Source organism: Topomyia yanbarensis, chromosome 3 (assembly GCF_030247195.1).
Source record: "Topomyia yanbarensis strain Yona2022 chromosome 3, ASM3024719v1, whole genome shotgun sequence".
Lineage (NCBI taxonomy): Eukaryota > Metazoa > Arthropoda > Insecta > Diptera > Culicidae > Topomyia > Topomyia yanbarensis.
The window spans coordinates 325,502,329-325,646,507 of record NC_080672.1 but is presented as its reverse complement, the minus strand read 5'-3'; the positions used below and the strand labels follow the sequence as shown (position 1 = coordinate 325,646,507).

At 39.8% G+C, this 144,179-nt stretch overlaps 5 protein-coding genes across 14 annotated transcripts; 4 read left to right on the top strand and 1 right to left on the bottom strand.

Annotated features, from left to right (window-relative positions):
* The first annotated feature begins 13,838 nt into the window (after positions 1 to 13,838).
* Positions 13,839 to 18,144, top strand: LOC131689033 (transcriptional repressor CTCF-like). Its single transcript, XM_058973772.1, has 5 exons — positions 13,839 to 14,039; positions 15,626 to 16,619; positions 16,685 to 17,476; positions 17,540 to 17,664; positions 17,726 to 18,144. The coding sequence occupies exons 2-5, from the start codon at positions 15,653 to 15,655 to the stop codon at positions 17,777 to 17,779; spliced, it is 1,938 nt and encodes a 645-aa protein (XP_058829755.1). The 5' UTR covers positions 13,839 to 14,039; positions 15,626 to 15,652; the 3' UTR covers positions 17,780 to 18,144.
* Positions 18,145 to 36,640: 18,496 nt separating this feature from the next.
* On the top strand, positions 36,641 to 87,994 carry LOC131689036 (clavesin-2). 2 transcript variants are annotated; one of them, XM_058973786.1, is made up of 4 exons: positions 36,641 to 37,006; positions 86,534 to 86,998; positions 87,059 to 87,369; positions 87,436 to 87,994. In XM_058973786.1, exons 2-4 carry the CDS (start codon positions 86,560 to 86,562, stop codon positions 87,700 to 87,702), a joined length of 1,017 nt encoding a protein of 338 aa, XP_058829769.1. In that variant the 5' UTR covers positions 36,641 to 37,006; positions 86,534 to 86,559; the 3' UTR covers positions 87,703 to 87,994. The 2 variants fall into 2 exon arrangements, with proteins under 2 accessions (XP_058829769.1, XP_058829768.1); XM_058973785.1 differs by having other exon boundaries at positions 36,643 to 37,006; positions 86,538 to 86,998.
* Positions 87,995 to 94,183: 6,189 nt separating this feature from the next.
* Positions 94,184 to 106,148, top strand: LOC131691034 (peptidoglycan-recognition protein 1-like). Of its 2 annotated transcripts, XM_058977174.1 has the most exons (4): positions 94,184 to 94,931; positions 105,121 to 105,372; positions 105,433 to 105,771; positions 105,850 to 106,148. In XM_058977174.1, exons 1-4 carry the CDS (start codon positions 94,919 to 94,921, stop codon positions 106,050 to 106,052), a joined length of 807 nt encoding a protein of 268 aa, XP_058833157.1. In that variant the 5' UTR covers positions 94,184 to 94,918; the 3' UTR covers positions 106,053 to 106,148. The 2 variants fall into 2 exon arrangements, with proteins under 2 accessions (XP_058833157.1, XP_058833156.1); XM_058977173.1 differs by lacking the exon at positions 94,184 to 94,931 and having other exon boundaries at positions 104,827 to 105,372.
* Positions 106,149 to 114,564: 8,416 nt separating this feature from the next.
* On the bottom strand, positions 114,565 to 117,296 carry LOC131691158 (rab5 GDP/GTP exchange factor). The gene is made up of 4 exons (XM_058977356.1): positions 116,994 to 117,296; positions 116,212 to 116,927; positions 115,687 to 116,151; positions 114,565 to 115,544 (listed from the first exon to the last, which is right to left on the bottom strand). The coding sequence occupies exons 1-4, from the start codon at positions 117,133 to 117,135 to the stop codon at positions 114,651 to 114,653; spliced, it is 2,217 nt and encodes a 738-aa protein (XP_058833339.1). The 5' UTR covers positions 117,136 to 117,296; the 3' UTR covers positions 114,565 to 114,650.
* A 20,228-nt stretch (positions 117,297 to 137,524) lies between these two features.
* On the top strand, positions 137,525 to 140,714 carry LOC131690455 (transmembrane protein 11 homolog, mitochondrial). 8 transcript variants are annotated; one of them, XM_058976233.1, is made up of 6 exons: positions 137,550 to 137,691; positions 137,795 to 138,246; positions 138,373 to 138,530; positions 138,756 to 138,976; positions 139,089 to 139,201; positions 139,263 to 140,714. In XM_058976233.1, exons 3-6 carry the CDS (start codon positions 138,478 to 138,480, stop codon positions 139,428 to 139,430), a joined length of 555 nt encoding a protein of 184 aa, XP_058832216.1. In that variant the 5' UTR covers positions 137,550 to 137,691; positions 137,795 to 138,246; positions 138,373 to 138,477; the 3' UTR covers positions 139,431 to 140,714. The 8 variants fall into 8 exon arrangements, with proteins under 8 accessions (XP_058832223.1, XP_058832220.1, XP_058832216.1 ...); XM_058976238.1 differs by having other exon boundaries at positions 137,555 to 137,668; positions 138,138 to 138,246; positions 138,400 to 138,530; XM_058976236.1 differs by having other exon boundaries at positions 137,555 to 137,668; positions 138,138 to 138,246.
* Positions 140,715 to 144,179: the final 3,465 nt, after the last annotated feature.

Below are 144,179 nucleotides of genomic sequence, written 5' to 3'. Positions count from 1 at the left end.
ACAGTCTAGTGAAAGAAACCGATTCCACACACCCCGGCTTGGCAACAAAGTCAACTTACTGTACTATCATACTACAAATTATGCAAAACATGCATCAAAAATATTGAACGCGTAAAGTCCGCTATTCATTTATACCTATGTGGAATATCAACGATATACAAAGGGACAATCTGCTCGCTTAGCAAATTACAAACACGCACATGCACTCGACTGACACTACACCACTCCATCGACACAAAACACCGCGGCAGCGTTAATGCAAATAATCGCAAGCACCGCTCCCGTTCGCATGCGGTGGGAATTGAATCGATTTTCGATTTAGGCGAACATAGATCGCGATCCAAATTTTTGAGGAAGAATCGCATTGCCGAACGGATCCGCTCATCATTGTTCGGATACAATTCCGAACAAGTATCGGAAAGAATCTAAATCGCAGCGATCCAAGGTGAGCGTAAGAGAGAAAAAATACTAACATGTGAGATACCATATTCACTTGGCTTTGGCCGATCGGGCGCTCAACAGATGCACACTCATAAACAAGAAAAACAGAATAAAGCATCGGAGGTAGGTGAGTGTGCATGAGCCTTGAGTGAGCGTAAAACGATGCGATTCTTCCTATCCTTGGTCATGAATACTAATTTGGCTTTCTAAATGCATAACAGGGACTAAAGGGTGAAGAGTTGTAGGAGTCGACATATTCGATCAGTCGGTCCGAACCCTCTGAAATTTAGAACTGTCATTAGATAACAGCGAAGACTCCATATCAAGAAGACTGGCAACTCTGTCCAGAATCCGGAGACAGTAACAGCAACGCCACTTGCGGGTAAAGGTGGTACTTTCCATAGTGATGCACACACACATATACATTTTTACATAAAGCTTCCTCCCTTCTTCCAATAGTGGCGCTGTAACCTCTGTCGCTTCTCGTTTGTATGGGGGAAGGAAAGAGATATCAGTCTTCTTGATATGGAGTCTTCGATAACAGTCATATGTAGTGTAGGAGTGTATACAAGTGACTATATAGTTCGAATGTGAATTAAAGAAGGTCTCTTTAAGTGAACGACCGTCATAAAGTGAAGACCTGATTTTTTATGAAATCCCAGATATCACAATTCTGAGGTGGATATGGATCGTACTTTACAATTCTGGGAGATCGAAGAAATTAAAAAAAACCCGAACCTCTAACAAGAGACGAAGAAAAGGCTATCGAATTATTTCGATCAACACACCAACGAAACAGTGTGGGGCGATTTACAGTTCGTCTTCCACTAGATGAATCCTCAATCGGTACTTAGAGATTCACTGCCAGCGGCAACACAATGTTTGAAGGCAATGGAAATAAAGTTTTGTGTAATCCCCAGCTTCAAGAAACTGTACAGTGAGTTTATGGCTAAATATCTCAGCTTCGGCCATATGGAACAAATTCCTCCAGATGAAATCAATATTGCATCAAAAAAACTATACTATCTTCCCCATCATGCCGTTTTAACGGAGGACAGCGCTACGACAAAACTGCGCGTCGTATTCGTCGGATCATGCAAGTCACCCACAAATTGCTGGTTGGACCTAATATAAATAAAGATCTTTTCATTATATTCACTCGTTTCCGAAGCTACGCTGTTGCCTTTACGGCAGATGCAGAAAAAATGTATCGTCAGGTGAATGTACATAAAGACGATACTAATTTTCAACGGATCGTGTGGAGATTTAACTCTGAAGAGACGGTTAAGCATTATGGGCTACTGACCATTACATATGGTACTGCCTGTGCTGCATATCTTGCCATTGAATCGTTGCGACAAGTAGTCAGAGAAAATCAAACGGAGTTTCCTAACGCTGCAGAGAGGATTGTGAAGAATTTTCACGTAGATCTAGATTATCTTCTGTCGGGCGCCGATACACTCGAGGATGCTACTAAACTAATGTCGTTTTCGTTTTTGGCTGTGCACTACACCGGTGTAGTCGGTGCTACACTCACTGAGAACTGACATACAAGTAAAGTTTTCAACTTGTGTAAGAAATTAAACTGTCGCTTTGAAATGACAACAGCAAGTAGCAACTTGCCACTGATCGGCGCTTCGATCGACCAGCAATCGCTATACGGGACTTGCATGCAAACTTGGATACAATGGTGACTCATGCATGCGAACCTGTATGCGATGGTGATTTTCAACGTATTTTCATTTAAATGTTTACACAGGTTTTTCGGGAAAGTTTGTTCTAGCTTATATGTCTGCTCTCTGTGCGACACTCATTCAAACTTGGGTGTAATCAGTATGTCTCTTTTTGCACTACACCAGTGTAGCACCTGGAAAAAAACGAAAACGCCATAAAAAACGAATTCATTCAGATAACATCGGTAGCCGGATTTAATCTCAGAAAATGGTCCTCGAATGTTCTACAATTAATAGAACTAAAGCCAGATACCCTACCGTCCATATCGCTAAAGCTATCACCTGAAGCAGAATCTGTAAAGGTTTTGGGGATACACTGGTTCCCATCGACGGACACATTCGGTTACTAGTTAAAATTCAACTTTCATAAGCAGAACACCAAACATCAGTTGTTGTCGGATACAGCTCGATTATTCGACTCTTTTGATTGGATATCGCCTATCATTGTTCGTATCAAAATACTTTACCAATCGTTTTGGCTGATGGACTTGTCATGGGATGACCAACTTCTCATAGTCGTCGATGACGAACGGAACAGAATGTGCTCAATCAAATGAAGACTAATCTAGTCTTCATTTGATTGTGCACATTAGTATTTCGTGGTGGATTGCGCAGCATTGTGATCAGATTCAACTGCATGGTGCCGCCGATTTTAATGAAACTTTCTGTACATGAGAACTTTGTCACAAAAAGCCACTTTGCATACTTTGTTTTTCCAAAAATGATCTTGACTGTCTTTTGAAAAGAGCCAAACTTTTTTGCCATTTTTTTTTCAAATGGCTATAGTCTAAAAATGACAAATCCTACAAAACAATGTTGTAGGAGTGATTTTTACAAAATTAGTCAAATTTTTGAATAAAATTATTGAAAAAATTCTTTATCGACTCCTACACTGAAAAAAATCGATTTTAAAAATTTAAAGTCCATTTAAAAAAAAACATTTTTGATTTGGATGAAATTTTGTTCCAAGGTAATTATGTTCCCTACCTACCGTCAAAAAGTCAAGTTGGGCACTTTCAAGGAAAACAAGTTATTTGAAAAAAACTTCCTTGTCCAAACTGAATTTTTTTCAGCGAATTTGAATCGAAAACTAAACCAATGAAAGTTATAATCATCTCAGAAACCATTTTCCCAGCCGCTAGTTGCCTGATACATGCAAAAAGTATCAGTAACGAATTTGGTATATATTGGTATAAACTTGAATGGAGACTGGAGTATTGGAAGATCGGAAGACTGGAGGATTGGAAGACCAAAAGACTGGAAGACTGCAGTTCAATTGTTCCTCTCAAAAATCATAAATTTTATGAAACAATTGACAATCTTCTAAAATTTATTTTATATCTGATGGAGCAGCAGCACAAAAAAAAAAATAAGAAAAACTTCGCAAGCTTCTGTAGATTCCAGTCAAAGCATGAAATAAGCGCAGAATGGCATTTTTTGCAACATCCCATGGAAAAGTACCCTGGGATGCTATTGGTGGCACTCTCAAGCGAATGGCAAAAAGAGCCAATCTTACTCGCGACTATGAAAATACCATAACAACTCCCCGTGAGTTATATAACTGGGCAGTTGACCAAACTGATAAAAATATCACAAAATTAATTTTCTGATACATATTCACTGAATAGTACAACTAAATGTCAGAAGAATTCGAAGAGCGGTATAATAAAAGGTATTCTAAATCAGAAGATGAACCAAAAAATTTTTCCTTGTATAGAAATAATACAAAATAGCATGCATGAAGAAAGTTTTAAGACAAATGTTATATAAAAATAAATAAATAAATAATGTTGTGGTGGTTATTTCTTTCTCTGATTCTTCCTCAGCACTAAACAAGAAAATAAAGATGTAATAATGGAATATTTGTTTAATGATATAAACTTTTTTCAATGCGTTTCTTGATCAAGGGGATAAATACCTTTTTTGTGATAAAAATGTCAAGAAGGTTTGAATTTACATAAAGGAATAAAGCAATGATTTCATTACATCAAACTTATAATATTTTGGTAGAACATTTTTCAGTGAACTAAACAAGCATAAGTTTATAAAAATTGATAATTGGCGGAGTTATGGCTTTTTTCCCGAAACCCTTTTTTATTTAAGAGGTTTGCTGTGATCACGATTGAAGACTAACAGATCATCTAAAATCCCAAAACTCAAAAAATTGAGTATATGAGTATTCCTCGATTAGTTGAATAAATAATATTTTTTTTTCAAATTGTATTAAAAAATTCTCATCCATAAAACAAAAATTTATGAATAAAAAAGGAATCGTTAAAGTACGAGAAAAATTAATCACGATCAATTGAAAAAAAATAAGAAAATTGATTGAGTAGTTTTTCGGCAATCGTGATCACGGAAAACCCATTTTTAGTAAAACGACATTTCGAGATAATCGAGTTTAAAATTTCAAATCAAATTACCACTGCTCTTGGTAGACGAAGCGCGCTTGGAAGCGCTGTAACTTTCGATCTATTTCTCGGATCTCTATAAAAATTTAGGAAAACATTCTCAAGGAGTTGTACTTCCAGATAAAGAAATAAAAAAAAATTCGATTTCATGAAAAATGAAAAGGCATGCAACCGCTTAATAAAAATATGCTTAGTTGCTAAATTAGACAATCAGCCTTATTCTGCATTACGAAGGATCGCTTTTTCGAACGAATGTGGTTTGCATTCTCTATAACGACAGCAAAATCAAACCGGAGCCCGATTCGATCGAAGCACATTCGTTCGAAAAATCAATCCGTCGTAATGCAGAATAAGATTGAATATTTAATCACAAACTGAGTTTTTTTTTTGTATTCTGAGATGATTATGACTTTCATTGGTTTAGTTTTCGATAAAAATACACTGAAGAAACAAAATCTGTTTGGACAAGGAAAAGTTTTTTTCAAATAACTTTTTTTCGTTAAAAGCGCCCAACTTGAATTTTTGACGGTTGGTAGGGAACATAATTATCTTTCTTGGAACAAAATTTCATCCAAATCAAAAATGTTCTTTTTTTGCAAATCGACTTTAAATTTTTAAAATCGATTTTTTTTCAGTGTAGAAGTCAATGACGTTTACAGTTTGTCTCTAGCGGGTCAGTATCGATTTTTATGAGCATTTCAATATTAATTCGTCGAAAGGGCGAAAGTGTTTTTTGTAAACAAACTTGTTTCGCTCATTAGTCTGCTGCAGAGTGCAATTTCATGAGAAATATGCGTAAATGTAAATTTTTACCCTTCGTAGAAGTAATTTCAATTGTTTTCTGCTTCGAAATTATAGTAAACTAGCTGTTACCCATCGCGCGTTGCTGCGACTTTCAACGCAATAGCACACAAACACGCTCCATACCAAATGCCTACTATGTATAAATTTTGACGGCAATCGGTTAAGCCGTTTGGGAGTCCATAAATCATATACATACAAACATTGACTTATATATATATATATATATATATATATATATATATATATATATATATATATATATATATATATATATATATATATATATATATATATATATATATATATATATATATATATATATATATATATATATATATATATATATATATATATATATATATATATATATATATATATATATATATATATATATATATATATATATATATATATATATATATATATATATATATATATATATATATATATATATATATATATATAGTAAACTAGCTAATACCCATCGTGCGTTGCTGCGATTTTCAACGAAATATGAGGAAAACACAATTTGTTCCAAAGCGCCATCTGGCGGGCAGATAATGTCCAACTAATAGCACACAAACACGCACCATAATAAATACCTACTGTGTATAATTTTTTACGGATATCAGTTAAGCTGTTTGGGAGTCTATAAATCATATACATACAAACTTTGACTTTTATATATATAGATAGATAGATAGATAGATTAAGAGAAACCATCAAAATAAAAGTTTGTTTACAAATTTTATATGCCCTTTTGCAAATTTAATATGGATTTGATTTTTGATGTATATTTTGATGCCTAAGCAGGATTGGAATTATTAATATTTCAATATTTATCTCAAGTTAGTGGCTATTAATGGTGTATACTGTACATAAAAGCATGAGAGTCCCATGTGGATTTTTGTCGAAAATGAGTTATCCGTTGGATTGTATTCTGTATCACCACTGAATCACACTGCACAAATAAGATTACCGGTTTTGCTTAAAAAATATTTAAAAAAATGCTAAAACATGGTTGTCCCATTCATTTGGCTCAATGGATGGGACAATCTTGAACAGCGTGTTTCTCGGTTTGCTGTTTTTCAACATGGGACTCTTATGCTTTTATGGGCAGTATATTTGAGTGCTGAATTGAATGGCGCACTTAAATTTTATGTACTAGGTACTAGGACTCGTTGTCAAGTTGTGAACTTCATTCGTAACCCAACTTTGTACCGGGAAACAAGTGCTTTTTGTTCTCTCCGGTGTGGTTTAGTTTTTTCGGTGGTACGAAGGTGCTTGCTGTGGCAGAGGCTGCAGTAAAGCATTACTAACAAACAGTCCCGCGAGTGATAATTGTTACCTGCGATATCAGTTAAAGTAGTGCAGTGAAGTGCGTTACTAAACATTTTTCTTGCCTGAAAGACGGCTTTGTTTAGACGAGCTATATCAGCTCTACTGTGTGAAGGTCACGCGGGTGACGGATAAAACAAACGAAGGATCAATTCACCTACCAGCTCGTCAGGAACCAACTGGTGAAGTGTTTCGTTTTTTACTTTTCTTATCGATTTTTTTCTTTTTATTGCTTTTGATTTTTTATTTTGATTTAAGTTAAACAGTGCGGTCGAGCGTGTTGCTCCCGCAACAAAATGGAACAGACAGAAGGATCACCCTCCGAAGAGGAATATTATGAAGAAGAAGAACGTATATCTGATACTGAGACAGATAATGTTATGGTCGATCCACTTCCTCCACTTTTCCCCAATGTCTCACAGCCCCCCCGAGTCAAGGTTTACCAGGATGGATCCGCTGGTCCTTGGGTGGTATACTTTCGGCCCAAAAATAAACCGTTAAACAGCATAACTGTTGCACGGGAGCTGACAAAACGTTACTCGGCCGTAACCGAGATTAAAAAGGTTCAGTCAGATAAACTGCGCGTAGTCGTTACTGACTTGAAACAGGCCAATGATATCGTTAGCAATAGCCTCTTTACGCTGGAGTATCGCGTCTACATCCCTTCTCGTGATGTGGAGATCGACGGTGTGGTAAGTGATGCGGGTCTAACTGTCGATGATCTGATGAATGATGGGGCTGGCCGCTTTAAGGACCCTAACCTTCAATCAGTTAAGATTTTGGAGTGCAAGCAATTGCACTCAAAGTCCATCGAAGATGGTAATTACTATCCATCAGACTCGTTTCGCGTAACCTTCGCCGGATCTGCACTTCCGAGCTACGTTGAAGTGGGAGGAGCTCGTCTACCTGTACGCCTGTTTGTACCGCGGGTCATGAATTGTTCCAATTGCAAGCAGCTAGGTCACACGGCCACCTACTGTAGCAACAAGCAACGGTGCGGTAAATGTGGGGAACGCCATGCGGATGATACTTGCAGTAGCCCCGCTGAGAAGTGTGTTTACTGTGGGGAGAATCCGCATGCACTTTTGACATGCCCAACGTACAAACTTCGCGCGGATAAACTAAAGCGATCCGCCAAAGATCGCTCCAGACGCTCTTACGCAGAAATGCTTAAAAGAGCTGTTCCACTTATCTCCGAAAACCCATTCGCTCTCTTGCCAACTGACGATAACGCCTCTAACGACCCTTGCGAGGGGCATTCTTTGGCTCCGCTTGGAAACTCTAGGAAAAGACCTAATCAAAACTCACCTGAACTTCCTCGTAAGGGTCCTAGGTTGTCCCAAACAAGGGTACAAAATAAAAATAATTCATCAACTGGAAGGGCTGGTACAAATCCGAAGATAATACCTCCTGGTTTTGGGAAATTGAGATACAACCAGGAGTTCCCAGCACTCCCCGGGGCACCAAAAATCCCAAGTGCTCCAATTTTACAGTCAGAAACTCAACCTAAAACGGGATTCCTTAAATTTTCTGACATTGTGGACTGGATATTCACAGCTTTCAACATTACCGATCCTATGAAAAGCTTGCTGGTTGCTATTCTACCAACAGTAAGAACATTTTTAAAACAGTTGACTGAACAATGGCCCCTCCTTACAGCGATCGTATCCTTCGATGGCTAACTTATTAGACGGAATCAGGGATCTGATCACTGTTTTACAGTGGAACTGCAGAAGTATTATCCCCAAAATTGATTCATTAAAACACTTGCTAAATTACAATCATTGTGATGCATTTTCCCTATGTGAAACATGGCTAACTTCTAATATAAACCTCAACTTCCACGATTTTAACATTATCCGCTTGGATCGAGAAGACTCATATGGGGGGGTACTTTTAGGGATCAAAAAGTGCTACTCCTTCAATCGAATCAACCTCCCTTCGACGCCAGGCATTGAAGTTGTCGCTTGTCAAACAACAATCAAAGGCAAAGATCTTTGCATTGCTTCTATTTACATTCCTCCTAGGGCCATGATGGGATATCGAAGATTCTCCAACGTGATTGAACACCTTCCCTCGCCCCGCCTGCTTCTTGGAGACTTTAACTCTCACGGTACGGGGTGGGGCTGTCTATACGACGATAATCGATCTTCGACAATTCAAGACCTTTGTGACAACTTCAATATGACAATTCTGAACACAGGGGAAATGACACGAATTCCTAGACCACCTGCGCAAGCAAGTGCACTGGACATATCTTTATGCTCGACATCACTACGGTTAGATTGCAAGTGGAAGGTAATATCTGATCCCCACGGTAGTGACCACTTACCAATTGTAATTGCAATCACCACTGGTTCAAGACCATCGACACCAATCAATGTTCCCTATGACCTCACACGAAACATTGATTGGAAGAGCTACGCTGCTGAGATATCCAAAACTATCGATTCAACACAGATACTTCCCCCGGAGGAAGAATATAAGTTTTTGTCCAACTCGATTCTCGATAGCGCGATTCAAACTCAGACGAAACGAGTACCCGACGTGAACACCCAAAAACGTTCTCCCAACCCGTGGTGGGACAAAGAGTGCTCAGACGTGTACGCGGAGAAAGCTGCCGCGTATAAAACCTTCCGGAACGACGGTTCAGTTGCTAGTTATCGAGTATACGCGATATTAGAAAAGCGAATGAAAAATTTAATGAAAGCTAAGAAACGCAGTTACTGGCGCCGGTTTGTCGACGGGTTAACAAGAGAAACATCGATGAGCACTCTTTGGGGCACGGCCCGACGTATGCGAAACCGAAACAGCACTAACGAGAGCGTGGAATATTCAAACCGTTGGATATTCGATTTCGCCAAGAAGGTTTGTCCGGATTCCGCCCCGGCACAGAAAATCTACCGCGCCGCGTCGCCTTACAATACCGCGAACGAAACACCGTTTACGATGGTGGAGTTCTCACTTGCTCTCTTATCATGTAACAATAAAGCCCCGGGGCCAGATAGAATTAAATTCAACTTATTGAAGAATCTGCCAGACTCTGCCAAAAGACGCTTGTTGAATTTATTTAATAGGTTTCTTGAGGGTAACATTGTCCCACATGACTGGAGACAGGTGAGGGTCATCGTCATCCAAAAACCAGGAAAACCAGCCTCCGACCACAATTCGTATCGTCCGATTGCAATGCTGTCCTGTATTCGGAAGTTGTTCGAGAAAATGATCCTGTTTCGGCTAGACAATTGGGTCGAAACAAATGGCTTACTGTCAGATACACAATTTGGCTTCCGCAAAGGCAAAGGGACGAACGATTGCCTAGCGTTGCTCTCAACAGAAATTCAAATGGCATATGCTAACAAAGAGCAGATGGCATCAGTATTCTTGGATATTAAGGGGGCTTTCGATTCAGTTTCGATCAACATTCTTTATGAGAAGTTGCACCAGCATGGTCTTTCGCCAATTTTAAATAACTTTTTGCTAAACCTGTTGTCTGAAAAACAAATGCATTTCTCGCATGGCGATTTATCGACATCACGATTTAGCTACATGGGCCTTCCCCAGGGCTCATGTCTAAGCCCTCTCCTCTACAATTTTTACGTGAATGACATTGACGAATGTCTTGTCAATTCCTGCACGCTAAGGCAGCTTGCAGATGACGGTGTGGTCTCTATTACAGGTCCTAAAGCCGTCGACTTGCAAGGACCACTGCAAGATACCTTGGACAATTTGTCTGCATGGGCTCTCCAACTGGGTATCGAGTTCTCCACGGAGAAAACTGAGCTAGTCGTATTTTCTAGAAAGCGTGAACCAGCGCAACTACAGCTTCAATTAATGGATCAAACTATTGCTCAGGCTTCAACATTCAAATATCTCGGGGTATGGTTCGACTCTAAAGGTACCTGGGGATGTCACATTAGGTATCTGAAACAGAAGTGCCAACAAAGGATCAACTTTTTCCGTACAATAACTGGAACATGGTGGGGTGCTCATCCAGGAGACCTAATCAGGTTGTACCAAACAACGATATTATCAGTGTTGGAGTACGGATGTTTCTGCTTTCGCTCCGCTGCGAACATACACTTCATCAAACTGGAGCGAATCCAGTATCGTTGCTTGCGTATTGCCTTGGGTTGCATGCACTCGACCCATACGATGAGTCTCGAAGTGCTGGCGGGCGTTCTTCCGCTGAAAAATCGATTCTGGGACCTCTCATATCGATTGCTCATTCGATGCGATATTCTGAACCCATTGGTGATTGCAAATTGCGAAAGGCTTGTCGAGCTTAATTCTCAGACCCGATTCATGTCCTTGTACTTCGATTACATGGCACAGAACATCAATTCATCTACATATAACGTCAACCGTGCTCATCTCTTAGATACTTCTGATCCAACTGTATTTTTCGATACATCCATGAAGGAAGAGATTTATGGAATTCCGGATCATATTCGCCCACAAGTGGTCCCAAATATTTTCTATAACAAATACCATCAAGTCGACTGCGCCAAAATGTTCTACACTGACGGATCAATTCTCGACGGGTCCACAGGCTTCGGTATTTTCAACGAAAATCTTGCTGCCTCATTCAAACTCAATGATCCTGCTTCAATTTACGTCGCAGAATTAGCTGCCATTCAGTATACTCTCGGGATCATTGACACCCTGCCCTCAGACCATTACTTCATCGTTTCGGATAGTCTCAGCTCCATTGAGGCCATCCGTGCGGCGAAGCCTGGAAAGCACTCACCGTATTTCCTGGGGAAAATACGGGAATATCTGAGTGCTTTATCTGAAAAATCTTACCAGATTACCTTGGTTTGGGTCCCGTCACATTGTTCTATTGCGGGCAATGAGAAGGCGGACTCTTTAGCCAAGGTGGGCGCATTAGAAGGCGACACTTACGAAAGACCAATTTGCTTCAACGAATTTTTCAGTATCTCTCGTCAGAGGACGCTCGATAGTTGGCAAACCTCATGGAGCAATGGGCATCTGGGACGGTGGCTACATTCCATTATCCCGAAGGTATCAACGAATGCTTGGTTTAAGGGGTTGGATGTGAACCGGGACTTTATTCGTACGATGTCAAGGATCATGTCCAACCATTACTCGTTTGACGCGCATCTCCGTCGTATAGGGCTTGCTGAAAATAATCATTGTGTTTGTGAGAACGGCTATCACGACATCGAGCATGTTGTTTGGCTGTGCGCAGAGTACTGTGTTGCCAGGTCCCAACTAATAGATTCCCTTCGGGCCCGAGGTAGATCACCCTATGTGCCAGTCCGGGACGTCCTGGCAAGCCGTGACCACCCCTATATTTTTCTTATCTATATCTTTTTGAAAACCATTGATGTCCAAGTTTAATACATTTTACCCTCTCTCATTCACAGTAGAATCTCACCAACCTATCCCTGTATCTACAATATGGCATTGCTTCACGAGTCTTCGGTGCACACTCTTCTTGATAACCGTCTATCCAGAACATCATGACATACCGCACATGCAGACGATATAGAGTGCCAATAATTATCCGAAATATCGACCCTCACCTCGCCCCTGCGATTACAGGCTGGAAACTACAACACTACAACAAAGTGTGCATATCCGCCACAATGATCAATCAGCAAACGACGATGTCAATTACACAATATGTATCCCACTTCCTACCTTTTTCCTTTACTTACATAAGAGGGGAGCAAGCCGCCCCTAAATACGGCTTTCCCTTCCCCCACTAACATGTGACATGTAATATAAAAAAAATGAATTATCGGCCTCGTTAAGCTACAGCATTTGGGCCTAAATAAACGTATTTTTAAGATAAAAAAAAAAAGTTGTGAACTTGAATAATAAAGAAAAGTAAAATCAATGCTCGATAAATTTTAACGGCCACGATCACATTCATTCGAAACTGCCTAATTTCGATGTTAAGTAACATTGAAGAATTTCAAAACGTAAAACTGTTCATCTTCTCATAAAATAATTTTGGCGGTTAATCCTCCTAGAAGTAATTATAGAGAATTTACTCTTCAAGCAAATTTGGGACGAGACTTAACGTCTCCAGCAAAGTTTTCGAAAATGCTATTTGAGTTTTTTTTCGAACATTTATCCCACTTTAAAAGATCGCAATCTTTGCCTTCATTGACATATTATACAAGAAAATAATCTATAGAGGATTGAAAACTGTTTCATGTTGATTCTTCTTGTTTGTAGACTGGAATGACATCTTTACTTATGTTTCTGAATTTTAAATAATTTATCAAACTCATACTAAATTTTAGAATTTTTCGAAAAAATTACGATTTTCATCAACCCCCCCCCCCAAATTTCTGGCTACGCCAATGGTCTGCTTTGTTAATAGGAGTCGATTAGTGGTTTTGTCGGTTGGTGTAAAATCTAATTAGAAAAAAATAACAGATGGTGAATTACCGCTAGTTTAATGAATTTTCTGTCCGGAACAGTCCGGAATATAAGTGTCAAACAAATAGAAGCTTTACGAAAATGAAAAAGATAAAACAAATAGTACAACTGCCGGTCATCCTAATTATGGGTTCTGTATCTACTCATGAATTACGCATTTTATTTATGCTCTGAACAATAACGACCTATTTTTTCACTTAAGTAAAAAAATTCGCTGAAAACTGGTTATCGGTTAACTGGCAATCAGCAGAATGCAAGCTGGTTTTCAGTGAAAATTGCTAAAAAGCTATAGTGAAGAAATTGGCCCTAAAATATGGCAACTTCCGCACTCAATCTGTCCACATAATAACAAATTATTACTTTGGTTGGTGAATGAATTTATGGTCGATCTGAATTTACGACACTCTGTTCGGTGTGTAACTTTTGTCTGCTTGGACGACCGCTATCAAATCGAACACGATTCGGTTTCAACATTATCATGCATATCTAGGAATTGTATACGCCCATTTAAAATCTTACCCTTGTTTCACTTTTCAACGTTCCTAGCCCCGCGGACCAAAAATATGACGCTTATAAAGCGAGGCAAAAGAGGGCATCGTTTCTCATGTCAATTGATGACATAGCCGCGCCATCCATCAACGGCCAGCTGCCTGCGATATATATAGTTCGCCGTCGCCCTCTTTCGTGTACATTTCGGTTCTCGTTTCCACCATCATCGTCTCTATCTCTTTCTGTCTCACACACTGTATTATTATGTATAGCTTGTAGTTTGCGATTCTGACCACAGCGCAGCAGTTTCGGTCGAACCGTGCTAGGTGAAACTAACGCCCTCAAGGAGCAAACGGAAAAAGTGAAGTGCGCTGCTGATGAACACTTTTTAGCTAGGCTAGTGAAACAAGTAAGATATTTTCTTTTCTCAAACGATTTAGTTATTTAATGCATTCACAAATTTGCATGCTTTTCGTGGTTTATATAGTACTGTTTAGAAAACGGAACTGTTTTCCAAAGTGGAAGTAGGTTCTTTGTGTTTACGAGCAAATTATTGCTCCGGCAGAATAAGAAGCTGTGGTGACGCCATGTTCGTTTTACAAGATGGCATCACAGCGCTCATGGTGAGAAAAACTAGAAATCTGGTGCCATTTTCCGAGTGGCTCCCTCTTGCCTTGATGAAATATCATTAAAGTGGTAAACAATCGGAAGGATATATTCCAGGTTTGAATCGTGTTTTTTACAAGATTGTCGAATTTTACGTTTTAGGTGTTTCAAAACAAATTCAATCTGGCGAACGTTTCGCCATATATCATTGCTTTGAAAAGAGATCGATTAGCCTGCTGCCGGTTTGATGCGCTGCATACAAACAACACGGACATTAATGCGTCAATTGACGTTTATCATTGCCGTTGAAATTTTAGGGTGATAGGACTATTTCCATCTTATCCCAAGCGAGCTGGATTAGTTCTTGTTTTTCATTTCGAAATGAAATGTAAGGCTACGTTACAAATTAAGAGCTCGCACTTAAAAAAAGAAATTATGTAGGTAATGGTGTTTTACATGGTGCTACACCGATAGTGCAAAAAAGATACAGGTTACACTAAAGTTTGAATGCTTATCACCGACTACAAGTGTGAAAAACAAAAATGATATTACTTCGTGGTATAAAACTTGCGAATCATAGTGTAAGCTTTTCAAATAACCTTTTAGGCAAAAATAAAGCTTGAAACTTTAGATGAAATTTATTTAAAATTGTGGCTCACGTCTCCGTGTTTGTTGGATGTAGGGTATACACAATATTTCCACGTTATCTATTTGATACCTTTGGCTAGAACAGCATTTGCCATCCTTGTTAAAAGTATTGGTTCAATTGTAGGCTTAAAATTAGGGATCAATGCATTCAATAATTAGTATAAGGCCAAGAATTTTGCTCGTGTACGGTGTACTTTTATCTTAAGGTTGGACAGAGAATGCGCAAAATTCGCAAACGAAAAAAGCAGTTTTTTTCCACACCGTATGTCAGATCTTCATAAAAATCAATCAGCGTATGTAGAATGTTGTTACAGTACTGCTGATTGATTCTTATGAAGATCTGACATACGGTGTGGAAAAAAACTGCTTTTTTCGTTTGCGAATTTTACTCTGTCCAACCTTAAAATAAAATGACAGTAGTTAAGACCACAATGGCCAAACACATTATGGGCCCACTGACAGTTAGAATGTGCTGTTGCACTAATCAAACGCAATACGGCACCAATATAGTAGGTATCTCACGCATCACCAAGTCGTGTCACATGGATTTGTTTCTGTCAACAGCGGTTCGTCCTTAACAGTATGATTACGATCTTAGCTTTGTAATCATTTCGATATAACACATACATGTAATGATCTTATGAGTAATTGATTAAAGTATTTAGTCTTGACCGAATGCAATTTCCACAGTAAATCAAAAAATTTATTAAACGGAGCTAATCTAATTTGTTTTTTTTTCAGGAGCTTCAATTTTCCTAATTTATTGAAATGGATGTCAAGGTGAAAACAGAAGGGACCGAAATCCAGTCGTATCTGGAATCGTTCAACAAAGAGATCGACGAAGGCGAAAAAGACGGAAATCCAGTAGAAGAGGACGATGAACAAGAAGACGATGATGAGGATGGCGGGTGCTACTTTGTGGATCAGAGTGGTAATTACTATTACCAGGCAAGTAAGGACTCGGAACCGGTTCTCACGACGGCGCCACCCGATGCAGAAATAGAAGAAGAAGAAGAGGACGCAACTACGGTTACAATAGAATCTACCAAAGTAGAGCCCAAAACAGAGGATGTAAGTTATGTTCTTATCATGCAACCAACCGATGGTAAGGATGAAGATGAAACAGGCGCTGTGGATGAAGAGGAAAATGTGTATGATTTCGATGATGCAGAGTTTGGTACAGCAGAACAGAAACCTAATGTCAGCAAAGGTAAAACCCAAAGTTCCAAAGGTGTGACGCACATGTGCAACTATTGTAATTATACGACTAACAAGCGTTTTCTGTTGGCACGTCACATGAAATCTCATTCGGAGGATCGTCCTCACAAATGTTCAGTTTGCGAGCGTGGCTTCAAAACACTTGCTTCACTGCAAAACCATGTCAATACACACACTGGCACGAAACCGCACCACTGTAAGCATTGCGAAAGCAGTTTCACTACTTCCGGTGAGCTGGTACGCCATGTGCGTTATCGTCATACTCACGAGAAACCACATAAATGTCCCGAATGTGACTACGCAAGCGTTGAGTTGAGCAAACTAAAGCGTCATATTCGATGCCATACGGGCGAGCGTCCGTACCAGTGTCCTCATTGCACCTATGCTTCACCGGATACGTTTAAACTGAAGCGGCATCTACGTATTCACACCGGGGAGAAACCGTACGAGTGTGATGTTTGTCATGCTCGGTTCACTCAATCGAACTCGTTAAAAGCCCACAAGATGATCCATCAAGGTAAGAGCAACAATAACAACAAAATAAACTGGAACAATCAATTTTGTAACATTTAATTTCTTCAGTTGGCGACAAACCGGTATATCATTGCGAACTATGTCCAACAACGTGCGGTCGTAAAACGGATCTGCGCATCCATGTGCAGAAGCTTCACACTCCACTTGACAAACCGATGCGTTGTCGGCGCTGCAACAACGTCTACCAAGATCGCTATTCGTATAAAATGCACACCAAAACTCACGAAGGCGAAAAATGCTATAAGTGTGATCTTTGCCCATACGCTTCGATTTCAGCACGACACCTCGAGTCGCATTTGCTAGTTCATACGGACCAAAAACCGTTCCAGTGTGAGATGTGTGAGCAGTCGTTCCGACAGAAGCAGCTGCTTAGGCGCCATGTCAACTTGTACCACAATCCGGATTACATCATTCCGGCACCGAAGGCTAAAACCCACAAGTGTCCGACATGTCCACGATCTTTCCGCCATAAAGGTAATTTGATTCGGCACATGGCTATGCACGATCCGGATTCGTTGGCCCGAGAGGAACAGCAAGCGCTTAAAGAAGGTCGCCAGAAGCGGGTACGTATACGTCTTGAGCAAGGTGATGAAGGCGAGGAAACTGACGAGAATGATCAGGATATGATGACCGTCGAGGGTGATGACGGGCAGTACGTAGTTCTAGAGGTCATACAGCTGCAGGATGATGAGGAACAGAAACCTACGACAAAAAAGAGCAAAACGGCAAAGAATGTGGTAAAAGAGGAGGAAGAAGAGGAAGAAACGGAAGAAGAAACAGAGGAAAGTGAGCAGGAAATGGATTTGCCAGAAAACAACGAAGAGTTTATTTTTAGCGAAAGTAAGTCTAGAGTTCGACGGTTTTTAACATACTTCTAATGTCATCTATATCCCCCTATTATAGCCGACGTGCTGATGTCCTCTTTGCCACCACCAGCGAAGAAGGCAAGGTACACCGCTCTTAACAGTACCACTGCTAGCCGAGGGGTTGCCATCGAAAAAGATATGTCGAACTGTTTTGGATTTGATGTAAGTTACTCATCTAGAATTTCGTCCTCTAAACTATTTAATTCATTCTTGTAAATTATAGGAAGAAGAAGATGACAGCTCAGACGGCAAAGCAACAATCACCATATTAAGCTAAGCATTAACGATTAACATCAACCTAACTGGCATGTTTTAGTTTTTCAAGTCGCAACCACGAGTAAATTGAAAGTGGCATGAACGACAATAGCACGAATGAGTATAAGTTAACATTTGTGCCATTGTTGAAAAACAATCTGGACAGAAGAATAGTACGGTATAATAATTACTCCGGGCTTACATATGTCCGATCATACTTAAAAAATATCGAAAAGGAGCATTCATTGTAGATAGAGTTGCTAGAAATTTTACACAATGTGTGTATAGCATTCGACGTATGTTTATAAAAATTTAGTTGATCTAGTCTTAAATTATCATTTTAAGCTGTTGTAAAGTGTTCACAATAAAGTGGATGATCTGAATTAATTTTTCGACTTATAATTCTGTTTTCAATGAACCTAACATAAAATATAGGCCTTATTCTCAGTTTCGCCTTGAAAATTTCCTTCTAAGCGACGTGTCTTTTTCTGCATTGCAATGCATGCTAACATTTACGACACCTAGTGTGTAGAAGAAAATTTTCTTTTAGTCACTAGGTGGGGTGGCTGTGAGGGTAGGGCCCCCAGCGCCTTTTTTAAGGACTGTGATTTGCTTGTTGTTATCAAATGGATGTCGAATTCGATCGGCCCAGGCTCGAGTAAAACTTACGGCGTTTTTGACAGTGCACTACATGTACAGTCGGTGCTACACTCATTCAAGCTTGGGTGTAATCAGTCTATTTATTTTTTGCACTACACCGGTGTAGCGCCAGGAAAAAAACAAAAATGCTATTAATCTCGTAATGTAATATCTTAGATACGTTTATTTAGGCCCAAATGCGGTAGCTTAACGAGGCCGATAATTCATTTTTTTTAATTTCATGGCACATGCTAGTGGGGGAAGGGAAAGCCGTATTTAGGGGCGGCTTGCTCCCCTTTTATGTTAGTAAAGGAAAAAGGAAGTGGGATACATATTGTGTAATTGACATTGTCGTTTGTTGGTTGATCATTGTGGCGGATATGCACACTTTGTTGTAGTGGTTTCCAGCCTGTAATCGCAGAGATGATATTTCGGATAATTATTGGCATTGACATCGTATGAATAAAGTCCCGGTTCACATCCAATCCCTTAAACCAAGCATTCGTTGATACCTTCGGGATAATGGAATGTAGCCACCGTCCCAGATGCCCCATTGCTCCATGAAGTTTGTCAACTATCGAGCGTCCTCTGACGAGAGATACTGAAAAATTAATTGAAGCAAATTGGTTTTTCGTAAGTGTCGCCTTCTAATACGCCCACCTTGGCTAAAGAGTCCGCCTTCATTGCCCGCAATAGAACAATGTAACGAGACCCAAACCAAGGTAATCTGGTAAGATTTCTTAGATAAAGTACTCAGATATCACCGTATTTTTCCCAGGAAATACGGTGAGTGCTTTCCAGGCTTCGCCGCACGGATAGCCTCAATGGAGCTGAGACTGTTCGAAACGATGAAGTAATGGTCTGAGGCCAGGGTGTCAATAATCCCGAGATTATACTGAATGGCAGTTAATTCTGCGACGTAAATTGAAGTTACTATTGGGGATACACTGAAGTCTTTTTTATGCGGTTTTTATGCGGATTTTCAAAGTTATGCGGATTTTCAAAGTTATGTGGTTTTTTAATGCGGATTTTCAAAGTTATGCGGCTTTTAATGCGAATTTTCAAAGTTATGCGATTCTTTTTATGCAGCTTCCTTTTAATTTCTAGGGCATCACCTGAAGCGACTTTTATCGAAAGATAGATCCTCATGAATGCACATGCTTAAACAAAAGACATAAAATGCTCATATTTTTATTTTAGGTTATAAATTACTAGTCTTTGGATTAAGGATATGAGAAGCATTCTTGATGCAGTGAAAATAAAAACAGAAAATGACTGGAATTTCAACTTTTTAACCGAGGCCCGCAGAGCCGAATTTCTTATACCATTTGACTCAGTTCGGCGAGATCGGAAAAGTCTCTGAACGTTTATTTTTTTACTTGGTGATAAAGCTTTTACGCCGACCCGGCACACGTTCAGTAGTTAGACCATACTACCGATTTCGTCCATCGTGTGCCAGAGTGAGGGACTCTGAACAGAGAAGATAAATCTGAACCCGATTCCTCTAAACTCCACCAAGAAGTCCGACATTTGCCTGAACCCCCGGATTCCATTTGACATGACTACTTCGGGGGGAGGCGTGCTAATGCACTTCACTTGATTCCAGGTCTAGCTGGTCGTGCTAGATTTGGCTTGTCTCATAACCGCCATATCAGTCCTGCACGGCATGATATCCTACATGCCCTCCTCTTTACGTTGACCAGTTGGATGCCGTGGCCGATCCGGCGATTCCGGGGTGGCTTCCGGTTCACTGGTGCCCCGACGACCCTGGTGGTTTGTCGTGTTCGGTGCTACTCGGCGTAGTCCCTGACGGTGGAGCTAGCCTACCTCGGCGGAGAGTTCCCCGACGAAAGAATGTCTCACGCTACCGTTGACGGACGCGTCATTCTTCCTTAGATGCAGTCCGGCAGAATGCCGAGGTCAGTCCAGCGATTCCCGGTGGAGGATTGCGTCCGGTTCACTGGTGCCCCGATGATTCAAGCCGGCGATTCGCTACAGACTACTCGGAATAGTCCCCGACGGTGGATCTTTCCTACTCCGACGAAGAGTTCCCCGGCAGTGGAAGATCTTCCGAAACCGATACTACCCGGGCAGATGCCGTGGTCGGTCCTGCGATTCTGAGTGGAGGGTGACTTCCAGGTGACAGGCGTCCCGACGAGCATCTGCCGGAGCAACTTCCCGATCTATTCGAACTAGTTCCCGGCGGTGGGCCTAGTCTACTCCGACGGAGAAATTTCCCGACGTTGAAATTTCTCTCGAAATCGTTATCTCGATGCTGGGCGGTTAGGTGCCGAGGTCAGTCTTGCGATTCCGGAGAGTAACGGTTCCGACAGCATAAGTCATCAAGTGACTTTACGCTTGTCTGGACATGCCGCAGACTCAGGTGATTCGCATTTAATGCCAAAAGATCCTGACTCCTGCGTTGCAGAAGAAAAAGAGTTAAGTAGCCATGAAACTCTAAGCTTGCTCATATGACCCTACTCCACGCTTTTTTCTTAACTTTCTTACTTCAAATCCTTGCTCTTCCTTGAGTACTATGGCTCTTAATCCCAGTAAAGCTCAGCCGGAATTGAACTGGAATTCTGGCTGGTTCCAGTTCGTACACGGGCTCCAGTGACACAACCGATTCTAACTAGAATCGGTTGTGTCACTGGAGCCGGAATGCGAACTGGAACCAGCCAGAATTCCGGTTCATTTCCGGCTGAGCTTAACTGGGATGTTGAAAAATATTTCACACTTTATGTGTTTTTATGCGGATTTTCAAAATCATGGAGTTTCTTTTTATGCGGATTTTCAAAGTTATGCGGTTTTTTTATGCGGATTTTCAGTTATGCGGTTTTTTTATGCGGATTTTTTTTATGCGGTACGTATCCCCCGCATAAAAAAAACTTCAGTGTATTGTAAAACTATTGTTATACTCATTGAACAAAATCTAAGTTCATATTGTCGGAACAATACAAAAACATCACTTCGAATGGTTACTACATCCCATGACGTGTACATGAAGTCGCATTATTAATGCCAAGGACACGTTGAAATAATATTCACAACAAACGGTCCTTATTGGGACCACAAAATCATTCTCAGAAGAATTACAAATGAAATTTCCATTTCGTGCTTTGGAAAATAACTTCCCTCTTATCGGGTTAGTTATTTTCTATAATAATATCCGAAAAATGTGTGATAAAACAAATAAACTAATTGGACGGAAGCAAGAAAATACCTACAAAAATTTGAGCCAGAAAAGTGACAATGGCGGAAAAATACTTCGATCGTTTCTAAGTTTCTGAAGTTGCCGATTTTTTTCAAATGCCAATTATTTGCGCGGTGCTGTACAGAACAAACAGATTTTTGCGCGATTTGTTGGGAAATAATCAAAACAATTGTGTAGTAGATTCCGTAGAGGATACGATTTGTTACTTTTTGTGTGTAGTCCTAAATAAGTCGATGGCATTACATGATGTATCCACGAATAGTATGGCTGGCTCACAAAAATGGTCGCATTTTTAATGTCATCGTGGTCCTTTCTTGTACACAACCCTTTATTTTTTTTCTTTATTCATGCAAGTTATACATACGTACAAATCTTATACAAGATTCCTAATTATTTTTCTGACTGATTGGTTTAAACATTGTGTATTTTGGTTAAGTAAAATGAAAGTCACAAACTTTCAAAACGTGATTTTCGGTTTTTTCCCGAAATTTTGAAATGGGGCTTCTATTTTGAAACGTTAGTCGTAGTCACATTAATAGTTGGCGAAAGAAAAGATTTTCAAATTTAATTCTTTCTAATGGAATGATAGCGCTAATAAGGGCTAATTTGTTTGCCGAAGAAAATATTCTCCGAGTGGGAGATTTTTGTTCCAATTGTTCCTGCTTTCTAACACGGAGCTGCGCAAATTAATCCACGGAGATGAATCCTAATAATCATATTCTCTCCCGGTGTTGACATCTGACAAGTGGACTTGCTGAAACCGACTGAAATGACAATTCTTTCTGACCAGATTTGCCGCTTGGTTCATGAAATTAGCGGGAATTAATCAGGAACGAGCTTCAGTCAGATGATTTGAAATCGGTTTTTTTCGAGTGTGTATGCTATCTTAGTTTTTTTCGAGTGTGTATGCTATCTTACATCCATCAGAAATGGAAATGATGGCTTCTGCTAATAGCACGTATCAACACAAACTGATTCATCCACCAGTCGTGTACAGCTCACAAATATTTCTCGGTATTGTACAGCCATCCGTTCGCACCAAGCAACCAAATACGAATGTTGATAGAAACAAATCTGTAGCGGAGCTATATTTAAAACTTTTCATCATTGAGGTGTTCGTTTGGTGCACGATATTGCCGGCTCTGGCCGAGATGAGTTGAAAATTTTCACCATTTTCGGTAGTTTTTGAAAGATTTTTTTAAAACATAGTATTTTCGGTATAAATGCATGTTATACATACTCCAAATTTTAATACTACATTGCGGAACATATTTTCGATAAAATTGCCTTAAACCTCAAATTATTCTATTAAGTATGATGGAAGTTATTAACGTTCAAAATCTGACGCGACTGCCACAGCCGATATTTTGAAGCGAGCCCCCATATTGAAACGTTAGAAGTATTCTACTTCAAAATAATGACATAAAACATACTGTAATAATTTTTTTCCCATATTGTCGAGATCTTTGGGTAGAAGTAGAAAATATAAAAGGGTTGTAATTGATAAATTTCGATTTTTTAAATGCATTTCTTTTTAAGGATTAACGTACTGCTTGCATTGCATGTTCACACATCACGAAATCAGTCCTAGTATTGCTAACTTTGTTTACTAATACTAAAATGTAAAGACTTATGTTTGAGGTGGAATTTTTTTATGGCGTGATTAACATTAACAGTAGATACCAAAACATAATAAATATCAAGAATTTTGTATCTTTCTTCAGCTAATTGCCATTTGTTCAAGTCTCCCCATAAAATCTTGGTCAAGTATCCCCAACATTAGTTATTGCGTTCAATGTCATTCAAATTCTAGTAATAACTATTCCGATGTTCCAATTTATGTAAAACCATTTCACTGCTTCACAAAGATTAAGAAAGTATATTAGTACATTAATAGTAATTAGTAGTCGAGTAGATATGTCCATACAAAGTTTGATAAAAAATTACATCATTTAATTCAAATTTATTAATCACGTAATATTTTCTGTAAGGAAAGGGTTTTTCATTCCAAACTTTTAACATTACCTTAAGGGATCGAAACAAGTATCAAAATATTTTTGAAGAAATTTTAAGAATCGAATAGAAGACACCATTGCCAAAAATAGAATTTTGCGCTTGGTCAAGTCTCACCATGTTCCCCTTATGTATCATTTCAATAACATTTTGTTATTTTTATTTGCAAAATTATCGACACGCGGCTCGGCGACGAAACTTTTTGTAGAATGTCTTTGGACAAAGATGTTTTGCGGTGTTAACTGTCATTCAAAAACTACTTAATTGATTTAATTTCAAACTTTGCATACACATTCTTTGTATAAAATACAAAGATAATTTTTCAATTAAGAGAGTTTTTAACTAATTTGAAATAAACATTGCTATTTTTCACGTAAAGTTCCGCCATTTTCAAGATTGGTTTCTCCCTCGAAATTATAACTATTATTAAATTTAAATTAGTTATGAGTTAATATTTTATTCCGAGTAGACAAACAGAGCTCATGTGTTCATCGTGTTTGTTTATTTTAGAATGATTCATAATCATGGCAAACTCATTCGGTTCTTTTTGGTTTTCGTTGAGTTTATAATAAATTGTCACTCCTTCAGTGAATCGCAGCTCTTTAAAAAAGAAACGCGATTCATTCACTTTTTTTTAAGAGTCGATATATTTGATCGATTCGCGATTCATTCGCCCATCTCTACTGTGTCCTAGCTCGTCTACCGGAAGGTTAACATCAATATAGAATGATTTTCTAACAACATCAACGTACAGCGCAATCCCGCTAAAATCGGTTTTATATTGATTTCACCGATATAAAAGCAGCAACCAAACACTAATAGATGACGAACTGATAGCCTACTTTTTCTTAAAACCTCGAAAAACGAGGGAGAAATCTCGAGTTTCCATAAGATATAACATAGGATTACCTTCTTTTGGGCGCCAGCTAGTACAGGGATTACCTCCATGGTCAATGTTGATTGTTAAGTCATTGTTGTTAGTGGACAATCATGCTGTCTACTCAATCTGAAGAAAAAAAATTCCCTGAGGTTTTTCCAGGGCTTTGTGAACAAATTCCAGGTTCAAAATGAAAGAAAATTTCATCCAAAACATTATTTTTTTCTAGTTTTTCTTGTTTCCTAACAATGCGTGTGTCACATTGTTCTTTTTATATGTTGTAACGCCATTCAATAGCAAGGGATTGGAAGATTGGAAACGTTAATAATTAATGTTGTTTTTGCTTGAAGCGAAAATTAATCAGGTTCTAACTCAAACTGCAATCAAAATAATTGAACTGAAAGCGGTTGGGATTTCAATCTGACTGAGTTTCGGGATCACGCAAAAACAGCATAAGATACATGAAGCCAACCACCAGTTAGAAAGCATCCTCGAGCCCTTCGACGGCTAGAGATCTCTGACAGTGCAGTAAAATTTCATTTCATTCAATCGAAACTGAATGAACGCAGTCAATCAGTCGTCTACGGTAGCATTCATATTCATTTAACGCATCAGTTGCTGTTGATCTGAAGCTCAGTTCGTGGCACTTCACTCATCGATGCTTTCAAATGAGTTGCAATTCATATTCAACCTCCTTCGTTTGATCCTCCTCTGGTTTTCTGGTGGTAGAAACTAAACAGGCAAAAACGTCAAATGACCAGAACCTGTTATTCAATTGACAGTGAACTCTGAGTGACTCAAACGAAGACGGCAGCAGAACTCAATTGATATAGTGGTGGTATGCTTACAGTGAAAGACTCGCAGTTTCACTTGAAACGAATATTTTCGTTTGAAATTGATATTTTACCGCACTGATCTCTGATCCAAATAGACCAACAGCACTCAGACGATTCTAGGAATCAAGATCAGCGTCACGGAAAGAAATCAAGTTAGCAGAACACAAATCGTAGGAAGATTTTGCCGAGCATCACAGCGACCGGACTGTAGCCTACAGTGAATGCTCTGCGTGGTAACCGACAGCGAAGCATTGTAGATTGTAGTACAACGAGCGAATGACATTATGGAATTCGGAAGCGGAAGAACCAGCATATTTATTTGACATATACAATAAATTCACAGCAATAGTCCTGCAATCAGCCCCAATGATGGAAACATAAACAAATTACTTCTAAAAACTGCAGGAATCGGTTCCATAGTCCGATGCAGATGGAAGTCGAACAACACGATTGAAGAGGCTCTGTAGTCTCATGATGGCGGTATTAGCAGTGTGCTTAATTCATTTCAGAAGAACGTTTCCTCGTAACGTTGTAGACCTTACGCGAATGCTGACCCGCTCTAGTAATGCAGCATAATCGATGCGTCCTAATAGAATATCAGAGATGAATAAGGGTGCTTACAGAGTGGCGGCGAGAAGCTGAGCTGGCGCTTGCACTGACATTAGAATGCGAGATGTGAGAAACCTGCTTGCAGCATATCAAATGGAACCTGTCAGAGTAAAAGCAGGCAGTCGGCGCCGATCCGCTCAGCTTTCACTCTGACATCATCCCTTTGGTTTGCAGCAAGCAGGTTTCTCGCATTCTAATGTCAGCATCAGCGCCAGCTCAGCTTCTCGCCGCCACTCTGTAAGCACCCTAAGGGCATGTTCAGGAGCGTTTTATTTTGTATAGGAGTTTCAAAGTAGAACTGGAACTGAAACATTCACATTCCCAGCAGTGCGTTTTGTTTAATAATTTCGAACAGCTTTGTTTTAAAATTTAAAACTGTTATACGACGCCGTTCTATTTGTTGCTGATTTTAAAACACGTTTAGAACTGTGTTTTAAATACACGCAAAGTTTTCACCACAGACACTTAGACCCGATAGACTGGGGAAAAATAAATTTGAATGCAGTAACGCTAAGGGCATGGCGGGAAATGAATTTTAAACTGAATAGAACACCGGCTAAAACTACTGCTGGGGGCAGCAAGTCATAGTTTTAAATTTTTCAGTTTTATTTAATAGAACTGTCAAAATTATGAATCTCCTGAACTCCTGAACATGCTCTAAGGCTCTTAGAGCTGGCGGCGATGTCTATCTGCCGCGAGTAGGGTTCGTCGCGGTGCGGTTGTGGGCGGTAAATGGATAGCCCGCACCACAACCGCAAAAAAAAAAAAAAAAAAAAAAAAAAACCGCACCGCTTGCCGCAACCGCATTGCATTTACCGCACTGCACCGCGTGGTAATGCGGTAAAAATCATGTATTTTAAAAATTGTGCTGAAAAAAATATTCATTTGTTTTGTATATCCATATATAATAAAATGTTATTCTTATTTACACGAAAATTAACTTTGACGGACTTCTAAGAATGTAACATTTATGAAAATATTCAACTTTGTTTGTTTTATTAAGGGGGTAAGGGTTTTGGCGTAATAAACACTTTCTCGATTTTTTTAAACTGCGTAAAGCGAATTGATCAAAACTTTTGTACATTATAGTATATCATTTCCATAACATGGTATAATTTTTTCCTACAAAATATCGACAAACGACTCAGTGACGAAGCTTTCTGTAGAACGTCTCTGGAAAAACATGATTTGCGATGTTACCTGCCATTCAAAAACTACTTAACCGATTTCTTTCAAACTTTGTATACAGATTCTATGTAAATGATACCCAACCCCTACGTTAAGATTTCGAGATAAATTTTCAATTAAGGCGAAAACTGTCCAAACTATGCAAAATTTGGCATCTGAGCTAACTTTGACACTTGTCACAATATGAACGGAGGCCTTGAGGGAAACTTTGAGAAACACAAAAAAAATCGCATTGCCCTAGACTAACTTCGAAAGCTATATTTCAAAAAGTTAAAAAAATACTCCTAACTGAAAAATATTATTTGTTAATTTGGTAGAAAATATTCTCAGTTGGACAAACAATAGAGGCACGCGAAAAAAAATTCCTCCAAATTCGTTTGGTTTGATGATGATAATTACATTCTTTGGATTGTTAGAGTCTTAGTATTAGTAGTTCTTCACGTTCTCCAAATTAATCAAAATTCACAGTTGAGAAAATGTCATCGAAAATGATTCATAATTCCAGGATTGCCAAGAGGAATCGGGAGAAATGATGCATTTTGTAATTGGATTTGACAGTACAATTTAATTGTTTTTCAATGATTGGATTTTGCGTTTTATGTATTTGAAAAGCTTCGTTTGTAAATTTTTTCTTTGAGGTATAAAATAAATAGTTTTCAAAATATGTCGTAAAATAATGGTGCCAAATTATATTGGACACAGCCTTTAGATTTTATTTCTTAGTAACAGTATGTTTTATCGTATTGTAATGACCAAAATGTAAAAATCAACTAGCATCGCTATGTCGAATACAGATTATACACGGATTTTTTTCCAAATCATTGTCAAGTCTATGGAAATTAGAGCAATTAAATTTTTATCATGTTTCTGTATTGTAGGGTAATAAGTAAAACTCGAACGATCTGACAGAGGGATTTTTCTAATAATGACATTGCCAAGCATTCGTTCAGAAAATAAATCTAGTTGCGTTCTACACAAATGGTAAAAGTCATAGTTTTAATTCACTTTGAAATGCAGACTAAAGACTTCATCAATTATTTTTTGAAGTGCGGTTGCGGTAATACCGCGCGGTAAAAGCCATTTCCCGCACCGCATCCGCGGGAAAAAGTGTCTCACCGCACCGCAGTTTTTACGGTGCGGGTGCGGTAAATACCGCGCGGTTGCGGTAATTACACACTTGCAAACTTAGGCCGATGGCATGTTTTCGTGGAATATGATGCGGTTGCGGTAAGCGAAGCGAATGTGTCCGAACTGTCTCTTACATGTGTACGTGTAGAACGCGTAATCATGTCAAAATAAAAGCGGTGCGAAGCGTCAGCGTACTCGGCAAAACACCATATAAAGTGCTTATTCGCGTTTGCAGACGCTTCGCCTTCCGCACCAGCCTTAGAAGTGAACGATTTGAAGACAAATTGTAAATTATTTCCACTTCATCGTTCCAAAAATATTGCAAAAGGCTCACCGGTGTATTTCTGCTGCATATTGGCGAAGCTCCTAAACGATTCGGGATACAACTTAACTCTATACGTTGCATTTTTCGTTGATAGTTTGCAAAACAAAAACTATTCAGTTTTTTAAATCGTGATTGAGTCTGACAAGAGTTCTTATCGACAAGGCTTGCGTGGCGTGAGTGGCGGATTGCTATAGTTATTTCAATTTCATAACACAATTACGACGACTCAGGACTTACTGCTTTCCGACCGATTTCGCTCACTAGCTGTATGGCGAATCTGTTCAAGCGCATCGTAAACAGACGACTCGATGAGCGGCAAAACGCTTTTCGTTCTGGACGTGCCATTGATACTTTACAAAACTAGAGAAATCGCTCCCAATAACCGATGAACATAGCTTCGTTGGACCTCCAAGATCTATCTCCAAGGCATGCAATTGTGACGGCGTGGGCACATAGGAAACATGGAAAGGTGAACTTCCATTTGACGCAATTTGTATCTGGGCATGGATGCTTCCGAAAGTACCAGCATCGTTTTGGACATACTTCGTCACCCCTTTGCCCGGAGTGTCTGAACGTGCAAGAAACGCCGAAGCACGTGGTCTTCGAATGCCCTAGATTCGAAGAAGACCAAAGGCATAACAGTCGACAATATCGTCGAAGATGTACCGCGATGATCATATCTGGGATGTGGTCAACAGACTTGTGACGAGTATACTCACCGAGCTGCATAGGAAGTGGCGGAAGGACCAACAAAGCAGCGCTACAATGAAACAACGAATCGGGTTTGGGAAAAAATCCGCCGCAGGGGAACCCTCTGCCGGAGTAGAATAGACCCACCGCCGGGACCAGTTGAGTAATGCAAAACGCAGCATTAGGTTCGGGTAATCGGGGCACTAGTGAACCGGACGCAAGGCTCCACCGCAATCGCCGGACTGACCTCTACACCCTTTCGCATCGAATAGCAAGCAGCGGGTCGTTGGGGCGCCAGTGCACCGGGAGCTGTGCTCCTCTCAAAATCGTTGGACAGTCCTTGGCTCACGAAAACCCAGCATCGGTATTGGGATAAATCCACCGCCGAGGAATTCACAGCATGGTAAATTCTAATTGGCTAGGAGCTAATTGGTTTACGAAACACATTGATACCGACAGAAATTTCGCCGCCAGGGAACTCTTAGTAGGGTAGTTTCACCGCCGGATAATATAGATCTCGATAAAGCTGGGAGCTAAATGGTTCCAGAATGCAGGTATCGGTGTCGGGAGAGATTTTTCTGTCAGGGAACCCTCAATCGGAGTAGTGTGAGTTCAACGCCGGGGACTATGCAAGTAAATATAAGGTTTGTTCCAGTACATGGAAGTTACTCCCTGTTGCTCCGGAGCAAAAAATTCTTGCTCCTTTTTACTCCGGTTTGCCACCAGAAGAAGAAAAAAGAGAAGAAGACAGTACAGGAACGATTTTCTCCCTGTTTACTCCGGAGTACTTCCAGTTTCTCCTGGTACTGGAACAAACCTATAGATAAGCCTGGGAGCTAAATGACTCACGGAAATATGAGCTACCAGGCTCAGGAAATCAGCAGCTAAACCGCTCACTTAGAGAATTAAAGAATTAGATGGCTACGTAATAGATGGAGATGAACAGCAAGAGAAGAGTCGAGAGCTGAATGGCTCAAATGTTATTTCGATGACAGTAGAATATGCAGTGATTTGTTCCCGGGAGAAATAAAACACGATACACAGAATTGGACGGAGCGAAGCAAAGCTATCGGCCAATATGCACTGACACGGGTAAGGATTAGCCATACACGAATGAAGAACCACTGAATTGAGAATGCTGTGAAGTACCACTGGATGTACGGCATTTGGTCCAATATTGCGGGAAATACATCAACGAAAGAAAATAACACGGCACCAACACAACTAGTCTGAGAGATAAACTGGGCAACGAAACAGGAAGCAAAACGAAGACAGAACTTTTTGCGAGAAGCTGAAATCGACACACAAATTTGAATGCAATGATAATTTAATACTTTCATAATACGAATGTACGATCCCAATGAAGTAAAGTATGATAAAATAACAGACACACTCCCAGGCGCTTAAGGTTGGACAGAGAAAGGGTAAAATTCACAAACGAAAAAAGCAGTTTTTTCCACACCGTATGTCAGATCTTCATAAAAATCAATCAGCAGTACTGTAACAACATTCTACATATGCTGATTGATTTTTATGAAGATCTGACATACGGTGTGGAAAAAAAACTGCTTTTTTCGTTTGCGAATTTTGCGCATTCTCTGTCCAACCTTAACAGACCACTACCAACCATTTCGATTTATTTCACCATGCAGCATGGACAACATTCCAGAGCTATTGGACGAATAAGTGACTTTTATGTAGCCCAACATAAATGAAATTTGTAAATATCAATTTTCGTTATTGTAGGCGGTCTATATTTTTTTGAAACGAAAATTTTATCAAAAAGTGCAAATTACATTAGCATTTGGTTATTGCAATCCCACTTGTTTATTATTTGATTCGGTCTTTAAATCGGTATTAAAAAGTAGGAAAGAACTAAGATTGCTGTTCAATTCAATGATTGTTATATTGGCAAGTAAACTCAAATAAACTGCCCATGATCGCAAATCAGTCCCATAAAGATAGGAAATCCCATAGAAAACGGGACAAATATGCGATCATGGGCAGTAAAGGTTTTGTAAATATTTGGCATTCGTAGCAGTCGCTAAGACTAATAAATAAATAAATAAATAAATAAATAAATAAATAAATAAATATATAAATAAATAAATAAATAAATAGATAAATAAATAAATAAATAAATGAATAAATAAATAAATAAGTGAAGTTAAGTGATGGCTGATTAAAGAAATGTATGAATCTATAAATCTACATTTTCTCTCTTTAGTAAATAATTATTTCATCCTATAAAAAATCAGTACAAATTAATTAATACTCTAGAAAAAAGTTCGATGGTATTGAGGGACTACAGTCTTTTGCGGATGACGTTGCTCGTGACAATTAATACAATTTTAATATCATCATGGTCAACTTTCAAAATCCCTGAGGATTCAAGGTTTTTTCAGGTAAAATTAATTTCCCTGAGAATTCCCGGTTTTCCATGTTTTTCCCGGTTTTTCCAGGGAGTAGACACCAGTCAACAGCGTTGAATTGCTCCCAAAAACAAGTAAAGCTAGTGAATGTGACTATTAGCTTTTATTTGACCATTAAAAGTTACAAGCATTAGCTCTAAAACTGAAGTTATAGAGCTAGCATGATTGGATTCCAATGGAGCAGTGCTTCCAGGGACAGCTTACGTTGACGACAAAAAATGAAATTTTGATATATCTTCGTTATTTAAAAAAAAATAAAATTTAGATTGTCTTTGGCTACAATTTTCGCGTAATTAATGTAAAAATTCTAGGAAAATTGTAATAGGCATTGGAAGGTACAAATTGTACAGCTTTTAGCACTGCGAGGGAAGCACTTACCTTTATGGAAAAAAGGTTTTTCTTGACCCCACAATTTTCAAGGAAAAATAGTTTTGGATCCCTGTATGCACAAGAAAAAAGTTGGGCATGAAAGGGTTAATAGCAAAAAAACTAAAAATAATTTTCAATTTACTCAAATGATAGTACTCAGTGAGTGCTACTCACGGATCACTTAGCACTATTAAAAAATCCACAAAAATTAATTTCGGAAAAACGACAATCTTTCTAGCTAAAAATATAAACTATATTACTATTCAAAAATAGCTCTTATTGCCCCCTCCATATATCTATCTATCTATCTTCTATCTATCTATCTATCTATCTATATAAAAGTCAAAGTTTGTATGTATATGATTTATGGACTCCCAAACGGCTCAACCGATTGCCGTCAAAATTTATACATAGTAGGCATTTGTTTTGGAGCGTGTTTGTGTGCTATGGGTTGGGGATTATTTATCCGCCAGATGGCGCTTCGGAACAAATTGTGTTTTCCTCCTATTTCGTTGAAAGTCGCAGCAGCGCGCGATGAGTAGTAAGCTAGGTCTTAGTAAAAATTATGTTTCCCCCAATTGTATAGCGAAATGCCTTCCTAGCTTTAAGATATTTTTTTTTATTCATTTCGTTTATTTGATAGGCACAAATGCTTTAGCTTGGCGGTGCCAAATTCTTTTGTTTTTATATTTTGGATATCTTAAAACTAGGAGGTTACAATGTTGAAATATTTTCTTTTCATAAAAGAGAAAAAATTTACAGCTATCTTAAGACTAGAAATAAGATTCTATATACAAGAAAAGGGGCAAAATGAAATGAAAAATGTTAAAGTAAGGAATTCAGTTTGATATACAAGAGCGGGAGTAGTTTTTAACGAAATGTTTTACAGTTATCTTAAAACTAACAATATAGTTTGGTACACAAAAGGGGGAACAAATATTTATGAGAAATTTCACAGATGTCTTAAAACTAGGGATACAATTCCATTTACAAGATGGAGGGCAATAGTTTAAACAAAGAGTAAAAATTACAGTTATCTTAAAACTAGGAATACGGAATACAAATTTGATTTTTTATCGGAGACTTATGCTTGGTCAAGATATTCAGAGGGGGGGTTATTTCAAAAATCGGTGTAGCAGCAGTTGTATCAAGGACAAGGGAGAGAAGGCGTAGATGGTGACCGGGAGAGAAGAGCAAAATTGGCAACTTTCGGGCAAACGGGAGATTAGCTAAACAAATTAGCGCCTCAGTCTAGTAGGTCGGATTGGCGGATGGTATTCTTCGGACCCGCGGGGAATCCTTCAAGAGTCATCGGACCTCGAGTCGCTCTCGCTTCAGTTTCCGTAGTGGTAAGGGCGACGGCGGTTACATAGTGGCACTCTGGAGCTGATCGGTTCCACAAGGCAGGAGGAAACTTAATATAAATCAATGAAATTGTCATCTTCAAGCTAAAGCACTATTTAGACTCTCAGTAAAAATGAACGTGAACATGTGTTGAATACCTTTCATTGTTCACGGTGGACGACGTCGTGAACAGTTTCATCAGCGAACAACGATTTCACGCTCAACTGGCAGTTTACAGTTTGTCAGAATGCAATCTGGTATTCGAAGGCGAACGTTCACCGTGAACAGTGATGACATTTATATTCACCACTCCGCATCAATTCCGTCCATCGTTGCGTTTACACTTCCAGTGAAGAAGTGTATTATTCACTGCGAACATACTTCACCGAGAAATGTTTAAAATGATCGGGGAATATGAATATTATTGCATTGAATCAATTATATCGAATAATTCTCGCGTGTTTTTTGTAAACGGCCAATAAGCATGCTGTCAAAATTAACTTTGAGAGAAAATTCCGGACAAACCGTAGCTCGCAAAGAATGGATGTTAACAATTTATGAAAAAGAAAAGTTCTCTCTTTCGTCTACTGTTGTGATTTATAATCGGCGAATAATGGTTTGTCCAGAATTTCCTCTCAAAGTGAATTTTGACAGTATGCTTATTGGAAATTTTCAAACAAAAAAACGCGAGAATTGTGCATGGATTCGCTAACGGCCAATTTCTTCACTGGAAGAAAACCGGTTTTCGCTGTAAACCAGTTTTCAGGTTGCTGGTGACCAATTAGCCGAAAACCGGTTTTCATCCAAGTGAAGAAATTAGCCGTAAGTATATTAATGTACTATCGTTTAGATCCAGTTTCATCAATTTCTAGGCAATAATAAGTGAGATATTGGAATAAAATAATTTGGTGCGCATCGAGTTCACGTTCACTTTCACCGAGAGTGTAAATAGGCCTTAACGCAAGCGTGTCTTATCAAGTAAACCAACTAAATTAAAAAATTTGGCGAACTATCGCTCATGTTTTGACATTTAAATATCACGAGGGTATAGTTTGACTCTAAAGGTACTTGGGGATGTCAGTATCAGAAACAGAAATGCCAACGACGTACTAATTTTCCGGTCAATAAACGGAACATGCACTTCACCGTGGAAATCTAATTAGATGCATTTTAATGGTTGTTTGATCAAGAACATGTCGATTAGTTTCACACTTTTCAATCGTTGGGTGCAAAATGGTTTTATCTTCGAAATCCTGACTGGTTGTAGACATGCAATGGTTTGAGCCACTAATTGCTGCTCGTCTGCAAATCGTTGAACCGGCTATCGGATAGTTCTTGACTTTGATTGAGGCATGTTCGGTCATGTATGTTACCGGGAATTTCTAAAAGTGCATTCAACGATTCATATTCATTGTCCTTGAAAGTTAAAGCCGGGGTTTGGAAACTAGTTGCAGCTAAATGTAAGTCATTGTCCGAGTATTAACTTTTTCAAATATCGGATATGTAAAACAAAAACCTCGAACCCTTCGACATGCTCTAATACTTTTACATGTTATCGATAGTTTTTCGCTGTAAGTACACCGGACAACTAGTGCTGCGATTTTCGAAATCGTTGACTGTCAGCTTATAGGTGAAGTTCCAGGTCATTACAACTTTTTCGTTTCAAAGTCGATAGTAATGGCGATTTCGCTTGAACCTGAAACTGAGTCAGGTTCTAACCCCAACCGCTGTCAGTTCATACATTTTGACAGCAGTTGGGGTTGGGAACTGACTCAGTTTCGCCTCAAACGAAAACCACATAAGTATACTGCCCATAAAAGAATAAGAGTCCCATATGGATTTTTGTCAAAAATGAGCTATCTGTTGAATTGTATTCTGTTTTACCACGGAATCACAATGCACAAAAAAGATTATCAGGTTTGTTTGGAAAATATCGAAAAAATACCAAAACATGGTTGTCCCATCCATAAGGTTCAACGAAAATGCAAATCTTCAACAGCGCTTTTCTCGGCTGGCTGTTTTTCAATATGGGACTCTTATGTTTTTATGGGCAGTTATCTACTATTATTATTATTATTATTATTATTATTATTATTATTATTATTATTATTATTATTATTATTATTATTATTATTATTATTATTATTATTATTATTATTATTATTATTATTATTATTATTATTATTATTATTATTATTATTATTATTATTATTATTATTATTATTATTATTATTATTATTATTATTATTATTATTATTATTATTATTATTATTATTATTATTATTATTATTATTATTATTATTATTATTATTATTATTATTATTATTATTATTATTATTATTATTATTATTATACATATTATTATAATATGAAACCAAAATAACCACGAGCGTGACATGAAGTGATTCTGTCGTAGCCAACATTAATAATTATTAAATATATACAAATAATTAAAAACACAAGGCAAACGTTCCTGAATCCAAATTGAGACCACCAAATTAAGTCACTGACTGACTAGGAATACAGTTTTCGTAATTTGAACGCATTTTGATGTTGTCAAACTCATGAAAGTGACCCAAATCGATTAAGCGGAAAACAGATGTCAGTTGGCTGGAAATAACGCAAAAACAACAACATACACTTCCATGGTCAATATATCGAGCAAGGCACGTTACGGAACGATGTAGCACACAAAATTGAAAAACTGTTGCATCTCTTAGGCAAGTAAATATAGATACAAGCATCAGCTATCTGTCATAATATCCTCGAGAATTACGTTTTGGTTGCAACTAATTACGAACAGGTTCGACCGAAATGCTGTAGAATAGCAGAACGGCAATCATTTAGTCCGCCGAGCGACCTGCATTAAGAACCGAGCCTTCGAAAACATAGTGTTGCTTTCGTTATGCTAATACTACGAAAGCCTGCCTCCCAGCCAAGTGGTAGCTGATGCCTCAGCAATAGGTTGCTGTTGATGCTGAAGCAATTGGTATCGTTCGAAACCGACGGCGACGCCGACGACGCCACAACCATTTTAGAGTCGTACCTATGACGTGTATACTGATCGGCCCTATACATATATACGATACGATGACTGCTGATGGCGAGTTCAAGTCAGAGTCGATGAAATGGACAGCACAGGGCAGGCAACACAAGGCAAGCCTTTCTCGTTAGTAGCCATGCGAAAAGCGATACCGGAGGAGAGGGTTGCTTGCCTGTTAGATGGAGATCCCCGTGTTGTTCAGTTCTGCTTCGCGGTCCGTCGCGCGTAGTTCGCTACTTGCTTGGCAAATTCCTGTCTAAGTGGATAAAGTTAATCACAGTTGCGACTCGCGAGGGTGCTTTGACTCAAGTCAGTGTTTTCTAACTGCAACATTCTTAACAAAGAAAACTAATCATTGTTGTTCTATCTATAAGTGAAGCGTTGTGCTTCTCGATTCTTTGTAAATCAGTGTTCAGTTGTTTCTAGTCAACGAAAGGATTTGGTTTGTTCAACTAAAGGATAACAACGAGGCTTCCTAGAACTTGAAAACGGATTTATTTGAATTGATTTATTTCATTCCAAGTCACTCGAACGAGAACGTGGTAAGTTTTATCAAAAGAATCACACAATTTTTAGAGTCCAAAAACCAGTTATTTTCAAAACGGTCAAACGAAAGAACTGTGGCGAATAAGCGGGGAACCTGCAGTTCTGCAAAGTAGTTACAATTTGCGCAATTTCTATCGTCTTGTGAAATGGCCAACAGTGCATTCGTGCATTGCTGCAGTCATGCACCAGAGATCCTAGAAGTGGAAAGCATGCAGTAAATATACACCTTCTAACCCGGTTTGGCTACCTGTTATGCTTGCATGCCGTGGTAGGCGCGCAAATTTTCCTAGCCCCACAAGTGAACAGTCATCCTTCGAATAGTGCGGTTCCGATGTCTCCAATTGTGTAAATAAGGGTTTCAAAGATTTTTAAAATGTGGGGGTACTCTTAGATGATTGATAGCTGCCGTTACAACTCCTGCAATCAATTAGATTTATGGTCTACTGCTGTAGTTGAAATCTCCTCGTATACTTCATTATCCAACATCCTAACAAAACTGAAATAACATAGCCTGTTTAATAGGTGTTTCATAAGCGGCCTTGGTACTTGGTATAAGAGTATTCAAGTCGTTCACTAGAACGATCTGCTACGCTATGTTGAAGGCATTCTACGATGCTGCGTATGAGAATTATCTTTAACATTCTAATAGAGCTAACATAATTGTTAGAACGTCTATTTCGTAGATGCAAGTTCCTAAGGGCTTTCGTGCTAGCTTAATAATTAGGATTACAATTACCGACTATACATGGTGATTGGAAATGACTTATAGTAGAGATAATTTGAGCGAAAACTGTTGTTGAGTGATCGCTATTTTTTAATATTAGTTTCATCTTAAAAATCGTGACATTTAAAAAAATGGAACTAGGGCAAAAGGTTGTTTTACGCCTTGAGTGTTTAATTATTTCTCAGAATTACATCAAGATCGAAGCACTACGACTTGTTCCACAGCTAGTCATAGCCCACCGCCTTTTGAGCACTCGAAAGCGACGCATAACGTTCGCTGTGCCGGACCGTTGCCTCACTGCACCGATCGTGGTTTGTTGAATAGTGCTTTTGCAGCAACCAAGATATCTCAAGAATGATTCAAAATTTAATTCTGGAGCGATCACGGTTGTTCCTAGCTACAGTTAGTTAGGAAACGAAAAACATTTTTATTGGAATCAGTCTTATAAAAATGGTTCTTGTGTCTTTTCTAGCTTTATTTAGGAACAAAATTAAAAATTTCACTTTTGAGATATCGTAGTTGCTGTAAAAGCACTGTTCAACAAACTGCGGTTTCTATTTTTCCTACAGTTAAACTCAATTTATGCAATCCATGCGTTTCGACTTCGTCTCATCAGAATACGACACTAACTTAATGCCAGAACTAAGCGAGCGCCGGATTGACACCGGATAGCTTCAGAAACACAGACACAATTTGTGTTTCTGAGCAAACCTCTATTCAAGCATGATGTCCTGCATAAATAGGTTTTTTGCTTCAAATGACTGTGTCGGGGGATTGGCTCTAATTATCTTTATGTATGAGATGTTTTTATATGTAACACTATCTGATAAACTCAATGGAATAATCATTTTCGAAACAAAAATGCACGAACTGTGAGAAAAATGCAATTTAAGTTTTAAACTGGAAATATAGGATATTTGGCAACACTGTAACCAAAAATAACTATTTTTTCTAGATTCCCTGACTCATTTTCTTCAAAATGCATCTCACCGATTGTTTATAGACCAAATGAAGCCAAAGATATGAATAAAAGTTAATATTTGATGATTTTTTTCACTGTAAAATTTTCCATGCACGATTATGACATGCCATACAAATTTTGTCATCAATACACACCTATGACACGTGTGAGACCGACTTTTGTTTACATTTTTAAAGAAAACTCGCAATGTAGTTAACCGACTTTCGTAATATTTGAGAGATTAATGCAGAATAGATAGAAGCATCATTTGTCTTCTTTGAATTGTTTATACCATTTATAAGTTTCAAGATATTCAATCTCAAACTTTAAAAATCGTTTTTCTCGAAATGTACAAAATGGCGCTTGTCATAAGATAGCACAACAGCGACGATATACCATTTTATTTTTCGAAAATACGATTTTTTTATTACTTTATCTAAAAGCACAACTCTTTGAGAATGTTTTCCCAATTTTTTGTAGAGATCAGAGAAATAGATCGAAAGTTACAGCGCATCCAAGCGCGCTTCGTTTACTAAGAGCAGTGGTAACTTGAAATTTTAAGCTCGATTTTCTCGAAATGTCGTTTTTCCAAAAATTGGTTTTTCCGTAATCACGGTTTCCGAAAAACCACTCAATCGATTTTCTTAATTTTTTTTAGGTGATCGTGATTAATTTTTCTCGTACCTTAACGATTCCTTTTTTATGCATAAATTTTTGTTTCGCAGATAAGAATTTTTTTAATGCAATTTTTAGAACTTAAAACAGCGATTTTTGAGAAAAAACGTTCCCGAATGCAGGAAAAAAATATTATTTATTTAACGAATCGTTAAGGTACGAGAAATACGCATACATTAATGAAATTTTTGAGTTTTGGGATTTTAGTTCATCTATTGGTCGTCAATCGTGATCACCGCAAACCTCTTAAATAAAAAAAAAAGTTTTTGGGAAAAAGCCATAACTCAGCCAATCATTAATAAACTTTTATAAACTTATGTTTGATTGAGCGATCGACAATAAAATCGCAAAGATAGAACATGCTTCGTAAAACCCGTTCAAGCATACTAGAATATAAAAAATCGGAAATAAACTTCAATCATAAAAATCGGACAGAAATCTTTCAGCATAAGAATCGCTTAAAAATTTCTCACCCGTAAAACTCGGCAAGGATGAACGTCCAGTATAAAAATCGTTTAAACATAAATAAATTGCTCCGAGGAGCATCCATATATCTTGATGCTCAAGATTAAAAGTCGGCTAACATAAACTACTTTGTTAAAATCGGATATATTTTGTTCCGGTGTTTGTACTGAAGGTTTTTTATCCGACTCTTACAAAGGAATGTCCCAGTCCGATTTTGATGCTTGAAGTTTATATCCTGTTTCTATATTCTAATGTATTTGATACGGGTTTTACAAAGCATGTTCTGTCCTTGCGACTTTTATTTTCGGTGGCTCAAATATTTTACTGAAAAATGTGCTACTAAAATACTATAAGCTGATGAGTAATGGTGAGATCAATGTAAAATAAATTATGCATCTAAGGGATAATTTCATCATCGATTTTATCTAATACTACTGAAGAATCCACGCTACTGTTTTATAAATGTAGCGTTGTTCGAGTGGCGAGCATAGAACTAAGCAACGATGAGATTTTCCAATACTGTTTGAAGATGTGAATTTTTATTGGCTCTTGAAATGTCTTAGACATCATCAATAATTGATATCTGGAAAGAAATGTGGACAACCATATCGACCATTTCAATTTGATAGGGGTTGGTTGTGTCGTTGGGAGTAACTTGGCTGAGAGGGTTAAGGTCACTTCTTTGGTCCTAAATTCCTGGGATGGGACAGAAGTATTTGGTCCTGCCCTGGCTAATGAACCTAGGTTATAACGCCTTTAGTCGCTCTAATAATAATGAATAATGATAAAGAAAATTGGCGACAGTATGATCTGGCGAATTCAATCCAAGACGTGCTGTCTAACGACCCGGTCTGGGAGGAAGTACTTCTATTTTTAAAGGACGCACCTATACCATCTGAGTCAACCTGACCAAACGTGGGGGCCCTGCCACACCTTCGCCGGCTGATGGAGAGGATTTCCGCGGCCCTGATCAGTCAACTACACTGAGAAATAAAAATATGCATAGTTAGCATACTTTCTATTCCCGTCATTTTTTATTCTGCTGTAATTTTTATGCATTTTCATGCATTTTCATGCACAAACTTCTAGCAAGCATTCAATGAGTGGATAGATCGAATATGTCCAATGCATACAATTTTCAGCAGAAGAAACAAGAGGCAGATACAAAAGTATGCTATCGACGCATTAATGAAATTCTGCGTGTACCATCAATCCCACCACTAGTGGAACGCAATGGACTGTGGGCCCCTTGCGGTGCTGGAGAGGTCGCCCATGGCCCTTAGGACCAGCGGACCGCTTGCAGCCGGTCTCCCCACCTACAGAAACGATGAGTCACCGGAAGTGAAAACCAACCAATCGTGAGTCCTCTGCCACACTCTGGCCGGGTGCTGGAGAGGTCTCCCGTGACCCCGTTCAACTTCTTCAAGAGAAAATATCCTGAATATCAAAAAGAAAAGCTAAATTTTAGACTGTAGAATGAAAAATAATATCTAAGGGACCATTCATAAATTACGTAACGCGAAAATTGCCCAAAATTGAGTCCCCTCTCGCCCTATGTAACAATTGTCACAAATTTCTCTATCCCCCCTCCCCCATTACGTGACAAATCCTTTGAAAAATTACCCCCCCCCCCCCCCTAAACGCGTTACGTAATTTATTTTTTTAATTCATTTCGTTTATTTCATAGGCACAAATGCGTTAGCTTGGCGGTGCCAAATTCTTTTGTTTTTACGTTTTTGATATCTTAAAACTAGGAGGTTACAATGTTGATTTTTTTATAAAAGCGAAAAAATTTTACAGCTATCTTAAGACTAGAAATAAGATTCTATATACAAAAGAGGGGGCAAAAGATTTTTTTATGAAAAATTTAAAAACAAGGAATTCAGTTTGATATACAAGAGGGGGAGTAATAGTTTTTTACGAAATATTTTACAGTTATCTTAATACTAACAATATAATTTGGTGCACAAAAGGGGGAACAAACATTTATGAGAAATTTCACAGATATCTTAAAACTAGGGATACAATTCGATTTACAAGATGGAGGACAATAGTTTTAATAAAGAGTAAAAATTACAGCTATATTAAAACTAGGAATACAGAATACAAATTTGATTTTTTAACAGAGACTTAGGCTTGTTCAAGATATTCATAGGTGGGCTTATTTCCAACATCGGTGTAGCAGCAGTTGTATCAAGGACAGGGAAGAGAAGGCGTATATAGTGACAGGGAAAGAAGAGCAAAACTTATAACTTTCGGGCAAACGGGAGATCAGCGACACAAATTAGCTCCTCAGTCTAGTAGGCCATCACGTACCGAATTGGCGGATGGTATTCTTCGGATCCTCAGGGAATCCTTCAAAAGTCATCGGACCTTGAGTCGCTCTCGCTTCAGTTTCCTTCTATCCTTCTATGTGGTAAAGGCGACGGCGGTTACATAATGGCACTCTGGAGCTGATTTGTTCCACAAGGCAGGAGGAAACTTCTAAAAACGAGAAATATTTATCGTTTTTATGAAAGTATCAATAAGGGAGATCGCGATTGCCAGTATATCTCGAACTGGGACATTGGGTGGTCTACCCCGGGCCTGAAGGGAATCGTTTAACTAAGACCTGGTATACAAACACCCGGCGCATACCCAGACAATGTGCTCGATGTCGTGATAGCCCTCGTCACAAGCGCACAGACTACTCTCCGCAAGCTCAATACGCCGCAAATGTGCATCCAAGGTGTAGTGGTTGGACATAAGTCGGGACATTACACGAATAAAATCCCTACCACATCCATCCCCCTGAACCAAGGCTTTGTTGGTACCTTTGGGATAATGGAATGTAGCCATCATCCAAGTTCACCATTGCTCCACGAGGTTTTCCAACTGTTAAGTGTCTTCTGACGACAAATACTAAAAAATTCGTTGAAGCAGATTGGTCCTTCGTATATGTCACCATCTAATGCGCCCACCTTTGCTAATGCGTCGAACTTTTCATTGCCCGGAATAGAGCAATGAGAGGGGACCCAAACAAAGGTAATCTGGTAAGATTTTTTAGATAACGTACACAAGAACTCCCGTATCTTCCCCAGGAAATATGGGAATTGCTTTTTGGGCTTCATCACACGAAGAGCCTTGATAGGCTGTCCGAAATGATGAAGTAGTGATCTGTGGGTAGAGTGTCGATGATCCCAAGGGTGTACTGAATTGCAGCTAACTCTGCGACGTAAACTGAAGCGGGATCATTGAGCTTGAATGAAGCGGTGATAGTATTGTTGAAGATACCGAAGATGTGTCAAATTGAATTTGAATCAGCTTCATACCTTTACCGGTAAGTTGTTGATTTGGCAGGAAATCTGCAGCTGTGACCGGAAGACTTCGATTTTCATGGCAACCAACCGGAGTATGAAATTGACGCTCGTTTTCGCGACAAGCAGTTTGTTGCTCAACTTCTTCTTCCATAGTAGCCATATCGCCAACAATCTGCTCACAAAAAAGAAAATTCCAAACCCTGCAACAAACAATAAAGGCTAGATTCACATAAACACTAATGTTTTTACCGGTGTAGTGCAAAAAAGCGATAGACTGATTACATCCAAGTTTTAATGAGTGTATAGCATCGACTACACCGGTGTAGAGTACTGTCAAAATCGAAATACTTTTAGAAACGTGGCACCTTCAAATACGTGTACTTGCTTAACCTTTCTTTTAATCGAATAATTTTCTAAGCATGAATAATTTTCTAAGCAAAGGTAATAATATTTCATATTGCGAAAACAACTGAAACAAATCATTTTATTCATTTCGGAGAGATCCACGCACTTCTGTCGATGTCGCTTTTCAACCTTCTTCAGTCACGGTCTAAGCCTGCTGATTCCATCAATTCCTCATTTGACCAATGTCTCTGGAGATTGTGCTCTTCATCTTAAGTTTCCACTTCATTATTGCCCCTAACTTTTCTAGTGGACGAAGCTGGTGAAATTTTGGTGTATTCTATTATATTGGGATGAACTGGACTCCACTGTCGTATCATTGTACCACATCCTTGCTGCAATGGCAGCTGGCTAAATCTGTCTAAAACGTAACGGTCTATCATGGGACTTAAACCGTTTGTTGAGCAACTTCCTTTATTCCCGAATTCGTAGTGTTATCTGTCATGAAAACTCTGGTTTTTTAGCTACAGGAACGATCGCTTGCTAAATCATAATTTTTTCGCGATCCTATCCGCGAAACATTTGAGCCACAGAATTCGTTTGAAATAGGTTATCATATGGGTTCCATTGTCAACCAAAACACATTCCTCAAGGTACATCAGCACCTGGTCGAACAGCATACGGATCTGGATTCTGGCCGCTCTTTGTTGCTATTGGCTTCGGATGGTTTGTTTACTTGCTCGATAACATTTGTAGCTTTCTCGGAGACGGATAGTACAGTGATTGTAATTCCTTTTTAGCCAAATCATATCCGAATGACCTTCAACAGCAATTGACATAATGCAATCGTTACTAGTAACTCGTTTGGAATCTGATCCAAGGTTTTCATATTCTTTTGTCGTGACTACAACTTTCATTTTAATATAGAGGCCCCTTTTACAAATTTCGGAAGGAACGGGAGGGAACATGTTTGAACGTTAGTAACCTTCATTGTACTGAACGGAATTACATTATATTTGTACAGTTTGAAAAATAGTCACCAATTTTGAATTAAATTTCGAAGTATGTATGACCTTGATAAGTCACGCGAAAACTGTCGAAAAATAAGCGGAAAACCCGAAATTGGATAGCCTATTTCAGGCAGAACCGTCAATATGGTGCACCTAAGAGACCTAATCGGATATTGGGAAGTTATATAAACCCCGCATGAGATTTCGTGCTAATTGATTCATTCATCGTTCGCTAGTTGAATGAGAAGCATGTGGATACTCTGTCAGATGGTGTGGTAAGAAGAATGCAATAAGAGTTTTCGTAGCCCATATATTGTTTTGCATATTATTTTTGTTAATCAGCCTGATTCTGCATTATGACGGATCGCTTTTTTAGAACGAATGTATTCTCAATAACGACAAATCAAAATAAAACGGCTATCAAATTTAATCCAAATTACATTTGTTAATACAACAATTATAACATTTTGGCGGCAATATTTTGGGTTGTAATATTTCAAAAGAGTTCTGAAAGCTAGGAATATTTACAAGCAACAAGCCTACTATTGAAAGATTCAGATGGACAATACATAAGAAGTTTTCTAGAATTTCCGCATAAAAACCATTGCAATTTTTGAAGATGTACCGACTTACCTTTCAATATAGGAGCATCTATAAAATATTTCGGAAGGAAAGTCATGTAAGGTTTGGAACACATATCTTTTGCAGTACTGCATGGATTTAATCAATTTCTTGGCCATTTTGTCGAAAATATGTTCAGCAATGTTGCAATAAATTTGGGAGTGTGCACGACATGAATTAATAATGAAAAACTCTTTTGAAAAATCTTTCGAAAACATCTAGGAAATGGTGAAAATTTTCAGCTCATCTCGGTCAGAGCCGTTAATATGGTGCACCAACCGAACACTTGAATGATGAAAAGTTTTAAATATAGATCTGCTACAGATTTGTTACATTATCATTCCGGTTGCGTTGTTTAGGGCATACAGGGCGTCTCCTCAAAGGGATGTACAATACCGCGAAAAAAATATTTGTGAGCTGTACACGGCTAGTGCATGAATCAGTTTGCAATTATTTTCGTTTCTGATGGTTAGAAAGTATCATACAGAACGAAAAAGCGGATTTTAAAACACCCGACCGAAGCCAATTCGTGATTGAACGCACATTTCATGCACCGAGCCGCAAATCTTGAACAAAAAGAATTGTGATGTTAGTCAGTTTTGATTAGTCAACCTTATTGGCTTGCCGGAGACTAGATTTCAGCATCGGCTCCCTGGACTGACTGTAATAATTACTTTGTACACGTACGTGCTAGTAACGGTGGCCAATCGGAACATTAATCTCCCACCCAGTGAACATTTTTTTTGAGAACAGCATATTATACACGGGCAAAATCGATCTTGAATCATCTGACTGAAGCTCATCTATGTTAAGTACTGAGAAAGGGTGGCTCCACCAAGCGTGTCGGTGCCGAACCGTTTGTCTAGTTGGCGGCCTTAACGGAATATCTCGCCGCCGAAATATTGCAGCTGGCAGGAAACGCAGCCCATGGAAGCAAAAAAAACCAGGATTATCCTCCGTCAGCTGCAGCTGGTCATTCGAAATGAGGAAGATCTGAACAAATTGCTCTCTGGTTCCTGGACTATTGCCCAGGATGGCGTGTTACCTAATTTCCTAACTACAAACCAATGGATACCGCTATCAGTTTTTGTCTGTACTCAAACGAATAGGGATAAAAGCGCCAAGAATTTGTTCTAGAGCTGTAACTAATAATTAGTTGTTACCATCCGGTAAATTTCTTGAAGTTGGAATGCCTGGGCACATCAATTTTAGAGATTTCAGAGATATATAATAATATTAGACCTACAACCTACAATCAGAGTTCAAAATAATCGAAGCTTTTTTTTGACGCCTGAAAATGAACATGACACCACTCGCGGTGAATAGAAAAAATATTCAATCAAATATCCATCCTTATTCATTCAGTTGAATATCGTACAATATATTCATTTCACTGATTATCTAGGAAAATGTTTTCAAATGCAGATAAAGCATATGAAACAACAATCATCATCGCTTACATTATACCAGGGCCTACTTTGATGCGTTTGATTCGTTGCTGCACGGTCGCTTCGTGTAATGATCGGAGACGAATGAAAATCTGCATGGATGAATGGGCGGTTTGTTCGTTTGACGTTTTCAGCTGCGTCACTGAATATTGAAAATGAATGCGGCTGAATATGATCAATTTTCATTCAATGAATTTGAATATTTTTAACTCTGCCTACAATTGAGAAGCTAATATTTGGAATCTTGTTACCACGAGTCTCGGACAATATCCATATCGAATGTTGTGTAGAAAACCTATTTAATTATATTTTCCTATTTAAAATCAGCAATCTTGTTGCTAATATTCCGCAGTTACAATTGTATAAACAAGCCTTTACAATACCAATACATGAAAACGAATAGCTGAGATTTGCGCAAATCTCAACAAAACAATGTAAAGAAGTTGACAAAACTTGTCAGGCTATTTTTTTTGCAATCTGAATAATCAATCAGGATCGAGTTTTGAAGCCGATCTAGAAAAGATCGGGTCCTTCGTGGAAAAATGTGCATATAAATGCACTGCTATAACTCACGAACCAAAACAACCAATCTCTTCCGACAAAAATTAACATAAAACATATACCAAAATTTCACGACCAAATATTTCGCACTGTTCGCTGCCTTCGAAAACTGGTTTTCAAAAAACCACTCAACCAAAATTGTCTCGCCAACTTCGACACACGTCAGCGCTTTTATTAGTAACCGAATACGGCCAGCCTCCATGGACCACTATAACAGCATATAGCAAAAGAGTTTCAGCGACATGACGACAATGACACGTGCCGCATAAACATTTTAAGGGAGTTCAAGAAAATAAAAAAAATGGTTGATTGTTACCGCTGACCCCACAGACGCAGGCATCTTGATTAGATTCGACCTGTGTCGCACCACTAGCCGTGATCCGTTGGCTGATCCGATGAACTGCATTAATTACGACACCCCATTATGCAACTTGGTTTCAGGCCACGCTGACCTTGGCAAGCCGGAATGGAAAAAGTGCGCGTGTTTGGCTGATGAATGTTGCTTTTCATTTCCAGAAAGCATGCCTTGAAATGTTAATAGGCAATAGTTTTGAATTGTTCTGGTTACTATTGTGCGTTTTACCCATTCGCTCCATCTTATCTAATCCTTATTACAACAACAGTCGAAGCAATAAACAATCGTGTCATATTCCAGCTCTGAAAATGAGACGAACGATGCTGAATATCAATACGGCATTCGCATCTCTGTTTCCTGGTTTAATTTTATTAGCATGCATCAGAATAACCAGTGCCTTTATTTGCTTTCCCGTATCGTTTATCGACAAGTTGTCTTGTAACTTCAAACAAGATTTAATTATAGAACTCGCACCTTTGCGGTTTCTTGTTCGATGGTTGTTCTGTACGTTCTAAAGAATAGAACAAATAAATAGAAATAAAAATAGAATCAACAAATCTTCCTAATTGAACTACTGGTATTCAAGGAGGGAACCTAGTGAATCTTTGACACTGAGTTAACTCATATCTGTTGTCTTGTAATAATTACTTCTAGTACCAAGCAGTTTTAAGCGTAAAAGGATTTATAATCAACTGTGAAAATTTCGTTTCAAGTGTTGAACCGCTAATGTAGATTGGAGTAAAGCAATAATCGAAAAAGGGAACATTGAAGGGTGGTCATGTCAAACCAAAGTGAATGAATTAAAGCTATTTGGAAGTGAAAATAATATAGATTTTTGAGTAGATAACATATTAAATCAGATAACGTATCAGTCACCCTGTATAGAATCTTGCCTGAAAATATCGTTTTGACTTGGTGGCATAATGTGGCTCTTGTTCAATCAATTATAGGGTTCGCACAGTTCAAAAATGACCAGGAGCCCTGCGTGCTCTATAGACGGCACTGGTCTGAGCTGTTGTGGAATTTTAGTAAACTTTAATGAAACAGATCACGAGCATAGGGGACGGTTTTTGTTCTAAGAAAATTTGAACGCAAAATGTTTCCAATGATATAATTTGTCCTTACAATTTTCAAAACGAAGACACATTGTAGAAACTCTTAAAATAAACCACTAAGGCATCGAGACCCGCGTATTCCTAATGGAAAAATTCAAAGTACCATCGCTTTGATGATACGGGACACAGGCAGGGCCGGCGGAATACTTTTTTCCCGAGTGGGTAGCTCCCTGATAATAGCTTGTATTCGTTTGGAACACCCTTTGTTAACGGGTTAGCGAAAATGTGTTTATTGATTACTGATACTACATAGAACATTTGTACAGCTAAGTACCAATTACTCCATTCATTTCAATTTCGTTGCACTCCCTGCGATAGAACCTTCTTTGGTGGATACTGAAGTCAGCATGATAATATTGACTAATGGGGAGGTATCTCCGACGACCGACATATAACGATTTGACTATTTCTCCAATGGCAAAAATATTGCCAATAAGTCTCCTTTTCAATACAAACAATACCCATTTAATACAACCGGCCCTTGGACGGTCTACTTCCGGACCAAAGATAAGCCATTTAACATCTTCTATACATCGCGTGATCTAACTGAATAACATTAGGGCGTATATGAATAAGTATTTGTATACGTACCCACCCGGGAAGTAGAGATTGATGGTGTAGTCTCCGGGAGGGGCCTTAATTGCGAAATATGGGATTGGCTCCTTCCAGAACCCTTCGCTTCAGTCAGTGGAAATTCTGGTATGCAAGCAATTGCGTTAAGCAATAATCGAGGAGTATAAGAAAACAACTTATTTTCAGAGAATTGTGGAATGTTTTCCTTCTGTGGAGAGATTCCGCATGAACTGTCGACATATCGCACATATAAATTAGATGGGGAAATATTGAAGCATTCTTTTGAGTTCCACTCCGAGGAGAAATGCTAAAGAGGGCTACGCCACCGGCCACGACTAATTTCTACTCTCACTCGAGAGAGATTCTGACAATCCCATTGAGAGAACATCTTGTAATGTGCCTATAAATTTTAGAAAGAGGAGAATCATTTCCTCTCCTGAGCTTCCTCGTAAATGCCTGAAAGTGTCCCTTGATGGGTGCTGTTATAAAACCGAAGTAAGTGCGTCACTCCTATTATTTTCGTTTTACACAATGTATTTGCATTATAGAAAACTTGGTTAACTTTCGACAGAGATCTTCCGCAATTTTAACATTATTTGTCAGAACCGCAAAAACATTATGTAAGAGCGTTTTAGGGATCCAAATGTGCTATTATTTCAATCGGATTAGGTTTTGTTCGGTACCAGGCATTGAAGTTGTCGCTTATAAGATAATTATCAAATCCGAATCGAAGGCAAAAACTTATTGATGTTGTTTCTATACTCATCGCTCCTCAGTTGGTTCTAGGTGATTTCAACTTCCACGGTATGACATGGGCTTCACGATGATAACCGATCTATCTTTATGTATGATATTCGCGACAATTTCAATATGACCATCTTGACTACGATGGAAATGACAAGAACGCCAACTCCACTAGCTCGGCCTAGCGCGTTAGATTTATCATTGTACTCGACCTCGCTGCATTTAGTATGTCCATTGATTCAAAGAGTTACGCGTTCATTATATCCGAACCAATCGAATCAAAACAAGAAATTCCTCCGGTGGAAGCGTACAACGTTTTGACTGGCTTGATACAGACGAAACGCTCCAGATTACCATATACAAATGATAGTTTAAGTTCTTTCACATTGCTTCATTCCGGGTAATGAGAAGGCGGACACTTAGGCATTAGAAGGAGATATTTATGAAAGATCGCGTAGCTTCAACGAATTTTTCAGTATATCTTGTCAGAGGACGCTTGAAAATTTATCAAATTTCGTGGGGCAATGAAAGTTTTGGAATTCGAACGGTATCAGCAAACCTTGGTTAAAGGGGATGGATGAAGGTCGTGAATTCCTTTGGGTGATATATCGGGTCATGTCCAATCATGGTACGTTGAATGCGCATCTTCGGAGTATTGGGGTCGGGGAGAACGGTCTTTACACTTATGTTGACGATTATCGCAACATTAAACATGTTGTCTGGTCGTGCACCTAGTACTCTAGCGCCAGTTATTCGATTCTGTATGTCTCTCATACACATATTTTCAAACCCCCGATAGATATCTGAATATATTTATCTCTTCTCTTTTGGTTGACTTGCTAACAGCTACCTGTAAATCTGATTCCAAGAGTTCCCAGCGGGTCCAAGGAGGCCAGTCGGCGATCCGGATAATGATGTCCAGACAGTGATTACCTGTTTGTCAAAAAGCTGCAAGTTTAATATGAAACTGTTATACATCGAGAATTTCAGACGCATGCATTTGGTGCGCGAGACACTTCGTGGTTAATTTCAGGTTGTGGTTTGTTCCAAACTTTCGAGTGGGTAATTCCCCCCTCGGTAATTTTCGGGTGGGTAGTACTATCCATACTACCCACGTGTTCCGCCGGCCCTGGACACAGGCCACTGAGTAATCCACAAGGAGGAATCCACAAGGAATCTCTGACGTAGTGGACGTTTGCTCTTCGCGAATCGTGGGCTTCAAATGATAATAATTCCCCTAATACCCATTTCGGGGTTCGCTATAGGTGACTATAAGCGAAGACTACATATTAAGAAGACTGATATCTCTTTTCTTCCCCCATGCAAACGACAAGCGACAGAGGTTACATCGCCTCTATTGGAGGAAGGTAGGAAGCTTCATGTAAAAGTGTATATGTGTGTGTGCATCACTATGGGAAGTACCACCTTTACCCGCAAGTGGCGTTGCTGTTACTGTCTCCAGATTCTGGACAGAGTTGCCAGTCTTCTTGATATGCAGTCTTCGCTATAAGCCAACGTGTTTAGTATCTTCTAGTTGCTGTACAATAAGTGCTGATGATAAAATGTGTAGTGCTGTGATAGAGTATGGTTAGAGTAGCACAAATTAATCTTCAGCATAAACGTACAGCAACTATGAACCTATCCCGCCTTGTGCAGGAAGGAAAAGATTCCAACTTTGGTTAACGAACCGTATTTCCATAAAGGAAACTTCTCTGTTGACAAGCTACTTAACCCTGTCTTCGTGGTATTCCACAAAAATGACATGACAAATCCTCGTGCATATATACTTGTGAATTGTCTATTGTTCGGCATACTTGCCAACTCATAATTTGCAGTGACGCCAATACCCGCTACATAATTTGGGGCAGCTCAGATACCAATTTGAGAGGCACCGAAATAATGGAATACTGTATATACTTATTGTAGAAAATGGCACAACATTTGCATGATCTGGCAGAGAAGAGGTGTTGGATGTAACTCTCTGCTTTGATGGCATTACGCATGAGTTATCAAACTGGCTCGTACCCAACAAGGTCGAACCGTCTTCACAACATCAGGTGTGAATAATGACAGTTGCGAGAAGCGTTTTCCTTCTCTTCCCTTAAAAATGGGTAAAATTTTTGATGAAAATCAAATTAAGAAAGCACAATCTCAGAGGTGCTCTCTCGAACAATGCTCCGGCTGATTTTATAGAGTCTTCGAGTCTCAATACTTGACGAGTGCAATTAATGTTGGAGAAAGGTCACTTTGCGACTGCACTGAAGAATTATCTGTTAAAAGAACTGCACGGGTCTATCTTTTCTACCCCTCTAAACTCTTTCATCTCCAATTTCAGTGGGTTTGGCCTCAGGTATGATATTGCTTGGTTCTCTTCGGATAATGAACAAAACTGTACCTGGTCGAAACAGAAATTGGAGGAGATAAATGGGAGGGCAGGGGACTTCCGTTTTATTGTTGAACCAAAATAAGGTATTCCTTTACATTCCGTGGAATCACAAGAAATGTATGAATACCCAAGCAATGTAAAAGTTCTGATGTTTTGATGTGTCCAGATTTTCATAATCCTTTTTCGCGGTAGTTTGCTGGAAAGTTCTGAGAACCAAGTCGATTACATAGAGAATTCATCAGTATTTTTGTAGTTCGATGGCCGACCCTGGAATTTTTGACGAAAAAGGTTTAAAAATGAACAATTGCTTCCAAATAGTCACGGCAAAAGTTTATAGACCTAAATCGATTGAAACCGAGCGTGCGTTGAATCTTCTTCGGAGTATGACAAGGTAGGGATGCCACGTAACATTTTTTTAAATCTGTGCGCAGCCTGTGTGAAAATCTGTGCAATTCTGTATTAAGGATAACGTACAACTTTGTTTCAAAACAAGAAACCGCGACTAAGGGTGGATCACTTGTAGCGTATTTTTAAAAATCAACGAAATTAAATGCTTTTTCTTTCCATCAACATAGAAATTTAAAGTGTGTTTTGCGCTGCGTGTAAGACATCAAAGCACTGCAAGAAACTAGCTCTACATCTAACAAAACATCGAAAGAAGCTGATCAGCGTGAGACGTTTGTTAGACCGACTGAGGGTGTGCAAAGTTGATACAAAATGGAAATGAAATGCATTTTTTTAAAAAATTGATGCAAAGTTATTATACATCCCTATAGTGAGGTGCCGTTAGACTCGCGACCTCTTTTTTGGTTCTTGCACGAGGAAAAATTGTGCGCTAGGTAAAAAATTGAGAAATTCGGGCTACACGGAACAAAATTCGTTTATAAATTCACGATTTCGTTAACTGAATGATTTACGAAAATTGTGACCAGGTTCCTGAAATTATCAATAATAAATTATATTCATCAAATTATTTGTGTTTTCAAAAAACTAGTTCGCACCAAAAATATACAAGGCGTTACATTCCAATGTTTGGTTGGGTTACTGTGGTTGTTCCTTAGACAAATTTCGTTTTAGTTTAGTTCTTGTTCATAATTTGGGATTCATTGATTTGTAAGAAGTATATCAGTAGTATGAGTTTATGTTATCGTAAAGTAAAAACGTGAGTTTTCCAGATTTCATGGCACCTTTTCACGATTTTGGAAAAAAAAATTCCCATGTAGTCTGCGCATTATCTGTATAAATCTGTACATTAAACAAAAAACTGTGCACACACTTAAAAATATTCACATCTCACAAGATGTACATAAAAGTAGCGCCGCAATTGACTTGAATTTACATTCAAGAACATGTAAAAATGCGCTTTGTTCACGATTTTCCATCTCCGTTGACCGAGTTCTACATCAAAAGAGACACAATATTTTATTTCACATGTCAAAACATTTAAAATTCCATTGTTAGACGGCAAAATACGTCGCATTGTGGTTTACGTCAAATGTAATTTTCATTTTTTCTAAGTGTGCAGTTTTAAAAATCTGTGCAGGGAATTGAAAATCTGTGAAACGCAGATTAATCTGTGCACTTGGGATACCTGTGGCTTCGATTCACACGAGCGCTTGGTTCTTAAAAATGTTGTTACTTGAAAACTCTATTTTTCGCCCAAATAGGGATCTTTAATTTGGAAAAATTGTGCCAGTTTTTCATATGTATTGGTAGGGGGTGTCCTTACGAGTACACTCATATCATTCTTATACCTTAATTATTCTTTTATGATTTTTAAATTTAAAAAAACCAAATTAAACTCAACCAGCAAACTGACACTTGTCCTACTAAATGACGTATCTGCAAATATCTCGTTCGCCTCATTGTTAACCGGGACAGCACCCCACACAGCATGATCTGGTACTTTGTCAATCCGCTAGCAACCTGCCATCCCAAGTTTCATCTGCAAACTATGGTAGATCTGATAAGGCAACCTATAGGGTCGTGCAAGTAGCATGGATTTGGATGTGTTATTGTCCTAAAAGGAAACAAACTAAAAAATGTTTTTTTCAATAGTTTCGGGCCAAAAAAATTGAAAAAGGACTGAGATATTAACTCACGGTACTAATCTGCATCAGAATATGCCTTAACCCGCACACCCCTAAAGATCCCTATTGTAGCTTCAATAAAAAAGGGGAGATTTTTAACACACTATTTATGCACAACCACTCCAAATATCACGACTCCTGAGTCATGCGGTATTTCTAGTAATAAACTAGTATGTCCCGTTCTCTGGGACATTCTCGCACTTCTGAGCGTTTAATAAATTGATTAAAACTTTGGTTGTCTATATTTATATTTGTACTGTGAGTAAATAGAACAATCAACATAGGCATTATAATTTACATTTCTTTGTCCAGTATCTACATAGTCATAATGGTGAGTAGCCAATAGTGAAGAAATCACTAAGATAATCGAATGTTATAGCACGAGAGGGACAAACTCAGAAACTAGTTTAAAATAGTTCAAATTCATCTTAGTGTCGTCCAGTTGGGAAAATAACATTACAAACAATGTTTGGTCCAGTTAATTATGGTATATTGACCTTTTCCTCCAAAACTGATAAACGATGCCGTGGTTTAGAAAATCGAGACGTTAATTTTCAGTACATTATGAAGATAAAAATCAACACCAAACAGACAATCATGAGAATCATTAGCAGGTAGGTATTCATCATTAGTCACATGTTTTGCAATACTTTTGGTTTGAGCACAAAAACAGCGTGTATCTATGATTAATAACTTTGTAAATGGTTAGCGTGACAGATTCGATTAGTTGTTGTAGCTACAGCAATTTTCAAAATTGTTGCGAAACATGTTTCGTGCATATCTGTCAAGCAAGTTCATTTATACTATAACGCACCCCTTATGATAGTTGCGTATTTTAAGGTGATGATGAACTTTTTACAAATGCCTTTCAAACCTTAATCACGTCGGCTGGAAGGGAATGCACGAGCATGTGGCCTCTCCGTCTCAAGGACCGTAGGTTTGGTCACATTGTTGCAGTGTAGTTTAATTATTTACATTTATATAGAGTATAACAAAACTTATCATTATTCGTCAAGAGTTTTGAACGATTATCTCTTTTGCAATTTATAGTTTGCAAATAGAATCCGCACTAGATCCGCACTATGTTATTGATATAAATGACAAGGCAGTTAATGATAAATTATAAATAAGTCAATTCCAACACACCTACCTAACACTGCTTGCGTAAATATCGAATAATGTTTATCAACACAGTTCAAGTTGCATTTCCCTACAGTAGTTCATAAGTCAATATTTGCCGTGACTTATAAGCTTGGTACAGATGGTATGTGGTACGTGAGCTGGTATTAATAATTTTAGAAAATGCATTTTTTTGGATTCCGAAATCCGTCAAATTAGTCTGGATTCTTTGTAACGTTCGGCATGTTATGTTACAATTTCCACATTTGAAACAAACTCAAACGAGAAATATGTTTTCATTGGCGATATTACGATGTAATAAAGACTTCGAGCAAATATATCGAACCTTCAAATGACTTCCTATCTCGAGCGGTTAGCGGTTGAAAAATGATTCTAATGGGGAAATATTTTCTACGACGCTAACAGTAATATGAATTTACGTAGGATTCTGGCTCCAGTAGAACCGGTTTGGTAACACAAGGAAATGTATTCCTCTTCCACAAACGAGCATCGTCACTGCCGGCATTTGAAAAGTTGTAGCGAAATAACAGGTCATGACTGTTACATGCTGTCAATGGGATTTCTTTTTAATTTAATTTACTATGAGCGCATCGTTTGATTAAAGCGGAAGCATTTCTCAGCTGCGGGAAAACAACATTTTAAGTAATATATGGAATACTACTTATCTATTTGTGTCGGAGATCAATGTTTGGAACGGGAATCTGCAAAGTAGGTGTAATCCAATGGCAATTGCAACATTTAATCAATGTTAAAATGTTTGTGGTTATTATTAAGTCTGATTTAGGAAAGTCCTAATTTCAAATAATAATGAGATAAAACGTAATAAAACTGTAAAGTGTATTGTATTTGTGCCCAATGAATAGAGAAACAGTTGACCCAACAAGTCGGTCACAAGTGAAAAATGCTTTTGGATAGATTTTTTTCCCCGAATTGTGCGGCAACTATTTCCACTATTCAGCAGTCTTCTGGCATAGAAGCAGACAGACAACTCTCTATTCCGGTCCGCCAACGCAGTTTCTAGTAAGTTGGAACATTAGCGTAACCTGTGGACGTTGTTTTCTAAAATACGATTGACCTCTAATTTAATAGCAGAAAAATAACGGTTTTATTAAGCATTTTTCTGTGCTGCTATGCTATTCGAAAGTCTGTGGATAAAAATTGAGGTTTAATTAGACTGGCATAACTTCAAACGAGTTTTTCTCAAAAACATGCTTTTAAAACAGTGCACGTGATGGCGCGAGAACGGCACGACCGGTTTTGATGTAATTTTGGTAAATTTAAGGGTCTGTCTTTGTCTAGCTGAAGCCAAATTTGAAAAAAAGGATGATTTTTTTTTTTCAAACCAATACACTCGTGTTAAAGGACTTACAAAAAGACCGCGGCGTTTGATTTGTTAAGAGTAGAATTAAACATTATATTCGATTTTTTCTGATTTTTCATCTCCCTTCAAGGCACTTTGCCGGCTTTACCCTTTTTGAAAATCCCTCTCTTTTACTACACACATGGGTTCAACCTTTTTCGCCGGCACTGGTTTAGGTTATAGAGGTTTCAGCCTTAGGGTATTTTGTCTCTTTTTTGGGTTTGAAAAATTTCTTTAGAAAAATCTCTACCCTGTATGCGAGATTGGAAATCGATCCCAGGGGAGCTGCATATAAGGCAATCAATTAGTTAATTACGCCATGCCCGTCCCTTTACAAAACAACGTTTAATTTTCACAAGAAAATTTATCATCCCTCACACAAGTTCCTCGGATCAATAAATTCGCCTAAGAATGAGTTGATATGTTTATAATTGTATCCATTTTGTGCTCGCTGCCTTGCTGGCGTTCGTCTTAAACACGATAAGTAAACAAAACAATTATACTCGATTTTAAGTATTCAAGGGAGTGATTCTATATTTTTCACTTAGCAGAAAATTGGATTGGATCCACTTTATGCGAGAAGAGCACAAAACCTAACCTTGGAAGTCGTTTAGATTCCATCTCATTAGAATCAGGCGCAGACTTGGAGCCAGGTTAGATTTTGGATCAACGTAGATCTAGTCTACAGTTGTTACGGCATTTAATTAGCAAGGGACTGGAAGCTGAAGTATATTTTTCAATATTGAGAGCCATAGTACTCAAGGGAGAGCAAGGAGTTGAAGGGAGAAAGTTTTAGAAAAGCGTGGAAGGATCATATATGCAAGCTTAGAGCTTACCGGCGACTTAACTTTTTGTCTGCTACCGTAGGAGTCAAGATTTTTTGGCATTAGAAATGCGAATCACTTGAGTCTACGGTATGTCCGGACAAGCGTAAAGTAACTTGTTACTTCATGCTGTCGGAACCGACTGGTAAAAGTAGATCTGGTACCAAATCAGTGTCAGATTCTGATGAGACGAAATCGACACGAAAATCCCTCTACTTACTATCTCCTCTCAAAATTTAAATTTTAAATGGAAATTCAAGCATGATGGAAACCAGACCAAACAGTTACATAATGGTCCAATTCGGTGAAGATTAGTGGATGCTATGAGTGATTTAATGAAAACATCGTCGTTCATGTGATATAAATCCCTCTCAAATATGCATAAACATACGCTGATACTTTCATAAAATTCGGAGCATCGAATGATAAAGGGGTGCTTATAGTCTACCTTCTCATCTAGCACAGAGCAGAAGCAAAAACATGTACTACGGAATAATACAATTGTGATTGACTTTTGGAAAACTCGCATTTCAGAAGATGGAAAACATTTCCTTAATTGAAAAAATATCTCGAAAACTCAACGTAGGGGTTAGGAATTTTAACTGTGTTTATGGCAACTTATACTATAATACGTAAAATGTTTTCCCAGTATTCCCCGAGAATTTCAAGCTTTTCTGGGTATTGTAACAATAATCTATAACCTCGTTAGTACGCTTTAGGAAGCAACTCGTATCATCAGCAGAAAATCATAATATAAGCATGCGATAAACCAACACCGTCTCCAACACACAACAAACCAACCAGCGTAAATCAAGTCATCAATCGCACCCGCATAGTCGCTCGTCAGAAGAAAACGAACCAAAGAGCACACGCCAGTGCACACTACAGTGCGTACTCCAGTGCACACTCCAGTGCGCACTCCAGTGTATACACCGCAGTGTACTCTGGGGCGAACGCGGTGGTGAATTTATCTGAGCGCGCCACAGAGACTTTATGAGCAACAGGATGCGGTTCTCTCGCACCAAACTATCCCATCAACAACGCATACTTGAAAGCGGTATATGCAGCTCTGGAAAAAGAGCGCTCTGTTTTTTTTCCTGTGGTGTGTGATCGTTGTATCCTCTGTGTAGGCATGAAACTGGCACGCCAGTGTATCACTGCAGTGATATGCCATCACTGCTGATGGATACCGACGCCGGCCACGTCCGAATGCAGATCTTCTGGGAAAGGAAGGAATGTTAGTCTAATACATGTCGCTGTGAGAGACCGCGGAATTCTCTGCATCTCCATATGTATCACGGGAGGATGAGAGTTGTAAGTAAGTGTGCCAATAGCGTTATCATGCAATAATTGCTCTGGGCAGCCGGCTGCCGACAATTTGGGAAATTTATCATTTGTTGTATAAAAACACAACTTGAACTCCGGATAGTTGAGTATAAGAAGTATTGCTTATATTTTAATAAATCGGTAACTCTTTTTCAATCACGCGACGATTTTTTTTGTGGTTTCTATCGTGTCGGTGCTGATTTTACCCGACGATCATTTGAATAAAATGCGGAATCTTACGCAGAAGGTATTTAAGAGCGTCTTTATTTTTTTTTTCTTGTGGCAAGTACTATGTATGAAAACAGGAATGGAAATTAAGTTATTTCCGTAGCATTAAATTAACAAAATACCGATTCCAAGTTAATAACAGAATTCCAGTTCCAAGCAATCACTTCCGCGCACGATTTATTTATTGTTATGATCACTACTGGTTATGCCAAACAAGTCCTAAAAGCATAAGCATATAAGATCGCCCGTGTGTTGCTACTCCATTATTGAACAGGACCGATTGAGATTGCAAGTACACTGAAACCTCCATTTACGAACTCTTTTTTTACGTAATATTCGATTTACGTAACTTTTTTTACGAACTAAATTCGAAATAACGAACACTTTTTGGAAAGTTTGAGTTCGTACATTACAGCATGAAGTTATACTTATGTATTCTTAGTTAACTGTTACTAATATAAGTTGGGTATTTTCGAAATGGGGCTCACGAGTGCATTACGGAAAAACGATGTCTTCAGCCATTTTGGAATCCAAGATGGCGACGTCCGGTTTAGATAAATTCTCTATAACCTCAACAATATGGGTATTTTCTGAATGGGGTTGACGAGTGCATGACGAAAATCGATGTCTTGAGCCGTTTTGGAATCCAAGATGGCGACTTCCGGTTTAGATAAATTCTCTATAACCTCAACAATATGGGTATTTTCTGAATGAGGTTGACGAGTGCATGACGGAAATCGACGTCTTGAGCCATTTTGGAATCCAAGATGGCGACTTCCGGTTTATATAAATTTTCCATAACCTCAACAATATGGGCATTTTCGGAATGGGGTTGACGAGTGCGTGACGGAAATCGATGTCTTGAGCCGTTTTGGAATCCAAGATGGCGACTTCCGGTTTAGATAAATTCTCTATAAACTCAACAATATGGGTATTTTCTGAATGGGGTTGACGAGTGCATGACGAAAATCGATGTCTTGAGCCGTTTTGGAATCCAAGATGTCGACTTCCGGTTTAGATAAATTTTCTATAACCTCAACAATATGGTTATTTTCCGAATGGGGTTGACGAGTGCACGACGGAAATCGATGTCTTGAACTATTTTGGAATCCAATTCTCTATAACCTCAACAATATGGGTATTCTCGGGATAGGGTTAACGAGTGCTTGACGGAAATAGAACCCATATTGTTCGTTATCAAGAATAATACCCAACCGGCAATCGTCATATTGAACTTGGAAAAGTTTCCAATTGTCCATTTTCAGCATCTACTCGTCAAGCCCGTTTCAAAAATACCCATATTGTTAGGATTATCAAGAATATTGCTCAACCGGAAGTCGCCATCTTGGATTTCAAAATGGTTCCAATTGTCAATTTTCAGTATCTACTTGTCAAGCCCGTTCCAAAAATACCCAAATTGTCAGGGTTATCGAGAATATTGCTCAACCAACGAATATTAATAAGAATATGAAGCAAACTTTTTTTACGAACTAAATCCCAAATAGCGAACACTTTTTTACGAACTAATTCAATTTACGAACCCCCGGGTTGGTTCGTAAATAGAGGTTTCAGTGTAGTATGATTCACATCTGGGTCTATCAACATATTAAGCAAGTACAGCCCTTCACATTTACAAGGACGTAATGATGGCTTCGTTGAACATTTTTAAATCATATAACCTTCATAGTTCTTTGAAGTTCTTGGTACTTATTCAGGGATTGGATACCAGCCCATCATACCTTTCTATTCTTTCAAATGAGATAGTAGCTGAGCCATTAAATAGTGGTATTCAAACACCAAAAACCTCTTCTTAATTCGACTGTCGAAACTTGCGCTGAAGATGCACTCTTTATCTTATACGAAACAATCTACAAAAGAGGCTGAGGAGAGCACGCCCTCTCTCTTCTTTTCGTTTTCTGACTACGTCTATGTTATTTAGAAATTAATTCTGAATATTTCATTCAAAGGTCTCAAGTCTCTGCGATGAATATATTCGCATTTATTTAAATTTAAAATGCCGATGTCGGTGGTGCGCTGGCAGTGTTGGTAGAAATAATGAATTTCCGGTTTGAACCTTAAGTTTCAAAATAGTTATAACTATTTTTGAAAACTCGTAGCTAGTTACCGTCTTTGACAAAGTTGTTAACAAAGGTTTTAACTAGCGGTCTTTATTAACCTAAATGTAAAATAATTGCTTTTCCCCTATAAAATCCCATACAAACTTTGAACGCAATGCGCAAACCCAGGGAGCAATCAACCACTACCAAATTTTGCACAGCCATTTGGGACCAAAAAGGGAACTCGAAAAGTGTTGTGTCCGCTAGTTTAAATCATTTCAAAGTTTTCCCATACAACTTTGAACCACTCTAATGTCCACGTGGACTTTCCAAAAAAAAATTGGGTAAGTTCATAAAAATTGGTTTCTAAGGGGTTCCATAACTTTTTTCAAAAACTCCTTTTTTATAACCCTATCTGAAAGTGTGACTCCTTGAGAATTGAGAATTTCAAATTTTCATAGAGAAATAGATCAAAAGCTACAGCGCTTCACAGTGCGCTTTCTCTACCAAGATCAGTCGTAACTTGAAATTTTAAACTAGATCCGTGATCACGATTGCCGAAAAACCACTCAATCAATTTTCTTATTTTTTTCAATTGATCGTAATTATTTTTTCTCTTACCTTAACGATTCCTTTTTTATGCATAAATTTTTGTTTTATAGGCACATTTTTTACAATTTAGTATTTTTCAATATAATTTTTAGTGCTTCAAACATTGAGTTTTTAGAGAAAACTTTCCCGAATGCAGGAAAAAATATTTTTTATTCAACTAATCGTTATTCCTATACTAATGGAATTTTATGAGTTTTAGGATTTTAGTTGATCTATTGGTCTTCAGTCGTGATCACTGCGCCGAGTTTCGGGGAAAAGGCCATAACTCCGACAATTATCAATATATTTTTATAAACTAATGCTTGTTTTTTCACTGAAAAATGTACAACCCAAATACTATAGCTTTGATGCAATAAACTTACGTAAGTTCAAACTTTCTTGAAATTTTTCTCGCAAAAAGGTAAAAATTGTCTAAACTTCAACCACAGAATTCCATACACTTCTTCGTTTTTGTGAAATTTCCATCTAAATATTTCTGAACGATATTATGATTTTTTATATTCGCGTTCAAATCTAAAATTAGTGGGATTGGCCCAAGTTACAGAAGATTGAATCAAATGATTCAGACAGAAATTTTTACTCGGATTTTGTTTCGTACGCTTCCTCTGATTTTTTTTAAATGATAGTCGCCGTCGATGTTTTGAATTCCCCACACACTAAGAGGCGAATGATTCTAAGGTTAAAACCTCGTTAATCAAAAAAAAAGAACAAAACAAAAATATAATGACATTTCCCTCATTATGAACAAACATGGACTTTTGCGTGACCCCTACCCTCCCCTAAATTGTCCATCTAGTATATGGATGGCCGTTATCCCGAACCATCATGCTGCCAACATTTTCAATCGGGTTAAGCAGGTTACTGGCTACTGAAGAATAGGAATCTTCAACTCCGCCAACCAATTCTTTGTGTGGGTCTTTTATAAGCGTATCAGATTATCTAGTATGACGAAAATAGATGGCAAAGGCGAATTACGACACTAGTGGCGTGATTTTAGACTAGAACCTCGGTTTTTCCACCTACAACTTTTACGGTAGATAAATTATACTTTGGCAGAATTGCGAATGTTTGGGTTTTGCTTGCATAACTCACAAAAAAAATCAGAAAAATTACCAGGCAATGCCAGAGGAATATTTTAAGCCTTAAAGAAGGCCCAACTAAACCAAAACCAAAAGTGTGAGAATTTTCTCGGACATTCGATTGACTGCTAATACAAAATCTCAATAAATGCACTATTTGCAAAAACAAACTAATTTTCTTTAAGTGTACGTGTAATACGAGACACTCTTTTTTACTTAAACTGCGCTAGTAATCGCACGAGAGTAGAATCGCGAATTTGTAGTAAATTTTTTAGTTGTCTGAACTGAATGCATAGACACACCCCACACCAAAAAACTGGGTGTATCTTTGAATGTGCGCTTGACTAATACTAGCTGGAAAAAGATAGGTATCCGGTTTAATATTCATCCGATACGGTAAATTACTAGTAAACCCTTACACTATAATTAGAATCCGAATGCCCTTTCTGACTTCATTTTCACACAAGAAATCCTTCCTGACTAAAACATACGATGGTTTACTTATGAGATCTGTGCCTTATCTTCTGTACTACAAGATCAGAGTTAATAGTCTTTCTGTGAGATATACAGATACACATTCACCCCACTTCAAGTATGAATATATACTTATACCTAATTAGTGTAGTACATGTAAGCCGCTCAGCGCGCTTGGAATAGAGATCTCAATTGCTAACGACTATCGGCTCAACGAATCAAGTGACATGAGCATAGCTAAATAAATATTTAATAGAGAGACAAAATTAAGACAGCCCATCGTCGTGGAGAGGTGTTTCCGAAAATATCGCACTCGAGACAATGGTCCTCAATCACCGAATAGAAATGGAGTCAACACTTGGAAGCAATCAGCTTCACTTCACATTAATTGGCCATCCATGTGAATATGTATTCGATTCGATTGGCTGCCAGATCGAGCGGTGTTGTGTCGTGACGCGTGAGATAAATGTGGCATGGGCTACACGTTCTCGTTTGGTCAACGGTAATGCGCCAGCTTCGGCGTGGGTTTGCCCTTCGACGAAGAACGGTACTAACCTTTGCTGACTTGTACAAGAATGGTCCAGAACATCAGAAACCGGTAATTACGATATCAAGTACACGGCGTATGATTGAATGTTATTCAACATGCTTATGTCGGTCGCACGAGAACTTTGCAGCTTCTGAAAGCCTCGGCTCTTGTGATGAATTGATTGATCGAGAAAAAAATCGCAGATATTGGAATTTGATATGAGCGTGTATGCGTCCAACGTTTCTTTCATTGAAGGTAAACCATAAGTAGACTGCTATCACTATTGAATTGGACCTGTTTTTGTATTATTTTTCTATGACCATGTTTGATCGGATTGTTCTTTGAGCTGGGCTGGGGATAATAATAGCAGAGATATTTGCTATGGTGGAAGTTTTTAACTAGGTCATTTTTTTCTAACATGCAAATGATGACCTTTATAGCTATTTTTGACAAGCCTGTCACTAAAGAAGCTGAAGACTGGTTGGAACTAAAGGCAGCTTTCATCTTCGCAAATTGCAGCCTGCACGTTCTCAAAACTAATCATCGCCAACACTAATCAATTAGCAATCAAAGGTTAAAGACGATTGTTTGTCTACCTTCAGAAGCCTATTACTGCTTTGGTTCACATCACATCACCTCACCAAATCGGCATGCGATAAACAAAAATGTGGGTAGGTGTGTATCTTACTGTTCAGTGAAGAAGGTTAGATCCCAAGAAACTTCCATTTCGACGACATCTTCACTTAACGAATGGATCGGTTGGTTTTGACCTCTTCCTTTTGAACTTCTCAACATTCGTATCTACAATTTGGACGTAGGCCGAAATAAATTCACAACATTGTATACCTTGACATTGTTGATGAACGTCGTGTGTGCGTGATAGCCGAAGGCAATAGATAGCCAAATCTACTACATTACAAATATTACTATCAATCTGTTCGTTTAGATCAGTTATTTTCACCCAGCGAGTTGCATTCGGTCATCCTCTTCTAGGAGTTTAGTTTTTTAATAACGCATTTCTTTGACATGGCTCCATGCGTGCGTATAACGGAGCCGCGTAACATATATGATATTTCAAAAGATAAAATATTAAAAGAATCATTTTATGTCTTATACTACGTTCACACTACCAGTTAAAACGTGTTTTAACGCTATCTTGATGACGTTTTTCTTGTTGTCAATTATTATAACATGTTTTAACTCTGTAGTGTGAACATGGTATTACTATTGAATTCCGCGGCGGTAAAAAAACTGTCGGCGTCACCTGAGGTCTGCGTCCTTGATTGTCGCTTTCGTTCATGCTATCATCGTTATTGCTGTCTGGAAGATCCCGTTCGATTATTTTTATATGCTTCTTCAATGTACTGACCACGATCGTGAAGTCAAACCCTTTGTTGGCTACATCTTTTTGGCGGTGCTGGTTTGATTGTCATCGGTGCACAGCGTAGTCTATGCATAGGGGAAACCTTGTTTCAAGATCACGAAGCATGGGACAGATCGGTTCTGCCGCATTTTTTCCATTCGAACATTATGAGCAATGTCAGGGAAGAAATCCCTCCACGAGGGATTTCTGTGTGACGGAGCATAAAGTTTAATTTGTTTTGACGGGTGTTAACAGCCATTCAATTTAATGTTCCTCTCTTCCTAAGAGAAATAAATGTAAATTCACACAAATTATTTTTCACGCAATTTTTCGTTTAGTAAATTTTTTGATTCGCGGAATTGCAAGCTCTCCGAAACACGTAAAAATTGTGTATGCTGTTTCAAATTTATGAGATACGTATTCTCCGCCAAAGAGAGACTTTACAATAGATAAACATGAAAGATTTATCTTCCCAACTAGTAGACTAAGTTTGGTTGCTGAAATTAATTTTCTCTTATGATTCAATTAAACAAAATTTAGTAATTTAGATGATCGTAAGATTTTTAGTATCAATACTGTAACAATTGCAGGATTGCGACCAGAGAGAACTTCTCATCATGTTCCAAGACATATCAAATTTAAAACAAACCTATCAACACGATTTTCGTCATGAAATATATTAATTTTGTACACAATTTGTTGTTATAATGAAAATGTTGATCAAAACCGTCAATAATTTTGTAAGGACATATATTTGAATGAATTATATGAAACAAATTTGATTTTTTTCATCGGCCGCCCGCGTTACGGGGGGAAGGTCTTGCAAAATGACACGTTATTTACAAGGGGGCCCGATCAGAATGAAATAACAAGATTGTAACAGAAATCAATTTTTGTAACATATTGTGTAATAAATGAGGTTTGGTTAGTACTTAAAATAACAGAAAATTATAATAAGTAACAAAACGAGATCTAGTTTTGAAATCTTTTTGTTATGTGTTTGTGATCGGGGGAGGTTAGAATTTTGTGATCAAATGCTACAAGAGGGGAGGGAGGGGTCGAAAGTCGCCGAAAAAAAGCTACGTCATTTGTGTGCGGTCTCTAAGTTTCAATTCTAATTATCTCAGAGATTGTTCAACACAGAAACTTGTAATCGTTGAAAGAATTTTTCAGAATAATTTTCAGACTTATATAAAGGTAGTTGGTATGTTAAAAGAACCGATTTAATTAACCTAACAGTGAGATCGATCTTTTCCAATACTTTTCATCATATGTGGGATTTGATTTTGCTCGATTAGTTGCCAAGGTTTAATGATACAAGTCTTTAGGCTGTTATTTGTTCGAAATCTAATTAGAAATCATTCCTAGTAGGGTGATGAGCCTATTTTGGCACCATTAGGGAGAGGGTCGCACTATTTTTTGAACAACTTTAGAAGAAGCCATATTACCTATAACCTTTTTCAGATTAAAGTATCAGTGTAATGTTTCTTAAACATCTATATAATGCTTATTTAGCAGAATTACTTCAATTTTCAGCATGAAAGAAAATAAATGTTCTATTCTGTGCATCTATTTCCACCTCAACGATCTATCGCCTCATGGGTGCGCCAATTTCCACCTCACCGAAAAACAATCTAGTTGAAACGCAATGCCTCATATTCGATTTGTGTCGATTCTAACTAGGTATCCAGATCATGGACGCCAACGCGTGATTTGTAAAACGAATCATTCTACTTTTTCAGCCGATCAAAACAAACGTAAACATCACGCACATGAAAGAAATTCATAAGCTGTTAGTAGAAGAGCGCCCAGAATTTCGCACGCAGGAAATAACCATGCGAAGGTTAACAACTGGAATGACAAGTTTCGCATCACACTTGCTTCTCCCGATCCGAATTGTATGTGCAGATGAAAATAAAATATCTGCAAGCAACAATAAGTTGAATAACTTGAAAAAATTAATTACTTATACCTGAAATTGCATTACAATATATTTTCAAGTTAATGTTTTGGTTTGGCCGCACTGGTGATTCTTGTCTGTATGATGGATGCAAAAAGTTTGTTTTGATTGTGGTAGTGTATCGGACAAAACATGGCGATAATGTGAGCCCCCGTATTTAATATTATCCTATTATAACACTAGGTCTATCCTAGTGTTTGACGAGTGCTTTTAAAGCGAAATAATCAAAAGGTTCTCCAGCTAAAAAAAATGTATGTATCAGTGCAATGTTTCATATATCTGTGATGGAATAACGAGAAATAAGGCGGTAAATGCTGGATCGTAAGTGTCTATTATGCTAAGCGCCGTTCCGTCCTGATTCCCTCACTCACGTAGAGGGGGATTAGCAGATATTGCAATAAGGTGATTTTTTTTCAATTAATAGTTGGATTTAGAGGATAATTACAAATACATATGTCCACAACAAAAAAAATATAACTTGAGCTTATTTTTGCACACCTGTTTTAGCCAAATCGATATTGTCATTATCTTATATGCTTGGTTCGAAACCAAGGGTACGAAATAGGGTCACAATCTGGTATGGGAAAAATACATTCGAAATTCATTCCACTGCATTCATCCTCTGATACATCTCATGCTACCCATCGCTGTGTTTGTCCCACGAAGTGAACGCCTGGAAGTATACACATTCACATTAACGCTGTATGAAGGGCCAAAATGGGGCGGATCCATAAACAGAGTCATTTATGCGCAATCCGAAGGGACAGAGAATCTCCTTCTAACGAAAAGATCCAGCCAATTGCATAACTCAATTTCCAATACCTGTTAAGACACTACCTGATGGTTTGTGTGAGAAGGGCGCGTCAATCTTATTACCACTTGTCAGATAAGAACGTTCGCAGCAACAGCATCATCCGGAAGAATTATGCGATCAATGAGAGCATTCTTATTTTGTGACTAGAAGCTGGCTACCCACGATATCTAGTCCAAGTTGCAACTTGTATGATACTCTGATGCTCCCTCCCAACCCGATGGCATATATTTATAGTAAATATTCTGAATATAATGATCATGATGTATATATTTTATCTGATGGATATAATATTGAGGCATGTAATATGTGATGTGATATGAAAGGATAATGTATGAATAGTAATAAAATAATAATACTGTATGTAATTGTTGCGTGTATCAAGAATCCAGCTTAGTTACGCACATTTCCACTCCGCGCTGGAATAACATGTTTCTTCTTTATAGTCTCAAAGTTGCATGCAATATTACTTCCTAATGAATTGTGGAAAATATAGTGCATAAACAAATGTATGATAGACAAAATACGATGATTATAAGGAAGTAATATATAATATAATATAATATAATATAATATAATATAATATAATATAATATAATATAATATAATATAATATAATATAATATAATATAATATAATATAATATAATATAATATAATATAATATAATATAATATAATATAATATAATATAATATAATATAATATAATATAATATAATATAATATAATATAATATAATATAATATAATATAATATAATATAATATAATATAATATAATATAATATAATATAATATAATATAATATAATATAATATAATATAATATAATATAATATAATATAATATAATATAATATAATATAATATAATATAATATAATATAATATAATATAATATAATATAATATAATATAATAGGCTATAATATTTTTTTTCTTTTTTTGATTATAAAGGTTTTAACCTTAAGGTCATTCGCCTCTTCGGGTTAGAAAGATCTCTTATGAAAAATTTCTAACCCTATGTGCGGGGTCGGGACTCGAACCCACAGTGGTCGGAAACGCCAAAAACGTGAACTTAATTCACTAGAGGCCAAACCATCGAATATATTCACAGTGTCTTTAGAGGAATAGTTCGTACGAATATTCCCCACAATCTGAAAACAATTGAAATTAGGCATGGCTTACTATGATCGAACTAAAAAAAATAACTTTTTATACTGACGAGATAGAAAATTGGTGTCTTCGACAAAGTTTTAGGAATATTTATAGTGAAGAATTTTGTTGAAGAACTTGAGCTTGTAGGAGTAAAGGTTATCGATTTATAAGGCGTTTTCTATGACAACCCCCTTAAATCTAGTTTTCTTAATTTAACTTTTTTCATTGTGAGTTTTCGTGCAAACTATGTTCTTGACAAATGTGTAGGTAACAAAACTGTTGTCGAAGACTGTATGTAAAAATACTCATTTGTTTCAAGATTTTTACATTTTTTTACACCAACTTCAATTCGTATAAGAAAGAAAGGTGGAAACCAAAATTCACGAATAAGCACTTTTTAAACTCTCTAAACTATGCACAATAAAGCTAAGAAGGTTTGGTGCGTGGCACTCTAGAACCCTATGAATAGCGTTATCTTACTTTATCATGTTTTTTTACTTTTTCCATACAAAAATCAGCAAAAAAAATTTTTTTGGGTTTTTTGCCCCAATTTTTGAAATTCTTGGTTCAATGTTCAATTACAAGTATTATTTTCACTTATACCTGAATATTTCAAATTTTATAAACGTGGGAGCAAAAATGTAAAGTTTTTAATATCATTGGAGATTCCAAACTAATATATACTCAAATAGACATGTCATAATGAATTTAATGCTTACAAAAGAATGTCGTATTATTATTTATAAAATTTTACGGAAAAAATCGAATTTTTTTTGCTGATTTTTGTATGGAAAAAGTCAAAAAACATGATAAAGTAAGCTTACCCCATTCATAGGGTTCTAGAGTGCCACGCACCAAACCTTAGCTTTATTGTGCATAGCTTATTGTGCGTAGTTAAAAAAGTGCCTGTTTGTGCATTTTGGTTTGCACCTTTCTTTCTTATACGAAGTTGAAGTTGGTGTAAAAAAATGTAAAAATCTTCAATAACTTTGAAACAAATGAGTTTTTTTACACACAGTCTTCGACAATATTATGCAGTTTTGATATCTACACATTTGTGTTATACATAGTTTGCACTAAAAGTCACAATGAAAAAGTTATCTGAAAAAAAATTAGATTTAAGGGGGTTGTCATAGAAAACGTCTTATAAATCGATAACCTTTACTTCTACAAGCTACAAGCTTCTTCAACAAAATTCTTCACTATGCGCATTCCTAAAACTTTGTCGAAGACACCAACTTTCTATCTCATCAGTATAAAAAGTTAATTTTTTTAGTTTGATCATAGTAAGCCATGCCTAATTTCAATTGTTATCAGATTGTGGGGAATATTCATACGAACGATTCCTCCAAAGACACCCCGTGAATATATTCGATGGTTTGGCCACTAGTGAATTAAGTTCACGTTTTTGGCGTTTCCGACCACTGTGGAACTCAGGTGCACTGCGTACAAGGCAATCGATTTACCAACTACGCTACGCTCACCCCCAATATAATATAATATATCAGTCTCTACGCATCGCTCGATCGGGATAGAAGTGTTTTGTTTTCGGTCTGTTGGAAAAAGAACAGTACAGTGCAGTAATCCGCGTTCAAGGTTATTTTGCCATTCTCTGCCTCTTCGAGGTTTGGACTTTTATTTTCTTTTGTGCGTGTGTTACCCGTTAGGCCACATTCCTCAACCTTTTGTTCGTAAAGCGAGGATTGAACAATATCCAGCTATTTAAGCTGGACTGGTGCGTCGTGGGAAACGAGTATACAGATAAGTGAAATCTACCTTTTTGATACATTTACGGCTTTTTCCCGTCTGCGCGGGTGCTGACCCCCAGGCATTGACGGTGTCGATGGCTTCCTCCCCGGATGGCCAAATGGAGATCGAGTCGACTCCTAAGGCTCTCCCCCGACCCAAACAATATCCAGAGCTCTCGACCGGTCCCTTTGTGGTCTTCTTTCGGCCCAAAACAAAATCGCTGAATCTATTACAGATTTCAAAAGACCTGACGGAACGGTTCTCGGCTGTGATCGAAATAAAAAAGGTCCGCTCAGACAGGCTGAGGGTCGTGCTGACTAACTCAAAGCAGGCAAACGATATTGCTTGCTGCGAGCACTTTACGAAGGACTATCACGTGTATATTCCAGCTGTGAAAGTACAGTCTGAAGGCGTTGTCACCGATGACAGTTTGACATGCGAGGATCTGCTGCAGTACGGGGTTGGCCGTTTCAGAGACCGCTTACTTCAGCCAGTGAAAATACTCGAGTGCAAGCGTTTGCACTCAGTAGTAGTTGCGGGGGATGGTTCAAAAACGTACCCCCAATCAAACTCTTATCGGTTGACCTTCGCTGGTACCGCTTTGCCAAATTACGTCCTCTTGCACAAGGTTCGTCTGCCTGTGCGTCTGTTTGTGCCGCGGGTCATGAATTGCACAAAGTGTAAACAATTGGGTCACACAGCCACCCATTGTAGCAATAAGGCCCGCTGTGGAAAATGCGGGGAGAATCATCTAGATGATTCGTGCAGTAAGAATGCTGAGAAGTGTCCTTACTGTGCAGAAAATCTGCATGATATCTCGGCATGTCCCGCGTACAAACTACGCGGGGATAAACTAAAACGTTCCCTTGCTGGACGATCCGAACGTTCTTTTGCAGAAATGCTAAAGAAAGCTACACCACCAACCTCAACAAACATCTATGCTCACTTGCCTCCTAACGAGGGCGAGGCTGATGACCCACAAGAGGGAACATCTACTAGGGCGCCTAGAAGTTATAGGAAGAGGAGGAACATTTCCTCTCCTAAAGTTCGTTGTAAAGGCCAGAAGGTATCCCTTGACGGGACTCAGAAAGTCACATCTATTGGAAGTGTTGCAACCAAACCGAAGCAATTAGCTCCTGGTCTCGGAGGATTAAACTCAGAGAAGGAGTTCCCAGCACTTCCCGGAACATCAAAAATCCCAAGTGTTCCTCTGTTTCAGTTCGAGAATAATCGCGGCACTGGAATTATCAAACTCTCGGACATTGTGGACTGGATATTAAAAACTTTCAATATAACTGATCCTATTAAAAGTCTTATGTTAGCTTTTCTCCCTACAGTAAGAACATTTTTGAAGCAGTTGACTGCTAAATGGCCCCTCCTTTCAGCGATTGTATCCTTCGATGGCTAACTCATCGAACGAGGTCACGGAGTTGATCACTGTTCTACAGTGGAATTGCAGAAGTATCATCCCGAAAATCGATTCCTTCAAAATTTTAATAAATAATTTGAGTTGCGATGCATTTGCATTATGTGAAACTTGGTTAACTTCCGACATAGATCTCAACTTCCACGACTTTAATATTATTCGCCTGGATCGAGACACCCCCTATGGAGGAGTGCTTTTGGGGATCAAAAAGCGCTATTCCTTCTACAGAATTAACCATCCCTCGATAACAGGTATTGAAGTTGTCGCTTGTCAAGTAACAACCAAAGGCAAAGATCTTTGCATAGCTTCCATATATATTCCCCCCAACACCGCGATTGGGCATCGCCGGCTACATGACATCATAGAATCCCTGCCTGCACCGCGACTAGTTTTAGGCGACTTTAACTCTCACGGTACGGAATGGGGTTGCCTTTATGATGATAACCGTTCCTCTTTAATTCACAATATTTGCGACAACTTCAACATGACAATTCTAAACACGGGTGAAATGACACGGATTCCTCCCCCACCAGCGCGCCCAAGCGCATTAGATTTATCCCTTTGCTCGACCTCGCTAAAGTTAGAATGCGCGTGGAAGGTAATCCCTGATCCCCACGGTAGCGACCATCTGCCGATCGTAGTCTCAATCAATAACGGCTCAAGGCCATTGGAATCAATCAATATTTCGTATGACCTCACACGAAATATCGATTGGAAGAGCTATACTGCCGCGATATCCGACAACATCGAATCTACTCAAGAACTTCCTCCGGAGGAAGAGTACAGCTTTTTGGCTGGCTTGATTCTCGACAGCGCGAATCAAGCTCAGACTAAGCCAGTACCCGGCGCGAACATACAAAAACGTTCTCCCAATCCCTGGTGGGATAAAGAGTGCTCAGACGTGTACGCAGAGAAGGCCGCCGCGTTTAAGACCTTCCGGAACGACGGGTTACCCGCTAGTTTTCGACAGTACGCGACGTTAGACAAGCGAATGAAGAGTTTGATGAAAGCCAAAAAACGCGGTTATTGGCGCCGGTTCGTCGACGGATTAACGAGAGAAACATCGATGAGCACTCTTTGGGGAACAGCCCGACGTATGCGAAATCGAAACAGTACTAATGAGAGCGTGGAATATTCAAACCGTTGGATATTCGATTTCGCCAAGAAGGTTTGTCCGGATTCCGCCCCGGCACAGAAGATCTACCGCGCCGCGTCCCGTCACGATAACGCGAACGAAACACCTTTTTCGATGGTGGAGTTCTCACTTGCTCTCTTGTCGTGTAACAATAAAGCTCCAGGGCCAGACAGAATCAAATTCAACTTGTTGAAGAATCTGCCAGACTCTGCCAAGAGACGCTTGTTGAACTTATTTAATAAGTTTCTTGAGGCTAACATTGTCCCACACGATTGGAGGCAAGTGAAGGTCATCGCCATCCAAAAACCAGGAAAACCAGCCTCCGACCACAATTCGTATCGACCGATCGCAATGCTATCTTGTATCCGGAAGTTGTTCGAGAAAATGATCCTATCCCGCCTCGACAATTGGGTCGAAGCAAATGGCTTACTGTCAGATACACAATTTGGCTTTCGCAAAGGCAAAGGGACGAATGATTGTCTTGCGTTGCTCTCAACCGAAATTCAAATGGCCTATGCTAGTAAAGAGCAGATGGCATCAGTGTTCCTAGATATAAAGGGGGCTTTTGATTCAGTTTCTATCAACATTCTTTCAGAGAAGCTGCACCAGCATGGTCTTTCAGCGACTTTAAACAACTTTTTACTAAACTTGTTGTCGGAAAAGCACATGCATTTTTCGCATGGTGACTTATCGATATCACGATTTAGCTACATGGGCCTTCCCCAGGGCTCATGTCTAAGCCCCCTGTTATACAATTTCTACGTCAACGACATTGATGAATGTCTTGACAATTCCTGCACGTTAAGACAACTTGCAGACGATGGCGTGGTGTCTGTTACGGGACCCAAAGCTGTCGATCTACAAGGACCATTACAGAATACCTTGGACAATTTGTCTGCATGGGCTATTAAGCTGGGTATCGAATTCTCCACGGAGAAAACTGAGCTAGTTGTATTTTCTAGGAAGCGTGAACCAGCACAACTACAGCTTCTATTAATGGGTCAAACTATAGCTCAGGTCTTCACAGTAAAATATCTAGGGGTCTGGTTCGACTCGAAAGGTACTTGGGGATGCCATATTCGGTATCTGAAACAGAAATGCCAGCAAAGGATCAACTTTCTTCGTACAATAACCGGAACGTGGTGGGGTGCCCACCCAGGAGACCTAATTAGGTTGTATCAAACAACGATACTGTCGGTACTGGAATACGGATGCTTCTGCTTTCGCTCCGCCGCGAACATACATTTCATCAAACTCGAAAGAATTCAGTATCGTTGTTTGCGTATCGCCTTAGGGTGCATGCAGTCGACCCATACGATGAGTCTCGAAGTCCTGTCGGGCGTTCTCCCGCTGAAAAATCGATTTTGGGAACTCTCATATCGATTGCTCATTCGATGCGATATCTTGAACCCGTTGGTGATTGAAAATTTCGAAAGGCTTGTTGAGCTCAATTCTCAGACCCGTTTTATGTCCCTGTACTTTGACTACATGGCGCAAAATATTAACCCTTCTTCTTACAATCCCAACCGTGTGCATTTCATAAATACTTCTGAATCTACTGTTTTCTTCGACACATCCATGAAAGATGAGATTATTGGAATTCCGGACCATATTCGCCCACAAGTGGTTCCAAATATTTTTTATAATAAATTCCGAGAAGTCGACTGTTCTAAGATGTTTTATACTGACGGATCAAACCTCGAAGGGTCCACTGGCTTCGGTATTTTCAATCAAAAGTTCACCGCCTCCTACAAACTCAGTGACCCTGCTTCAGTTTACGCCGCAGAACTAGCTGCTATTCAGTATACCCTTGGAGTCATTGACACATTACCCGCAGACCATTACTTCATCGTCTCGGATAGTCTGAGTTCTATTGACGCTATTCGCTCGATGAAACATGGAAAGCATTCCTCGTATTTTTTGGGGAAAATACGGGAGCTACTGAGTGCTTTATCTGACAAATCTTTCCAGATTACCTTGGTGTGGGTCCCTTCTCATTGCTCCATTCCGGGCAATGAGAAGGCGGACTCCTTAGCTAAGGTGGGTGCCATTGAAGGTGACGTTTTTGAAAGACCAATTTGCTTCCACGAATTTTTCAGTATTACTCATCAGAGAACCCTCGAAAGTTGGCAAACCTCGTGGAGCAATGGGGAGCTAGGAAGGTGGCTACATTCGATAGTCCCTAAGGTATCGACGAAACCTTGGTTCAAGGGGATGGATGTGGGTCGTGACTTCATTCGTGTGATGTCCCGACTCATGGCGAACCATTACACGCTGGATGCACATCTCCGACGTATTGGGCTCGTGGAGAGTGGTATCTGCGCTTGTGGCGACGGTTATCACGATATAGAGCACATAGTCTGGGCGTGCACCGAGTACAGTTCCGCCAGGTCTCGGCTTATGGACACCCTCCGGGCCCGAGGAAGACCACCCAACGTCCCGGTTCGAGATGTGTTGGCAAGCCGCGATGTCCTCTATATGTCCCTTATATACACCTTCATAAAAACCATCAATATCCAACTTTAACTGCCCCTTTTTCCTTATCATTCTCAGAAGCGCTCTCTTCCACCTGTACCATACACCCACGATGGTTTGATGCGACTCCAAGGCGACACAAAACATCCCTGTCGAATGAGCCAACAAACACGGGACCTAAAGCACGAACATCACACGCACAACTCGAAATGTAGCCGATCAACATCTGAGCCGCACTACGAAATCGTCTGGAGAAACCCCTGCCATCTCTAGAACGACCACCCGGCGTCCCAGTACATGATTCTTCCTGATGAAGACCACCCTGATTCTGTAATCCATCCGTTGATCTCCCGAAGTCTGAAACTGAAATAATGTTCTCCCCCTGCCATGTTTGTCCACCCTACTTCCCCTGACTCTTATACACAGAAGTAACACCCCTCCCCCCCCCCCCCCTCCAAATATCTTCATGAAGCATTTAGCTCTTCTTGCCTTTTCTAGTTTTAACTATTATATTATATGATCTCGTTGAAAATGCCCAACTCTACTACCACATAAAATAACTCTAATTAATGTCTCCGAATCTTTACAAAATTTAATCACGCCCTCTAATTATTTCTACTTTTAAGATAGTCGTAAAAATTTTCCCCCTTAGTTAAACATTATTTGCTCCAATAATCTCATTGCTAAAAATGTCAAACCATATTGCCATAAAAACTAAATGACCCCTCTAATCTTACGAAAATTATACTACCCCCTTGTGTATATGTATAGCTATAAATTAGCCTTAGTTTAATTTCAAAAATCAATATGTAAGCCCCTAGTTTTAAGTAATTTAAAATGTAAAACAAAACAAAATTGGCACCTTTAAGCTAACGCAAACCTGCCTTATCAAATAAACGAATTGAAAAAAAAAAAAAATAATATAATATAATATCCTTTCTCTTGAAGCTTTTGTTGACAAATAATTAAAAAAAGTAATAAAATGGATGTTTATTAAATTCTTATAACGGAAAGTTTATTTTTTGTGAAAAATATCCCATTTTTTAGTGTATTTTCCGCGTTTGATATATAGTTTCGATAGTTTTGCTGTATAAGATACGGAAATCGAAAAACTTTTTTTGAAAATGTTGCATGCAAAAGCTTCTATGCCTTTTTAAAAAATTGATTTTGAATCAAAATGATCTGATTGAGTATGGAAAACGCTTAGGATTCCATGTCGGTGAAACGTGTAAAGTTTCATCGGGATCGAAATTGAGATCGGTCATGATTTCAAAGATTTTCCAAAGCAAAAAAATCTTCTATTTTTTTTTTAAATGAGAAGGTATGTAACCCCTTAACAAAACTGGTTTCTTTAAGATATATGAATAAAATAAGTTCCAATTTTGTCAGTGACCCGATATTGCCGGCCTAAAAATATCGCGAGGCTGACAAAATCAGGTCATCACTGTGTCACGAAACGAGTGTTAGCTGGGTGAATGGAATAAGTTGCCGTCAAGAAATGGTCATGGTTGATGTCTTCCAATCCAGAACCCAACCTGAGCTTGTGATTTTTTTTTCAGTTTGGAGTATGAGAACTCGATAATTTTGGAGAGCACGACTATCTCTAACAACCAAATCTCAAGACCCGTATGAAATAAAGTTAGGGCAACGAAATTACAAATTTCTTCGAGGTGTAATTGACTCACTGCCGGACACTGTAACCAATATCATTCGACACGCATATCGCAAACTCTATCAAACAAGCCAATAGCCAGTTAACTAGAAGCAAAAAATTGAATTAAAACCGATTACATAACTTTGTTTTTGTCATTCGCATGCCATGTCGCGTTCGGTGAACTCTGGACCAGATCACAGCCCATTAAAAATGTGCTGAATAACCTAGGACTAGAAAACGGTTACAGCTTTTGACTCATACTGTGCAAAATCAAAGGTGCACATCTTTTGAAATTGTCGGCTTGCGTCAGATTGTGCCACAACGCCGTATTTCGACCACGTCTATGATGGACGAAAGAACACAAACGACAGGTGTGAATTACTTAATATATATTTGTAAAAAATATCAAGTAAACGGAATCGCAAAAAAAACGATAAAACTGATTTTCTTCATGGTACCTAGTACCGTAGTACCGGTCTCAACATTTACAACGTTGAAAACGTGCCAGCATGTGTCCCGCGTACGATTCGATACAACGAAAGTGCTCACAAGGTCATTTTCGGCTATCGTTGGCGGTAAACCTTGAGAGGGTCTTTTATGCATCGTATCGCAACTGGTCAACTGTCACTTAATGAGGCTTAAGGTTTAAGACTTCTTGGACGGGTTATTCGTTTTCTGTACGAGCCATCGTAACGGCTAATTTAAAAGTGGATTGTGATTCAATGTTGACAGGTGGGCAATCGAGATTGCCAGAGGTTGCGGTCGATCAAAATATGAAACGATTTTTGGTTACATTTCATTTTTTATCCTGTTCAGCACATCCGTTCATTTCAGACAGTGTAAATTTCCTGCGTAGAGCATTTGAAGATTCCTATTGTATTTAGAGCTATTCAAATATCTTTCCTGTCTCAAAATGATGCGTCTCAGTTCTAGAAAACTCTTTGGAAACCATCAGAAGGAGATGATTCAGTATGTGGCAAATATTCTGGTCAATTTCATGTCTATTAACTATTTTATTTATAGTCAGATTGATTATGATAGCAAAAATATAGTGAGCGGTGGGCTCGGACATGAGTCCTGCGTCAATGTTTGCAAGTACACTAGTCATTTCACGTGGATTTCTATACCGGTTTGGTTGAGAACAAGTAAGACTGGATAAAGTGACTTTCAATAGAAAAGTTTCCATTATACAATTATGGTTGTTGAAGCAAAGCGTTTCTTGAAGCAAAGAAGCGTTTATGACGGAGATTACACTGTATATTTTGCAACCAACATTAATCGTGCAACAATTAGAAGATGTTGAACATGCAGGGGTATGAAGAACATGAACATCATTTGAGTTCCACGATTTGCGAATAAACAAAATTTCGTCGTGTCAAGTATTCCCTCGGCACGGTAAGCACGAGGCCTACAATACTTCGTTAACAGCTGCGTATTCCAGTCCCTCTAACGATTCAGTCTTCGAACGGAGCTACATCTTGACTTAAGAACTATTATTTCTATCGCTGGATATGTGGACGACTACCAATCTGTTCATTGCAACATTCATGTCAAATTATGGAGAGGTAATATCCATTACATGATTCCATTATGCTTGGAGAAACTTTCTCCCAGCAATTCCCAAAGAAGTTCGAGTGATGAAAATAATACTGTAAAAGCCCACTATCCCTATCTAATCAGTCCAGGTATACTTGATGGTAGTGTCCATAATCTTGAAACGCTTTGCATCTACCCAGGTCAAATCAATTTATGCTGGAACACTACAAAACACTTTATGCTGAAATTTCAAAAATAATCGACGTACTGACTTCGACATCAACTACACCGTCAATACCGTCAGCGAAAAGGCTAACACCAAATACGGATATACAATCGTGACCCACGAGAATAAAAAGCAGGCTTAAAGGGCCTTATGCCATTAAGGCATAAGAATCCTATATTGAAATACAGCAAGCCAATAAAGGCTCAAGATTTACATTTCCATTGATCCTTACGGATGGGACAAACATTTTTGATATTTTTTCTTGATAAACAAACCTGGAAGTCCTATTTCTGCACAGGGCCGGCGAAACACTTTTTTTCCCGAGTGGGTGGTAAGATTCGGAGTGATTTCTACTCGTGGTGGCGAATGTTCAGTACACCATGGCTGAACTGTAAGTGTAAGTGACAGTGAAAATTTCTGGATGTTCCACAGATAATTACCAATTACTCTTGTTTTAAATTTCGTAGCATTAATTTTCTGTGTCCTCCGATAAAACTTTCTTTGCGTGGGTACTGAAACCCGCATGATAGTGTTGACTAATGGGAAGGTATCTCCGACAACAGACAATCCCTCTGACTCAATGCAGGTCGATTTGAGTATTTATCCGAAGGCAAAATAATGCCGATAAATCTCCTTTGCAATATAAATTATATTCATCTAATACAACAGGCCCCCGGAAGGTCTACTTCCGAACCGAATATAACCCATTTAACTTTATCGACATATCGCGTGATCTAACTAAACAACACTCGGCCGTGTACGAAGAGGTATCTTGTCTACGTACCCGCCTGGAAAGTAAAGGTTGAGGGTAGCTCCTTCCAGAACCCGTTGCTTCATTTAGTGAAAATTCTGGTTTGCAAGCAATGCGTTCAGCATAAATCGAGGAGTATAAGAACTAGTTTTCAATCAGTCTCATGACGAGCCTTTCTACTACTACGGATCTACTTTTTCCAACTTTCTTCTTTTGAACGGGGTTCGTCTACCTGTACGTCTTTTTGTGCATCAGGGCATTCCGTTATTGCGAACAATTTGGCCATACAGCTACCCAATATAGAAACGTAGAAACCACGACTAATTTCTACGGTCCCTTGTCCACTAAAGAGCGAGAGTCTGACAATCCCATTGAGGGAAGATGTTCTAATGTGCCTATAAATTGCCGATAAAAAAGGAAATCATTTCCACTCCTAAGCTGCCTTGTAAAGGCGTGAGAGTGTCCTTTGATGGATGCTATTACAAAACCGAAGTAATTGGCTCGTCGCCTCGGAAATTAACAGGAATATCTTCATGGGATATCAAAAACCCCATGTGTCTCTATATTTCACTCCCATGCTTTTCCTAGGTTTAACACGAAGTATTTGGTTAACTCTTTTTTTTTGAATATAGAGGTTTTAACCTTAAGGTCATTCGCCTCTTCGGGTTAGAAAAATCTCTTATGAAAAATTTCTAACCCTATGTGCGGGGTCGGGACTCGAATCCAGGTGCGCTGCGTACAAGGCAATCGATTTACCAACTACGCTACGCCCACCCCCTATTTGGTTTCCGACGTAAATCTTCCACAATTTTATCGCCATTCGCCAGGGTCGAATTAATCCTCGGTATCGGATATTGAAGTTGTCGGTTGTCAAGTCCGAATCGAAGGCAGACATTGTTCTTCTATACATCGCACCTCAGCTGGTTCAAGAAGACTTCAACTCCCACGGTATGCCATAGGTTTGTCTTCACGTTGATAACCGATCTATCTTACTGCATGGTATTCGCGACAATTTCAATTAGTGTGCCAATTGATTGGAACAGCTACGCGTCCACTATATCCGAAACAATCGAATCTAAACAAGAAATTCTTCCGGTGGAAGCATTTACAAGGTTTTAACTGGCTTGATTATCGACACTTCGATTAAAGGTCAGACGAAATGAGATCCGGCGCAAACAGCAGTGGACGCTTTTCCATTTCGTGGTGGGTAGAGAGTACTCAAAATTGTACGCGAAAGGTACTATAAGGACTTTTTGAATGTCGGTTCGCCCGATTTTTTTTCCGAATGTATGCAACGTTGAAACGCAAATGAAAAACTTAATGAATGCTGAAAACATGGTTATTGGCACCGGTTTGTCGACGTATTAACGAGAAAAATAATGTTTCATCTAAGGTTGGTTTTACGTTGTATATTCTACTCAACCGTTGATGGGAATACACGGAACCAAGAATCCTTTTTCGGCTACAACAGCATTCCATATAGATCTACACTCAAACAATTGATGTTTCGCGATGAAATGATAGTACTTTTTTTAATTTCGATTATAGAGGTTTTAACCTTAAGATCATTCGCCTCTTCGGGTTAGAAAAATCTCTTGTGAAAATTTTCTAACCCTATGTGCGGGATCCGGACTGGAACTCAGATGCGCTGCGTACAAGGTAATCGATTTACCAACTACGCTGCGCCCACGCCCCATGCTAATACTTTATTTAAACGAAATGATAACACAAATTTATCTGACAGCGCTAAGCATTATAGTGCGCATATCACTGTGGCATTCGTTCCCAGTCAAAAGGGGCAAGTTGCTGGCTAACAGGGGGCTATTTGCCAACTCGGATGCGCTAATTGCCCTTCAATTTGCAGCAAATTGCTGGCAATTAGGGGCTATTTCAAATTCAACATTTAGGCGATTTGCCGCCATCATTTTTTTGCCACCAAACCCGCCCTTACATTGTCCCCAAATCGCCCACGGAACGCCCTTAATTGCCTAATATGAAAATTAAAAATAACACTTATTTTCGGCTTTATTATCTACTCACATATACTTACTAGTATACTAGGAAATCACCATCAAATTGTAGGAAGAATCAATAGTGAAATTGGTATTGCACACCAAAACTCATCACAATTTGACTTTAGGTCAGAGATCTTGATCTGCTATACTTACACACGATTCCACAATTTCCCACATTCGTTTGTTAAATGAAGTGTACTAGACAAACAAAGTACAAGTGAGAACACACCAATTGTTAAAAAAACAATTTTAAGCTTAAGCCAAACATGAAGCGCTATGTTAGAAAACGCAAAACACAACCCCTTTTCAGCCGCCAGAAAATTTGACTAAGTATTGAAATTGCCTTTAAATCGCATTCGCAAATTGCATTTGTTCCTAGGGGCAATTAGCACAGGCGAGTTGAGTCAAACTTCAAACTGTTTAAATCGCCTGACCATGTTCTTCCGCATTTTTTGACAGGGTTAGATGATGACAGCTATGCATCGCTTCTATGCTGATTATTATTACAGTAGTGGTGAGGGTGATCATAAAAGAGGCTGTGCTGCATGCATTCTCCCTACAAAACTGATGGTTTTATATTTACCCCTCAACGACCGTGTCCACATCGTCACAGTTCCAAGGATGCTCTCCATTCGATAGAGCATGGAAAGCACTCCTTGCATTTTCTGAGGAAAACATGAGAGTTCCTTAGTTCTTTATCTGAAAAATCATATCAGATTACCTTAGTTTGAATTCTTTTGCATCGCTCCATTCCGGGTAATGAGTAGGAGGACACTTAGATTAGAATAGTAATGAGAAAAGGCGAGCAGTTAAGCATTAGAAGGCGATATTCATGAAAGATCGTGTAGCTTGAACAAGTTTTTCAGTATTTCTTATCAGACGACGCTCGAAAATTGACAAATTTCATGGAACAATGGAAGTTTAGGAATCCCAAAGGCACAAACAAGCCTTGGTTGAAAGGATGGATAAGACTCGTGACTTCATTCGGATGATATCGCGGATCATGTGCAGTCATTATACGTTGGATAGGCATCTCCGGTGTAGTGGGGTCGTGGAGAGCGGTCTCTGCGCTTATCGCAACATTAAACATGTTGTCTGGTCGTGCGCCAAGCGCCCTAGCGCCAGATCTCCGTTCAACGAATCCCTTCGGCATCGTCCCAGTCCGAGATGTGCTAGTTATCCTCGATCTCCCTATATGTCTCTCATATACAGATTTTTAAACACGATGGATAGCCAAATTTAGTTATCTCTTGTAATTTTGTTGAAATGCTAACAGCTACCTGGAAGTCTGGTAACAGCAGAATTCCCAGCGGATCCAAGGAGGGCAGTCGGCGATCGGGTTCATGATGTCCTGTAGTATTCTTCATGGGCAGTACTCTTATGATGAAATCAATTCCTCTGGTGTATATCTTTTGCCTTCCTTATAAAAGGCGGCCTAATAATGTTTCTCCTTATTTCAATTGTTAATCAAATAAGAGTTCGTGCTACAAAATAACATATCTTAGTCTTTGAAAATAGTTCTAACCGCATTTTTTTAGTCTGAACAAAAATACAATAATATTTTTTCTGCATATCGATCTGAATTCCTTGTTTTAAGATGTAGATATGTCAAAATATATTCCTCTTAGTATTACCTACTAAAAAATAAGTTTAAATTTTAGACAAATCCTAATTATTATACCATATTTTCAAGAAATTTAAATTGTAAGCCAAAAGAAATTTGCATTTCAATGAAAAAACTTTTAGTTTGTTCCAAACTTTCGAGTGGGTATTTCCTCTCTTTCTGTTATTTTCGAATGGGTAGTACTACCCATTAGGGTGGGACCAAAAGTAGGTTCCTGCTCCGACCAACTTTTTGGATACCTTTCGGGTTCTAGAACAACTGTGCAAATTCTTAGCTCGATTGGTTAAACTATATCTGTCTAAAGTTTACATGAGAAATTGTATGGGTAAATTGACTTTCACAAAACAATTCCTCCAGGATTCGTCCATTACCTCCTAAAAATAAACCGATATGTGATTTTCATAGGAAACTTAACAAAGAAACAAAGTCTCGAAGTTCACGAAACGATCTGATGCTTGTGGAAAAAGTTATAAGGCAGAAACCGATTGATCCTCTGACGATTGATAAAATATTCATTTTTCTAACACCACTGCTGGTGGATCTCAATTTAAATGCAACTTTTTTTTTGCTTGCTCTTATTGGGTCCAAATCAATAACCTGAGCTGTTTGGTCCCGCTACAAGAGTTTTGAGGGATAAAATGAGGTTTTTTGTACACAATAACAGAGAGTTAAGAAATGTTGTATATAATTCGATTGTCAGCAGCAGTGATGCTATGATAATTGATATTTTCATCAATCGTCAGAGCATCAATTGAGTTTTGCTTAATATCTTTTTCCACATGTTTCAGATCGTTTTACGGCCTTCGAGACTTTGTTTCCTTGATAAATTTCCTATGAGAATAACATATTGATTTATTTCTAGGAGGTTATGGATGACTCCAGGAGGAATCATTTTGTGAAAGTCAGTTTTCCCATACGAAATTCCATGTAAACTTTAAACAGTAGGCGCAAAAATATAGTTTCACCGATCGAGCTAAGAATTTGCACAGTTGTTCTGGAACCTAAATGGTACTCAAAAAGTTGCTCGGAGCAAAATTTTATTTTTTTCATATAACCGTGTCCCATGTCCCACTCTACTACCCATACCACCCACGGTATTAGCCGGCCCTGTTTCTGCATTGTGAATCAAAGGTGACTCAGAATACAAACCAACAGATAACTATTTTTTGCAAGGAGAGAATTACCGTCAAGCTACGTAATTACCAGGGGGTATTTAGAGGTTTGTGACGAAATGCTACGATGGGGGAGGGGGGTGTTAAAATCACTCAAAATATGCTACGTCATTTATGGATCGTCCCTTATATAAAATCTTACGGATCAATCTAACTAACGCCGTGTCAAACAGATGGAATATGAAAAAGAAAGATCAACGATTCAATTCTAAGAAGTGAAAAACTGTGTTAGTTGGCAGGTTGATTGCCGGATACGCAACTCCAGCCGGATACACAATCCAGCGGGTTGAAGATATTTCTAACCCCAAAGAGAAGCGAATAACCCTAAGGCTAAAGCTTCTATAATCGAAACAAAAGAAGAAGAGAAAAGCTATTTTCACATTGTATTTTCACAAAAAAAACAGCTTTTAATGCATTATTAAAAACAGCTAGGTTTGTAAGTAACTGAATCTTCTAATATTAACAAATGTTAGTAAACTGTCTCAAAATCAAAATAGATCATCTGCAAAATGTTTATCGTGATTTTTGTAGCAACATTCAACCAAACCAGATACTGAAGCAGAATTTGGTAAACGTAGTTCAAGAAGAATGCTCGAGCAATCTCATATTAGTTTATGCCGATAAATTTGCTAGAAAATTTCAGATCTGACAAGGGATTACCAACTACGGACAAATATTGCATTACATACAAGAAGAAGATGAACGAGGAAAAGCGTCTTTAAACCGTCTACTTTGTTCTATTAAATCTCATATTTCGTTATTACCTTTCTGTTCAGTAAAAAAGGAAAACAATAACTAAGGAAACTTTGGAGTTGGAGCAATAAGTCGGTTTTACTGCTACCAGACACGGAAAAAATAAAAATAAATCACATATACAAGTAATAATTCTTGTCATCATCACCATCATCATGACCGAACAATCCAGGTTCTCCCAATCATGACCGAATGAATTTCCAGGTTATTCGATCTTGGGCTACCGTTCTCCTGTCGTACGATGAGCGCTGTGCGCGCATCTTCCACAAACAACAAGTGCAGGATTTGGCCCGTAGCCTACAACCTCGTCCAGCTTCTTGGCTGAGCATCGCTTAAGCGGTCCTCTTTTTCGGCATTCGCAATGCATGCTCAGCCTACTGTATACTGTTTGTATACTTGATACAGTTTCTATTTTCTTCTGTGCTGCCAGGTATTGGCCGCAAAATTCTTCTCTCACACACCGTGCACTCGATAGTTTGCTTCCCTGAACGCCCATACCTCATTGCCGTACAAAGCAACAGAGAGTATCGGCGTTTGAAATGGAGCAAGCTCTGTTCGTTTCGAGTTAGTCTTTTACAAGTAGACAAGATAATAGTGATTAATTTCAAAAACGACTCGGTTGACTCAATCCTTCGCTACACTTACATAATTAAACATATATTAGCTCGTTAAACGCCAAAAGGTTTTTAATAATGACCATGAAGAATTCTCTATGTTTTCCAGAAAGTCTTTACCACTCAACCAGCACAATGACGACTACCCGGGTGATTCTTAGTTTTCCCTGGTCCAACAGCAGCGGTAGTGAAAAGGGTAAAGGAGACTTCTTCCAGGACACAGGCGTCACGGACGCAGTAATGAACGTAGCCCGCAAGGAACTGCGCGAGGACAAAACGATTCGCGAACAATCACTGCAACAAATGCGCGAATGGATCCGGCAGAATCAGGACATCGAAAACGTGCGCACCGATGATTTGTTTCTGTTGCGTTTTTTACGCACCAAGAAATTCAGTGTGTTCATGGCTGAACAGATGCTGCTTAAGTATTTGAACCTGCGCAAGACCCATATGCATCTTCTCTACGATTTGGACTTTTTGTCGCCAAAGTTAAACAAACTGATCAACAATGGTTACATGCTGTCATCGCCGGTGCGGGATAAATCCGGCAGACGTTTGATCATTGGATTCGCAAGTAATTCGGCTACATGATTTCGTGTGTAATGGTTTATATTACGTTTTCAATAATCCATAGGAAACTTCAACCCAGCTGAGAATGACAGTTCCGAAATGTCCCGGATTCACTCCATTACCTATGAAACTTTGATGGATGACCCGCAAAACCAGATCTTAGGAATCGTACACGTTGGTGATTTCAGAGGCATCACAACGGCTCACGTCTCTTGCTGGAACCCGACCGATTTCCTCCGCATGATGAAATGGGGTGAGCAATCGGTACCGATGCGTCACAAGGAGGTTCATCTGGTTAACGTTCCATCGGCGGTGAAGTACGTAATCGAAGCAGGAAAATCTATGATTAGCAAAAAGATGAAGGAGCGACTGCAGGTAAATATGTTTTGAATGTTAACAAGTCTCAAAGTTAATGAATCCTTTATGTACCCGGGAAAATAGGTTCACGTTACTGTGCACGACCTGTGCAAGAAAGTCGATCCAGCCGCTCTACCGAAGGAGTTGGGTGGCAAAATCCCACTGGTGGACATGATTGACAGCTGGAAACAGGAACTGGCAGCCAAACGAAGCACTTTGCTAGCTCTGGACAAGATGAACATTCTGAGCGACCGAGGTATCATTTCGCGGAACTCCGATCGCAATAACAACAGCAATGGACAGTCACTGGAGGCAATGACCGGCAGCTTCCGCAAGTTGGAGGTTGATTAGGGCAGTAGCAATGATGCGATTACTATTACGATTTAAGGCTTATTATGTGAAACCATAGTATTTAAGTATGTATGTGAGTAAGCTTAGCAGGAAAACCAATGATTTGTATCATTAATTGAACGATATAATTATTCTATACAATACATTTACAATTAATTTTACACCCTATGTGAATAAAGTGGAATTATATACTTCATACATCCGGGATAGTAATCAGTATATCGTGACCAAATTATAACAGCGAGATAGCGATAATAAAGGTAACTTCTTCCGTGAATGGTGGAGCAAGATATTTTTGTTTCTTAAATACAATCTTCAACATCGGACAGAAAAAATGGATTTCCATTTCGTGTGTTAACTTATATTCGGTATTCAACCTCCTTCCATGAAGATTGAGTACAGATCGTCAAATTCACCCTACTTTACTACTTGCATCACGGTCATCCGTAACCCTACTGTTGTTATCAATTGCTAGGCACATAGCTAGTAGCTATTCAGGACCCTGTTTAATGATGTCGCCAAGCTTGCGTTTGGTATTTACTGCAGATAGCACAAGCATGACTTTAGTATTGTTTTGAAAGACAACAGTAAAAATGGTTTTCTATCATGATCGAAATAAAATGCAGGTTTCTATGTTGCTTTCACCACTTCTCCACTTCTCGCATTCATCACTTTTACGATTGTACCGTATGCCTGATAGTGATTGCTCCATTGCACAGTGGTCAAAATGTGTAAATTCGTCCTTTACATTATTTTGGAATCAACCGTAACCTTTTTTATTCAGGAAAGCTGTGGGAATCGCGAGTGCGGATTTTCAGACAAAAGAGGCCACGTCCAAAAATGGAGCATAAAGCCATTCCTGTAATCTAATTTTTAACTGAAAACACACAAACAGTAAGTCTCCAGCAAAGTTGTGGGAATGTTATTTTTTGGAGTTCAGATGATGATATTAATTTTCTAAATACAGCCATTTCTTGGTTAAGTAGCGTTTCTCTGAAAAACATATTAAAATCATTTTCAAATAATAACTTTGATCATATTTATGTCTCCCTAAAAAGTTTTCAGTAACGTTTATATATTATATAAAGCCATAACTTTGATTAAAACTTTCAGACGCTATGATATTTTTGCAGAAGATACAGCTATTTTAGTGTCCAGTTTTATACATTTGTTATGAAAAAATGTATGGAATACACTCTAACTTTCAATTTTTTCCGAGAAACAGAAGGCCGAGTGTTATATACCAATCGATTCAGCTTGACAATTTTATAGCAATGTCCATGTTTCAAAAGCCTAGCCTATAGTTTATTGGCACAGTGTGGCACTCACTTTCGTGCCTAACCACTAAAAACACTCTTTACTCTTCTTTCGCCTTTCTCCCTCACGGAACTACATCAAAGTATTACTTCGTGGAGGGACTCTTTGTGCTTTCGTCCCACCCTTTTCTTTTGCTCGCAAGTTGCTCGCAGCTATCTCGGAGCCTCACTTGCTTTCCGTCTCCATCTGGTGCCCAACCATTTAGCTCTAGTGTCAGTGAGCCGTTTAGCTCCTGATTCCGTGAGCCTTTTGGTTCCTGTTTCCGTCAGACATTCAACTCTCAGCTTTATCACGATCTACTCGAACAGTCCCCGGTGAACTCACCCTAATTCGCTTGAGAGTTCCCGACGGAGGATTCTCTCTCGAAACCGCTTCCTTGAGCCATTTAGTTCCAAGCTTTATCGAAATCTACTCGGATATTTGTCGGTGGTAATACTACCCTACTCCGACTGAGAGTTCTCCATAGGGTGTAATTCCTCTCGGTATCGATGTCTGTTTCGGGAGTCAATTAGCTTCCAACTTTGTCACGATATAGTTGGATAGTCCATGGCGGTGAATCTATCCAACTGTGAATTCCCCGGCGGTGGAATTCTCCCGATACCGATATTCGTTTCTGTGAGCTCCTCGCTTCATCCCGATCTACTCAATCTAATCCCTGGCGATGGACCATGTCTTCTCCGGTAGACAGTTCTTCGGCGGTAAAATTTCTCCCGAATCGTATTTCTTGTTTCACGGCGGCTTTGTTGGTCCCTTCGTCACTTCCTCTGCAGGTCGGAGAATATACTCGTAATAACTCTGTTGACAGCATACCAGCTATGCTCGACGTGGCACATCTCTTCGACGATATTGTCAACTGTCACACCAGGCATACCCCAACGAACTTTTTAAAACCGAGGGCATTCGATGACCGTGTTCCGGTGTCTCTTGCACTTTCCTACACTCCGGGCAAAGGGGTCACAAAGCATGTCATATAGAAGTTCTCCATGCTTTCTATGCACCAAAGCCGACACATTTAGGATGAGTCGTTGGGTCCACTTTCCTTTCTCCTCATGGTCCCAGTTTTGCTGCTACTTAGCCAACTAGTCCGCTCTTACCAGTCTCCTCGCATTTCGTATATTCCTCCGCTGGTAGCATTCCAAGTCCTCAGCCAGAGTGATGCAGATGGAAATCATCCCGGCAATTACGCATACTGCCTCCGACGATATCATTCTGTACGCACTCACGATACGAACAGCCATTAGACAAAAAGTGCTTGTCAACGTCGTCCGGTTGCGCTTTGAGTTCAGCGCAGCAGCCCAGGTCGGTACGCCACACCTCAGTATTGAGGATGAGACACCCGCCAGGAGACGTCACTTGCTGCCTCTTGCTCCTGCGATGTTCGGCATGATCCCTGCCAAAGCGTTCGTCGTCCTTGCATCTCTCTGACATACATAGTCGACATGGCTTTCGTAATTTAACCGATGTCGACTATCACCGCCAAGTATTTCAGCGCACGCATCGATGGTATTGAGTGTCCTTCGACACTGATCACGATTCGCTGAATTTTTTTACGGTTGCTGACCAGTACTACCTCCGTCTTACGGTGAGCCAGCTGCAATGCGACGTTAGTCATTCAGGTCTCCATGGTGCCTATTGTCTTTGTGGTCAACATCTTCACTTCCTTAAGGTCTCGCTGGTTATCGACAGAGCAACGTCATTTGCAAAGCTGACGATCTTAACTCTCTTGGGCAGTTCCAGTGTTAACACTCCGTTGTACATTATTTTCCAGAGCGTTGGGCCGAGTATGGAGCCCTGAGGTACTCCCACCGTGATCCTTAAACGATTTTTGCCCCATGTTCGTCTAGTAGACCAGTACGCGGTTCTGAAAGTAACTTTCCAGAACCTTGCACAGGTAGTCCGGAAAACGCATTCTGTGCAGTGCTACGGCAATCGCCACCCAGCTAGCACTGCTGAACGCGTTGTTCACGTCGATCGCTACAACGGAGCAGTAGCGATTACCCCTTCTCTTTCGCTTCAATGCTTTCTCCGCGATCACGATGACTATACGGACGACGTCCACCGTCGATATCCCTTTCTGGAATCCACACTACCTTTGCGATAGTCCGGTCTCACTTTCGGTGTAGTTCGTCATCCTGTTGAGGATGACCCTTTCCAGAAGTTTACCAAGAGTATCCAGCAGACATATAGGCCGATACGATGCTGGATCTCCTGGCGGCTTCCCTGGTTTTAGCAGCAACACCAGCTTCTGGATCTTCCATCTCCAGGAAGTAGCCTTTCTCCAAGGAATTTCTGTACAACCAGCCTGAATATGTCTGAAAACGCCAGAATCGTGGTCTTCAGTGTCACTTTGGGAATACTATCCGGACCGGGAGCTTTCAGCCCTTTTGCCACTATGAGGAGCTCGTTGTTGAAGACTCGATTGTCACCAGTATTAACACCTTTTGCATTGACGTACGGGGTTTGGGGCCATGCGACTGGGTCGTACTTCGGGAAAAGACTTCCCAAGATCATTTTCAGTTTGTCAGCGCACAGCGTCGTTGGACCCTTGATCCGAGCCAACATGACACGGTAAGCGTTGCTCCAGGGGTTGGCGTTTACATTTCTGCACAGCCCCTTGTAGTATGTGGACCTGTTTAGCAGTATCTCGTATTTTAAAGCGGCCCTGGCCACTCAAAATGTCATCTTACACTCTTCTCTGACTGCCTCAGATCTTGCTCCCTGAATGCGTCTTCTGGTTTTTAGGCAGGCAGCATGCAGGGTGCTGATCCTTTCGTTCCACAAATACGCCGGATACCGGTAATTCCTTGGTTCCATTTTCCTCGTCATTGTTATATCACACACCCTTGTTACTGTTTCCAACAGCTCATCGACATTCGAAGTTGAAGTGAGGCTGTCAGAACGTAGTGCATCCACAAAAAGGCTCTTGTCGAAATCCTCTATTTTCCACTTCCACTCGCCAGTCTTCATTCTCAGCGTTACTGTACAATTTCGCCGACCAATGGTGTAGTGGATCGCTTGGGATCACTATGTGTGTACTGCTCACTAACTCGCCAATTCATGTTATCCATCAGCGAAGGACTGCAGAATGTTATGTCGATGATGGATTCTCGACCGTCTTTACGGAATGTGGTAGCGGAATCTTCGTTGCACAGTCTCACATCCAGCTTCGCCAAGGCTTCCAACAAGATGTAACCTCTTCCGTTGGTTAGCCTGCTATCCCACTCGACGGCCCAAGCGCTAAAGTCTCCTCCTATAACAACCGGCGTTCGCCGGGAATACGGAATATGGGAATACGCCATTGATCCTGGCGATAACGAAGCCTTCGTGTATGCTATCCACCACCCGCTTAATACTTGGATAGTCGCCATCCCTGCACTATTTACCACCTAGTTGGTGTTCTCGGGAGAAACTCGACACGGCTTAGCAATAATTGCAAAGTTGCAATGATTGAGATTAGCCTGGGTGATTTCCATCATTGTTGGACTGCCATCGCCTTCTCATTAGCAGGGCATTTGAAGCCATTTTTCAAATATTTCGAATTTTTTAGTGTTCTGGAAAGAAGAAGAATTGGCCTTTCCAACGATATGCCACGTTCTGTTCTTTTGTCGAAAATACTTTGCGGTTTTGGGACAACAATATGAAAACTACCATAATTTTGCGATTTTTCCATGACAATTATGAAAATTGCTCAACATTCTTCTACAGAAGCGTTATTGTTTTAATTAAAATTTAGAGAGATCATTTCAGTTGAACTCTTAACTTGCTCGCATGAACTTCACTATAGGTATTGTCTCGCACCATAATGATCTCTTCCGTTATTTTTCTTATTTTCTAGTTCACATACTTTTGAATGTATACGTTATCGAGCAAAAAAATATTTTTTGAAAATTTTATATGAGACGGAATTAGATGTTTACCCTAAACTTCCATTTAGACAAAGACCTAATGAAAATGTTGAACAATTTTCATATTTTCAATGAAAAAATTGGAAAATTATGGTTACTTTCATATTATTGCTTTTCTTTTTAACACACTTAGAGAATTTAAAATCGGTTCAAAAATGACCGCGTAGAAAAATTTATCGTGCAGAAAATCATGAAAAATAGTTTTTTTTGCTACAAATCAAGATTTTCAGGGAATACTAAATTGATCAAACATGGTATTGTGTTGTATTTAACGAGATGTACAACCTTTTTTAATAGACCACTTTAAAAGAACATTTCAGTTTTTTTTTTAAATTTTGTGGCACCTTGTAATTGATTGATGATTTAATGGACTACAATAAATCATCAGTTAACATTCTACACAGACAAGACCATGCGTATTCTCTACGCACAATGAATACCCAATGAATTTGTCCCCTACTTGGTCCAATAAACACTAAACAAATAAAGAAATTGGTTTGCTCAGTCGAATGAAATGTCATCTCGATTGGCATTATTCTCTTATAATGCCATTAAATCAAATAACATTTACAATTACCAATTGGTACATACGACCAAATATGTGCAATGCTGAATATAATAAAATGAAGACTACTTACTTGTTTGCAATAAAATAAGCTGGGAACAAATTAATTGCTAAACCAAGGAGGTTCATTTTCAAAAATAGCTCTGTTGATGAATCACTCAAAAAAGTAGGTGATAAGGGACGCCAACGCAAATAGCTGACCACCACCGTACTGAAAGAGGCTATACGTCATAGTCGAAATACTAGTATCTGTTTTGATGATGGAATGCAAATGTATTTTAATATTATAGTAGAATTAAACGGAAGCTAATTCCCATTCTCTCAAACACCATACAGACCCTTTTGAAAGACCATAAATATTGTCTGTGCCAAATTTCACAACCTTTGCTACACCATAAACAGTCACAGTAACCCATATATATCCCAAAAAATGCCCATTTTGTGCGGGATCTACCGGACCATTGAGTGAGAGTCAATTTGGACCATGAGCAGGAAAGCATTATCGCTTTGCTTTGCTTCTGGGAATGCATCATCTACTGATTGGAGACTAGTTTTCTTCTTCTGGTGGATGCATTTATTCCAATACTTCCCATGTTCACACAATCACACTCCCACGCGCTGTTTATTTTGAGTTTACACTGTACTGGTTCATTTACACATTTAACATTACATACGTCTGCTCTGATTCGAGACAGTCTTCCAGATCACTTCACAGCTTGAACAAGCTTCAGAAAGAAAATCGCCTGAGCAAGCTTCGGATAGAAAATCACCTGATTGTAACGATTCAATCAACCGTTTCGAATTGGAGTTCTGCATTCCCGAACGGGCCATAAACTGAACAAAGTATTATTAACGATCGGCAGTGTTTTAAGAAGATGCACTGGATGCAATAATATAAATAAACATAATAGTGCAGCCTGGCTGAGCTACCAAGAGAAAGTTCAAAAGTTTATCGCTGTAATTCCGTAGAGAGTGTGCGGTACCTCGACATAGCCGGACACACCGCTCGAGTATTGGAATTCGATCAATCATCCTTCGAGATAATCGGTTTCCGCAAGATTTCGCTCCAGGCAGTATGTGCAAATCAGTTCTGGCTTTCTCAGATGACAACTTTGCACACTGTGAATAAGCAGCTTGTGCGGGATCCTCCCTGATGTGAGGCGCGTTTCGCAGCTGATTCAATAGTCATAAAAAAGATTCAAGTGCAGTGAGTAACCGAAAAATCGCACAGACGCGTAGACGCCTCAACTGTGTAAAGATTAACCTTGTTTTGAATGTAGCAAAATTTTGCCAAAAAAGGCCATCTAAAAGGTCGGTCGTTTCTGTGTGGTCCACGTTCGGACCATCACATCGTTATAATCTTTCGTAATTCTATGGCGTAAACTGTACCTGTCATTGCCCGGTATCCCGCGGTTCATATTCAGTCACCATGTTCTGTTTAGGTAAGTATCAAATAGTTGGAAACAATACCGTCATCGGGTCGTTAATAACCGGAACGTCACAGACGACGAGACAATATTAGCTCTTTGATAATCTATAATACCCAAACCCGTGGCGAGCGTTTCTCGTATTGTCATGTTCTGCGTGGATGCACTATTCTGATGATAAAGACGATTGTGGGTTGCACACGTATCACTTTCAGGGATGATAGCTGATGTTTTGTCACAGCAAGTCGTCTTTAGGATAAGGGAGCTTATGGGTCACATTGCAGTGAGTGTTTAAATTGTACAGTTGGTGGAAACGTGATCTTTGAGAATCTTATTAAAATTTTCTTGCTGTACTCATGAATCAGATTGTGAACGTGGTGGTTTCTTATGGTATATTGGTAATATTTTATTTGGAATTGTGCAAGGTCAAGCTAAAGAATAATAGTTAAGCGATAATTGGATCAAGACAGTTGTTGAGATTGGAAACAAATTCGGAATGATATGAAAATAACGATGCATTTTTTCGTGAAGCGTGTTGTGTTAAGTTGGTCAATCAGTTATCAATCCCAACGCACTGTTCACAGGTTTGTTAAATTTGCTTGAGTACAGCTTTATTCGAGAGCTTAATATTCGCATTTGTCCAATTAAAAATTCGTTCAAGAAATTATGAAACAAAGATCACGATTTTGCGAACTGAACGATTTACGAAAACCGTGATCAAGTTCCTGAAATTATGAATAAAAAACCACGCACTCATGAAACTATTTGCGTTTCCAAAAAAGTAGTACGCCCCGAATATATGCATGGCAGAACATGGACACGTTTAGTTTTTCTTGTGATTCTGGTTTATAATTTGGGGATACACAGCCGACAGTTGAACGATGTTCATAATACCTGGTGCTTATTCGCAATTTTCGTAATTACTCATCACGTTACCGTCATGAGCTTGCTGTCGGGTTTTTCTGTCAAAATAGTGTGTTTTATGTTCTTGATTTCAGGATCTTAGTCGCAATTTTCATAAATTCTTTTCACGCCATAGTGGTATTTTAGTCATGAATTGAGTAATTCATCTTCATGATTTCAAGATCATAGTCACGATTTTTGATATTTTAATCACGTGTAATTTGATGTTTATTCATGATTTCAGGATCTTATTCACGATTTTCGTAATTTCTATTCATGTTATCGTGATATTTTAGTCACGAGTAGAGTAATTTATGATCATGATCTTAGCCCCGAGTTTTGATGTTTATGTCAGGAGTAGTGTGATTTATGTTCACGATTTCAGGATCTTAGTCACGACGTTCGTAATTTACATGCACATTATGATGTATATAACTCCACGATTCATGTTCATGATATCACCGGTATTATGATGATATTTGTAATTTCACTTTGCCTTATCGCGAAATGTTATTTTTTGGTTACAATCGGATTTTTTACTTGGTGTAACGTGATAATATTAACTAGATTCGCCGTATCTTGTTTTGTGAACTATATTGTAAACACGATTTGTAACTCTATAATGTTTTTGGTGCTCAGCGCAGTTTTCGCTTTCTGTCGAGACCTTATCAAATGAATACGGATCGTACGTCTCCCAACCTTTGAACGGAACGGATCGTTATATTACACAGTGGTGTTCGGTGTGTAAATTTCAGTGATTCAAGGTCATCCTTTGTTCGTTCGTTAGCTGCCATTCTGCTGGTGCCGGCAGTAAATCCAGTACATTGTTTTCGCTGGTGCGGAACAATCGACGTTGTTTGCAGATAAGTTTTGCTTTATTTTTTTTCCTCGTTTGCTTTCTTTCCTTTTCCCTACTTTTACTCTACCTTTACTCTACCTCTACCTCAAATAATAAGACACATTCCCGTTTATATAACGCTCTGCCCTCGTGCTTAAATGGCCGAGGGCGAAATACCATCTGATGTAATCATGGAAGTCCCTGATCCCCCTAACACTCGCATTGCTCCCCGTATAAAGCAGTACCCAGAAGGTTCCTCTGGGCCATGGGGTGTATATTTTCGGACCGGAGAGAAACCGGTTAATATATTAAAACTTTCTCGAGATCTGACTGCTAATTACCCGGCCGTAACTCAGATAACACGTGTTCGGGCAAACAAGATACGTGTTCTAGTGAGTGATCTCGGCCAGGCAAACGCAATTGCTTGCTGTGAGCGCTTTACGCGGGAATTTAAAGCGTACGTGCCTTGTGTGGCCTGTGAAATCGATGGGGTAGTGTCCGAACCGCGCCTGAAATGCGTAGAACTGTTGGAGCACGGGGTTGGCTGCTTTAAGGACCTTTCACTTGAACAGATTAAGATCTTGGAATGCAAACAATTGTATACCGCAAACACCGAGGGAGGTAAGACTACCTACTCTCTATCAGGCTCGATTCGGGTGACATTCGCCGGGTCCTCTCTTCCCAACTACATCCTCCTTGACAAGGTTCGCCTACCAGTTCGCCTGTTCGTACCGCGGGTCATGAACTGCAGCAATTGCAAGCAGTTGGGCCACACAGCCACATATTGTGGAAATAAGAAACGATGCGGCAAATGCGAAGGAGAGCATGAGGATGACTCTTGCGACAAAGAAACTGAAAAGTGTATTTGCTGCGGGGGCCCTTCACATGCTCTTAACTCATGTCCTGCGTACAAGCAGCGCGGGGATAAAATTAAGGGCTCCCTTAAGGAACGCTCAAGGCGTTCTTATGCAGAAATGCTAAAGAATGCTTCGCCATCTGTCCTGTCCGAAAATCCCTATGCTGGTTTGGCTAACGTTGAGCAAGAATCTGACGACCCACGAGAGGGAACATCTTTGGTTAACCCAGGGGAATCCAGGAAGAGGAGAAATCCAGTCTCCCCTACATTGCCTCGTAAGGGTGCCAAGGTGTCGTCCACTCAGAGTGCGCCATCTACAACCAATAAATCCAACGAAGTGATGCACAAAAGCCGAAGCAATTTGCTCCAGGACTTGGAAATATTAATTCTAACAAGGAGTACCCACCACTTCCAGGGACATCCAAAACCCCAAGTGTCCCCTTTTTTCAAACAGATACTCAGTCCAGTAGCGGACTAATGAAATTTTCTGACATAGTGGACTTAATTTTCACAGCTTTCAATGTTACTGATCCTCTTAAAAGCCTTCTGATACGTTTTCTTCCTATAGTGCAAACATTTTTGAAGCAGTTGACTACTAAATGGCCCCTCCTTGCAGCGATCGTATCCTTCGATGGCTAAGTCATCGAACGAGGTCACCGATTCGATCACTGTTCTACAGTGGAACAGCAGAAGTATCCTCCCGAAAATCGATTTCTTTAAATTTTTACTAAATAGTTTAAAATGTGATGCTTTCGCATTATGTGAAACTTGGTTAACTTCCGATATAAATCTCAACTTCCACGACTTTAATATAATTCGTCTGGATCGAGAAAACCCCTATGGAGGAGTACTTTGGGGGATCAAAAAGTGCTATTCTTTCAACCGAATTAACCTCCCTTCGACACCAGGCATTGAAATTGTCGCTTGTCAAGTTTTAATCAAAGGTAAAGACCTTTGCATTGCTTCCATCTACATTCCTCCTAGAGCCTCGGTAGGGCACCGAACGCTTTGTAATATCACGGAATCCTTACCGGCACCGCGGCTAGTTCTGGGAGACTTTAACTCGCACGGTACGGTATGGGGCTGTCTTCATGATGATAATAGATCAACATTAATCCAAGATCTTTGCGATAATTTCAACATGACCATCTTAAACACGGGAGAAATGACGCGGATTCCTACACCACCAGCACGCGCAAGCGCGTTGGATTTATCGCTTTGCTCGACATCGCTACAGTTAGATTGCATGTGGAAGGTGATCCCTGATCCCCACGGTAGCGATCATTTGCCTATCGTGATTTCAATTGCTAACGGTTCAAGACCATCGGAAACAATCAATGTCTCGTATGACCTCACACGGAACATTGATTGGAAGAGTTACACGACCGCGATATCCGTTAAAATCGAATCCACTCAAGAACTTCCTCCGGAGGAAGAGTACAGGTTTTTGGCTGGCTTGATTCTCGACAGTGCGAATCAAGCTCAGACTAAACCAGTACCCAGCGCGAATACCCATGGACGGTCTCCCACCCTGTGGTGGGATAAAGAGTGCTCAGAGCTGTACGCGGAAAAGTCCACTGCATATAAGGCCTTCCGGGAAGACGGGTTACCCGCTAGCTATCAACAGTACGCGTCGTTAGAAAGGCGAATGAAGAGTCTAATGAAAGCCAAAAAACGCAGTTATTGGCGCCGGTTCGTCGACGGGTTAACGAGAGAAACAGCGATGAGCACTCTTTGGGGTACGGCCCGACGTATGCGTAACCGTAATAGTACCAACGAGAACGTGGAATATTCAAACCGTTGGATATTCGCTTTCGCCAAGAAGATCTGTCCGGACTCTGTCCCGGTACAGAAAACGTGCCGCGCCGCGTCTCCTCACGATACCGCGAACGAAATACCGTTTTCGATGGTGGAGTTCTCACTTGCTCTCTTATCGTGCAACAATAACGCCCCAGGGTTGGACAGAATCAAATTCAACTCGCTGAAGAATCTGCCTGACACTGCAAAAAGGCGCTTGTTGAATTTATTTAACAAGTTTCTTGAGGGTAACATTGTGGCTTATGAATGGAGGCAAGTGAAGGTCATCGCCATCCAAAAACCAGGAAAACCAGCCTCCGACCACAACTCGTATCGGCCGATTGCAATGCTGTCCTGTATTCGGAAGTTATTCGAGAAAATGATCTTGTTTCGCCTCGACAATTGGGTTGAAGCAAATGGCTTACTGTCAGATACACAATTTGGCTTCCGTAAAGGCAAAGGGACGAACAATTGCCTTGCGTTGCTTTCTACAGAAATCCAAATGGCATATGCTAACAAAGAGCAGATGGCATCAGTCTTCTTGGATATTAAGGGGGCTTTTGACTCAGTTTCTATCAACATTCTGTCAGAGAAGCTGCACCAGCATGGTCTTTCGCCAATTTTAAATAACTTTTTGCTAAACCTGTTGTCTGAAAAGCACATGCACTTTTCGCATGGCGATTTAACAACATCGCGATTTAGCTACATGGGTCTTCCCCAGGGCTCATGTCTAAGTCCCCTGCTCTACAATTTCTACGTGAATGACATTGACGATTGTCTTGCCAATTCATGCACGCTAAGGCAACTTGCAGACGACGGGGTGGTCTCTGTTACAGGGCCCAAAGCTGCCGACTTGCAAGGACCATTACAAAATACCTTGGACAATTTGTCTGCTTGGGCTCTTCAGCTGGGTATTGAGTTCTCCACGGAGAAAACTGAGTTGGTTGTTTTTTCTAGGAAGCGTGAGCCGGCGCAACTCCAGCTTTTATTAATGGATGCAACGATCAACCAGGTTTTCACATTTAAATATCTCGGGATCTGGTTCGACTCTAAAGGTACCTGGGGATGTCACATTAGGTATCTGAAACAGAAATGCCAACAAAGGATCAATTTTCTCCGAACAATAACTGGAACATGGTGGGGTGCTCACCCAGGAGACCTGATCAGATTGTACCAAACAACGATATTGTCGGTGATGGAGTACGGGTGTTTCTGTTTCCGCTCCGCTGCGAACATACACTTCATCAAACTGGAGAGAATCCAGTATCGTTGCTTGCGCATTGCCTTGGGTTGCATGCACTCGACCCATACGATGAGTCTCGAAGTGCTGGCGGGCGTTCTTCCGCTAAAAAATCGATTTTGGGAGCTCTCATATCGATTGCTCATCCGATGCGACATTCTGAACCCGTTGGTAGTTCAAAATTTCGAGAGGCTCGTCGAGTTTAATTCTCAAACCCGTTTTATGTCCTTGTACTTCGACTACATGGCACAGAGCATCAATCCTTCTTCGTACAATCCCAACCGTGTCCGTTTCCTAGATACTTCTGATTCTACTGTATTCTTCGACACATCCATGAAGGAAGAGATTCGTGGAATCCCGGACCATATACGCCCGCAGGTGATCCCCAATATATTTTATAATAAATTCCGAGAAGTCGACTGCGACAAAATGTTTTACACTGACGGATCAAATCTCGATGGGTCCACTGGCTTCGGTATCTTCAACAATACTATCACCGCTTCATTCAAGCTCAATGATCCCGCTTCAGTTTACGTCGCAGAGTTAGCTGCAATGCAGTACACCCTTGGGATCATCGACACTCTGCCCACAGATCACTACTTCATCGTTTCGGACAGCCTCAGCTCTATCGAGGCTCTTCGTGCGGTGAACCCTAAAAAGCAACTCCCGTATTTTCTGTGGATGATACAGGAGTCCTTGTGTACGTTATCTGAAAAATCTTATCTGATTACCTTTGTTTGGGTCCCCTCTCATTGCTCTATCCCGGGCAATGAAAAGGCCGACTCATTAGCAAAGGTGGGCGCATTAAATGGTGACATATACGAAAGACCAATCTGCTTCAACGAATTTTTTAGTATTTGTCGTCAGAGGACACTCAATAGTTGGCAAACCTCGTGGAGCAATGGTGAACTTGGACGATGGCTACATTCCATTATCCCAAAGGTATCAACGAAGCCTTGGTTCAGGGGGATGGATGTGGGTCGGGATTTTATTCGTGTAATGTCCCGACTTATGTCCAACCACTACACCTTGGATGCGCATTTGCGGCGTATTGGGCTTGCGGAGAGTAGTCTGTGCGCTTGTGACGGGGGCTATCACGACATCGAGCACGTTGTCTGGGTATGCGCTGGGTACTTGGACGCCAGGTCTCAGTTAAAGGATTCCCTTCGGGCCCGAGGTAGACCACCCAATGTCCCAGTCCGAGATATACTGGCAAATCGTGATTTCCCCTATATGTCCCTTATTTATACTTTCATAAAAACGACAAATATCCCAATTTAGCCCCTCTCTTTTTATTTCTCGTTTTAGAAGCTTTCTCCTGCCTTGTGGGACCGATCAGCTCCAGACTGCAACTATGTAACCGCCGTCGCACTTACCACTACGGAAACTGAAGCGAGAGCGACTCAAGGTCCGATGACTTTTGAAGGATTCCCCGCGGGTCCGAAGAATACCATCCGCCAATCCGACCTACTAGACTGAGGCGGTAATCTTTTGCTGATCTCCCGTTTGCCCGAAAGTTGGAAGTTTTGCTCTTCTCTCCCGGTCACCATCTACGCTTTCTCTCCCCTGTCCTTGATACAACTGCTTCTATAGCCCCCCTCTGAATATCTTGACCAAGCATAAGTCTCCGCTAAAAAAGTTCAAATTTGTATTCTGTATTCCTAGTTTTAAGATAGTTGTAATTTTACCTCTTTGTTAAAACTATTGTCCCCCATCTTGTAAATAGAATTGTATACCTAGTCTTAAAACACCTGCGAATTTTCTCATAAATATTTGTTCCCCCTTTTGTGTACCAAACTATATTGTTAGTTTTAAGATAACTGTAAATATTTCCTAAAAATTATTACTATTGAATTCCTTGTTTTAAAATTTTTTCATAAAAAAAATCTTTTGCCCTCTCTTGTATATAGAATCTTATTTCTAGTCTTAAGATAGCTGTAAAATTTTTCTTTTTAAAAAAAATATTTCAACATTGTAACCTCCTAGTTTTAAAATATCCAAAATGTAAAAACAAAAGCATTTGGCACCGCCAAGCTAACGCATTTGTGCCTATCAAATAAACGAAATGAATAAAAAAAAATTACGTACTACTATTTCCAACAGTATAGATTCTCACAAAGAGAAAAATGCAAGTGTTTTTGTAATGATTTTGGCGCGCTAGTTCATAAACAATAAAACATGTAATTAAAAACGTACCTTTGAACGATTTTGTTAAAAATATTGAACAAATATTGATTTAGTGACGGGGGTGGATATTAGAGTGGCTCGCGGTTGTATGAGAAAACTCCAAAATTTTTGAACTAGCGGGCACACCACTTTTTGAGTTCCTTTTGTGGTCCCAAATGCCTGTGCAAAATTTCGTAGCGGTTGGTTACTTCCCGGGTTTGCGCATTGCGTTCAAAGTTTGTATGGGATTTTATATGGGGAAATTTTGCATCTACGTTAACAAAGATCGCTATTTCACTCAATATGAAAAAAAAAATTTCTGCATTTAGATTGAACCATAAGTTTTAAAATCGTAAATATTTTTCAAAAACTTGTAGCTAGTTACTGTCTTTGACTAAGTTTTTAACCAAGGTTAGAACTATAGTTTTATAAAGCTGGTTTTTCATATTGACTGAAAGAACAATCTTTATTAACGTAAATGCAAAATAATTGAACGCAATGCGCAAACTCGGGAAGTTTTGAGACCCATGTATACCGTGTCTATAATTAAAAAAACTAGTGTACTTTGGAAAAATGTTATAAACTAATTTATACTAAAATTTATGAAAAATGCGTTTTATATTGTAGGTACCAAAGGTGATGTTTATGTTATTAAGACCCGCACAGAGTGAAGCCAAACCTACCTATCGAATAGTCAGATGGCTACCTATCGTGCAAAGTCAACAAACATTCTTCTCTTGGAGAACATGCAAGAAAAGTATTAGTGTTGAGGAAAATAATATCATGGCGAAATATTTCAATCGCCTAAACAAGACACTGTATTCAATATATTATACTTTTTGAAACAATGTAAAATAAATTACATGGAATAGTATTATGATTAAAGTGTTATAAGCATCAAAACAGTAGGTTTTCAATTCGCTCCACTGGGTAACTCGGTTGAAGTCACTCAAAGTTACAGCAAAAACTGTGAGTGCCAGGTACAAAGAAAAGGACATCATTTTAGGCAGTGTTGCGCATTCCTCTGTACGGGACTCTACACGCAGAAGAATCAAGCCTTCTTGAATCAACAAAGCGTTTAGTTGAATCTAAAATGTGACGAATGACTGTTTCAAACTAAAATGGGCGTTCCTCGAAAGCATGCATTTGGTTTAGTTCAACAAAAACTTCTGTTTGCATTTTAAATATAAACATTGTTGATTCCAAATAAAATTTGTTGAATCTAACTGATCCCTTCGTTAAAAACCAACTGTTTGTTTGTTTTCAACTAAATTTGAGTTGTTCTCTCCTTTGGTTAATACAAAAGATTTGTTTTGTTTCTTCGAACTTGTTTGTTGAGTTAAACTTATCCTAATTTTGTTGTTTCAAACGAAATATTTGTTAAAACTATTAAAAAGCCAACAAATGAATTTGTTCGTAACTTCAAGCAACAGCATTGATTGAATCAAACATGAATCTTGCTTGTCACTATATCAAACGGGAAAATTGTTATTTGAAACCAAAATTTGTTCATCTTAACTAATTTTTTCTGCGTGTGTAATACCACAGACTCTAGTAGGTACCACTACGGATTTATCATTTATTCACCACACAATATACTTACTTAAAAAAATTCAAAATTTCGAAAAAGGCTCCGCTCGAACTTCAACAAATAAATATATTATTAAATTTGAATAGTTTTCATGAAAATTAAAAATGTAATTTTTCACTGTTTGATCTAAAAATACTCAAATGTGCGCGAGTATTACAGTGTATTTAATGCTAAATAGGACAATTTCTTTTTGAACTTGAACATTCCAAAGAGGTTTGAAAACAATTGCCGAGTGAAATTTTCCAACATTCGAGAAATTCCTTTCGTCTCTACGAATTTTCACTTAAACTTTCATTTTGAACTTCGACGACAACCGAATCGCTTGTGAACATAAATTATTCCGCATTTTGTGGGCTATTGTTTAGTTCAAACTTTCTAAATGCAAGCCTAAAAAGTCCTCACAGGCGCAGCAATTAATCTCTGCGTTAAACTAAGAGTTGAAATCACATCTTATCTGTTATTCCTATCATAATCATAATCAAGTGTGCCATGTTTAGTTTCATTGCAGCTGATCTTTACCCTTCCGTCTTATCAGCTTATCTGTATCATCTTCCATTCATTTAGAAATAAAATCACCAGTTTTTCATTAGGCAAGCAGTACGCATCGCTCGTTCGCCTCAGTCTTCCTTTATTGTATTGTTTGACCGATAATGCTAATATTCCTGAACTCACGTTTGATTTTAAGCGTTGAACGATACTATAAACTGAAACCGGTGTACTCGGATAAACGACTACTACAGGACACTGACCGAGTAGAACTACTGCTAGATCGGTGCTATACTAAATGTCATCAATTTGCTCTTGCCCTTGTAGCACGAACTGCCGCAGTTTCGAGCTCGAATCGTCTGAAGAATCCTGTCAGCAGAAGCAACTCATCCGAGTACGATGTTGAAATTGGAGAAAGAACCCCCCTACTACTGGCAAAAGTGCACCATGAATCGGCTCGAGACCGACGTAATCAACAGCTGCAAACCATTCAAACAACGGCACTACTCGGAATATTGGCACTTGTGTTGTTCCTGCTGCTTGGAATCATAATAGCGATATACTTGATGCTTCTACAAGGTAAGTTAAATTGTTAAATTTCCATCGGCACTCATTTCATTAAAAATATACATTTTGCAGTTCCACGACCATGGCCAGTGTCCCACCCGTTCTATCTAGTAGAGCGTCCTACATGGTGGTCTCATTCTGCAGCATTGGAGGCATCTCCCTTAAACAAGTCCGCTGTGATGAATCTAATCGTTATGCACACAGGTAGCGAGCCATGTCACGATCAAGCAACGTGTTGCCAATCGGCACGTGATGCTCAAAATTACGCTTGGGACAACACAGCGACACACATTCCGTACAATTTTTTGATTGGAGGTGATGGCAAAACATACGAGGCACGGGGTTGGAAAGGGCAGCATGGCTTCCCCGAGCTTCCCGGGCGTAACGATACCATTGTGGTGGGAATTATAGGTAAATGAGCAGCACTGTTTCGATTGTAGTAACACTGTATGCTCAACATTGTGCTGATTATGTTTTCTCCCTTTTTAGGAACCTACAATAACAAACGCCCCGACGATGTGCTGTTCGCCGAAACGAAAGCATTGATTACGGAGTCCATTCGACGATTCAGCTTATCGCCCGCTTATCGGATGTACGGTGTGGTCAACCAGTCCACGTCAGGGAATAATGCTGTTGCTCTATACGCAGAACTGAAGCGATGGAAACATTGGAAGGGGTTTATTACAATCTAGAAAAACTTTTTAGGTAAAATAGCTAGCTTCAATTCGATTACAAGTATTATAGAATGTTCTAATAAATGTTAGAAAATGGGCAGAATTTTTAAAGAATTTCCATTACTTAAATTTGTTCTTCAAGAATTTGTCCTTGTGTTCGAGAGCACAACTCTTGACAGTCTTGTATATATCTCGCCAAGATATTTTAAAACTATAAAGAATTCGCTGTCGGTGTGCTTAAGGTCTTGATGATTACATAGCCGGCTCGGAACAATGATTTAATCGACCCTAATACTCTAGTACTTTTGAAAAATTCATTTGTCTCTCTTCCGACACTCGTGCTACATGCCTAGCTCGTGCTTTATCGGCCTCCCACAGTAGTTGATCCAGGGAGGGGAGGTCATTACATATTGCACAATGTTGATTTTGAAATCGAGATTTCGAGCCCCTCCTGATTTTTTTTGGTTTCATTTTGGAGTCTCTCGCTAGAGTTATGCGAAGGTATGGTATAGCAATGCGTTTTTTTCCTAACCTAAAAAAACAAACGAAATCTCTAACGAAAGCCTTGCGATTATTTTTATATTTTTGTGTATTATGCCTATCGTCCATTACGCCTAACGTACATTATGCCAATCGTCCATTATGCCTAACGTCCATTATGCCTAACGTACTCAAGCCTAACGTATGTATGCCTAACGTACTTATGCCTAACGTATTTATGCCAAATGTCGCGCACCCGTATATAAGGGACATATAGAGGACATCGCGGCTTGCCAACACATCTCGAACCGGGACGTTGGGTGGCCTTCCTCGGGCCTGGAGGGTGTTCATAAGCCGAGACCTGGCGGAACTGTACTCGGTGCATGCCCAGACAATGTGCTCGATGTCGTGATAGCCGTCGCCACAAGCGCAGATACCACTCTCCACGAGCCCAATACGTCGGAGATGTGCATCCAGCGTGTAATGGTTTGTCATGAGTCGCGACATCACATGAATGAAATCACGACCCACATCCATCCCCTTGAACCAAGGTTTCGTCGATACCTTAGGGACTATCGAATGTAGCCACCTTCCTAGCTCCCCATTGTTCCACGAGGTTTTCCAACTTTCGAGGGTTCTCTGATGAGTAATACTGAAAAATTCGTGGAAGCAAATTAGTCTCAAAAACGTCACTTTCAAGGGCACCCACCTTAGCTAAGGAGTCCGCCTTTTCATTGCCCGGAATGGAGCAATGAGAAGGGACCCACACCAAGGTAATCTGGAAAGATTTGTCAGTTAAAGCACTCAGTAGCTCCCGTATTTTTCCCAAAAAATACGAGGAATGTTTTCCATGTTTCATCGAGCGAATAGTGTCAATAGAACTCAGACTATCCGAGACGGTGAAGTAATGGTCTGCGGGTAATGTGTCAATGACTCCAAGGGTATACTGAATAGCAGCTAGTTCTGCGGCGTAAACTGAAGCGGGGTCACTGAGTTTGTAGGAGGCGGTGAACTTTTGATTGAAAATACCGAAGCCAGTGGACCCTTCGAGGTTTGACCCCTCAGTATAAAACATCTTAGAATAGTCGACTTCTCGGAATTTATTATAAAAAATGTTTGGAACCACTTGAGGGCGTATGTGGTTCGGAATTCCACAGATCTCGTCTTTCACGGATGTGTCGAAGAAAACAGTAGATTCAGAAGTATTTATGAAATGGACACGTTTTGGATTGTAAGAAGAAGGATTAATATTCTGCGCCATGTAGTCAAAGTACAGGGACATGAAACGGGTCTGAGAATTGAGCTCAACAAGCCTTTCGAAATTTTCAATCACCACCGGGTTCAAGATATCGCATGGAATGAGCAATCGATATGAGAGTTCCCAAAATCGATTTTTCAGCGGGAAAACGCCCGACAGCACTTCGAGACTCATCGTATGGGTCGACTGCATGCACCCTAAGGCGATACGCAAACAACGATACTGAATTCTTTCGAGTTTTATGAAATGTATGTTCGCGGCGGAGCGAAAGCAGAAGCATCCGTATTCCATTACCGACAGTATCGTTGTTTGATACAACCTAATTAGGTCTCCTGGGTGGGCACCCCACCACGTTCCGGTTATTGTACGAAGAAAGTTTATCCTTTGTTGGCATTTCTGTTTCAGATACCTAATGTGGCATCCCCAAGTACCTTTCGAGTCGAACCAGACCCCTAGATATTTTACTGTGAAGACCTGAGCTATAGTTTGACCCATTAGTAGAAGCTGTAATTGTGCTGGTTCACGCTTCCTAAAAAATACAACTAGCTCAGTTTTCTCCGTAGAGAATTCGATACCCAGCTTAATAGCCCAAGCAGACAAATTTTCCAAGGTATTCTGTAATGGTCCTTGTAGATCGACAGCTTTGGGTCCCGTTACAGAAACCACGCCATCGTCTGCAAGTTGCCTTTACGTGCAGGAATTGTCAAGACATTCATCAATGTCGTTGACATAGAAATTGTATAAAAGGGGGCTTAGACATGAGCCCTGGGGAAGGCCCATGTAAGTAAATCGTGATGTCGATAAGTCACCATGCGGAAAATGCATGTGCTTTTCCGACAACAAGTTTAGTAAAAAGTTGTTTAAAGTTGCTGAAAGACCATGCTGGTGCAGCTTCTCTGAAAAAATGTTGATAGAAACTGAATCAAAAGCCCCTTTATATCTAGGAACATTGATGCCATCTGCTCTTTGCTAGCATAGGCCATTTGAATTTCTGTTGAGAGCAACGCAAGACAATCGTTCGTCCCTTTGCCTTTGCGAAAGCCAAATTGAGTATCTGACAGTAAGCCATTTGTTTCGACCCAATTGTCGAGGCGGAATAGGATCATTTTCTCGAACAACTTTCGGATACAGGACAGCATTGCGATCGGTCGATACGAATTGTGATCGGAGACTGTATCGATCATGGGTATCATGAGTATTATTATTGAAAAAACCTGTTTTAATCCACCAAGTGGTGCAATTGAGCCTTTCTCATTTATCCAAACTATGATTCATTAGCTGGTTTTGTTCAATATAATTGTGGACATGTCTATTACATTCTTATTTTACTTAGCACGTATCCCACGACTACCACGAAAGTAGACGCAGGCTATCTTTAAACAAAAAAAGTATATGGGAGACCGGGGCTAGTTTGCGGTGTTTTCTGTTTCCAATTTTTTACAGCTTTGATGTAGATCGATCTTGCAAAAAAGAACATGAGACTGTTGTCAACATCCTTCAATTTTATCAAAGTGTTTGTTGCATTGTCTTCGTTTTTATAGACCAAAAATGTGACGCGGGAACCCGCCAATTTACCCCGGCCCCGGGGTAAGTTAGCGGTATGTATGAATACGCCAGAAAATGGAGATTCAATTACATCAAAGGTTTGTGCTGAATGTTTTTTCAATAAAATTGTATATTAACCGACAATTGCCAATATATATTTCAGTCTCAATACCCCGGCATTTTACTTTGACGCGTATTCCATATTCAAAAGCATATTTTCGAAATCCTTCAGGCGATTGTCCGAAGTAAATATCCCCAGCATTGCCGAGATACACAAAGTTTTACTTTGGAGTGAATTCTATAAATAAAAATATTTGATGACAATATTTGTACTGTAAATAGTAGCGCCAACTTGCTCCGCGTGCGTCACCGGCAACTTACCCCAACCGCATATTTTACAAAAACCTAGTTAAAAAATAACTTTAACTCATGGATAGATTTAATATCTATACGGATACTGAAAGCTCTTTTTACGCACTTTCGAAAAATAAAATCAGTTGGGAAATAAATTTAAAATCACCCTAAATAACACAAAGTATTCAAAATTTAAAAAATTTACTTGGTATGCTCAAAAACACAATATCGCCCACAACTTTTACAAAACAAAATCACCAACTAGCTTAACTTAATCAACATGAGTTCAATGTTATCTTCATGCGATTATACTTTGAAATGTTGGTGTAATGGGTTTGGAAGTAGACGAGAAGGGGGTTTAGTAGAGTGGGAGTGAAGGATGCGTCCGAAATCCTTCATCTTATTTCGGTATACGGGGTGGATGAAGGAAATGCGGATGTGAGGGTGGTCCAAAGGGAGAGGAGTGATGAAGGAATGAGGTGTGTGGGTGCTGAGTGGCGACACATTACTCAGCTGCAAATTTTGCCTTTCATTTGAGACTTGGTTTGAGAACATCGGTTCAGTCATCACCGAAGAACCGATGTGACTTAAATTGTGGAATATGCCCGGAATCCGGGACTTCCGGAATCGTCGATAGTGGACCATATATCCAAAGAATGTTTGATTGGCAATGAGTGATCTAGACATGCGAATCGAAGTAATGTTACGATTGTACCGATTAATATGGGAAATTCCAGTGTAACCTTATTAACCAACCTGTAACTCCAGAACCAAAAGTCAGAAGTTTGTAAAAATCGGTAGAGAATTCGCTGGGTAATAGGTGTGATATTAGCTTATGAACTTGGCGAGTTCCCCGGAGGCATCATGAGCCGTCATAGGTGGCCAATGTGGTCAAAGCTGCTTTGATTGATCATTAGTGATCCAGACCCGCAAACTAGAGTAATGTTGAACCCGTTTTTATATGTTTTAAGTCATTTGGATATCATGGTTGTACCAGTTTATATGGGAATTTGCTGTGTGACCGCACTCTTCAACCCGTAACTCCGGAACCGGAAGTCGGATCAACTAAAAATTCAATAGCAGCTTATGGAAGCGTTACACCAGTTTCAGATGAAACTAAATCGATTCAGCAATCTCTGAGAAAATTGTGTGAGTTTAAATGACACACACATACACACACGCACATACTACCGGATGCTGGACGCATTAACCGACTCGTTAGTCGGGCGAACGCCGGTTGTTATAGGAGGAGATTTCAACGCTTGGGCCGTGGAGTGGGGTAGCAGGCTGACCAACGCACGAGGTTACAGCCTATTGGAAGCACTGGCGAAGCTGGACGTAAAGCTGTGCAACGAAGGTTCCGCTAGCACATTTCGTAAAGACGGTCGGGAATCCATCATCGACGTAACATTCTGCAGCGCGTCGCTGATGGATGACATGAATTGGCGAGTTAGTGAGCAGTACACACATAGTGATCACCAAGCCATCCACTACACCATTGGTCGGCGAAATCGTACGGTGACGCCGAGAGTGAGGACTGGCGAGTGGAAGTGGAAAATAAAGGAATTCGACAAGGACCTTTTTGTGGAAGCACTTCGTGCTGACAGCGTTACTCCAATTCCGCGTGCCGATGAGCTGCCGGAAACAATAGCTAGGGCATGCGATATAACAATGCCGAGGAAAATGGAGCCGATGAACTACCGGCGTCTGGCGTGCTTGTGGAACGAAAGACTAAGCATCCTCCGGGCTACTTGCCTAAAAGCCAGAAGACGCGTTCAAAGAGCAAGATCTGAGGCAGTCAGAGAAGAGTGTAAGGTAACATTCCAGGCGGCCAGGGCCGCTTTTAAACGTTAGATAGTGCTAAGCAAGTCCACCCGCTACAAGGAGCTGTGCAGAGAAGTAGACGCTAACCCCTGGGGCAATGCTTACCATGTCGTTATGGCCAGGATCAAGGGTCCAATGACGCCAGTCGAAATGTGCGGCGACAAGCTGAAAATTATCGTGGAGGGCCTTTTCCCGAAGCACGACCCAACCGCATGGCCGCCTACACCGTACGCTGATGCAGATGGTGGAAATGCAGATGACAATTTCCAACGACGAGCTCCTTATAGTGGCAAAAGGGCTCCCGGACCTGATGGTATCCCCAACGTGGCACTGAAGACTACGATCCTGGCGTTTCCGGACATGTTCAGGATAGTGTTAAAATGCCTGGACGATGGCTGCTTCCCGGATAGATGGAAGATCCAGAAGCTGGTGTTGCTGCCAAAACCATGGAAACCACCAGGAGATCCAGTATCGTATCGGCCTATATGCCTGCTGGATACTCTCGGTAAACTCCTGGAAAGAGTCATCCTCAACAGGCTGACGATCTACGCTGAAAGTGAGAACGGACTATCGCAGAGACAGTTCGGGTTCCGGAAAGGAATATCGACGGTGGACGCCATCCGCATAATCATCGCGAACGCGGAGAAAGCATTGAAGCAAAAGAGAAGGGGTAATTGCTACTGCGCCGTGGTAACGATAGACGTGAAGAACGCGTTCAACAGTGCTAGCTGGGGAGCCATCGCCGTAGCACTGCATAGAATGTGGGTTCCGGACTATCTGTGCAAGGTTCTGAAAAGTTACTTTCAGAACCGAGTACTGGTCTACGAAACGAACACGGGGTAGAGGTCGATTAGGGTAACGGCGAGAGTACCTTACGGCTCCACACTTGGCCCAACGCTCTGGAATATTATGTACAACGGAGTGTTAACACTGGAACTGCCCAGGGGTGTGGAGATCGTCGGCTTTGCAGACGATGTTGTCCTGACGATAACGGGCGAGACCCTTGAGGAGGTGGAGATGCTGACGGTAGAGCATCAATAGGCATCGTGGAAACCTGGATGGCTAACGTCAAGTTGCAGCTGGCTCACCACAAGACTGAGGTAGCGCTGGTCAGCAACCGTAAGCAAATCCAGCCTGTCGAGATCAGCGTCGGGGGACAATCCATTCCATCGATGCGCGCGCTGAAGCACCTGGGTGTGATGGTTGACGATCGGTTGAATTACAACTGCCATGTCGACTATGTATGTGAGAAGGCTGCGAGGACAACTAGCGCATCATGCCGAATCACGGAGGGGCAAGAGGCAGCACGAGCCGTCTCCTGGCGGGTGTCTCATCCTCAATACTGAGATTTGGCGTACCGGCCTGGGCTGCTGCGCTGAACTCAAAGCGGAACCGGACGAAGTTGACAAGCACTTTTCGCCTAATGGCTGTTCGTGTCTCGAGTGCGCACAGAACGATATCGTCGCAGGCGGTATGCGTAATTGCCGGGAGGATTCCCATCTGCATCACTCTGGTTGAGGACGTAGAATGCTACCAGCGGAGAAATGAACGTAATGCAAGGAGACTGGTTCTAGTGGACTCGTTGGCTAAGTGGCAGCAAGAGTGGGATAACGCGGAGAAAGGAAGGTGGACCCACCGACTCATCCCAAATGTGTCTACTTGGGTACATAGGAAGCATGGAGAGGTGAACTTCCATCTGACGCAGTTTTTGTCCGGGCATGGATGCTTCCGGAAATACCTACATCGGTTTGGACACGCTTCGTCGCCCCTTTGCCCGGAGGTTGTGAACGCGCAAGAGACACCGGAACACGTGGTCTTCGAATGCCCCAGATTTGAAGAAGTCCGAAGGGGCATGCCTGATATAACAGTGGACAATATCGTCGAAGAGATGTGCCGCGACGAGCATGTCTGGGACGCTGTCAAAAGAGTTATTACGAGTATCCTCTCCGAGCTGCAAAGGAAGTGGCGAAGGGACCAACAAAGTAACGACATTGGTTAGAACGCCGCAGTGGAACCAGAAATAGGGTTTCGGGAGAAATTGCGCCGCCGGGAAACTCACCGACGGTGTAGACTGGGTCCACCGCCGGGGACCAGTTGAGTAGTATGCGATGTAGCACCGGCTTCGGGTCGTCGGGGCGCCAGCGAACCAGACGTCAGGCTTCACCGGAATCGCCGGCCCGACCTCGACACTCTACCGGGTAGCTCGTGAGTATGCTAGATCCACCGTCGGGGATTAGACCGAGTAGACCACGTCGAATAGCCAGAAGTGGGTCGTTGGGGTGCCAGTGAACCGGAAGCTACGCTCCACCCGGAATCGCTGAATGGACCTCAGCATCTGCTGGCTGGCCGTTGAGTAGGCTAGGTCTACCGCCGGGGACTAGACCGAGTAGACGAGGCGGGGAGCTTAATGGCTCACAGAAACGTACATCGGTATCGGGAGCGGTCTGCCGCCAGGGAATTCACGTTAGGGTAGATTCGGCACCGTGGACTACCCGACAGAATCGTGACGAAAAAGGGAGCTAATTGGCTCACGAAACAAACACCGGTAACGAAAGAAATTCCGTTGTCGGGGAACTCTCAATCGGAGTAGGATAAGCGGTAAAGCTGGAAGATTTTAGTAGAGCTAAATGGCTCAAGAAAGCGGGTATCGGTGTCGGAGGAAATTCCTCCGTCGGGGAACTATCGGTCGGAGTAGGATGAGTTCACCGTTGAGCACTATCCAAGCGGATCGTGATAAGGCCGGGAGCTGAATGACTCACGGAAACGTGAGCTGAATGGCTCAGGGAATCTGCACCTAAACGGTTCATCACAGGGACGAGAAATAAACGGCGACGTAATGGATGGAGACAAGAAGGAGGAGAGGAATCAAGAGTTAAATCAAAGCTCATAGATCGTGCTACTCCATGAACCAAGCGAGGCTCCGAAATAGAGCAGTAGAAAGAGGTGCGACGAAAGCGCAACGAAACCCCCCCCCCCCACGAAGTTATAATTCGTCAAGCCCCGCACGACGCACAGTGATCACCTTCCATACAAAAGTCGGACAAAAAAAATCGTACATTTTCTTTATAATATAATTTTCAATGATATAGCAACACATTTTACATTCAATAACATACAACACATGCACTACCCACCACTCAAGACTCACAGCGATTTCAAATTAAACTACCACTGCTCGATGCGCTCGGTGCCGATTTCTGTGGTTGCCCTTTCGAGCTCGAACAGGACGCACTCATATCACCGGCAGCGCAGGTAATCGTTGGAATATTGCACCCTTGTAGCGAGAAGCCCTGGTATTCGGCGACAGTTGGTTTAATTGGTGATTCGAGCAACAGAGCACGAGGTGAGTCCTCGTCCAGCAGATTTCCACCACTAGCAACACTCGGTGGCCGCAGCGGAAGTGGTGAAAGTTTTTCTTCTCGTTCTTTCGCAAGCAACGGATCGAATTCCTCCAAATCGTATTTGCTTATTTGCGCTTTCGTAGTCGATGTTGGGTTCATTCCTGCATCCTCTGCAACGCTGTTTTCGCCACTGTGATCGGAGAAATCGAAATCATAGTTGATGTTCCTGATACCTCGAATGAAACTGTGTGCCATGTCGTCCGGCGTGGCAATTTCGTCCAGTGATTGAGTGTCGAACACTCTGTTGTAGTCAAACACGGGTGAAGCGGACAACAAATCAGTCGAGTTACTAGCACTCATGCCAGAAAATGGCGACGGAACCAGCGGTGTACCCTTCTCGCATTCGACAGAAACTAACGGAACAGCTAAAGCATCCGACAGGTTCTTGACCAAATCATCGAAGTTGGTTTGCGGGGTCGAGTTTGGATCGATGGAGGCTTTCGTTTTCGACTCATCGTATTCGACGTCACCACTCTTAATGGCGGTCACTAGGTTCGATTGGAAATGACCCACGTCGATGGATTGCTGACTACTACTGGTAGGACTGGGCAACATGCTGCGTTTTTCTAAACGACGTGGTGTGCGGATCGGTTTGAGCACCAGCGGAGTTCGTTCAAGAACATCTGCGACTTTGCGACTAATTTCTTTCTGAAATTGGAGGACAATGGAATGATTAATTATAAATCATAAGGAAGCTGAAATTGTTTTTTTCAAATTTGTTGCACTAGATAAGTACGAATTTTGCTAAATCGTGAAGTTTCTAAAATGATTAATAACAAATGGTACTCACGTTGAAGTTTTCGATGTCCTGGTCCAATAGTGCCACGTTATTTAAAATTTCATCGTTGCGTGCTCCAAGACTCTTCATTGTTTTCAGATTCTCCGAAATGAGATGCAAACTTTCGCAGGCCATTAGAGCACTCTCCCAAGCCGATGGTCCTGTCTTCGCACCAGCCATGAGTCCATTGAATTCCTCAGCTGACATAGATAGCGACTCCGAGGTCAAATTTTCAACAAACGAAATTGCACAGCAAAGATTTGTGAAGTAATATCCACCCTCGCCACTCATCAGCCGCGTAGCGTAGCTGAATCGTGTAATGTAGTTGATATTGCTATGTAGCCGAACCGGATTTGCCTTAAGAACAACGAATATCAGAGCTGGTAGGAACTCATCGGCGCTAGCAGGTCCTCCGACAGACTGTTTAAGCAAGCTGAATATGTTTCGACAGCAACGAATGATACATTCTAGCTTTTCCTAAAAATACAATTTCATATTGTAATACCAATTCAGTTCTCTATAAACGTTTGAACAAACCTGCGGGGAGTGAAAAGAATCCATTGAAACTAACTCCGTAATGGCTGTGTAAACGAGATCTCGCACTTCCGAATTGACCTCGTCAATGCTGCAGAGTAAGTGCTTAGCATTGATCCAGTTCAGCTGTCGGATGCGTTTCTGAATCTGAGAATCCTTCTCCTCATCATTTGTACTTGGCGGAGAAAACAACCGGCCATGGTTCATTGTCATGATACATTTTTCGAAAAAATCTAGTGCTTGATCTTTGGTTTCCTGTGGTACGTTCGCAAATTTAGAATTTTCTAGGTTCATATACTGTTGAAATTTAGTGTAGTCACTTTGAACGAATTCGGAAATTTCCTCTATACTACAATCGTTGTGCTTTTTTCTTATCTTTTGGTCCAGCATCTCAATGAAATATTTCAATTCTTGTTTGGTCGCTTCTTCTATTTTTAATGATTTCAGTGCTTCCTGGTACTCTTGTTCCAGTTTGTCCATCGGTTGCCGATTGTGGTGTCTGGATGATTTGTTTGCATTCTTCGTAGGCGTCGTCTTTTTAAGCAAATCCATAAGGTTGCGTTTTTTCTTTTTATCTTCCTCTTTCGGAGCTGGTCCAGGCTTTAACAACTGGCCATGAGACAACCTGGCGTGGTGATCTGCCTGTTTTTGCTGCTGATGATGATGCGACTCTTGTTTTCGTCCAGTTACATGATCGGCAAACTTTACGGGTCGATATTCTAAAAGAATGCTTGTTTTTCAGTTCGTTCTACCACATGCTGATAAACTCTAAGGTGATCACTTACGTTTGATGTGGCGTTCCTTTATCGTTCGCTCGCGATAACATTTCGAGCACAGTCCATTCCACTGTGCATTTCCGTAGAAACCACAGCCGTTGAGACATTGAAGATCTTTCTGCTGTATACGTGGTGTTTTAATTGAGAACATTTTTCTTCGTTATGGAGGACACTGTTACGCTTGTATTTTTACGAAAACATTACACAAATGATCACTAATGTTGCTATTTGAACAAATTATTTCGACACGATTTCATAAGAGAAATCGATTTGCGCTGCAGATATGCTCAGCTGTTATTGTTGTTAGGCAGCCACGGTGTCACAACAGCATTCTGACAGTTCCAGCAAATATCGCAGAGTTGCCAAAGTTAAGCTAATTTTAAAAACATTTCTATAACAAAGCTTGCAATAATTATTGCAAACTTTGTTATAGAAATGTTTAAACATAGCATCGTTTTAAAATATTTATTTTATTTTAAATTCATTTTAATTTCACAATTATTCCAAACCAGATTCGATTACCAAAACTGATTTTAATTAAATGAGGGGATTACATATTTCGTATTGTACAATGAACATTTCAAAGTAGAAATTTTGGACCTTCTCCAAAATTTTTTTCTGGATCCGCTCCTGTCCAGTGAAAATATTGGCCGTAAGAGTTAAGGAGAAAACGTAAGAGGCTCTCATTTGCGATATGCTCTTTTCACATGTTTATCCAGAACTGTCCAAAATCGAGCAAAGATTATTTGTAATCATTCCAAACCAGTCAAATCCATATATTTTGAGAGGTCGTTTGTTCGTTTGGAATCATACTGACAGATAACACTGAGAACTGACATACAAGTCAAGCATGATTTTTGAAAACACCGTAACTAACAAATGTAAACAAACTGAGATTATCACTCCCCCGCATTCTACGCATCTTAATGTACATGCTGACAAACATTCGTTTCATTATTCGGTAATGCAGCTGAAAAATGCACAATCGAAATAATGACGAACAAACAACTGACACGTCAACAGTGCATAAATACAGTTTCGTCATGTTAGTTGCGTTAGGTTTGGTACTGCTGTAACACTTACGTTATTTTAATTTAATCGGTTTTTGTAACTAAATCATTAAAATATACTACAATCTTTCTACTAAAATGCTCAATATAGGTAATGTTTATATAAGGGGAACAAGAGCACGCAGTTCCTTAATTCTAGCCAATATTTTAGAGAAAAAGAATGCAAGTAATGTTATTCTAAGCACCACTAATGCACTTTCAGCACATTTTTATTTTTGATTATCTAAATCTATCTTACAGTAGATCAAATCTAAATACTTGTGACAATGCGAGCAAAAATAAGACACTAAAATCGACTAATTGAAAAATGTCGAAAGTGTAAGAGTGATGCTCAGAATAACGTAACCTTTATTTGTCTTCAACACACTGCTCAAAAATGACAAACTACAAATGTTGGTTGTCCTCATTGGCATACTGCCTCGGTGGAACAGTTCAGTTATAGAATTGATTAAAAAATTATAAGATTAGTCACCACAATTGACGAAACTGAAATAACGTAAGTGCAACAAAGATACCAAACCAACGAAAGTAAAACGACGAAACTGTGAGCGTGATACAAATAACATCGTAACTTTAATTTTTCTTCAATCCGCTCTTTTAAATGTCTTGATCGCGAATGTTCGTTCCATTCAATGGAAAGGCGTCTTTGGTGAGCATTTTGGATGAATAATTGGTGTAAAAATCGGCATGGTTTTTAAATAACATTTAAAACAAAACTTCGAAAATGTCATCGCCGTTTTCTCTGTTTGGGTGAAGTGCGAGTTTCGCTGTTTTCAAAAATCATGCTTGAAGTAAAGTTTTCAACTTGTGTAAGAAATTAAACTGTCGCTTTGAAATGACAACAGGAAATAGCAACTTGCCGCTGGTCGGCGCTTCGATCGGCCATCAATCGATATACGGGATTTGTATGCAAACTTGGATACAATGATGACTCACGCATGCAAACCTGTATGCGATGGTGATTTTCAACGTATTTTAATTTAAATGTTTACACAGGTTTTTCGGGATAGTTTGTTCTAGCTTATATGTCTGTTCTCAGTGTAAACGCAGACTAACAGACATAACACTCAAAAACAAAGCTTCGCCTGCTTTAACGGTCATTTTAAATATATTTGTAATTGGGACTGTGGCCACATTTGAAATTATGGCGCCACTGACATATGAACAAGCATATGGGGGATAGACCACTAGTGAAAAATTGTTCTCAAACATGAGGGGTAACCCACCAGTAAATGAGTGTTTGGGACCGTGAATAAAAGGTGGAGCTAGTGTTCTGGGAAAGTTCTCGGATCGATGTTTTTGAGGGATTTCCCTCATAGTGTTATTAGAGACTAATTGAGACGGCGGACTCACGAGTTTTCCATGGCTCAAGAGGTACTAACTCATGTAGTACTAGAGGTCCCTCGAAATGTCAAATAGAAAATGCCTCGACAATCAAGCATACTTTGCTTATCCGACTGTTTTACTTATTGCGTGTTTATTTGTTGCCAACGATTTTTCCAAAAAGAAAATCAAATTATTATATCACTGATCTAGAGCTGAGTAGTGTGTTATTTCCTGCTTTCGATCTTCGAATCTTAACAAGGACTTAATCTAAATATTTCTTGCTACCGATAAGGACTATTTCCAAGAATTTCATTCCATCTATGACCCCAAATAGTGTTCACAAAAGGAATTCGACTGCTTGTGTTCAAATCACCATGAGTGACACATTCATTTCATTCAGATACTGAACCTTAATCTAGTTTTAACGAAAGGTGATCTAAAACACACATGGGTGGGCCCTACATTCAACTAAAGGTGTGAGAAAAAATGATCCTACGCTTTCCTGTCGCAGTTACTAATTAGACTTTTTTTGTGAAAATCAAGTCTTTTAGTGGGGGAAAAGTAGTGCAGTGCAAGCTAGACAACTATTTGTGATAGAGACAATACTGGCATTATTAACTAAATATTACTTATATTGTTGCGAGCAGATGATAAAATCGACACGCATGTAATACAAGTAGGTTTCCTTAGACAAGTTCGATGAGAATGGTTCTCTATAAAACGACTATGCCATATGATAGCAAAACTTATTGTTGAGCTCTCTTTACAAATTGATATACATGTCACCTAAAACCACTCTAGACCGCATAGTAAACGACAAGCGAAAGACGAAACTTGCAACTGAACCCTGCAGGGAACAGTAAGGCAACCTTTCGGTAAACTTCAGTGAGACTAACGTAAAATTCTACGTGCCACATTGTAGGCTTTCAATATTTAATGAGGTTGGACTACAATATTTTTAATGAAGTGAATGCGTGGATCAGTTTTTTACATTCCTTATAATTTTCTAAATAAATGGCATTTGTTTTGCTTCCCCTCAATTCATTTTTAATTCGGTTTTTTAGAAATTACGATAGTACAGTACATATCGCGACATATTACATTAAAAATCTCTTCAGTTAATCAATTCAGTTTTCAACTTTGTTTTTCTTGAATCCGCTAAGAAAAGATTTTTTATTGATTATAAATTACAATATCGTGTCAATTATTTTATCTATTTTCTCCTCTTTGCAAGGAATCCCCATTCTTCTAACCTTTCCATTCCTTTTGCCACCAGCTCGAAGGTTTTTGTTTATTTTTGCTTGCATTTTAATCACTTGACCATTTATGATTGTATTGAGCAGACAGTCGACGAATTTATTCAAGCATGGATAACAAACCATTGTAATCGACAAATAGTTGTCAAAATCAACGTATTCACGTAATCTTGACTTCACACCCAAACGGCTTTCGCAAAGAAATTGAAAGAACTTTTCTTTGAATGCAGCATGCAAAATCAGACCAATTTCCAAAGCCAGTTGATTTGGATACACGAATCCATCCGTTTTGGAGTAATGTTTTAGTTGACAAAATAAGTAATTTGTATGACTCCTATGTTCACTATCGTGAGCTAAACTCAATAAATCACGACATTTTCTGTGGATCATTTTAGATAGTGCGAACCTTACCACGTAGGTCAAGGCTTTCATCTCAGGTGCATCAGGTGTGTTAGCTGTCGCAAGATCCAATGGTTCAAAGGTGCGAATACGCAAACTTTCGCTGGCATCAAATGCTAGAGGATCATCTTGATCGTAATCAGATGTTTTTGTATGTTCATCGACAATGTTTTTTATGGCACTAGCTTCACAGTTGGAATTGAATATTATGTCCAGGGTCTTCGATATGCTACTGTATTTCAATGCAGCCGCAAACTGATGTGCTGTAGGAACATCGTTCGCTCCACATGTTCGCCTAATGAGCATGAGCATGAGCATGATGACCGTACAATTCGTAGTTGCTACTCCGTGATTGACCAGAACAAGCGAAATTGCACAAAGAACCAACGAATGGAGCCTGGGAGTAGCTTCCCATCCTCAGTGTGCACGTTTCGAGAGTTTCAAATTTTGAAGTGTCAATAACGGCGCCGGCCACGTCCTTACAGTCATCGGGGAAGGAAGGGAATGTTAGTGTGATAACCGTTGTTATAGAGACCGTGTATACCTCTGCATCTCCACGGTTACCACGGAAAGGAGGTTTTGTTAGTGGGATGGGATACATAGTTACATAAATCTGGATTCACCTTGGTATGTGATACAATCTATGCGACTCTCAGAAGCGTTATAAGTTAATAATTGCTCTGGGCAGCCGGCTGCCGAGAATTTCAAGAAGATTTATCGTTTGTTGTATTAATTTGGGAATTCTAGGCTTAAAGATATGCAACTTAAACTCCGGACAGCCGGCCATCGGGAGTATTGCTTTTCTTTGATTGAACAAATATTTTTATAAGACAAGGGAACTTTGAAGTTTCTTTACTCCGACGAAGATCGAAAATCTTAGAACAATAACATTGAATATGATACGATTGTCTTAACTCTCCGGAGATACCCGTCGTAATGGAAAAGTTGTTACTTGACTAAATATTACTATCTTACTATCTAAGTATAATTATCGAGGTTAAATCGCGATATAAGCATATATACTTTCTTTATAGTCATGAGGAACAAGCCGGCTTTTGTAACTATTATTCACGCGCGATGTTATGCTATCTCACGACGAATTCGCGCTGGGGTATGGTAATGTTTGTTTTTATTTTTCATAGTTCATCCCAAATGAAAAACCCTAATTTTAAGTATTGAAAGGTACCTTGAAAGGGGGCCGAGAAGTCGCCGCTGGGGGTCCGCGAAGCAAAATATCTCCTCCGAATGGATATAAAAAATCAAGTCTTGCTTCCCAACAGACTGAAAATGATATATTGACAGCAATGTTTAACCGTGGGGGGGGGGGGGGTCCACACCATCGCAGGGTGATTTCTAAGGGGCCCGTGGCACGAAAATGCTTCAGAACCGCTGATATAGACCGATGCAGAGAATCCCTTCTCAATCCAATATTCCCAACGTTACTTTCAATGGAAGCAAACTACATCCCATCGACTTACAAAATTTTGGACTCTTTATACAGACCCGCGAATCGTAAAAAACGCAACCAAAAAGGAAAAAAACGTTTTGACAGTCCTTCTGGACGTAATCCCCGACACCTCGCAAGACCGGGCGCAAAGAGTCTATAGAAAATCATATCCGCAGAAAACCGTTAACAAGAAAATACATAGGTAGGGTGGATGTACCAATAGTCGCATGCTTAAGGAAAACTTTTGATAAAAATGCTTGATCGATTAATAGACCTATGGGCAATGTTAATACATTAAACGAAAGCTTTCAGTCCCTACTTCATAGGAAAAATATAAAGATGGCTTAGTAACCAATTTATGTATTCAAAACCGCTTGTACCACTATCGGAACACATGTACCAATAGTGGTGCAATCTCTAATTTCGGTTCCTATTGTTGCAAATCCCATTGCTTTCTTATGGGACTTGCAACTGTAGGTACACTACATCAACTATAGGTGCAAGGGAGCTCAAAATTCTAAGAAAATAATTTTTTTCAATAGTTATTTGAGCAAATTTCAAGGATAACAGTTTTATTGTCGCATAATTTTAGTGCGATGAATCGATAAAAAATATTTGTTGATGGTTGGTATCTTAGTTAGGCGTATAACCCACTACTGCAACTATTGGTACACCTCAACTATAGGAGCACCCACCCTAATACATGTAGTAATGGATTTTTTACACGATTCACGCAGATAATCGATTAGTCATTATAACAATCAAAAAAATCAATAATCAGCTGTCAGTTTTCCGAATATCCAGTAACTCAACCAACTGATATCCGTTAAGCACCACAAAATACCACAAAGAGGCCACCACCCAACTTTGAAAATCGCGGAACAAAACGAGAAGACTCTCCTAAAACACCAAGAGACTCATACCTGTACGCAGTAATCGGTTATGGTCTACTAATCGAATACACTCAGGTTTTTTTTACGCGGGGGATACGAGCCGCGTAAATGAAAACCGCGTAAATTTCAAAATCCGCGTAAATGAAAACCGCGTAAATTTCAAAATCCGCGTAAATGAAAACCGCGTAAATTTCAAAATCCGCGTAAAAAAAACCGCGTAAAAAAATACCGCGCAAAAAAAACCGCGTAAAAAAAAACTTGAGTGTACACTAATCGGGCTCTCGAAAATCACTCGACCAGCAGATAACAATTTGTCAAAATCGGACATCACTAAATCCAAGAATTTCGTACAACGTTTATGTCTACTTTCACCCGCGGAACACCCAACACAACACCAGACCAGATGACTCGCAAGCCATAAAAAATCTCGACTCGCACCTCTCCCATGTCGCTTTCGCCCCTGACAGCGCACTACACCGGTGTAGCCTGTGTTTTTAGCTTCCGATGGCCCTACATTTTCTGACAAAGTGAAGTTCAGGAATGTTGAGATTTTTATCACTGTTTAGGAAAGCAAAAGTATCATAAAGCTAGTGTCAGGCCTTCATGAGACCTCAAGAAGTCACTTTTGGAGGTATTCGTTAATGTAGATTTGTCGGTAGACGGTTCCAGATTTCATTAAAAAAAACTAATTTAACACATCTACAGATCGCTTGCAACATAAAAAACTTTTTGTGCAATTTGACAGCTCCATCTTAGGCCAATTCAATAAATTTCCTACATGAAAGTTTACTTTTGTTTAAAAACGGTTTTTAAACCAAAGCTGGAAGTTAAACCTTGGCGTGGAAGAGCCGGTATATTAATATATGCTATTACTTAGTGTAGAATTAGATTTTGCCGCTTACGGCTATTATATAACCGCCAGAAGAAACTTAAAACGTTGGTACACAATCGAGAATAGCGAATCAGAAAAGATATCAGTGATTTACTAAATACAGAATGGATAATGGTTATGATGTAAAACCTTAAGGTCCGTCCAGGTTAAGTCTTCGGTACGGAGCAATACCTCGACCTAGGAACTCCTTAAGTCTTCGGTACGGAGCAATACCTCGACCTAGGAACTCCTAGCATGTTGTTAGTCGCCTCTTACGACATGGGAGCAGTCCCCAGAGGTTCTATTCTTGGCTGAAATAGTGCAAAAAGATTTCAGCCCGCCGGACACCACACGGCTTACATCGTTCGCTCCACATGTTCGCCTAATGATTGAAAACTCATTTTCTAGTGGATCTTGGCAAATATAGTTCGTACACAAATGAGAAAAATTCCGCTCTTCATGAAGAATTCCCCACAATAAACGTAGCCCATTTATGTTGTTTTTAAAACCAGTTAAACAAGGAGGATACCGCTGTGTCGCCGTCAGTTGATCTCTCGCTTCTTTCGTTGCCTACAAAATATGTGTTGCAATTGCAAAAAAAATTATTTAAACATATATTTTAAATTTGTTACTGTTGCTACATCGAAACATGTCTTCGGCACAAATGTAAGATTTTCTAAAAAAGTGTTCATTCGATCAAGAAACTTCCAATGAACACTGCCTTCAAATATTGCTGCACGGGTTGGCTGGATATAAATGAATATAATATAGCATAATATTAAATTGTTGTACCGAACGATACCTTGATAGAATCTGTTTCGAAACGTGAGTTGAACACGTCGAAAAGAGTATCAATCTGCTCAATGAACAAGGATGTTGCCATTGCCTTCTCGGATAAAATGTTTAGCTTAACATATGCTTCGATGGCCTTAGCTGTTGTTCTGCTAAGAGTAGTAGTTGCCAGCTTCACATTCATTTTTGAGAAGGCTGGTAAGTCAATAGCTTTCCTTTTCAACTTGGGCACTAATCGTGGTACATTTTTAATATTAATAGTGAACAAATCTCGGATGTATCGAAATGAAACAATCTGTCCATCAAATAATAAATTTTTCGCAAATAAGTTGTTTCTCACGGACTTGAAAAGGTGGGGATTATCGTAGAATGCAACCACACGATGAGTATTTACTGTGAAAACAGGGCTCTCTGTGGTTACCCCTAACTGTTTTGCAGTTTTTATAGTCGTAGGATGTTGATCCATTATTAGAGCAACCGGACAAAATTTAGCTTCCATAACCCGACGAACTGCTTCACATATAATCTCCGCCTGACGTTGATAATCCAGCACACCATTTGCAAGAAAATATCCGATCGCCTGGAGAATTTCAAAAATATCATTTGTCAAAATTCTCACCACGCCTTTTTAATTTTTATTTTTGGGGTCTCACCTGCTTATATTTTGTGTTAAGGCTTCTGATCATCACCGTGATAGCCTCATTGGCTAGATTATCGGCATTATTATTTTCACATTCTCTCGAAACGCCATCGTCTACAAATCCATGAAAACGGTCAGTTTTCGTATGGTAATCTAGTTTTGCTCGGATGGCCATTCCATCAATCAAGATGGCAACAACTTTGTCCATTTCGGACATTGACATGCCTGCAGTAGCCATACGTCGCAAAATCTTCTGATTGAATCCAGGTAACAGATCAACGGAACGATGCCATCCAGTCACGGTCTTCGCATGTGGCATACACAAAGCGGTTTTTGCGCGAAGATTTCTATATGCCGATCCTGAAGACAGTCTTTGTCGAATGGCTAAATGTCTTGTGTGTACATAGCGTCTTGCGTGTTTGTTTTTAGAGAAATTTGCGATTGACTTTACAAGAACAGGGTTTTGCTTAATAGAATCCAGCAATTTCTTGTCTTCGATAATTAGTTCATTTTCTTCCTTCAATTTGATTTTAAGCAATCGATTTTCGTTGATTTTTGTGTTCAATTATTGTTTTCGTCTGTTACAGAGTCGTTTCAAACTACGGTGCACTTTCCGCTCGCTTCACAACATTTTCTCCAGAATTTCAACCTTAGTTTTTTCAGATTCGTACATTGCTCGAAATGTTAGTGAAGACTCGCTTGTTGAATCAACATTCATTATTAAATTAGTGGAACCAATCGCTTTTGCTGTCAAAAGTAAAAATAGATTGGAATTGGATGATTTGCAAATTGTATGTTTAAAATTTATAGAAATAATTCGCAAATCACATTTAAAAAATGCCATTGTGTTAGAATAAGGATTCTTGAGATACATAGTCGTTGTACAACTGGCTAGTATAGGACATTAAAATTAATACAATCATTTTCACCTGAATTTTGGTTTTGGGTCAACTCAATATTTTCAATTATTCGTGGCTGAGAGTTTTCAGGCAACCCCCCAATCCGAGAAACTGTTCCATGGCATTTCCTCATCTCAATAGTCTTACTTTCCTCATCAACATATTGATCATCATCTAATATAAGCCATTTTTCCTCCAACGTTTCATTTAACTGATCAACGCTGTCATCATTGGTTTCATATAATCTATAAGTCAATTTTGTATTTGTATTAATCATTCAAAAATCAAATTTACCTTCGGTTCTTTGGACAATTTTTCGGTTTCATTATTGAAGGGAAAGCATTTTTCTTCAACCTGTATTTATGTTAATATATTTTCAGAATATCACAAAACTGAACAAAATTACCCTCTGGAAGGATCAAAAGCGTTCCGAAAACAGGACTCCTCGAAATGAATCGAGCATATTGTTCGATGTCCTAGCTGACCTCGCAAAGCTGTGATTTCAAGCTCCGGGGATTCGCAGTATTCCACCCATCTAGAACAGCTAAATTAGATATAAATACGCTCTTAAAGTTAATCATTTCGCAAGAACTACTCAAATTAAATTAATGCTTACATTTTTTGATCCTCTGGGAACTTATGAAGTGAAATTTTACTTCCATTCTCCCAGCCGGAGCAATTTTTCACTGCGCAAATTTTCCCCATTATTGTTTCGATCTAATCTATTGAATTAGGTAAACAACATTCCAAACTAATTACTAAGCAAACAGAATGGGTGTAGCAACGATCAATAAATAAACAAGTACTGCTACCAACTTTACCAAAAAAAACATCAGGTAACTTGCTATTTTGTCAATATTGGAAGAACTGAAGGGACCGTGCTCCCTCTGCTACTTCAAAAGATCTAGTACACAACGTGCCATAGAATTTTGAGTGTTTGTTCGTGAGTTGGTAGTCTCGATTAGTCTCTGGTGTTATGTCTGTTAGTTTGTGGTGTTAATACCTCAATGAGGTATAATACTTTATTTTAGTATTATCTATGTTTTACATTGATTTTTACAAATACCAGATCCATATCATACAATGGTATGTTTTCTAATGTAATTTGTTTATTGGGAGCTTCAACCAGATGGTCATTCGCCCATATTTTATTATTGTTGAATACCACCATACAGTAAATTTTGTTATTAGAAGTTTTGAAACATGCTTTTTTATTATTCAGGGATTATAATAGCTTATTTTATTGTCAACCTATTATGCGTAGAGCTTGTCTGAGTTAACCCTTTCATGCCCAACTTTTTTCTAGTGCATGTAGGGTTTCAAAACTATTTTCCCATGAAAACGGTGGGGTCAAGCAACACGAAAAACCATTCTCCATAAAAAATACATGCTTTGCTCGCAGTGCTAGAAGCTGCTCAATTTTTACCTTCCAATACTCAATACAATTGCCCTAAAATATTTACAATAGTCCAATTGCGTGGAAAACGTGGCCAAAGACAGTCTAAACTGATTCGTTTTATCAGTTCTCAATAATATTGCAACATAACGATGATATATGAAAAATTCATTTTCAGTCGTTAACATAAACTGTCTCTGGCAGCACTGCTGCATCGGAATCCAATCAGACTAATTGCAATAACTTCAGTTCTAGAACTGATCTTAGTAACTGTTAATACTGTGAGCCTTACTTGTTTTGTAATAAAATCTTCCCTCAATCAAAAGCTATAGCTGTTTAAAAACGTTGTTGTCCACAAACAACATGGGCATGAATGGGTTGATATTTTTGGTAATTTACTTTAGCTCCCGGAATAAAATGAATTTGGGATTAGTGGAAGCTGCATTTACTTTCCTTAGTCGTTAGGCCAAACTGTTAAACTTCTGTCTTGAACACACAAAAACCACGGCAGAATAAACTGTAATAAAAAAATAGACAAACTCTGCATTTTACTAGTTTGAAGTTTAACTAAACGGTTTTGAAGTTTCAAGTAGGCCATATTTTTGCGTGTATCAAAAGTGCTTTCACTAGAGAGACTTGCGATACCTTGACAGATACAGTCGTGATTCGCTGGTTCGTCACCCTTTAACTGGACCGCTTTTTAGTTCGACCTCCGCTAGTTAGACCATTGTCCAACTAAAAAGCATATAAACGCCAAAATCTCATTTCAAATTTACTTTGATAATTTACGTCTAACGTCTTTTTCGGATAGTTTTTTTTACATTTGCCAGTCGGTCCAACTAGCTAATCAAATTCATAAGTTGTACAAGATTAGGATCACGACTGTACCGAAAGTGACACAATGGGATGCGACAATCCTAATCTAGCGACTATGATCTAAAACCGAAATCAGCATGTCTCGACAAACATATGATTACGGCCTAAAAGCCAACTGTCAAAATCAATTTTTATTGAAAATTCCAAACAAATCGTTACTAGCTGAACACAGTTCACAACAATTTATGAAAGAGAAAACGTTTCTCTTTCGTTTACTACCGGAATTTCCATTCAAAGTGGATTTTGACAGTTGGCTTTTAGGCCGTAATCATATGTTTGTCGAGATATGTTAAACTCAAGAGAGTGAATGTTTTGAAGTTTCTTTGTTAAATGAGTGAAGCCAACATAAGCTGGCTTGCTGGCTTGGCTAGTTGCCAAAAATGACAGCGAACGCGCTTCACGGATCGCTATACGAGCCAATGTTGTTAACTCGACCTGAAACTTATCGAATACAAACAAACTTCATTTTGATGTACTTAACTGGTACTCAGGTGTTAAAAGCGTTCGAATTTTGTGGAGAAGAAGTGATGCAAAAGAAAGCGTAATTTTTTATATATTGTTATTAATTACTTGTTTTGAATTCAACTTTTAAACAGTGTTGTACAGTTGATGCAAACAGACCTTGAGCATTTGAAACGTAGCTAGCGCTACTGGCATTTGGCGTCAGCTTCAGGCAATAAACAGTTTTCACGGGGCTGGTTAAACCCCCATAGATCCAGCTGCGTTGGTATTGTGCCGTTTTGACGTTTGAATTGGGAGGAAAACAAATCGTTTGCACGGTGAATTGGGTCATTAAATGAGAAAAAAATACTTTTTTTATTACATATATCGATAAAGCTGATTTTTGTGATTAAAACAATGTTTTTTTTTCCAACTCAGGAGACGTGAAAATATAATTTAAATTTATAATAAAGAAATATGTTGACAGTCTTGATTTGACACTATCAGAAGCATTTGACATATCGACTTTCACGACAAGTGATGCCCTGTCAAAAAAATGAATACATGTTTTCCCGGTTTTCCCGCAGGGTTATTTTTATTGGACATATGTCGTTTTCGATTGAGAACTCAGACAATAACCAAATACAAATATAGGGCTTAGCGGTCCTCTCCTCTCTCTCTCTCTCTCTCTCTCTCTCTCTCTCTCTCTCTCTCTCTTTCTCTCTCTCTCTTTCTCTCAGTTTCTTTCCTGCACACACATACGTAAAAAGAGAACCCAGCGAGGAACAGATGAACATTTCCACTAAATGAAAATGCATACTAGGCAGTGGAAAGCACTTCCCCGCTTGGACGTGCCAGGCAGATTTCCCCCCAGATAGCCGGCAGCGAAATAAAAAGTCTGGCAGAATTTCTGGGGGTCTGGCTGGCAGAGCGCTGCCCAGCCGGCCGGCTCAAATGGAACAACCGTTTCTGGCAGAATTTTTCGCCTTACGGTTATTTACGTTTTTTTTCTGCCGGATTTCTGCCAGGTACGCACCGGCAAGACCGGTTTTGTACCGCTTCAAGTTTTGCTTATATTTTTTCTTAATTTTTTTAAATTTTATGTAAATTTATAATAAAAAGATGTCAGGAGACATGAAATCCATATTACTTACCATGTTTGCAACCAAAATCTTTGTTTCTCCCTATTTTTTCGTCTGCCAAAACTATCCTTGGAAAAATGTAAATATGGCGAAAATGAAATAACGATAAACAAAACAGAACCGATGAGGCGAATCTGCCTGCCATAACTAGAAGGAGTATAGCTGAATTCTGGCAGCACCATTTTGATAATTTTGACAGCTGCCGGAATCCTGACGGATTTTTGCTGGCTGCCCGTTTTTCTTCCAAGCGGATCCTAAATCGTCCATAACAACACCGGAGACAACAGTAGACAAATGAAATTTTTTTTTCTCTGTTTATTTGACACGGCTCAACGCGTTAGCATAACTGAGCCGGACATCTTTTAATTTTTTACAATATGTAAAAATAAAGAATTTAACTGTATTTATTTTTTACTCGTACCATCTTGTTGACGCAGCTTGCTGCTGCGTGTTGAGATTCGTTTCCTTGGCGGTGAAAAGTTGTTCGCCGAATCTTGAGGGTCATTTGGTCTGCCTTCTTTCTCGTTGTCGTACTCGTCCATATCCTCATCTGTGCTACTCGCATGCTGTTCACGATCGGTTGTTCTGGTTTGTGCTTTAATCGTATGGGTCGCTATTGTGTGTCCGTTCTCTTCTGATTTCGCTTCATTGTTGTTGTTGCTGGTTGTTGGCTTAGAGACATTAAACGCGATCGTTGTAGAATTCATGTTTGTTGCTTCTTGATCCGGAAAAGCTGGTTTTGCAGCTGTTAGTGGTTTAGCGTAAGATGGTTGTGTGCTGATTTCAGTTGGATTTGAGTTTTCCTTAACAGTTTCTACGCTAGGTTTTCCGAGGTGTAGCTTCTTCGTGCAGAACTGGCACGTAGGAATTTGCCCTGGGTACGTGACTAGTGATGTCTGTTGAATGAGAGCATCGTCCCTTCCTAACACTGTGAAGCTTAAGTAAGAGGGAATTGGCTTGGTCACACGCATTCTCACCACACGAACACCGTTAGGGATGCCCGGGAAAAAATTCCTCCATGTATCATGTGTAACGGAGTCTACTTCTCCGTATTTTTGCAAGCATTTTTTAATCGCGCCGTCAGGGGTACGCGTAGCCAAATCATGGACCCGAACTTCTACGGCGCCGTTCTCGATGTATACGGGAATGCTATATTTAACATTGCCGCATTCGGCGGTATGCTGCATGTTGTTTCGCGAGGCGAATGACTCAGCTTGGTTAATGTTGTTGAACGAAACCAGCACGCAATGTTTGACATGATGCATTTGTAGGGTTTTCACTTCAGCCAGATTGAGTTCCATCTGCACTTTTAATAACTGTTCCACTTCCCGAATGGCTGGTCTTACGGGGCATTTTGAAAAATCAACAGCAACACAGTTCGGCCGCATGTGTGTTGCTTTTTGCTGGGCACCGTCACTCATCACTAAATCGCACAGTAGGTATAGGCTATTGTTATATGGACTGCTTGTGTGATAGGCACCGATTGATTTTTAGGTAGAATTGACTGTTTCACTTGCGCGGGACGATTTTTTGCTTCTGCTCAGGACTGTGGAGAAAAACAGTGACCACCTTATATCAACATACTACTATCTATGTACACCTTGTTAACCGCACCCATATGTGACCCCTATCTACTAAGTCCATCCCTTGTTCAGTGCCTAAAGCAAACGCCTACCGGGCGAATTCTCATTCTCGAGCGCGACCATGCAAGAGTGCAGTTCGTTTTTTTGTTTTTTCTCAGACTAAATAAAAGTAACCGTAAAAGTTCTCGCGTGTGTTTTTATTTACTTCGAGCATCTGATTTATTACGCTGGATTTCCGCTGTGAACCGTGACATTCCCGTCAGGTTATGGGCCCAGCAGAATCGATGAAAAAGTAAAGACATTGCTCGGAAAGATTTTTTGCATTGTTCGATTTGCCCGTCCGGGAGTGACGCCGCGTTGTGAAGAATAAGAACAGTTGCAAAAGCCCGTGTGCGCGAGTATAAAGAAACGCTCCTTTTTGACTCGTAAAAAGTGAATTGTTTGCTGGTGAAAATGAACGACCCGAAGTTTGTGATTCCGAAACTGAACGGTACAAATTGGCAGACATGGCAAGTGCGCGTTGAGAATCTGCTTTCCCGGGAAGATTTGTGGCATGTTATTGCCGAAGAGATTCCGGATGTGAAAAACGACAGGTGGAAAAATGCCGACCGTAAAGCGAAAGCAACTTTAGTGCTTTTACTGGAAGATAACCAGTTGCCACTGGTGAAGAAAAGTGTGCATGCCCGTGACGTGTTTAATGCACTGAAAGCGTACCACCAGAAGACAACAAGATCGATTCGCGTAGCGTTGTTGAAAAAATTGTGTGCGATTAATCTGCCAGTTCGTGGTGATTTAGAACAGCATTTGCTAGAAGTGGATGAACTTTTTGATCGTCTGGATGCTGCCGGCACAGAGCTGGACAAGGACACAAAAGTTTGTATGCTTTTGCGAAGCCTGCCTCCTTCTTTCGATGGTCTCGTTACGGCGCTAGACACTCGGTCTGATGATGATATTTCGTTGGATTTGTGAAGTCCAGGCTGATGGACGACTACCAGTGGCAGCTGGAAAGGGGAGGTGGATCTCCAAAAGTGGAGAAAGCAATGCGTACCGCAGAAGGCAACCAATGTGAAAGGCGTGTGTGTCACTTTTGTAAAAAGCCCGGTCACATCAAACGCAACTGTCGAAAGTTGTTAGCATTGAAAAAGGAATCGGATACTGCACCCAAACCGAAAAAGGAGGAAACCGCCAAAGCGAAGGCAGCCCACGGTAACAACAAAGGGGATGCGTTCACTGCCGGTAACGAAAAAGCGCGCTGGATTATTGACAGTGGAGCCAGCGTGCACATGACAAACGATAGGGCGTTTTTACGGAGCTAAAGGAGTTCTCAGGTGGATGGATCACTTTGGCGGATGGCAACAAAACGCAGATTAAGGGTGAAGGCAGTGGAGTGCTTTACGGGATCGCTAACGAAGAAGTGATGAAGATAACAATTAGTGAAGTGAAGTTTGTTCCTGGTCTGTCGACTAGCTTAATTTCTGTTAGCAAGCTGGCACAGAAAAAGTTTGATGTGTGTTTCAGTGAGCAAGAATGCCGGATTGTCGATCCGAAGGGTGTCGTTGTGGCGACTGGATGTCGTTACGGCGGCCTATATAGTTTGCTGCTCGCGGAAACTTCGTTAAAAGTAACAGTCGGACAGCACAAGGAGAACTGCCAGCATCAGTGGCATCGGCGCCTCGGCCACCGTGATTGGGCTGCAGCTGAACGCATTGTCAAGGAAAATCTTGCAACTGGTATGAAGGTAAGCGATTGCGGTTTAAAATTAATCTGTGAATGTTGCATTGAAGGGAAATTAGCTCGCCCTCCATTTCCTGCAATTACCGAGCGGAAATCGACTGGAATTCTCGATATCGTGCACACAGATCTGTGTGGCCCGATGAAGACCACCACGCCGAGCGGTAGCCGATATGTTATGAACATAATCGATGACTATAGTCGTTTTACGGTAACATACCTATTGCAGCATAAATGGGAAGCAACGGAGAACATTAAAGAGTATGTTCGGTGGGTGGAGAATCACCATGGTAAGAAGCCGAAAATAATCCGCTCGGACGGTGGAGGTGAATTCGACAATAAAGAATTGCGGAAGTTTTATCGAACAGAGGGCATTAAACCACAGTTTACCACTCCTTACTCGCCACAACAGAACGGAGTGGCCGAGCGTAAAAACAGGTCACTCACAGAGATGGCAACCTGTATGTTAATCGATAAAGGCATCGAGAATCGTTTTTGGGGGGAAGCCACTCTTACTGCGACCTATTTACAAAACCGTTTACCGTCAAGATCGGTTCAGGAAACGCCGTATGAACTATGGTGGGGTCGTAAGCCGGAGTTAGGTCACTTGAAGGTCTTTGGGAGTGAAGCGTATGTGCACATTCCTGAATCGAAACGAGGAAAACTAGATGGCAAAGCTCGAAAGCTCACATTCGTAGGGTATTCGATGGAGCATAAGGGGTACCGCTTTGTAGATCGTGTGACAAATCAGATCACTGTGAGTCGTGATGCCAGGTTCATTGAGCTGGACAACGGAACGAATTCGGTGGAGTTTCCAGCAACGGGGTCGGATTCCAGTGTTCCAAGGGGAAACGCTGAGGATGATATCGAATTGATACCTTTCAAGGAAGAGCCTGATAGCGACACAGACCAAACCAACATCGATTCAGAAAGTGATGAATACCTCGAAGCATCGGGACGAGATGACCACGTTCCATTTAACAGTCGAAGATCGGATCGCTTGACTCGTGGTGTAGTGCCGAAGCATTTAGATAACTACGTTCTGGATTACGCCGTAGGAATTGCTGCATGTGCGGTGGAAGAACCATCGGACTTTCGTGAAGCTGTCAAGGAACCGGAATGGAAAAACGCAATGCAGGAGGAATTGGCCTCTCATCAGCGAAATGGAACCTGGGAACTTGTACAACGACCCAAAGGACGTAAGGTAGTTGGCTCGAAATGGGTTTATAAAGTCAAACGCAACGAGAAAGATGAAGTCGTGAAGTTCAAGGCTAGGATTGTAGCTCAGGGATATACTCAGAAGTTTGGAGTCGATTACGACCAAGTGTTTGCACCTGTAACTCGCCAGGTTACGTTCAGATCGTTTTTAGCCATAGCTTCAAAGCGGAATATGGTCGTTCGACATCTGGATGTCAAAACCGCGTATCTTTACGGGATGCTGGACGAAGAAATTTTAATGCGTCAGCCTCCTGGGTTTGCAGTAGCCGGTAAGGAGGAGTATGTTTGCCTGCTCAAGCGCAGTATTTATGGTTTGCGACAGTCTGCTCGCTGCTGGTACAAAAAGCTTGATGAAGTCCTTATCCAGTTAGGATTCAAGTCATCGAAAGCCGACCCATGCCTGTACAGTAAACTAGTTGGGACCACTGAAGTGTTTCTGCTTGTGTACGTGGACGACATGTTGATTGGGTCAACTGATGAACGGGAAGTGAAAAGGGTTTTCGATTCTCTGCAGGAGAAGTTTGAACTCACTTGCCTTGGAGAAGTGCGGCACTTCCTCGGAATGGACGTGCAACGAAAAAATTGGACCTACACAGTTCGATTGAAGAGTTACATCGAAAAGTTAATCGCGAAGAATGGGATGGAACAAGCTAAGACGGCGAAGTCACCCATGGACCCAGGATACCTGAGTATAACAGATTCAAGTGCCCCCTTCGAAGACCCTACAATGTATCGGAGCCTTGTTGGAGGGCTATTATATCTTGCCGTTACCGCTAGACCTGATATAGCTGCATGTACTGCAATTCTCGGACGCAAATTCAGCGCTCCGGGTGAAGCAGATTGGACCGCTGCGAAACGAGTTCTACGCTACCTGAAGGCAACAGCTGACTACAGTCTGCAACTAGGAGGAGAACCGGATAAGACGCTAATTGGTTACTCAGACTCTGACTGGGCAGGAGATGTCGTTAGCCGAAAATCAACATCCGGGTTTGTGTTTTTGTTCGGAGGTGGAGTGATTTCCTGGGCTAGTCGCCGCCAGACGTCCGTCACGCTCTCGTCAATGGAGGCAGAGTACGTGGCGCTCAGCGAAGCTTGCCAAGAGATCGTTTGGTTGAGGAAGCTTTTTCGTGATTTTGGTGAAGAACAGAAGGATCCAACCGTCATGAACGAGGACAATCAGGGATGTCTTGCGTTTATAAAGTCAGAGCGTTTGAGTCGACGATCGAAGCACATCGATACAAGGGAGAATTTCGTTAAAGATTTGTGCGATAAGAAGGAAATAGTTTTGTTGTACTGTCCAACAGATCAAATGGTTGCCGATGGAATGACAAAACCCCTCGGACCTTTGAAACATACGAAGTTTTGTGAAATGATGGGGTTGTCAGTGAATCAGGCGATCACTTAGGAGGAGTGTGGAGAAAAACAGTGACCACCTTATATCAACATACTACTATCTATGTACACCTTGTTAACCGCACCCATATGTGACCCCTATCTACTAAGTCCATCCCTTGTTCAGTGCATAAAGCAAACGCCTACCGGGCGAATTCTCATTCTCGAGCGCGACCATGCAAGAGTGCAGTTCGTTTTTTTGTTTTTCTCAGACTAAATAAAAGCAACCGTAAAAGTTCTCGCGTGTGTTTTTATTTACTTCGAGCATCTGATTTATTACGCTGGATTTCCGCTGTGAACCGTGACATTCCCGTCAAGGACGAGATATGAAGACAAACTGAGACAAATGAAATATATTGGATTTGGTAGTTTATTTATTGTACTAATGTTTATAACTATATCTGGTTGCCCGTTCAATAGTTATTGCTATTGGAAATAGCACTATTTTTTTTTTTTTTTTGAAAAATCGCTCAATAGCTTCGAAAATAGAAGAGTTAGAACAAAATGTTCTTCTAAAGAGTTGCGGGTGGCATTGACGCAAATAACTTTGTAGAACATTCTAAATTCATAGGTACGATACCAAAAAAGTTATTTAAAAAAAAATGATTTTAAGGGTCATCCACAAACAAGGCACTATAACATCACAAGTATTGAAGATACAGATTTAGACTCTTAAGCAAAGATATTCGCAAAAAGTAGCTCTACAACATTGCAGCACATATGATTTCATTATCTATACATTTAAAAAAAATAAGAAAAAAATATGATTTTTAGGGAGATTAATCACTGCATATACTAAACCAGAGGAAAGGTCTTGATGTTCTGATAAACCCTTCAGAAGACATTATAGCTTTAAACTTAAACGTTTTTGTGTAAATAATTAATTGCGCGTTTTTGGCAAAAAACCACTGTGAATTGGGAGGAAAACAAATCGCTTCTGGGCTTAAGGGGAGGGCGGTAGTATAAAAATGCGAGATCTTGGGCGTATTTTAAACATCAGACATCTCAGTGCGAGTCGGTGCAACAATCGACCGATTCCATTCAATTCAATTCCGAATAAAATGCCCAATGGTTTGACTGGGATTGTTTCTATTACAACTTTTGTTCTATACTACTCTATTTATTCCGGTCTACCAAATAAACTATTTCATTGATAGATCAACTGTCATTTTTTTTTGATTCCCATCGTTAGTTGAAAAAGAGCGAAGTAGTAGCTAGTTTTGTGTGCAGGGACGTTTTCCGCGTTGAAAACGGCAAAAAACAAGTTTCCAGCTTGCTCCAGCATCTTCAAAATGTCCGACCGACAGCATAGGTAATTGGCCACTATTCAGTGAGGTACTGTTTCGATAATCTGGCGAATCACTGTAGCCGTTCTTGTGCGGTTCCAAATTTGATTGTTCCAAATTCTTTACATAATCGAACTTGTGCCCGTCGGTAGAGTACGTTGCGAGTGGAGGAACTGCGGAAGTGGCTGAGCGCTGTGAGGCAAGAATGAACGGAAGGATGGTCGAAGAAGCGAGTGATAAAAACGAAAACATTGTTGTGTAATCCCGAAAACGGCCATAGACGAATGCTGCTGGCAGAAAAACAAGTAGATCGGTCAAAGGGAATCTGGCAAAAATTGATTTCTGTTGTCCGGCCATCGCGAATAAAGTGATGTTCGGACGGCGTGATGAGATTTGCTGGAGGTGGAGGACCTTTCGAAAGCAATCGACATAACTTGATGAAGCAAGAATTTTTTTCCGGTGCTAAACGTACTTAACCTTGAACTTTCATTCTAGTCTGATATTGTTCTATATCAGTTATTTACTGGAGGTGTAAGAAATTTGTTCTATGTTTGATGCATGTTTGGGTAACGAGCGCATAACTGCAGCAATATCGATGCTCGAGGTATAAAGTTATTCTATATATAAAAAAAAACTTATTCGATATACCATTAATCCATTTGAAATCGTCTTCTAATTATTCATTTTTATCATTGTTTAAACTTGACAACATGTCTTGATATCATCGAAGTTACTAGTAGACAATTGCATTTGACAGAGATTTGTATACCGACCAAGACTAGCGAGCATCTAGCTGCACAGACCTAGGCACCAATCCGTTGGCTTAATAGTTCCTATGGTACGGGCAATGTCTGCCTTCGAAGAACTAAAACGACTCAGCCCTATCGAGTGAGTGCCTTTCAAATCCATTCCAACTAGAAAACCCAATTGGAGTAGCAAAACAACACGTGGATTGGCACCAGTTTTATATTTCATTTGCAAAAAAACACGTACCCGTTGTATTAAAAAACGCTTCTTTTGTTCTTTAGTACAAAATTAGTGTCAGTTGAAGTTCTTTCTCTCCGACACATCACATGTTACTCTGATGCTAATTATCCTTTTTTTGATCCGTAGTGAGCTGAAATCTCCCACGGTGCACGTGATCCGTGAGGTATACGAGGGCGAGAATGCACACGAAACATTCGAACTTGAGTTGGACAAGGCACTGTATGCCAAGGCGGATTACATCATCATAGAACCGTCGCGGTTGGGCGAGGAAACTGGCCGTTGGATTGCTGTCGGTAATTGTCTACATAAAACGGCTATTATCAGTGGGGTGGCCTCGGTGGCGGCCGGTAAGTACAATGAGTTTAAAAACTAATTCATCCAGATGTCGATTAAGGTAAACCAGCGAATCGGCTTAGTTTGGCAACAAGGTACAAATTGAAGTTTTTTTTTCTCATTTAGGGTTAGCCTGGCGCGACCGGTTACTTTTCTGCGCTCCAATGTGTGCGGTGTCCATATTCTGTACAGGTTTGTACATGGTTTCCTGGTCCTACGATCCCTGCGTTCAGTATCAAGTAAGAATATCTATGTTCTATATAAATCTATTGACCATATATTTACACCCTTTTGTTGCAGGTTGAGAAAAATCCCAAAAGTCTGTCAAAAGTACCAAACGTGAACGATTTCTCTTCGCCGATAGTGTTAGTTTATACCAGTAACAAGTGCGCCAAATATAGCCACCGTGTCGTAACGTTTCTCGCCAGCTCGTATTGCGTGTGGCGCATTTATCAGCTTTTCAAATAACTGGCAGGGTGGCGGCAGTGGCGTTCACGAAAACATGTGTACAGAAAAAACGGTTTTTGATGAAGATTGCGCTCAGCACCGGGAATTTAGGGTCACATTTTAGCTTCAAGCGTTCGTTTCAATGAATTTATTAGGGTCTATTTTTAAACTGTATAGGTGAAAATTTTTTTGAATTGAGATACAATTTTTTCTTCGGAACTGTGCGATTAAAGTTGAAGGAAATTTTAGAATCCATCTTACAGGAGTCATTTTTCCATTTCTGTGCAAAAGCAGGCGCTGCGATCTTATGTGTGAAAGACTTAGTAGTAAAAGCGTGGAAATGTTTTTGATCAATAGCGAAAGTTTAGCTTTATTTGTCGTTCAAACTATTCAATGGATGAAATCTCAAACATAAGGGTGAGGTACGGAACTGTGATCAAACGTCGGTCAGCGTATGAAAAAAGACATTGATTCGAATCAAACTTTCCGGGGGTAGCGCTATAACAATGTATACGAGGCAGCATCAGGTGAGGTTGGGAATCGTACTTTGCATTACTTAAACCCACCTTCACACGGTGTCTCAGGTCTGTTCGCTCCCTGCCTCTAATCTGACTGCCTTTACATTTAAGCTGATATCATATTGATATCGATTGCGATTGGGCCCAGAGCGTTGCTGAACTACATCCATTACTTTTTCTGTTGATAAAGAAATCGGGCGCAGATATTGATGACAATCAAACTGTCTTGTTTGCGCTGTGTTTCTGCTGTTGAATTATTTTGTTCTTGTTTTTCAGCTTTACAAGTCGAATGTCAAAATCAGGTAAAACGTGATATTAGAAACGAAAGAGCAAGCCTAACGTGTCAGTTTATTGTTTCGGAAAAACCAGCCGGGATTACGCAAAGTTTAGGGAATTTAATGCATTTAATGGAAGGTAATGAGAGTTAGGGAAGGATAGCCAGAATTGGTCAACATACTTAGCTGCACAAGTGTCTAGAACGAATGTGGTTTTTGTTTCGCTCAAAGATAATTTCTTTCAGTTTAATATTCTTCTGTTTTAAAGAAACTACTTAAGGTATTCTCTCAAAGACATCAGTAATATGATTATAAGTTTTAAGCTAGAAAAAGTCAAGCATACGCGGACTATAAGGCGGAAGGCCGGTGGAGAATGTAGTAGTATTATGTTTCATTATAAGAACAACTGTAAACGTTGTATGAGGAAACTCGAAAGATCCGTGTAAAAAGTAAAATAATCAGTCAGAAATACTAACAGTAGAAAAAATAAACATGAAGTCTAGTTTTGCAAATCAGTCGTTTTTTCTTTAACCAAAGAAACTAAACTAAAATAGGAAGGGGAGAAGTTGTTTCTCTAATCTTCCGGTCATCACATTACATGCTTTGGTATTCTTAGTATGTATAACAAACATGAAGATGTGACACAAGGCGCTAAGAGCGCACTAAAATCCTGTCAATCCTATTTTTTATTGGATTGTGTGCTCTAAATATATCACCAGGGGACCATTCATAAATTGTATCGGATATTGACAATAGGGGAAGAGCGTCACGTAACGAGATAAAAACTAAAAATGAATTTTAGACGTATCAGCGGATCAGGGATAAAAAAAACGAACAACATTGTTTATGAATGGACCCCAAACAAAGAATATTCCATAACGAATATCACGTAACATCGGCGACAGAGCATAGGGATCAAGGCCAAGTTCCCGCTGGGTTGTGCAAAACTGAGAAGCAACATCAATTTAGGCACAGATAGCAGACGTCCATTTATTTTATTTTTTTTTGTTTTGTCTTTTCATTTGTTTCTCTTGCTACAATATATGCAACTTGGTGCGAGAGAACGTGACGGCCAGGGAAACGGAAAGCCAGTGGCTCAAACAGATCAGGAACAGGAGGGAGGACTACGAACAACGGAAAGGACAACAGAGGAGAAATCGTTTACTTATTTATTATAACTACGACACTAATCACAATTATTTTGCTTTTCTTGTTTCGTTTCAGCAAACCAGAATCTAAACGGACTAGCACATACGAACAGTTGGGCTTTCTAGGTTCTCATCTTGACAGAGTCTAGATGGGCGGATGAACGTCTGCCAGAATGTGGGCTGAGAAATGACAATGACACTGTACGAGATGGCGCTGGGCCTGTGGCCTTCGACTGGCATGATCCATTCTCATTGATTCGGAAGCTTCTTGGCTGGTTGGTAGATATGTGCTCCTACTTGCAAGTTGATCAATTCGCTTGGGTGGGGGACATGTGGATCCTACTAGTTGTCGACTCTTTTGATCGTGAGAATGAGGCTAGTTCAGGAAAGGAGTGCAGGACTGGCACCTAAGAGATAGTTAATTATTCAGGACTTGTTCTTATGATTATTAAACTCGACCAAGCACACTGGCTCTCAGAAATGAGCAACCCTTTTGGGTCGGTGTGGTCTATTCGAGTCGAACCAGGCGGACATTCGGTTCGAGCAAACTTTATGGGGAATAGTGGATAAATATTTCTTACGCCTTTATTGGTAGAGATTCTTTTTGCGAAATCTTAAAATACCTTCACTGGTATAGCTACTCAGGATAATAATAATAGAAAAATTAAGGGTTTGCCTGGTCCATAATGTAATGAATATGTATATAGACTAGAACAGGGATAATCGAGTTATGCTACAAGATAGAGAAGAAACAGCACAGAACAGTATTCGCGCGTAAGGACTAATATTGCTAGTATGTTTACCGTTTCAATTAATAGTCGATTGATCCGCTTCGGACCTAGGAGACAAAAAGGAGATTAGGAAGAGACAGAAGCGGATTCAATGCGAAATTTGCCAATATGACGTTGACCCCAAGACGATGATAAGATGATTTTCCATAGGATGACAGACTAGATGACACGACGTTACACGCTCTAAACTTGCGCCAAATAGTTTGTATGTATGTATGAATGTAAGCCCGTATGTATGCCTGTATATATGGATGTGTATGGGACCAATGTATCCCTGAGCAACATGGAAGGATAGCCTTTGAGCCGCCAAAACGCTCATGGGAAGCCGGGTGCGCGGTCGTAGGTGTGACCATAAAGCACTGCACACACTGTCGAGTGCAACGGAGAGACGGTAGGTGTACAGTTAATGCACATAGGTTGCAGAAATAGGTTGTTGAGACAGCCCGATTGCACACTGATAAATAACAAATAACAATAACAATAACAATAACAAAGAAACTAAACCTAAATAGATGACAGTATTCTTCGACACATCATACAACGAAAAAATTATTTATTCCAGAATGTATATTTATATAAAAAAGAAAAACAGTTTATTTCGAAGCTATTTTTTGTCTCGATTAAAGGGGGTTCTTAACATGACGCTGTACCTTGATGGTTCGAAGTTTTTTCCACTAGGTTGAGGGGTTTGACGGTATTGCAAACATCATCAAGCATATAGACTTTTCTATGGCTCATGTACGTTCACGTCACATGACACGAATACCATATCACGAGCTGGTGGAAAATAATAAACAAATACGGCAAAAGCAAATGGGATTGTTTTCAACCAGGAAACTGCATTAGTGTTCGTGAGACCGGTCGACAAGAACTCAATTGCATGCATAAGAGCTACAGAACCTCTGCTTTAAGATGGTTATTGTATTATGCGTCGATAGAGGCGCATCGAGGAGACCGAGAGGGCTTATGGGTCTTTTTTTATGTTATATGTTATTTCAAACTCTGCGCCAACCTATATTAACGCTTAACCACTAGCCTGTGCGCGCTGACGTGGCCGGCTCGCGGGCCTTCGTGGATTGGCTTTTGCTGTGGGCTGTTTTTGATGGCATTATTCCACAGCTTAATAGCAGTATTGGTGGAGAGGCTCACCGTGGGGGTCATTGTGTGTCCATTTATAGGTCGGCTTTCGACATCGTGCACAGGCTGATTAAATTATTTAAATAATTAAACTAATTTAATAAATACATCAGTAGCAATCTATTAGTTGTCGTTTTGTAGTAGTTGTAGTTTTTGGTACTAGTGTTAGTACTAGTTTTTGTGTGCTAGTCGTTTGTCTATCTGTGTATGTGTTCGTCTGAATATTTGTGATAGTTGGGTCAGGGAATGGATGCAAAACTGGCGTACATGATAGAATAGTGGGTGTCGATAGCCGTGGTGATTAGTGGACAAAGTGTCCGATAGGCGGACCGACAGTTTCTCCGCGCCGTATCTGTACCTTTGCTAGCTCCGGTGGCTGCCGCAATTGGAATGTAGAGGATGGCGAAAGCAGGTGCTATTGATCTTGATCGATCGCGAAATTTAACAGCACTCGAATATAGTCACATACTACACGTATTTAGTTATAAAACCTCCTGCGAACAACACTAAATTTATTCCATAAAACATATATTAAACTATTAAAACAGCATTGAACTTAATCTAATTTTTTATCTTATCGTAAAGGGTAAAATTGGACACGATGTCCCTTTGATCGTGGGTAAGCATGCACTGTCGGTGGTGATCGTTGCCCAGCATCTCGAGAGGCACGTTTGATAACGCCTCGATTGTTTCTCGATAGCGGTGAGATACGGGTAGATTGTCGATAGGTGAGTGAAATTTTGGCTCACATTGGCGGCGTGTTGGTAGGGTCAGTTTGTAGAAGCGAACAGTGGGTAATCCTTTCGGTGTTCTATTTGTGCACTCGATTCTATTCGTTCGGGAAGGTTGGATTAGATAAATTAAGGAACGATTAATTTACCGACGCACGTGAATAATCCAT

What these genes read in the sequence shown, in the direction of transcription:
- LOC131689033 (XM_058973772.1), top strand. Translation starts at nt 15,653, where the DNA reads ATGGATGTCAAGGTGAAAACAGAAGGGACCGAAATCCAGTCGTATCTG. An exon ending in CCACAAGATGATCCATCAAG is followed by an intron (nt 16,620 to 16,684) that starts GTAAGAGCAACA and finishes TAATTTCTTCAG; the next exon opens with TTGGCGACAAACCGGTATAT. An exon ending in CGAACTGTTTTGGATTTGAT is followed by an intron (nt 17,665 to 17,725) that starts GTAAGTTACTCA and finishes TGTAAATTATAG; the next exon opens with GAAGAAGAAGATGACAGCTC.
- LOC131689036 (XM_058973786.1), top strand. Translation starts at nt 86,560, where the DNA reads ATGACGACTACCCGGGTGATTCTTAGTTTTCCCTGGTCCAACAGCAGC. An exon ending in TTTGATCATTGGATTCGCAA is followed by an intron (nt 86,999 to 87,058) that starts GTAATTCGGCTA and finishes AATAATCCATAG; the next exon opens with GAAACTTCAACCCAGCTGAG. An exon ending in AGATGAAGGAGCGACTGCAG is followed by an intron (nt 87,370 to 87,435) that starts GTAAATATGTTT and finishes CCGGGAAAATAG; the next exon opens with GTTCACGTTACTGTGCACGA.
- LOC131691034 (XM_058977173.1), top strand. Translation starts at nt 104,958, where the DNA reads ATGCTAATATTCCTGAACTCACGTTTGATTTTAAGCGTTGAACGATAC. An exon ending in ATACTTGATGCTTCTACAAG is followed by an intron (nt 105,373 to 105,432) that starts GTAAGTTAAATT and finishes TACATTTTGCAG; the next exon opens with TTCCACGACCATGGCCAGTG. An exon ending in CATTGTGGTGGGAATTATAG is followed by an intron (nt 105,772 to 105,849) that starts GTAAATGAGCAG and finishes CTCCCTTTTTAG; the next exon opens with GAACCTACAATAACAAACGC.
- LOC131691158 (XM_058977356.1), bottom strand. Translation starts at nt 117,135, where the DNA reads ATGTTCTCAATTAAAACACCACGTATACAGCAGAAAGATCTTCAATGT. An exon ending in AAAGGAACGCCACATCAAAC is followed by an intron (nt 116,928 to 116,993) that starts GTAAGTGATCAC and finishes GCATTCTTTTAG; the next exon opens with AATATCGACCCGTAAAGTTT. An exon ending in AGGACATCGAAAACTTCAAC is followed by an intron (nt 115,545 to 115,686) that starts GTGAGTACCATT and finishes CTCCAATTTCAG; the next exon opens with AAAGAAATTAGTCGCAAAGT.
- LOC131690455 (XM_058976237.1), top strand. Translation starts at nt 138,478, where the DNA reads ATGGTACGGGCAATGTCTGCCTTCGAAGAACTAAAACGACTCAGCCCT. An exon ending in GGTGGCCTCGGTGGCGGCCG is followed by an intron (nt 138,977 to 139,088) that starts GTAAGTACAATG and finishes TTTCTCATTTAG; the next exon opens with GGTTAGCCTGGCGCGACCGG. An exon ending in ATCCCTGCGTTCAGTATCAA is followed by an intron (nt 139,202 to 139,262) that starts GTAAGAATATCT and finishes CTTTTGTTGCAG; the next exon opens with GTTGAGAAAAATCCCAAAAG.